Raw genomic sequence first — 144,179 nt, forward strand, 5'->3', positions numbered from 1 at the left:
TGATTTGAGGAAATCTAGCATGTGGTTTATACCATGTGGTTCCTTACAAAATGGTGTCCTTCCTTTTCAAAACCTAAGAGAAGGCTGTCATGTGACCTTTACAAAATGGCATCCCTCCTTGTTCAGAACCCAGGACCTCACAGTTCTACTAAACCCTGTTGATAAACTCACCACACTGTGTTACATATGTAACACACACACACACACATACACACACACATATATATATATATATATACACACACACACACATATGCCTTATGTGTCCATTTCCATTAATTTGTAATATATTTCATAAAGTTAATGATATACTTTCTCAATTATTATGCTCCTAATGCTAAATTCATCCAACCAATAAATATTTACTTATGCTTGATTATGTGCCAGGAACTTTCTATGTTCCAGAGATAAAATATTTGATATAACAGTCTTTATACTCTTAGAATTTACATGACAGTTAATGAAAGTATAGCATATTTATAAAGTAGAAGAGGGCCCAGTTAGGATATTGTGACAGTCTTCCAGGAAACAGAGATGACATTAATTTAGAAAGCACGAGGGAAGATAAAAGAAAGAGAATTGAATTGCATCCACTTGAGACATGTTTCTGTGATAAAGTTGCTTTTTTTTTGGTTTTAGTTTTGTTTTTTGTGGGTCACACCTGGCAACACTCAGGGGTTACTCCTGGTTCTGTGCTCAGAAGTCGATCCTGGCAGGCTTGGGGACCAAATGGGATGCAGGAAATCAAACTGCAGTCCGTTTGGGGTTGGCTGCATGCAAGGCAAACACCCTACCACTGTGCTATCTTTCCAGTCCCTGTGATAAAGTTAATAAGGTTTGTAAATAGATTTTAGGGTTTTGGTTTTGATTTTGGTTTGGGGCCATGCCCAGTGATGCCCATCTCTAGCTCTGTACTCAGAAATTATTCCTGTTGGTGCTCAGGGGATCATATGGGATGCAGGGGATTGAACCCAAGCTTCTCAGTGAGCAAGGGAAGAGCCCAAATCGATGTGCTATTGCTCCAGTTTGTAGACAGAATTCTTTTTTTTTTTTTTTTTGGTTTTTGGGCCACACCTGGTGGTGCTCAGGGGTTACTCCTGGCTGTCTGCTCAGAAATAGCTCCTGGCAGGCATGGGGGACCATATGGACGCTGGGATTTGAACCAACCACCTTAGGTTCTGGATCAGCTGCTTGCAAGGCAAATGCCATTGTGCTATCTCTCCGGTCCCATAGACAGAGTTCTTAAGGGAATAGAAAAGGATAAAAGAGACATTAAGAATGCCCTTATACTACAGGTATCTAACAAATTCAAGTGTCAATAAGTTATTTAACAATTGAGAGGTCAGAGTGATAGCACAGCAGTAGGGCATTTGCCCATAGCATCCCATATGGTCCCTGGAGCCTGCCAGTTGTGATTTCTGAGCACAGATCCAGAAATAACCCTTGAGTGCAGCCGAATAGGGCTTAAAAACAAAAACAAAAAAGTTATTTAATGATTGAAAGTTACTTTTGTTTTTAAAAAGTACCTTTGTGCTATAACTTTGTATCTCAAAGCCATAAACAGTAATTATCATATCCATATTACCTAAATCATAATTTAAAACATTTGAAAGAACTGCTGAATTTTATTCAGAATATAAGTAGCTGACTGACTTCAACAACATTTGTTTTGTGCTGATTTGTTGCTATAGAGAAGAGCATTGAATGAAATTAGGAATCAAGAGATAGAAACTGCCAGCTCAGAAGTATGTGAGTCCTGGGTATAACTTACAAATATAGGCTGGTGACTATAGTCAATAATACCATGTTTTTGCATTTAAAAGTTGCTAGCAGTTGGGGCCAGAGGGATATAGCACAGCTGGTGGGGCATTTACCTTGCATGCGCTGATCAGAGTTCTATCCCCAGCATCCCATATGGTTCCCAAGCCCGCCAGTAGTGATTTCTTTCTTTCTTTAAAAAAAAAAAAAAAGACTTTATTTATTTATTGGTTTTGGTGACACACCCAGTGGTGCTCAGGGGTTACTCCTGGCTCTGCACTTAGAAATTGCTCCCAAAGTCTTGGGGAACCATATGGGATGCCAGGAATCGAACTAGGTCTCTCCTGAGCCAGCTGCATGCAAGGCAAATGCCCTACCACTATGCTATATCTTCAGTCCCACCAGTAGTGATTTCTCTGCACTTCTTTCTCTAAGAAGTAATCTTTGAGTGCCTCTGGGTGTGGGCCAAAAAACAAAAACAAACCAAAATAAATGTTGCCAACAGAAAAATGGCATACTTAAAACATAAACTTTAACATCACTACTTTTTGGAATCATATAAGTTGGATAAAATTAATGAAATCACTTGCTAAAAGAGTAGCTATAAAAAGTTCTCATCACAAGAAAAATTGTAACGATGTGTGGTGATGGATATTAATTAGACTTCCTGTGGTGATCGTTTTTTGTGAATATGCATGTCAGAGCATTACATTTTACACATGAAAATAATATGTTGTCTGATAATTATATCTCGATAAAATCATCTCTTAAAAAGAATGTTATTGAGATTGGACGTTGGAGTTAGATTAATCTGGCTTTACTCCTACTTATGAAACTTCTCTCAATCTCGGTTTACCGTCTCATACATGGAGATGAAATTGTCGACAATCAGTTGTTTTATAATAATTAATTGAAGCGAATTCATTAAAACACTACTGAGACTAAAATGGAGCAAATTCCCAGTATATCACTAGTGAAATAATCAAATGGTTATTTTCCCATTCTGTGATTACAATTGTTCATCATGCTCAGTAATTCTATGCAGAAACAAAAGCGAAGTTATTTCTGGTGATAGACTTTGTGGTTTGAATAATGCAAATTAATGCAGCTTTCAAATAATATAGACATAGTTAAAGAGGGTAAAATAAAATGTAAACGGAAACTACCACAAGATCTTCCAACAGAATAAAAATCTGAGTGATTTAATACTTTCACACATTCTTCTACAGTTTCATTTTCAAATATGTTTTAAGAGCAGGGGGTGGAGCTGAGGCTTGGTTGGGGCAGGAGGGACAGGAGCAGAACCTGGATATGGGCTGTGGATAGAGACTGTAGCAGGTCAGCAGGCACAGAGGCCCCACAACAAATGTACTGTTGAGAAACAACAGCAGGGGGCCCAAGAGATAGCACAGTGGTAGGGCGTTTGCCTTGCACACAGTTTATCCAGGACTGAAGATGGTTCGAATCCCAGCATCCCATATGGTGCCCCGAGCCTGCCAGGAGTTACTTCTTAGTGCAGAGCCAGGAGTAATCCCTGAGCACCGCCGGGTGTGACCCCCAAAAAATAACCAAAAAAAAAAAAAAATAGAGAAACAATAGCAACAAAAAAAGATTTCATGGCCCTGAAGACGACACCATACTGTTAAATTCGGAACTCAGGATCTGCCACCCAAAAGATCACCAGAAAGATAGGTAGTAATGTAAATGTACGGGAGTATATTCCAGAATGCTAGAGTTCAACATCTCCTAAAAATGAGAATGGCTCATAGGACAAATTTAAAGGGGTTCCTAGGCCAGATCCAGGAAGCGGAGTCATTTGGGGAGTCATCTGGCTGGCTGTCCATTGCTCCTTATCCAGGGTGCAGTTGTCATCTGGCCTTCTGCCAGCTGCTGCTTAGCCTTATGTGGATGTATTCCTGGCATTCACCCCTAGGGCCTGGTTGCAGGCGCTGGCTGTTCTTCAGGGCCCATTCTTTCTACCTTAAAACTGAGGCCTGTCATAGCTGCTCTTACGCTCACAGCAGAGCCAGGTTCGCAGCAGTTAACTTCCTCAAGTAAGCAGAGTACAGAAGCCAAAGCAATGTTATCTGTAAACAAAGGCACACCATATCCCAACATCAACATTTAGGTTACAGTTAATTCTAAATCTTATATTCTAACATATCCATGTCCCGAACTTTTAACAAATATATATTTTCAGGTTTTGTTTTTGGGGTACCTGGGGGGGGGGGCAGGTGCATACCCACATGTGCTCAGGAGTTACTTCTGGCTCTGTACGCAGGGATCACTTATGTTGGATTTGGAGAACCATATAGGATGCTGGCAATCCAACCCAGTACAGACATGTGCAAGCAAAAGCACTAGCCACTTACTGTTTCTCCAGTCCCACAATTAGATTATTTTTAAAGTTATTTTCTATAAAGGAGTTTGCTTGCCAATGGCAAACTTGAAATACAAGTCCAGAGCAGCCTTTCAGTCTTATGGGAATTAAAATCACTCAGTATCTCTTTGGAGGGGATGATTCCTATTCTGCTTAACAATTAACTTTTACTGTATTAATGAACCTAATATAATTAGAAAATGCCTCTAAGTCCCTACAAAGAGTCATGGCTTCCTACAATTTTACCTTTTCTACGTTAACCGTTTAAGGCAATAATTTTCATCTTAAATACAGTTACTCTGTGAACATTCCCATTAGTTATTATTGTATAGGAAATGGACCTGTACTGCCATCTGCTGTGTCAAGATTTGGTGAAAAATCTAGGACATTGGCTTCAACAATGAGAGCTTGTATATAAAAAACCTGTACATAATTGTGTCAAATTAGTACAAAAGAAAGCATTTGCTTATAGTTATACAATTTAAAATAGATTGGCAGGAATGGAGGGAATACATGTGTATATTTGATTAGCATGAATTAAAGATAAAAAATATCAGGGGCTGTAGCAACATCACAACATGGAGGGCATTTGCCTGCATGTGGCTGACCCGGGTTTGATCCCTGGCATCCTATATGGTCCCCTAAGCCTGCTATGAGTAATTTCTGAGTGCAGAGCAAAGAATAATCATTGAGTGCTAGGGGGGTGTCCCCCCAAAACACACACTAAGGAAAAAAATTAAGAAAAACTGGTTTCCCAAGCCCCTCTATTTATAAAATGTTATTCCTATGACTAATACTGATGGTGCTCCCTAGTAACTTCCCTGATATAAATCTCTGCCACTCACACTCACCCCTAGGAAACCATTCTCCAAAATGAAAAATATCTGCCAGACACAGTACAGAAGTTTGGTGTTTGCTTGTATGTGGTTGACCTGGGCTCTATCTCTGGCACATCTCAGGCTCCCCCCATGCTCTGCCAGAAGGAGTGATCGCTGAGCACAGAGCCATGAGTTAACCCTGAGCATTTCTATGTGTAAACCAAAATAGCAATCAAAAATACATTAAAAGCTAATTCTTTTTTTTTTTTTTTTTTTGGTTTTTGGTTTTTGGGCCACACCCAGCGGTGCTCAGGGGTTACTCCTGGCTGTCTGCTCAGAAATAGCTCCTAGCAGGCACGGGGGACCATATGGGACACCGGGATTTGAACCAACCACCTTTGGTCCTGAATCAGCTGCTTGCAAGGCAAACGCCCGCTGCGCTATCTCTCCGGCCCTAAGAGCTAATTCTTAAGCAAAAAAAAAAAAAAATTCCCACAACTTTATCACTGGGAGCAGCTTTAATAGGCAGACTCCCCTTTTACTTGTATGTGCTTTACTAAGAGCTTCTCATTCAGAAGTTTTTTAATATGCAAACCTCTATTCTGATATTCCAGCTTTTTGTTCTCAAGGCAAATTTCCCCAAATGTACAGACTCAGAGTTACTCAGTCAACTTCATGTTAATTGTCAATGGTCAAGGTTTTTTGTTTGTTTGTTTGTTTTTGCAAGAGTAGGGTACAGTGGGATAGGGAGAGTTGAGCTACACCCAGTGGTTCTTTATTGTTTAGGCCACACCTAGCAGCCCTCAGGGGTTGCTTCTGGCTCTGTGTTCAGAAATCACTCCTGGAAGGCTTGGAGACCATAAGGGATGCCGGAATAGAACCTGGTCCCTCCTGGGTAGGCTGCATGCAAGGCAAGGCCCTACCACTGTACTATCTCTCCAGCCCCACACCAGTGGTTCTAGGGAGGTATCTCTCTTAATATGCCAAGAGATCAAACCAGGGTCATCCTCATGGAAGGCAAGAACCTTAAATCCTTGCACTTTCTCTCTGGCTTATTTGTTACTATATCTACAAACACTGTCACTGTCACTTCTCTTTGTGATATCTATGATAATATATAAATCATGAACTTCTGAGGTAGTCATGGAAATAACATTTTATAAATATAGGGGGTTAAGAAACTAGGTTTTTTAATGTTTCTTTTCATGTGTGTGTGTGTGTGTGTGTGTGTGTGTGTGTGTGTGTGTGTGTATGTTTGGTAACACCCAGTAGCACTCAAGTTATGTTAATGTGGGGAGATAGGCAAATGGGGTGCTGGAGGTCAAACCACAGTTGGCTGTAGGCAGGACAAGTGCCCTATCCACTGTACTATCTCTCTGGCCCAGAATTCTTTTTTAAAGAATGAAGTAAAGCCTGAAGGTTTCAGATTCATTCACAGAGAGACTGAGGGAGTGGACACAGGATACTGGGAAGTTAAAGGAAGGACCAGGAGAATAATGGTATCCAAAAAAAAACAGAAGATAACCTCTAAGTAGTCAGTAAGGGAAGGTTGTTTCATCTATGTTCATTGCAGCTATTTACAATAGCCAGAACCTGGAAACAACCCAGATGCCTGACAACAGATGAGTGGCTAAAAAAAAAACTGTGGTACATCTAAACAATGGAATACTATGCAGCCTTCAGGAAAGATGAGGTCATGAAATTTGCCTCTACCTGGATGGACATGGGAACTATTATGCTGAGTGAAATAAGTCAGAGAGAGAGAGATAGACACAGAACAGTCTCACTCATGTGTGGGATTTAAGAAAAATAAAAGACAGTATGTTGATAATGCCCAGAGACAATAGAGATGAGGGCTGGAAGGACCGGCACATTATATGAAGCTCTCCACAAAGAGTAGTGAGTGCACTTAGAGAAATAACTACACTAACAACTATCATGACAATGGTAGTAAATGAGAGAGGTAGAATGCCTGTCTCAAATACAGGGAGGGGGTGTGGGAGAAGGGAGATGGGGGCATTGGTGGTGGGAAGGTTGCACTGGTGAAGAGAGTGTTCTTTTTTATGACTGAAACTGAACTTCTGGTCTCCCAGCTTCTTGAAGGATCTCTCTTTCCTGGGAGCCGGGAGTCTAGCAGGAGGAGGTTTGGCAGGCCCCCGCCATGCCGGAGGCCTGCTTGGCCAGGCCTAGGGAGGGTGCGGGACTTGGGTAACCCCAGCACCCCTCTGCCGCCTTGCTCCAGATCTCCAGGGCTTCCCCGGGCCACATGCCTGGGCAAGCCGGTGAGTTGGGTCCCTTGGTGGAGCTTGAAGGTACCCTAGGCCTTCCCCCACTATCCATGCGGCTCCTTAGGGAGGGTCTGGGTGGGGCTCTGAACTTCTGGTCTCCCAGCTTCTTGAAGGATCTTGAAAGGAGATGGGGGCATTGGTGGTGGGAAGGTTGCACTGGTGAAGAGAGTGTTCTTTTTTATGACTGAAACTCAACTACAAACATGTTTGTAATCATGATGTTTAAATAAATATATAATTAAAAAGAGAAAAGAAGAGAGGGTGGGGTGGGGTGGGTGGGGAGGAGGGAGATTTGGGACATTGGAGATGGGAATGTTGCACTGGTGAAGGGGGGTATTCTTTACATGACTGTAATCATACAACTACAATCATATTGGTAATCACGGTGTTTAAATAAAGATATTAAAAGAAAATAAAAGAAAAGAAATTCTTCTAGCTATGGAAGGAACAGGGACTAGCTAGAAGGAATTGAAATACTCCTGGGAAGACAACAGTGACTCTAATGAAGGTGGAAGCTGTGGGCATAGAGAAAAGTGAAGATAATTTAGAACCATTCACCTATCAAATGAGAAGAACTTTAGACATCTTGTCTAATGTATTATATGAAGAGTTGTCTGAGGTCAGTGAGGGTTAATTGATTTATTCTCATAGTGGTTTTCTTTTGCTTCCTCTTTTGCTCTTCTGGCATGTCTTAATATCGTTCTCAGAATTACCCAATTAAGTCTTTCATCCCTTCACACCTGAATGGTTTGCTTAATTTAATCTTGTTTTTGTCTCATATATCTGTCCTTTGGTTTATATCATCCACTTCTGGAGACAGAGGAGACTGCTAATTTCTTGCTCACAAGTAAAGGACAAACCCATCTTGACAGGCTTGGGAGATAAGGAGAAGAGAGAATTATTGGACAAATGGAATCTGTAGGGAAGGCCCTTTCAGTTAGGAAGTTTTGAAAATGAATCTGGACAGTTTTAAGTCAAGCTACAGAAATTTAATAAAAATAACTCCAGTCAAAGATGCAACCTTACAAATCTGGAGACTACTTTTTTTGTATATTAAAGAAGTGAATCTTCCCAAGTCTTTCTGGAAAAGAAAAAAAAAAAACAGCTGTCGATTTGAACAAACAAGTCTGGTCCAGAGAGAGAGAGTACAGAGGAGTTTGGTGCTTGTCTTGCATATTGCTGACTCCTGTTTAATCCTTTGCACTGCTTTTGGTTCCATCAAACACAAACTCCTGAGAAAAGAGCTAGAAATAAACTCTAAGCAACACCGGTTGTGGCCCCAAACTGACCACAGCAATCAATCTGTGAGTTACACTGTTTTTCACAATTAAGAAAAAAATGGTTCTTGGGGCCAGATAGGTGGTGCAAGCGGTAGGGCATCTGCCTTGCTCGCGCTAACCTAGGAAAGACCTCGGTTTGATCCTCCAGCGTCCCATCTGGTCCCCCAAGCCAGGGGCAATTTCTGAGTGGATAGCCAGGAGTAATGCCTGAGCATCACCAGATGTGGCCTAAAAACCAAAAAGAAAAAAAAAAAGAAAAAAAAGAAAAAACAGTTCTGGGTTCAAAAGCAGATGCTTTTTATACATAATATGCTAATAGTCTAATAAAAATCCAGCAAGAATGACAAACTGTCACTCACTGCTAAAAGCATTTAAAGCTGTCTGAGACTCTGGAAGGGAAGACCCGTTGAAATATACACGATGGAATACTACATGGCTGTAAGGAATAATGCCATCAAGCAATGTGCTGCAACATAGATGGAACTGAAGATATTAATGTCAAATAAAGTAAGTCAGAAAAAGAAGGATAAATACAAGATGATGTCACTGATATGTGGCATTTAGAATAACTGCATAAAGAAATGCAATGACTTAAATGGGGATTATTGAGAACACCCTGGGCCCCAGAATATAGTGAGGAGAAGGAAGGAATGGAGTGGGGGAAGCGAAAGACATATGAAATAATGGGGGACAGGGATTAAGGGGGTCTAAGGTGCATTGGTGGTGTTAAGAAAGGACAGAACAGGGCCTGGAGCAATGGCGCAGCAGTAGGACGTTTGCCTTGCACGCGGCTGACCCAGGACCCGACGTCCCATATGGTCTCCCAAGCCAAGCCAGGAGCTATTTCTGAGCACATAGCCAGGAGTAATCCCTGAGCATCATTGGATGTGGCCCAAAAATCCAAAAAAATAAAAAATAAAATAAAGAGAGAGAGAGAGAGAGAGAGAGAGAGAGAGAGAGAGAAAGAGAGAGAGAGAGAGAAGACAGAACTAAATATCCAAGCCAGAATAACAACAATGAAATCATGTGACCCGAACTTTAAAAGGTGTCTGTTGTGATGGGGGTGGTGGCATGGGATGGACTCTGGAAATACTGGTGGAGGGAGGGTGCTACTGGAGGTGAGATTCCTTCTGAAAATTTGCATATCTAAAACCCAACTATGAATAACTTTGAAATCACAATGATTTAAATTAAAAAAACATTTTAGAAAGTGACTTTAATGTCCTTTCCTATGAAACCCAAGGGGAAGAAAGATTTCCATAATAGAAGTTTTCCTTGAAAAATCTATAATGTCTCAGCAAACATATTCAAAATCATTTGTCATCAGGGAGATACAGATTAGACCCATAATGAGATGCCATTTTAACTTAATTTAGAATGGCTAAAATTAAAAGCTGACAATAACTGTTAGTCAAGATGTGGGGTCAAAGAAATCCTCATCCTCATATACTAAGAGCACGAAAGTTATAATTTCTTTGGAAATAAGTCAGGTATCTTTTAGTTTATTTGTTTTCGAGTCATACCCAGCAGTTCTCGGGCATATTCCTGGCTCTGCACTCAAGAATTACTCCTGGCAGTGCTCAGGGGACCATATAGGATGCTGGAAATTGAACTCAGTAGGCCACTTCATGCAAGGCAAACTCCCTATCCACTGTACTATCTCTCATGCCCAAGTCTGGTAGATTTTAATATGCCAAATAAGTAGTCTATATAAACTTCCAGTTATAAATCTTGGGTGTATCATCAATATGATGACTATAGTTAACACTGCTGTGTGACCTATTTGGCAGTTACTGAGAAGGGGATTATACAAGTTCTCATCACAGGAAAGGACCATTTTTTGTCCTTTTTGTCAATGATTTTAAGTGATTTATTTTATCTAAGCATATTGTGGTAATCCTTTCAACTGACAAGTCCTTATGCTCTATACACCATAAAGCTTAGTGTTTAAAAGAAAAGAAGAGTAGAAGAGAGAAAGATGCTTCCCCTTGTTGGGGGAGAAAGGGGGAGAGGAAGGAAGTGAGAGAGAGGGAGGGAGAGAAAGACAGCCAAAGAGAGGGAGAGAGACAGAGAGAGGGACACAGAGAGATAGACAGAGGGAGAGAGACAGAGTGAGACAGAAAGAAACAGGGAGAAGAGAAGAGAAGAGAAGAGAAGAGAAGAGAAGAGAAGAGAAGAGAAGAGAAGAGAAGAGAAGAGAAGAGAAGAGAAGAGACGAGAAGAGAAGAGAAGAGAAGAGACGAGAAGAGACGAGACAAGAAGAGAGGAGAAGAGACGAGAAGAGACGAGACAAGAAGAGAGGAGAGGAGAGAAGAGAAGAGAAGAGGGGAGGGAAGGAGACTGAAACGGTACTCAGAAGCTAGTCCTAATTTTGGAGCTATTCAGGGCTCAGGATCCCTGTAGTGCAGAGGGAGCCATATATGGTACAAGGGACTAACACAGGCTATCAGAAGCTCCAGATTTAATCCTCACTGTCTATGGTAACCTAAGCACTTCCAAGAGAATACCCAAGCATTGTGCAGTGCAAGGAGTAATACCTGAACTCCTGTGGGTATGGCTCAAAACACACACACACACACACACACACACACACACAATCCAAATACACACACACACACACAACCCAAATACACACACACACACTCCAAACTGAAAAGGTCAGACAAGTGTTGTAAAACAATATGGAGCAGTCCTCAGCCATAAGAAAAGACCCCAAAGGTCAGATGAGTTTTCTAAGAAAATACAGAATACTATTCAGCCATAAGAAAAAAACATTTGCCTTTTGCAAAAACAACAGCGTACATGGTACTGGAGAGATTTTTATTAAGTAAGACAAATATCATTTCATTTTCATTTCTTTTTTTTTTCTTTTTGTGGGATATCAAAAAACAAAGCACAAGAACAGACAAAACCAGCTGAAGGACACAACTCTGGACAGATTGCAGAGCTCTGGTTACTGGAGGGAAAATAGGGAGCAGGGCCAATAGACTAAACATGCACAGTGACATTTTGGTGGTTATTGTGGTGTAAAGATATCTACTTCGAAGAAGCATAATTGTATCCCTACTGTACATAGTCATGTAAACTAATGTAATAACATTAAAATGTAATAAAATAAAATAACTTTAATGTAATAATATTAAAATGAATGAATGTAAAAATATTTTAGCCTTTGTTTTTCTGCATAGCCTTCCCTATTTATCTGAATTATATCCATAGATATAATTATTTAAAAGAGCAATAAAATAAAATATACACTGGCATCTCCATTTATTTCTTTTCTTTTTTTTTTTTTCTTTTTGGTTTTTGGGTCACACCAGGCAGTGCTTAGGTTACTCCTGGCTCTGCACTTAGGAATTGCTCCAACCTGGTTTGGGGGACCATATGGGATGCCGGGAATCAAATCACTGTCAGTCCTGGGTCAGCTGCATGCAAGGCAACGTCCTACCACTGTGCTATCTCTCCATCCTTGTTCATTTCTTTCTTTCTTTCTTTCTTTTTTTTTTTTTCTTTTTTGGTTTTTGGGCCACACCCGGTAACACTCAGGGGTTACTCCTGGCTATGTGCTCAGAAGTTGCTCCTGGCTTGGGGGACCATATGGGACACCGGGGGATCGAACCACGGTCCGTCCAAGGCTAGCGCAGGCAAGGCACCTTACCTTCAGCGCCACCGCCCGGCCCCGTTCATTTATTTCTTTTGCAATTCTAGGAATACAACTCAGGATATGTCCTCTACTGCCAATCTCTATCCCCAGTACCTATTTATTTATTTATTTATTTATTAAGGAAGGAAGGTAATAAATGCTGTATCTTCTACAGGCAAGGTAAATAAATACATATTAAAATATCTCTTAGTTTTTACTGAAGAAAACAACTTCAGTTTCCCTTACTATTCATTGTAAACACCATAAGAGCAGACAAATAAAAAACTGTTTTAGTCACTGCATCTTTGGGTGATAGGAGTCAGATTTAATGAAGTCCTGGCTGGATCCATAATACATAGTGTGAGGTGCTTGCCTTGCATGTGGGTGACCCAGCTTTTATCCTGGCATCACATCTGGGTCCCCTGAGGCCTACCAAGAGTAGGCCTGCAGTAAGCATTGAATACTGTTGGGTGTGGCCTCACCCATTTGCCTCAAAGAAAAAAATAAAAATTAATAAAGCCATTGGCATTTTAAAATGTTCACTGTTCTTTTGATAAATTTCTAGCCTATGCTGTTATAGCGTGAGGTACTATGATCTGGGAAATGTAGATGTACAACTGTGTACCCTTTCTGCAGCTCACTCTACTTGTATATTAAATCCTGAACAGAAAAAACAAAAACAAAAACAAAAACAGGACAGTGGAGCCCAGAGAATGAATTCCTAATGGACACTACTAATTGCAGGAATTTTGTATGGTGACAGTTAAATGGAATAAGAGCAATCAAATTACTGTGAATTGGAGACTGGGTCTAGCATTAAATTGTTTCCTAACCTCCCAGACCACAGGGGCAATGTTGTCAATTTGGGGGTGGTGGTGTTTGGGTCACACCCGGCAGCGCTCAGGAGTTACTCCTGGCTCTATGCTCAGAAATTGCTCCTGGCAGGCTTGGGGACCATGGGATGCCGGGATTCGAACCACCTTCCTTTTGTGTCTATGGCAAATGCCTTATGGCTGTGCTATCTCTCAGCCCCAATGTTGTCAACTTTTCAAAAAGCAGACTGAAGTCACTTACACCCAACTCTAGCTTATAGGGACCCTGTATTGAGTACTGCTGATTGCTACTATCCACAAGGAGCTCCAATGTGCCAAGGCTTCATAGCAGTTCCCAGAAGAAACAAAACTTTCCTTTAGGAATCCTTCCTCAGTACCTAGTACCGTTGTGTTAATAGTAAAATAAATCTATTATAAAAAAAACAATAAAAATATGGGGCCAGAGCGGTGGCGCAAGCAGTAGGGCATCTGGTTGGATGGACCGCAGTTTGATCCCCTGGCATGCATAGGGTCCCCCAAGCCAGGAACAATTTCTGAGCGCAGAGCCAGGAGGAACCTCTGAGTGTCACACTGGGTGTGGTCCCAAAACTAAAAAAAAAAAAAAAAAAAAAGGTAAAAGACATTAAAAGAAAAGAAAAACAAATGTCTGTATATATTCATGTGTGTTTATATATTGCATTTTATATATACCTATATATGCATACATGATACAATTTATATATATATATATTTTCATATATATTAAAGAGATTTTATATACATCTACTATGTACGGTTGCACCAATCTGCAGGGTCAGGCCCCTAAGCGCAGCAGCTCTCCCAGCTCCCTCCTCCTGCCTTGGGCTCAAGCCCTATCCCAGGCCCGGAGCGCCCCGCCCCAGCCCCGCCCCCGAGCTGCCACGCCAAGACGCGGCGCTCCCATTGGCCCGCCGAGCCCGGCCCCGGGCGACCCCGCCAGCACGCCGCGCTCCCATTGGCCGCCCGCCGCCCCGCCCTCCCCCGGCCCGGCCAATCCGCGCGGCGCTTGTTGCGGGCTCGGGCAACGCGTCCACGGAAGCGGCGCGCGGCCGGCCATGAACCTGGGGTGAGGCGCGGGAGGCGCGAGGGGCGCGGGGTCCTCGTCTGCGTCCTCGATCTCGTCCGGGCCGGGCCGGGCCTTCGCGGGGGGCGGCGGCGGGGAGCTAACGGGCGGCTCTGCTCTCGCTTTCGCCCGGCTTCTCGCCGCGGGGATGGGGATGGAGATGGATTGGGGCGAGGCGCGGCGCGGCGCGGGAGGCCGCAGGAGGGGGCTGGCGGGGCGAGGGGCGGCGCGGGGGCTTCTGGGTCAGGGCCCCGGATCTTGGCCGTTGGGGGGAGGGGCCGCGGCAGGTGCCAGGGGGTCGGTCCGGGGCCGCCCGGAGATGCGCGCGGCCGACTTCCGGTGGCGTGGCGTCACTTCCGGCGGGATCACTTCCGGCGGGCCAGCGTGGTCCTGATGCTGAGCCAGGGGGACCTGACAGGTCGCTCGCTGTCTCTCTCTGTCTCTGTCTCTGGCTCTCTCTCTGTCTCCCCTCCTCTCTCATGAACCACTGAAAGTGGGTTCTCTCTCTCCTCTCCCCCTCAGGTAACCCAGGAGAACACTTCAGACTTCCTCTCTGTCTCTATCTCTCTGTCTCTCTCTGTCTCAGTCTGTCTCTCTCTCATGAACCACTGAAAATGGGTTCTCTCCCTTCTCTCCCCCTCAGGTAACCCAGGAGAACACTTGAGACTTTCTCCCTCTCTCCCTCTCTTCCTCTTTCCCTCTCTCTTTTTCTCTCTGTATTCCTTCTCTTCTCTCCCCCCCCATGACCCAGGAGAACACTTAAACTTTCTCTCCCCTCTCTCTCCCTCCCTCCTCTATCTCTTTCTCTCTCTCTCCACTCTCTCCTCTCTCTCCCTCCCAGAGTTTGAGAATGTAAAATGAAGGCACCACCCCACATTTTCCTCTAAAACTAATATATATATATGTTTATTATACATAATTCTCTAAGATACACACTTATTAAATATAATACTGTAGGGCTTCAGAGTAGAAGGACAAGACCACACAAGTGGGTTAAATTTTAATACTTTACTTCATCTGCCAACAAGACTCCCCCAGCATGGCTAGCCAGGGCCATCCCCCCACCCCTAAGGAGATGAGCCCCGCCCAAGGTCATGGGAAAGGATAGAGGGAGGTTCCAGCTTCCTGATGAGCCTTAAAATGATTGGCTCTTGTCTAGGGGTACCTTCCGAATGCTCCCTTGTGTCCTGATAGGCTACCTGGTATGGCCAGGTAGATTGAGGTGGGGTCTATGGAAATAGGCTTGTGATGCCCCAGCATGTGGCTTACACCATGTGGTCCTTACAAAATGGTGTCTCTCCCTGCTCAGAATCTAAGAAGAAGCCTGCCATGTGGCTTTTAAAAAATGGCGTCCCTCCTTGTTCAGAATTCAGGTCCCAGTAATATGAATACATTGTATATTATAGACAGTAACATGATATATTATTAATATAGTTTCCTATAAAACTATAAATAAAGAAAAGCTGCGGGCCACGGTCTAAGTGGTCTCAGATGCATTGGCAGGGAAATAAGGAAGGACAGAAGTAAATATACAAGCCAAAGTCAACAACAATAGAATCAAAGGACCAAAACTTTAACAATTTAAACCCAAAGGAGCCTGTTACAGTCAGGTCAAGGGGCAGAGGGTGGTGGGATGGGATGTACTCTGGGTCCATGGGTGGAGGGCGGTCAACACTGGTGCAAGGAAGGACTCTGACTCATTGTATAGCTGAAATTCAACTACGAAGGACTCTGTACATCAATCACACTGTTTCAGTAAAATTTGAAGAAAAAAAATGAAGTCACCATCCTCAGACTGCTGTACATTGTGGAGCAAGTCACTGTTGTAGATTTAGGGATTGGAGTGCAGATGCCCTATTGTCCCAGCAGGAGTGGACAGGGTAGTATTGCTGAGAGGATGAGCGGAGCCTTGGGGCCCCATGAAATTATAGACCCTGAAACTTCCTCCCACGTTAGCATGAACGGCTGGTAGCCCTCCCGCTATGAATCCCTTAAAAGCCAGTTTTTGCAAGGTTGCTCCTCAGTAAGTTGTTAGTGGTTTGGTGTCTCTTAGGAAAGCCACAACGGAACTTTTTATTGCCAAAGAGACGAGATGTTTCCCAGACTTTCTCTTTCTTGAGGGCCTGCTGGATTTCTCTTTAATTTTTTTTTTAAGTTCTCAACAAATATGTGTGGTAGTTTGTATTTTTCAATAATATCTTTAAACACACTGGTTACAAACATGATTGTGGTTGGGTTTCAGCCATACAAAGAACACCCCCCCCCTTCACCAGTGCAACATTCCCATCCATGTGTGGAAGTTTAAATATTTTCAGAAATCTAGTTCTAGAGGCCAGAGTGATAGCACAGCAGTAGGGCATTAGCCTTGCATGTGGACGACCTGGGATGAACCCAGGTTTGATCCCCACCATCTCATATGGTCCCCCAAACCTGCCAGGAGCAGTTTCTGAACTGAGACAGGAGTAACCCTGGAGCACTTGCTGGGTGTGACTCCAAAACAAAAACAAACAAAAATATGGAAATCTACTTCTAGACATCAATAGGGACTTTTTTCTTTTTTCTTTTTCTTTTAATTAATATTTTTTATTTAAACACCTTGGTTACCAACATGATTGTGGTTGGGTTTCAGTCATATAAGATGACACCCCCCAGGTCAATTGAGTTTGAGACCCCTGCTAGATAATGCTTTAGCACTTAATATAATGTGTTTATTATGTCACAGATTTGAAATTAGTAAATGATACCTGTGTTCTGCTCCTTTAACTTTTTAGAACTTGGTAACTGCATTAATTTTTTTTTTCCAGTCTGGAGTTTTAAGAGTTAAATAATGGTAGAACTTAGTTCATTTATTACCAATAATAAAAAATTTTCAGGATAGCACTGATAAATTTTTATACTACTAAAAATGTCAGGGACTTTATCCTAAGAACTGTCAGGCTTATCTTTGGTTGAGAGACGTTTTTATTTAAAAAAAACTTTACTTATATTTTGTTTATAAAATTTTTTAATTGAAAATATTTAAAAAATTGGGGCCGGAGAGATAGCATGGAGGTAAGGCATTTGCCTTTCATGCAGAAGGTCATCGGTTCGAATTCCGGCATCCCATATGGTCCCCCGTGCCTGCCAGGAGCAATTTCTGAGCATGGAGCCAGGAGTAACCCCTGAGCACTGCCGGGTGTGACCCAAAAACCAAAAACCAAAAAAAAAAGAAAATATTTAAAAATTGTACAGTTCTGTATAAACTCAAAAGAACACTTTATTTTCAAACTACAGGTGAATATTTCTGGTTATTTAAAATGTCGCTGTTAAAAAAACAGCGGTAGTCCAGTCGATGGGGCACTTGCCTTGAAAAAAGCCAACCTGGGTTCATCTCTAGTCCCCCATCTGATAACCCATACCCCATCAGGATTGATTCCTGAGTGCAGATCCAGGAATCTCCAGGTGTGCACTTCCCCCAAATAAAACAAACCAGCAAGCAAGACGAACAAAAAAATTACTGTCCTTTCTTTTATTTTGCAGGGATGGCTTAAAGCTCGAAACTGAATTATTGGATGGAAAAACCAAGCTAATATTGTCTCCGTCTGGTATGCTGTGCTACTAGGAATCTAAAGTGTTAATTTGAAAAAATTTCCTCCTTAAATAGCTTAAGTTGAATGACATTTGACTTTCTCTAATTTATTTTAGGAGAGTTAGATCACATTGCTGTTTACCACTGTCAGTATTAAATTTTATTGATACATTAATGTTCATAATTTTTACTGTCCTTGCATGTCTCATATGTACTCTTCTATTTGCACATAGCAAATCTATTTCTTGCCTCATAAATAGCCTATATGCAGTTTTTATGTAGAGGAAATTAAATTTATAGTAAGATCACAATTGCTGAGTTCTAAGTATTCATTTTAAAGCTAGTATACTTTGTAGCTTTTTCCATTCTTTTTCTTTGGTCTGCTTGTAGTTACTTTGAAAAATAAAAAATAGGAGAATGTGAATAACGTTCGGAAAGTTAAAACCCTGAAGCAAAACCTAAAGTGAAGGGTTTGGGATTAATATCACATGAACATCTTAATACTAAGTAGATGTTTTCTTTTGTGACTGCTTCAATTTGTTTTTAGTTGCTAGTTTAGTAATTCTTTTTTCTTTTGTAGAACATAAATCTAAACTTTCTGTGAAGGTAAGTCAAATGTCTTTGTCATGATCTGTTTCATATTCAAAATGCAGTTTTCTGTGTAATAGTTTAAAAATTGTGCCTGTCAAAAATAATGAGTTTGCATTGATGGTGAGAAATGATTGTTCATTTTCTAGCTGGTCCATCCATTCGTGGAGATGAAAAAATTTTCCAGCTTAAAAGCCTTATTGAGTCCTATTTTCACTGCATTCCAATAACGTATATTGTGATGATGGATCAGAGAAATAGTACAGGGGTTCAGGTGCTTGCCTTTACGTGTGGCTGTACCAGATTCAATTCCCATGACCTTCTTTGGCCCTTAGGATTGCTGCTTGAGCATAGAGCCATTAGTGACCCCTGAGTGCCATGGATGTCCCAAAACCAGGAAAAATCAAAGGTTTTAAAGTTGGCACCTTCCTATATGATAAGCACACGTGGATACTTTACACTTAAAATATGATCCATGACTAAGAAAGTACATTTTAAAACTTTTGATAGTATAATGCCATATGTCTTTAAAAATATTCAGACACAACAGAGATAGTACAATGAGTAAAGTGCTTGTCAGTACATACCTGAGCTGAGTTCAGTCCCTGGCACCACCTTACATGTATTTAATTTCCTACATCAAAAATGTGCATATGTGATTTAGAATTTTATTTTTCTGGTCTTGGCAATGGAACAAAGCACGTAACATATGCAAGGCAAGTGCTCGACTACTCACTACAATTCTTGACTCCTGATTTAGAAATTTGAACTCGCAGTTAGCTTTTGTTTAAGAAATCATACTCAACAGGGCTGGAGAGATAGCACAGCGGTAGGGCGTTTGCCTTGCATGAAAGACTGTGGTTGAAATCCTGGCATCCCATATGGTCCCTCGAGTTTGCCGGGAACAATTTCTGAGCGTAGAACCAGGAGTAGCCCCTGAGCACTTCCAGGTGTGATCCAAAACCCAAAAAAAGAAAAGAAATTATACTCAAGTTTAATGATAGTATTTCCTTTAATTCCCTGATCAGGAATCAGTGCCTTATCTGTAGAACTCATTACCCATGTAAACATTTTTTGGTAACAGTACTTTGTTTCTTATTTCTTTTTCTTTTTTTTGGTTTTTGGGCCACACCCCGGGGTATTCAGGGCTTACTCCTGGCTATCTGCTCAGAAATAGCTCCTGGCAGGCACGGGGGACCATATGGGACACCGGGATTTGAACCAACAACCTTAGGTCCTGGATCGGCTGCTTGCAAGGCAAACACCACTGTGCTATCTCTCCAGGCCCTTATTTCTTTTTCTATACTAGGTTAATGTCAGCAGAATTTTCTCTCTTACATCTTTCATAACTAGCCCCTTTTTTTCTTAATCTTTGCAGTCTTTTATCACTGTAATAGAGCACAGTTTGAATGACACGGAAATTACCCCTTCACTGCTGATCCCTTGATCATTTTCCCGTTTATTCCGGGTTTGATCAAAATGAAGCTACTGATTACCAGTATATCAATGACTTGATATATCGATGATAATGATCAGAGTGATTCCAGAGACTACTTATAAAATTTTTAATTTAATAGCATATTGCTATTATTTATTCTCTTTATCACAGATTAAAGATGGCATATTTCTTCCTTGACCTGTTAAAATATGCAACAAATGTGTTGAGACACATTAATAATTTAGTGCCAACTTCAGACTTCTGGAAAACTACTTGTAGCTGTTCTTTATATGCCTCTAAAATACTCTTTTATGTGTTCATTTTTCCACTGCTGTCCTTAAATGGATTTGCTATATTCACTACTTTTGTAAATATGTCTCTTTATTTTCTAGGAGGCTGGGAAGAGGTCATATGAAGTTGTGTTCAGGGCAGTTCTTGGAGGTAGCTGGAGTACTATGCAGTGCCAGGGATGACCCTGGGGCCTCTTGGTTGTAGCCAGTTGAGCCAACTCTGGCCCATGTCAACTAAGAATATCTAGAGGGTCCCCTCTTAGGGGAACCATGTCATGGAACCATGACAAAATTCTAGGAATATTTCATTGTACAATATTCATACTGTACTATCACTCTGGCCCAGCAAGGATTAATTTTAAGTGCACAGCCAGGAGTAACTGCTGCTAGATATATATAGTCCAAAGATCTAAAACCATTTATAAAAAGAAGAGCGACCATTTTTGTTGGTTGTAGAATAAATATAAAACAGGTAAGGAGAGAAGTTTCGAAAGGAAGGGGGTCAACAGATTATAAATCCAACAGTATTAAAGAACTGTTAAAATTGGAGTAAGAGTGAAAATGATCTGAAAAACAAATAACCAGAGGTTATGGTTATTATTAAGACATTGTGGAACAGTTGTAGTTCTGAGTAGATTCCAGTTGTTAAGGTGCTTACCTTCTGCTTACTGATCCAGTTAGAATATGCCCTGAACATTGTTGGGTGTGGTGACTCCTCCTCCAGTGGTATTAGGAAATACCACTGTGGAAATGAATAACTGAAGTAGCAGGAAGGACAAATGTTCAGGGAAATAAGATGCATTAAAAAAATATTTGTGGGGGCCAGGTGGTGGCGCTGGAGGTAAGGTGCCTGCCTTACCTGCGCTAGCCTTGGAAGGACCGCGGTTCGATCCCCCGGCATCCCATATGGTCCCCCAAGCCAGGAGTGACTTCTGAGCGCATAGCCAGGAGTAACCCCTGAGCATCACAGGGTGTGGCCCAAAAACAAAAAAACAAACAAACAAAAAAAATATTTGTGGACGGGCTGAAACGATAGCACAGTGGGAAGGGCATTTGCCTTGCACACACCAACCTGGGTTCAATCCCTGTCATATCACTGGCTCGTGGCCAATCCCTTCATCCCCCCAATCTTTGTGGAAAAAAAATTTCTGATTATGGAAGCACCAATGATGAGTCAGGAGTTATGTTACAGAGAGAGATGGTGAACTATGAGCTATATTATTTAAGGAATAAGAGCCAGTAACTGAATTTTCTGATGACTAGAAAAGGGAAGGAGGATGGATAGTATAGTGATAATGAGATTCAAAATAAGAGTAGAATGGAGTTACCTATTCCTATAACAGCTGGAATAAACACTTTGCATCCTGAGAAGTGGTTTCTAATTGATGAAGCTTTCAAATAAAGATCTGCAAAGGTTAATGTTAATTTCTTATAAACATTATTTATATAACAAAATGGTATGAAATTTAAAAGGTCCCACTTTTCATTGTGTGTGTGTGTGTGTGTGTGTGTAGTGGTTGTTTTCATGGGCTGTTAGTAAAGACTATGTTTCTAATGTTTTAACAGATGGGAAATAAGGCCAAGATTGTAAAATGTTCCTTGAGACCTAAACAAAATGGACACATTCTAAAATCAACACAAAATACTTACATCGGTAGTAAAAAACTTTCGCAGAAGCAGAGAACTGGTTCAGAAGCATCACTGGCAAAAAGTGAAAAGAGCAGTATGACGTTCTCACCCACTAAAGATTTCTGTAAGCAGTACGCAGATAAAGACTGTCTTCATCTCCGGAAAGAGGTTTCACCTGCAGCACCTAATACACAGAAGACGAGAAACACCATAAATAAAACTATGCTGATTAAACAGAAGCCTTGCAAGGAACACATAGACGACAGCATGGAGAGCGATTTGGTGTTCCTCACGCAAGACCAACTACAGCAGATTCTGATGACGATAAATCAAGGAAGAAGATCCACTCCCCTGACTGAGCATGGGGAGGAGGAAACAAGTAAGATTTCCCTAAAATTTTAGTGGATGCTAATTATTATTCATTTGTTTTAGAATTTAAGATTCATTGGATTTTTTTTTAATGTAATTGCTTCTTTAAAAATTGTTGGGAGTAGGGGCTGGGAAGGTGGCGCTAGAGGTAAGGTGTCTCTCTTGCAAACGCTAGCTAGCGTAGGACTGAATTCGGTTCAATCCCCCAGTGTCCCATATGGTCCCCCCAAGCCAGGGGCGATTTCTGAGCGCTTAGCCAGGAGTAACCCCTGAGCGTCAAATGGGTGTGGCCCAAAAACCAAAAAAAAAAAAATTGTTGGGGGTTAGGGGCCGGAGAGATAGCATGGAGGTAAGGCGTTTGCCTTTCATGCAGAAGGTCACTGGTTCAAATCCTGGCATCCCATCTGGTCCCCCGAGCCTGCCAGGAGTGATTTCTGAGCATAGAGCCAGGAGTAACCCCTGAGCGCTGCCGGGTGTGACCCAAACACCAAAAAAAAAAAAAAAAAAGAATTGTTGGGAGTTTGTATTGGGTCATAACTGGTAGTGCTCACAGTTCACTCCTGGTTCTCCGGAGGCATAGGTGATGCCAGGCATCAGATCTAAGGGAGCTACATGCAGGGCAAGTGCCTCTTCAGCCCTGACTCTTAAATTCAGATATAACAAACATATTTTTTGAAATAATTATTTTTTAGAGAACAGTATTTCTCCTCCTCTCTCCTTTCTTCCTCCTCCTCTCTCCTTTTCTCCCATTTCTTCTCTTCCTCTGTTTCTTCCTCCTCCTCTTCTTTTTATTCTTTTTTTTTTTGGTTTTTTGGCCACACCCAGCGGTGCTCAGGGGTTACTCCTGGCTGTCTGCTCAGAAATAGCTCCTGGCAGGCACGGGGGACCATATGGGACACCGGGATGCGAACCAACCACCTTTGGTCCTGGATGGGCTGCTTGCAAGGCAAATGCCGCTGTGCTATCTCTCCGGGCCCTTCTTTTTATTCTTCTTCCTCCTTCCCCTCCTCCTCGTTTTTTTTTTTTTTTTTTTTTTTTTTTTTATTTTGGTTTTGGGATATTCCTGGCTCTGCACCCAGAAATCGCTCCTGGCTTGGAGACCATATGGGACACCGAGGGATTGAACCTCGGTCCATCATGGGTCAACCATGTGCTGCATCACCGCTCCAGCCCCATCTCTTCTTCCTTTTCTTCTTCATCCTCCTCTTCCTCTCCCTTTTCCTCCTCCACCATACTCAATGGTGTGGCACAAAAACACTCCTGCTGGGCTCAGAACAATATGGGATTCTAGGGATCAAACCTGGATCAGCTGTATCCAAGGCAAGTGTCCTGTGCACTGTACTATGTATTTTTCTGACCCTGCAATACAGTTTTTTTTTTTTTTTTTTTTTTTTTTAGTTTTTTTGGGTCATACCCTGTGGTGCTCAGGGGTCACTCCTGGCTGTCTGCTCAGAAATAGCTCCTGGCAGACACAGGGGACCATATGGGACACCGGGATTCGAACCAACAACCTTTGGTCCTGGATCGGTTGCTTGCAAGGCAAACACCGCTGTGCTATCTCTCCGGGCCCACAATACAGTATTTTTTAAACTGTAGAGTAGTAGGCCTAGATATGGTAATGCAATAGGTGTAACTTAGTTTTCATTATTAAATGATGTATTTTACTTCCTAGGTCAGTACAGTCAACACTTAAACAATATTCCTGATCAGCCAAAGGATGAAAATATTATGGGAATACTACAAAAAACTGAGGCTGTTTCATCTAACCAGGATGAAAATAAGTCTGCTTTTCTGAAAAATGAGATTATTAAGGAGAATGAACAGAAACTTGCCATGTATGTAATATATATCATTGTAGATTTATCTTAGAAATCTGGTTTTCCTCGACTTATAAAATATTTACGCTGAAGACGAAAACTTATTTAAAGATTTGCTACTTGCTATTTAGGAATTAACTGAATAAAAGTGTCTAAGACTTCTATTACTTTTGTCTTAGAGAAAATGTATGGAAACCAGCCGATATATTCAGTGCTTTGGGGGAAAGAGAACGAGATAGAAGTTTGTTGGAAGCAAAAAAAGCCCAGTGGAGGAAGGAGCTTGGTAGGTAATGATGACGCCTTTTATTATTTAGTTGGCTTATGGAGTATTTATTTCATTTATTTATTTATTTTTTTACTTTTGGGTCACACCCGGCAGTGTTCAGGGGTTATTCCTGGCTCTGTGCTCAGAAATCGCTCCTGGCAGGCTCAGGGGGGACTATCGGGTCCTTATTTATTATTACTTTTAAATTTTATTTACTTTCATTGAATAAAATAAATTTTATTTGTGATTTTCAGGCAAGTTCTAGCTTGTATATCTTTTAGTAATTGGATGAAAATTAGAAGAAAGTGGACTCTTGGAATATGACATAAATATATATATGTAAATAAATACATACCGATGTGAAAGTGCATAAGAAAAGATACATTACTCTGGCAAAATTGTCCTTATTGTAATTATATAGTGAAACATTTCGTGTCTAATTATATACCAGACTTTGATATTTTGAGCCGCAACTGCTAATACTTCTCTCAGATGGTGTTTGTGGAAATTATTTCCAGCTGTGCTGGGGGACTATGTAGCAGGGTTCAGCTCAGGGTTCCTATGGGCAAAGTCTTTTCTCAAGTCCCTTGAGCCCCATTGTTGCCATATTAAATTTGGTTCCGATTAAGTTTATTATTCCGATCCCTTTTTCTGTCTTGTGACTTACTGTCTTTCCCTTAAAAGCAATTTTGGTTAGATGTATTGGAATTGGAATCTGCACTCTTTAAGGTCATGATTTGTTTACATGGTTTTCTTTTGACAATTTTTGTACACTTTTTTTTAAAAAAAGGACATTATTTACAGATGAACAGGTTGCTTTAAAGAAGAAAGAAAAAGAAGCTTCTGAAAAATGGAATAATCCTTGGAAAAAAGTTGAAAGTGATAAAGTAGTATGGGAAAAATATCCAGTCATTGACAGTTACAAGGTAAGAGCACCAGCGTCAGACATTCATGAGTACCAGACCCCGGGGCTGTTTTTGTCTTTCCGGTTCCACAGGAGCCTGCTTTGCAGTTTGGGCTGCTGATGCCATGTTGCTTGCTTCAGCAGTGTTGGGGGCCCCTGGGCACAAGTGTGCTGGGGGAGTGGGGTGGTGGATATTTGGCACTTGGGATTAAATTTGGGGCCTTATGTATGTAAAGCCTGTATTCCACTTCTTTGGGCTCTTCCTAATCCATAAAGATCTTTTTGAAATTTTTTATATTTTGGGGCCACACCTGGTGGCATTCAGGCGTTACTCCTGACTCTGCCCTCAGAAATCACTCCTGACAGCCTCTGGGATCATATGGAAGGCTGGGGATTGAACTTGGGTCGGCTTGGTGAGTGTAAGGCAAATAAATGCCCTACTTGCTAAGCCATCGCTCTAGATATAAGCTTCTTTTTAAGGCTTTCAGGCATTTGCCTTATATTCCACTGAACCTGTTTGGAATCCCCAGTACCTCATACGTTTCCTTAACAATCTCCTGAATACAGGCAACACAGTGACTGAGCAACAATGGGTGTGGCCCAAAAACTAAAAGAAAAATCTTTTCTTCCAAATACCTTTTTTTTCTTTGGGGGAGGGGTTTGAGCAACACCCTGAGGTGCTCTAGGGTGACTCATGACGTGCTACTTGGGGAAGAGGGGGTCCTTTCGCATGCACTATAGGCCACTGAGCTATTGCTTTGACCCCAAGCCTGTTTACTCTTTCAAAACTTTTCCTATGGGTGTTTTTGTTTGTTTTTGGGGTTTGGATCACACCTGGCAGCGCTCAGGAGTTACTCCTGGCTCTGCTCAGAAGTCGCTCCTGTTAGGCTCGGGGAACCACATGGGATGCTGAGATTCAAACTGGGGTCCGTCCTATGTTAGCCGCATGCAAGGCAAAACGCCTTTCCGCTGTGCTGTCGCTCTGACCCCTTATATGTTTTGAATTTGACTTGAACTACTCTCTCTCTCCTAAAAATTGTCTACATTAGGCCAGAGAGCGACTAGTGCAGGGAGTAAGACACTTGCATATGTATATGCATATGGCTGTGGTGTGTCCCTTGTTTGAATCCCTGCTTTGACTTATATATATGTATGTGTGTGTGTATATGTATATGTATATATATATATATATATATATATATATATATATATATATATATATATATATATATATATATATATATATATATATATATATAGTTCCTTGAGTACAAGGGGCCACTTCTGTGCACATATCTAAGAAAAGCCCCTGAGCACTACTGGCTGTGCGTCCCCCCGCACCCCCGTCTCCTCTCCCAGTTGTCTATATTGCCCTACTCTGTGATGGCACCTTGGACTTCTGGACAAAATATCTATATTACTTGAACATAGGGGCTTCAGGCGCTTCCTTTCGGTTTCTATATTCAAACTCTACAGAGGCTAGGAAGATGGCACCAGAGGTCAGAGAGAGAGAGTTCAATGGGTTAAGCACTTGCCTTGCATGTGACTGACCTGATCTCGATCTCCACCATCCCAAATGGTTCCCTGAGCACCAGCAGGAGTGATTCCTGGGTGCAAAGCCGAAAGTAACCCCTAAGCACTGCTGGGTGTGGCCCCCAAACCAGCCAAAAAGTCTGGAGTGCGCGTGTCAGGAGTAGCACCCCGTAGACTCTTTGCAGCACTGCCAACAGAGACCCTTCCTCAGCAAGAAGTCCGGAGTAACCCCACAGCACTTCGGCCCATCGGATATGCCCACCCTCCTCCAAAGAAAAAACCCACAAAATCTCTACAGTTCTTTTTTTTTTTTTTTTTTTTTTGGGCCACACCCTGTGACGCTCAGGGGTTACTCCTGGCTATGCGCTCAGAAGTTGCTCCTGGCTTCTTGGGGGACCATATGGGACGCCGGGGGATCAAACCGCGGTCCATCCTAGGCTAGCGCAGGCAAGGCAGGCACCTTACCTCCAGCGCCACCACCCGGCCCCATCTCTACAGTTCTTCTAGTTATTATGGTGCCTTACCTGTCATTGCTCAGGGACCGTGAAGTGTGAGGGAGTCCATCACAGGTCTCACACGTGCAAAGTAAGTGAGGAGAGAATTTACTATTTGAGACGGACACATCTTGGGCTTTGCTCGCAGTTTTGAAATGAGCTCAAGACTGAAAATCCATGTCCAATCAATTGTTAATCAAGTTCAAGTATGTGCTTCTCAACCTAGAGCGTCTCAGGTTGTACTTTGGTGATGTCTAAATTTGTTTGTTTGTTTTCAGTCTTCTTGTAGCTCTTCCAGCATTCTGTCACAGACTCCCTATCAAGTAGCCATGGTCCAGATAGATGGGCGCTCACTCCCTAGAGCCAGTCAGATTCTAGAGCTAAGTCTTAAATAATTGAAAATAGTTCACTACTTGGAATATAGTCTATTTAAAGTATATCTATACATATACATGTGCTTTTCAGTACTTGACCAATATTTGCCTTTGGCCTAAATCATTTTAGATTTACTTCTGTTTACTATATTATGTTCTTTAATTTTTTTATTTTTTATTTTTTGGGGGGCCCACCCCCAGTGATGCTCAGTGATTACTCCTGGCTATGCGTTCAGAAATCGCTCCTGGCTTGGGGGGCCATATGGGATGCGGGGGGATTGAACTGCAGTCCGTCCTAGGCTAGTGCACGCAAGGCAGATTCTGCCTTATGCCCTGCGCCACCACTCAGGCCCCATGTTCTTTAAATTTAATGAAAGTTATTAATCTTTTTTTTCACATATATAATCCCTACATGTCGACTTACATTTTAATATATAATAATTATGCAACAACCTAAATAATACATAATTCTGGTGGTAGATTTTTCAGTGCTGGTAGATTTCTTAGGAGCTTCAAGTTAGATTATTTGCATGGCTCTTTATTCCATGTGAGGAATAGCTCAAGGCATGTGCTTGTTATCACCCAGTTTTGCAACATTCTGTTGCTAACATTTTAACAAAAGAAGTGATATCTGGGGCCGGAGCAATAGCATAGTGGTAGGGCATTTGCTTTGCACACAGCCAACCCTGGACAGACTCCAGTTAGACTCCCAGCATCCCATATGGACCCCCGAGCCTGCAAGAAGTAACCCCTGAGCCCCACTGTGTGTGACCCCAAAAAACCCCAAATAAATCTGAATTGACTTTTCTTTCTATGATCCCCAAAACACTTTGGCTGAGTGTTAAAAAAAAAAAACAAACAATAACTTTGAGGCCAGAGTGGTGGTGCAAGTAGTAGGGCGTTTGCCTTGTATGCACTAACCTAGTTCAGACCATGGTTCTATCCCCCGGCAACCCATATGGTCCCCAAAGTCAGGAGCGATTTCTGAGTGCATAGCCAGTAGTAACCCTTGAGCATCACAGGTATGTCTTAAAAACCAAAACAAAAATTATTAAAAAAAAAAAAAAACAAAAAACCACAATAGGACTTGATAGAAGACATTGGAAAAAAAAATCTCTGGGTGGTTAATTTTGTTAGTTTTTATGGTGATGGGGATCTAATCTAGAGCTCCTATACACAAAGAGACATCTTCCCTGTCGTCTTCTGTCAATTTTTAAATTGGGTTTCTTTTTTTGGTTTTTGGGCCACACCTGGTGACACTCAAGGGTTACTCCTAGCTATGGGCTCAGAAATTGCCCCTGGCTTGGGGGGACCATATGGGACGCCGGGGAATCGAACCGTGGTCCTTCCTTGGCTAGCGCTTGCAAGGCAGACACCTTATCTCTAGCGCCACCTCACCGGCCCCTTACCATTTCTTCTTAACAGTTTAGCAAATATTTTTCACAGTCTGAAAATCAAAGTTAACACATCAGTTGTTGACTTACTCATGGTGGCATTATTATACTTGGGAAAATTTACTCTCGCATTTCAAAACACAGAGTTATTCATCTGTGTCTCAGGGTTCTGCACTGATAGCTTTGATTTTTGTTCCCTGATATGCCATCGCCACGGCCATTCATTCATATGTGCTTAGTTCATTGTTCGGAAACCTGTGTGCCATTTTCAGCTCCATCTCGTGCATTTTAAATTCCTCTCTTTGAAGCTGTTGGCAATGGTTTCGTGTGGTGTACGGTTCCAAATCTTTTAACTGTTACAAGGACTGGCACCTAATATTTCCAGTGAGTGTCAGTTGGCAATCATTGCCAAACATCCACTCATAGAAATGGTGCATGATGGGGCTGGAGAGATAGCACTGCGGCCTTTGCCTTGCAAGCAGCCAACCCAGGACCTAAGGCGGTTGGTTCGAATCCCAGCATCCCTTATGGTCCCCCGTGCCTGCCAGGAGCTATTTCTGAGCAGATAGCCAGGAGTAACTCCTGAGCACCTCTGGGTATGGCCCAAAAACAAAAACAAAAAAAAGCAATGGTGCATGCTCAAGAGCTTGTTTGCATATCCAGACGCAAATATCCATATGCAAGATAGATGTTAGATTAGTGGGAATGTCTTCTTGCATCTAAGGGTGAAATGTTTCACTTCACCGTGTGACCTCAGAACTGTTTATTGGGCCACACCAGTAATGCTTAGGGGTTGTTATTGCTCCTGGCTGTGCATGCATGAATTACTTTTGGCGGTACATAAGGGCCCATACGGGATGCCAGAAAATAAAACCGGGTTGACCATATGCCAGGTAACCCTTTCCCTGCCTGCTGTACTCTCTCTCCAGTTTTGGAAAATTCTTTTTTGTTATTTTTGAGGCCACATCCGGCCATACTCAGGGTTTACTCTTGCTGTGCACTCAGGGAGCACTCCTGCTGGGCTTGGGATACCATGCTGTGTGCCGGGGATCCAACCTGGGTCAGCTGCGTGCGAAAGAAATGCCCTACTCCCATGTACTCTAGCCCAACCTCGGATCTATGTGAGAGGAGTCTGTCGCTGGCAGACGAAGTGTTTGGTTTAAGGAGCTAAAGATGTAAGTCTTCGTGTACCACGTGGCTTACCCTTGGAGGCTGCACTCGCCTTTGGCTCCCTTGCACACGTAGCTGAGATCTTCATTGCCGAACGGGTTGAGTAGCAATATGGCAGCAGCTCTAAACCTCGCCAGTTGGCTTTCGCTGTATGCTAACCGTACGTGTGTTTAGAATCCTAGGCTTTGGGCTCACACTGAAACGACAAGGCTAAGTCCATAATGATGGCCAGAATTACATGAAGTGACCCTGACACAGTGAAAGGTTATAAACCAAGTTTTGTTTTTGTTTTTGGACCATACCCAGCACTACTCAGAGCTTATGGATCAGTGCTCCCTGTTCTCGGGGACCGTAGTGTAGTGCAGGTGTTTGAACCCAGATAGGCTGAGTGCTAGGCAAGTATCCTAACTGCTATATTATTCCTCCAGACCCAGAAACTAAAATTTGGACTAAAAAAGCCAGAGTACAATGATGATGCAGTAAAAATCAGAGTGTGCTTTTGTTGTACAGTCTTTGATTCTGAAGTTCATTTCACTCATTTGTTGCCTGTGCTCTGGCATCCTAGTCCAGAAAATGTCTTAAAGGGATTTTCTTATTTTCTTTTGATATCTTTATAGATATCAGAAGTTTATAAATACTTAAAACCTTGGATCATCTTAAGGTCTTTTTGGATTGGTTTGGTTTTTGACACTCTGTAGCTCAAATTCAGAGCCTCACCTGCTAGACAAGGGCTCTGCTGATAAGTTACATGCCTTTTTTGCTGAGGGTTCCCCACTGGGCCACCAAGGTCACCTGGTAGCGTTCCAGGGCTGTATGATTGAAAGACTTGAACTTGGGACCTCAGTCTAATTCTTTGGCCACAGAAAGTTAAAGAGTAGAGTAAACAAAATTAATAAAAAATATTTGAGATATTACTGTATATATTCAACATTTATACCGTATATATATCAAAAATATATTGTCTATACACAAAATTTGTGCCAAAAAACCCAAACTCGGCTTATACTCGGTTATTTGATTCGGTGCGCATGCAAAAACTGAATCCAGTGCACGAAGTCTCCAGCCGTCTTCTGCCGTCTGCTGGAGGGGCCCCTGGTGCTTCAGCTCAGTCCACAAGTCGAGGCTGAACTGAACTGGATGCCACTGAACTATTTACCCCACAACATTCAATGGCACGTTTAATGAATGAAAACCCCATTTAAGGCAGTAGAGTCTTGTAAGTTAATAAATCTTGAATCCTTATAATCTGGCATTTGGGAGTATAAGGAATCAAGATTTTAACCTTTTATTTACAGTGCTTTACTGACTTAAATGGTTTATTTACTTTATTAAAGTTGCCATTGAATACTATAGGTTAATGTGGTATGTTAACGGTGCAGTGATGGCTAACCTTTTTGAGCCCACGTGCCCAAACTGCCGCACAAAACCAAAGAGTTTCCTCAAAGTGCCAGCACATCAATTAAACCTTCATAACAGGAGGTTAGTATCTAAAAACTATGTGGCATGCGCCACATATCTTAATTGCGGACCTTCCCGCGTGCCAGTTGCAAGGCCTTTGCGTGCCACAGCTGGCTCACGTGCCAGAGGTTCGCCATCGCGGGTACAGTAGTATATCAAACAACCATGTATTGTAAATGTAATTATTTACCGATTCCTCAATTATTGTTTTGGGTATATGTTTTTATTTGTTAAATTTACTAGTGGCTGCTGCATTTTCCACCTTGGCTCATACTCAAGTCACTAAGTTTCTTCAGTTTTTTTAGGGTAAAATTGGGAGGGTCGGGTTATGCTTGGGTCGGCTTATACGCAAGTATATTCAGTACTTATTGTTAAATAACACTGCATTGTGATGTATTAATATTAAAAGCTATGAATAACGATGTAAAAAAGTAATTCCTGATTGAAGCCAAATGGGAATGTTGTAACTTAATTTCATTAGGCTGTTATGATTAGTAGAATCATAAAATATCACTAGTCAGCATCTGTGTATATCATATTAATACATCACTAAAAGTACCAATTCTATTTCTTAGGGTTTACTCCTTTACTCCACTTAAACTTTTGGTAACCATTAATATGGTTTTATATCTAAAAGTTTATTTTGTGTTCATTCTTGGAGGCATTGCTGGAGCCGCCAGGTGATACGCAGAGGGAGCCAGAGGCTGAATATTGTGCTCTGCACATTCTGTCCTTTGAACTATTTTCGTCTTTTTTGGTTTGTTTTGGTTTATAATTTTTGTTTTTACTTTGTGCCACACCGGCACTGCCCAGGGTTTACTCCTGGCTCTGTGCTCAGAGTTTACTCCTAGCAGTGCTTGGGGACTGTAGAGGGTGCTGGGTATGGAATTCTGGTTGACTGCATGCAGGCCAAGCAACCTGCCTGCTATACTACTTCTCTGGCCCCCTCCTTGGTCCTTGTTTGTTTGTTGTTTTTTAATTTTGTTTTGTTTTGTTTTGGGTTCACAACCAATATATTCTAGACTTACTCTTGGCTTTTTTTTTTTTAACTTTATTGATTAATTGATTGGTTGTTGGGCCACACTCAGAGTGCTCCTGGCTCTTCAATCAGATATCACCCCTGGCAGGCTGGGGGACCACATGGGTCTCTCCTGGGTTGGGAATTAATGTTCTAACACCAGTCCTACCCACAGTGTGACCTTACCTTCACTAGAGTCTCCGACCTTCCACCTACCACCGTCACCTGCCTCCATGCAGGCACAAATAAATGGACTTCATATTGCTTGTTAAAATACAAAGGCAAATGGAATGATCAAAATGTACTCAACAGGGGTCAGTTGAAAATGATAGTTATTTCTCTTGATGGTGTCACTAAAGTCTCTAAGGATTTACTGAGCTCTACAACCGAAAACAGTAAGAAGGGCTGAATCCTTTCAGGTGCAATCAGGCAGCAGAGCTGAAAACTGGAGCTGCTTTGAACAGAATGAGATTAGGCCAAGTCCCCCTACCAACTGCACCACCAGAAAACCCGCCAGCACCCAGCCACGGCTCCATCGTCCCAGCGGAGAAATGGCAGGCTGCTCCACTGAGCTCCAAGTCACGGCCGCCGGTGCTTCCCAGGTTGTCTGCTGCAGGCCGAGACCTCTTCGCATTCTCAGAAAGGAACGAGGGGCCTGAGATAGCATAGCACAGGGATCGGGCGTTTGCCTGACATGACTCAGGACGACCCGGGTTCGATCCCTCGCGTCCCCTCTGGTCCCCGGAGCCTGTCAGGAGCCATTTCTGAAGGCAGAGCCAGGAGTAGCCCCTGAGCGCCCAGGGTGTGACCCGAAAACCAAAGAGAAAGGGGAGGGGAAGGGAAGGGAGCCAGACTTTGTCTTCATGGACCACAGCAGCCTCTGCCACGGCCTGCTCCCATGGACAGAAAGGGCCGCTCCGTGACTCGACTCTCCAGCTTCCAAACCACCAGGTCGGCTTCAGTTGCGCAGAGGCCGCACCTGGTAGTCTACGGCAGGGTCAGCCAGTGGTGCCAAAGGGGTTCTGGCGGGGAGTGGCGAGACCAGAGCCCGGCCCGGCCCCAGGGCCAAGTGGTCCCGACGCCCGTGAAGCCGCTTTCACTGCGGGTCAAGCGGCTCAGGCCTCCTTCCCTCGCCGGGCAGTGCCCGTCGGGGGAGACGCTCCGCCCAAAGCCGCGTCGAGTGGGCTGGGCCTCGGCGCCACAGAGGAAAGGCCGCCGTCTCTTGCCCGTGCCGTGCCTGGGAACCGCGTCGAGTGAGTAGGAACGGGCGCCGCTCCCTTCGCTCCTTCCGAGACCCCGTTGGTTGTGCGGGGCGGGACGAGCTCGCCCTCGGCCAGCCAAGCCGACCGACCGACCCCCGGTGCGCCTCGCGTCGCCGAGGGCGTCCTGGACGCAGACCGACGGAGAGTCCCACAGCAGCCACCGACCCTGGGCGACGGACGGAAGGCTCCCTCCCCACGGCAGCTGGGCCGTCTCTCAGGCCCCTCGCCCTCCCTGAGATGCCCAAGACGTTTCTCCGCCGGGAAGATGGAGGCCGCGGGCAGTGGTGCCGTTGGTAGGGGGACTTGGCCTAATCTCACGCTGTTCAAACAGCCCCAGAGTTTTCTGAAAGGATTCAGCCGTCCTTACGGTTTCCGGTGTGGGGACAGGCTCTCCGTGCTGAGGGTGCAGGGCTGGGCTGCTGTCGTTCCTACAGAAAGAATCTCTCTTCCTCCAGCACTCTTCCCTCTCCTTTCGTCTTGGGGCCATATCCAGCTGTGTCCAGGGGCTACCCCCGGCTCTGTGTTCCAGGATCCACTCTCCACTCCCGTTGGAGCTCTGCGGACTTTGGTCTGCCTTATACAGGGCAAACTCCCTCCCCTGCTCTATCTATCGCCTGGCCCGGTTTTGTTCATTCTTAAGGTCGCATAGGAACTTTCAGAAATGGCGTGTCATGTAGGTCTTTATAGATGAAAACAGTTGAGAAAACCCCTGTTTGTCCCGACTAGGGGGAGGAGCCTGAAAGATGGGCAATGCATTTCGATTCATTGAAGAACTATCCTGATCTTCGGTCTCAGCTGTCCTCTCGGTCCACACACAAACAACCAGAGTACTTGTGTGTGTCTCCAGACACTCAGGAGTTGACCGATATCAGCAGTGTTTACACACCTGCAACAGAGAGCCAGGTTGAGCCATCAGAGGAGGAGACTTTTACAAGACCCGCTCGGGATTCGGTTATGGTGAACAGTCAAAAAACAAAGTAAGTCCATTCTTCAGTATGTATTGATGTCTAAGACAGTAGGCTTGCATCAGTAGGAGGGAAGGAACTGCGGGGATGGGGAGAGAGAGAGAAGGAAGGGGGAGAGAGAGACAGAGAGAGAGAGAGAGAGAGAGAGAGAGAGAGAGAGAGAATTGGTTTTAGGTTTGGTGGTTTTCTTTACAATATAAATGTTAAATATTTCCACAGTTAATAAACAGCTAAATATTTCCACAAAATGAGTTAACACCTGGTTCCTATGTTTTGGGAGTTTTTAAAGCTAATATGTCTGTTTTGCTAGCTTTCTTCGTTCTATGACTGCTCTCTTGGACCCAGCTCAGATTGAAGAACGAGACAGGCGACGGCAGAAACAGTTAGAACATCAGGTAAGTGTTCTCTTACTAAGCAGTCGTGGCCAGTAGATAGCTCAGCAAATGGAAATTAATAATCCAGAATAAACCCATGCTGTGGCCAGTCCTGTGATACAGCTAATCCTGACCCCCAAAGGCATGTAGAGTTTGACAGTGAAGACAGGATAAATACATTGGAAACTCACTTATGAATACTACTTCCTGTCTCTAGAGGAACTTAGGCTAGAAACAACAGGTACTTCATGTTGTTTTTCTTTTTGTGATGATACTTCACGTGACTATGACTAGAAAGCCATCGCTGCTCAGGTCGAAGAGAAACGCAGGAAGAAGCAGCTGGAAGAAGAGCAGAGAAGGAAGGAAGAACAAGAAGAGGAGCGCCGCTTAGCCCGAGAACGAGAAGAAATGCAGAAACAGTATGAAGAAGACATGCTTAAGCAAAAACGAAAGGAAGTAGGTATTCACATTCTACTTTTGTTGTTTTGTCATTTGGGCCACACCTAGAAGTACTTCGGGGACTATGGTTCCATGTTGCTTCGGTTTTCAGGAGACAGTGTAGAACGAGGGTCAAACCCTGCTTTCCAACGTGTAAAGCAGCGGTCTCCTTGGACCATAGTGAACTAACATGCTAGAGTGAAATGGATGTTTGTGCTTCAAGGGCATCATCTGCCTTTGTGCTGGCTGGCCAGGGGCTACCTCGTGAGCCCTGACCCAGAAGTGCAGGCAGGTCTGAGTTTGGTCGTTGGGTCTGATGACGCATGCTGCTTGGGCTCAGTGGTCCTTGGGAGTTTGCTGGTGCTGAAGGACCCCTTTGATGAGCTCTCTCCCTGTCCCCTGGGTTTCCCCCTTTTGGGGGAGGGCAGGGGCAGAGGGAATGGTGTTTAAGTTGCAACCAGTTGTGCTTAGGGGTATTCCTAGCTCTGTGCTCAGTCAGTGGTGGTGCTTGGGGGACTAATTCAGAGGCTGGTTTTTTTTTTTTTTATTACTGTTTTGATTTTCTGTTGTTGTTGGTTTTTGGGCCACACCCGGTGATACTCAGGGGTTACTCCTGGCAAGCACGTGGGACCATATGTGATGCTGGGGATCAAACCAATGTAAGTGGGTCCAAGAACACACTTGCATTGTAAGAATCAAAGGTGAGAGTCTCTCAGTATCTCGTATCGTGCCTGGCAGGTCACAGGGGCTTAGCAAAGAGATGGATCGTGTGCAGGCTGGATGCTTTCTGTGACACCGTTGTGTACTTCGCTGTTGACAGGAAATAATGACTCTCAAGACACATGAACTATTCCGGACAATGCAGCAGGCACAGGAGCTGGCACAGAGACTCAGACAGGAACAGAGAATTCGAGAATTATCTCAAAAGGGACACGATACATCTCGACTGATTAAAAACCTTGGTGGTAAGCCTGGAACTTCATTTGCTTTGAGGTGATGGTGGTCAGAACTTCATCCTGGTGTTGAGCTCAGGGATCACTTCTGGCAGTGCTGATTCTGGTATAAGTTAAAATATAGAGACAAATATATTTATTTTAAGTATATGGAGAGATGCTATTAATTAGCAGCAAAAGCAGGATTACATCAAGTTCAAAAACTACTAGATAGCCAAGAAAGCTATCAACAAAATAAAAAAAGCCTATGAAGCAGGAAATATTACACAAAAACATCTATTTCATTATGGAGTTAGTAGTAAGATAAAAGAAACTCAACAGCAAAAAACTCAAAAACATGAAAAATGGTCGAATAGACATTTCTCCAAAGACATTCAAATGGTCCCAGTAAAAAAGGTGCTGAACATCATTCACTATAAATTAGAACCATCATGTGCTCTCTCCTCACACCTCTTAAATTATCATCTATGGCAATCAGTTTTTAAAATTAAAAATAACTGGAGTTAAGTGCTATAAGGCAAACATCCTAAACACAGGATTGTCCACTGGATTGTCTTTCTGGCTCCTTTTTATCATTGAAATCTTTCTTAATTTGAGGCCCAGGGTTTACAATACTGTGATGATAGAGGTCATGCATACAGCAGCATTCCCACTCCACGCCCTCCAGAGTGTCTGCTTGCCTCCGCCACTGTCCCAGTGTTGTCCCTCTCTTCAGCCCTCTCTTTGCCTCCTCTTTCCCTCTTAGCGGTAAGCTCTAGTGCAGACCGGTTCTCGTGTTGTAACTAGAATTTTACTTAATATTTCACGTACAAGAGCCTAGAAAAGAATAGAATAAAACAAGGTTTGGCCCTGCCAAATGATACGATGATAAAATGGCCTTTGAGCACTGCAGGTTCCTCCAGTCCATCCCTTCAGAAGATGAGAGGTTGTGCCCTATTTGTCTTTTGCTGACTTATTTTACTTACAATTCTCTCAAGCAAATGTCTGTGTGTTCCTTTTTATTGTTGAATACTGTTGTAGTGCATCTGTGTACATGTGTGTGCGTGTGTATGCATGTTGTTCAGTCCAGCCACTGGCCGTTTTAGTTGCTTCCTGGTTTTGCTTGTTAGTCAGTGTTGTGCTGGGCGTAGAGATGTGGCTCAGTGCTATGTGATGTGAGGCCCTTAATTCCAAGCTCTACATGCTTCCCCACAGGGAGTAACCACTGAGCACCGAGCCAGAAGAAACCACGGAGCGTAGCCGTATGTGGCTGCAACATAAAACAAAATAAAAACTAGGGGCCAGAGCAATAATACAGCAGTAGGGCATCTGCCTTGCACACGCCCACCCAGGACGGACACAGCTTCGATTCTGGCATCCCATATGTTCCCCCGAGCCTGCCAGGAGTGATTTCTGAACATAGAGCCAGAAGTAATCCGAGTGCTGCTAGGTCTAGCAAAAAAAAAAAAATCTTTTTAAATAAAAGTTCCATAATGAACATGGAATAAATACTCAATACATACATATAGTCGTTTTTTAATTTCATGCAGAACCTCCATATCGTTTCCCATGATGGCTAAACTCATTTGTTTACGTTCCGTCAACCTCGCACACACAAGGATTCCTTTTCCTTCCTATCCTTGGTAGCACTTAAGTCTTCAGTTTTTAAATTTAAAAAATTGTGATTGCCATAGATAATAACTTAAGAGGTATGAGATGAGAGCTCATGATGGTTCTGATGTATGATTAATGATGTTCCGCACCTTTTTGTACTGGGACCATTTGAATGTCTTTGGAAAAATGTCTATTCGACCCATTTTTCATGTTTTTGAGTTTTTTTCTTTTTATCTTCCTACCAACTCCTTGATGAAATAGATGTTTTTGTGAAGTATTTCCTGTTTCATAGGCTTTTTATTTTGTTGATAGCTTTCTTGGCTAGCTAACAGTTTTTGCACTTGAATAATCCTGCTTTTGCTGCCAATGAATGGCATCTCTTCATATACTCAAAATATATGCTCTGTATTTTAACTTGTATCAGAATCAGCAGTATTTCCTACATCGCCATTACTGCCTTGGTGTATAAACTTCTTAGTGAAATCCGTACTTGCAGGGGCCCTTCCCGTTGGCAAGTCCCCCCAGGGACTCTTGGCTAACCGGGTGACCGGTCATGCTCAGTCCCAGCAGCGCACTGCAGTGCTTGGAGAACTCTGGGGCCACGACTGGTGGCTCTGGGGTTCAAACTCAAGCCCTGGTACGTGCTGGATAGCCCCCTGACCCCTGAGCTATCTATCGCCTTAGCCCCCAAATTACATTATCTTCGGGGAATGGGGCTGAGGGGGCTGGGCTTATTCCTGGGTGCTCAGAGATCACTCCTGGCAGTTGTCAGAGGATCATCTCTGGTGCTGAGTATCAAAAATGGGTAGGCTCTGGACCTACCTTAACAACCCCCCCCCCCATCTCCCCCAGACCCCAGGACTTCTATCCTACATTGGTGTTGTGACTTAGCTCCAACTTGTTTCAAGGTGAATGTCTTACTGGGATGACTTTAAGGCAGATCTAGTGGTGATACTCATTTAGTTTGTTTTTGGGCCACACTAGGTGTTGCTCAGAGCTTACTTCTGGCTCTGCACTCAGGAATTACTCCTAATGGGGCTAGACCCTATGGGAAGCCTGGGGTTGAACCTGGGCCAGCCACGTGCCAGGTGAATACCGTTCCTGCTGTACTTACTATTGCTCTGGCCCAGAAAGTCTTATTAATATTTGAAGAATTCGTCGTTTTGTAGTTCCTTGTGTGCTGTGGTCAAGTTATTTATGTGAGCGGTCTTGCTTTCTGATTAGTGCTTGCCATAGCTGTGAACGTTCCTCTGAACATGCTTTGGCTGGGAGTCTTCCTCAGGGGAGCTTATGTTGGTGGCCACAGAAGGCATGGGAGGGAGGGACCCTGGTGAGGGACACCCCGAGTAGTAGGCTGGCTGCAAGTCCATTCTTTCTGGCAGATCAGTTAGCTCTGCCTCTAGTCTGTGTTCTTTCCCTCCAGCCTCCTGCTTAGGAATCTGCACCCCTCAACCATTTAGCTACATTCTGAACAATACTATTAATATTCCTGAACTCATTTTGATTGGATTATTTCTTTTGCCAGTTGATACAGTACAACCAGAATGGAATACATCCACTCTCCTTTTGGATTCAAGGCATGGCTTGGATGAAGTCAGTGGTCAAATAAATACATATATCAATCCCAGAACCTCTCCCAAGAAAGATACTGGTGTACAAACAGGTAAATGTCTAAAGGTTTAAGGTGTGAAAATGAGAGGACTTGAGGCTTTCAGAAATGGTTAGAAAAAGGATTATCCCCTGATTTTCATCTTCTCCAATAGCTTTATTGAGAAGATTCGCATTGCATACATTATTCAAAACAATTTTGCTGGAAGAGCTTGCACTAAGGGGCCATTTCAAGAAAGGCGCCTGGCTCTGGCACCAGTGCTCCAGACAATGGTGTCTGGGGTCTGCCAGAATTACACCTGCCCTGCTTTGGGAATGGAACTTGTGGCTCAGTGTATGTGAGGCATGCCTGTGCCCCGTGAGCTTTCCCTGCCCTGTATGTTGCTTTGTTGTGTCTGCAGTATGTGCTGCCTGGGATTGAACCCAAGGTGCCAGTATGCAAAACACATACACTGGCCTTTGAGCTATCACCCTCTTCCATCATTAAAAAACTACCATTCTTGGACCGGAGCCATAGCACGGTGGTAGGGCGGACCCGGGTTCAATCCCAGGCACCCCATGTGGTCGGTTCCCCAAGTTCGCCAGGAGCAATTTCTGAGTGCAGAGCCAGAAGCAACCCCAGCATCACCAGGTATGGCCCAAAAACAACCACCACCAATTCTAACTGGATGAAGAAAACGTGTAGTAAAAGGGAGATAGATGCCTAGTGAGGAAAAGGACAGAGAAAAAAGAAATCCAGGCAGGAAGTAAGAAGGTGAGAAAGGGAAGTAATTGGGGGGGGGGGGGAACAGGTGTTGAGGCTTTCGTTTTATTGATATGGGAGAGTAGTATCACTGTACCTGCAAAACTGAAGATAGGAGATCTTAAGCTGCTAAAAAAAAAAAAGTGGAAATATGCATAAAGCATTCAGTAATAAAAAGGAATGAATCCAGACATAGATGATGACATATGGAACAATTCCAATTAAATGAAATACCTGTGATAGGCAAATTTACAGAGTAGATTAGCTGTTGATTGCCTACATCTATCTAAGGAGGTGTGTGTGAATCTAACCACTGAACTTTGTAATGTACCTACCAAGATGGCAGGCAGAGGATGGGATAGGAGAGAGAGGTTGGGGGATGGCAGTTTGGGAGAATTGGTGGGAGTTGGCACTGGTGGTGAGATTGGCATTAAAATACCATATGCTTAAGATTCAACTATCAATAACTTTGTAATCCTCGGTTCTTTAAATAAAAAGTTCAATTCTGGTTTTATATTCAGAGGTACATAACCACGATCACAAGAAAGTTTAGAACATTTTTACCTTCCTAAAAGACAACCGTACTTGGGCACTTTGCATTGTACACTGTCTCTCCAGAGCTTAAGAAGGAAAAACCTTCAAAGAGCTAGAATAAATGTTTTTAGAAAAGATGATAAATGGTTTTATTAATATATATTTAGCCAACCTTTAAAAAAAAAATCAACTTTTTTTTTAAAAGAGGACTTAAACACGGGGATATGTGCCAACGCAGAATCACACCGTGGATCAGTAAGAGAGAGGGAGACCAGAAGCTCTTCGTCTCCTGAGATTCCTGCAGAATTTAATGAACAGTTTAACGGGAATAAAGAAGCCAACTTAGAAAAAGAAAACAGCTGGTCTAATGAGCGGCAAGGCACAAGAACAGAGAAGCAGATGAAACATCTGAGGAAATGTCCAAAAAGACCTGACTGGAATATAAACCAACCACTCAAAAGGTATATTCCAGCCTCTGAAAAGTATCCTAAAGAGCTTCAAAGGCAGAGAGAAGAAAAGAAAGTCAGAAGGCAGATGGAACTGCTTCACTTGTTAGAAAGGAATCATCCTGGACATCTCTGTCAAAACAGAGACGTTGCACCCGTAGATCACTCACCTAATCAAGAAACAGAGTTCAGGTGGCGACTCCTGAGAAAGGTAAAAGGATATGGGAGGCTCAATCCGATCGTCAGAGCACCAGCCCCCTGCACTGAGGCCAGGATTCAGAACCAAAACGCAAATACAGGGACCCAAGCAATAGCACAGCAGTAGGGCACTGGCCAACCCGGGACAGATCTGGTTCAATCCCCAGCATCCAACATGGTCCCCCGAGTCTGCCAGGAGCGATTTCCGAGTGCAGCCAGGAGGAACCCAGATGCTGTTGAATGTGGCCCAAAAAACAACATACTAAATTATTAAAAGGAACAAGATTGTTTTGTGCCCACACCCAACAGTTCTCAGGAATCCACTTTTAATGAGTTCTAGAATTTGCTTTAGTAACAGAATTCGCTTCGGTCAGAAAACACACATGCTGCCTGATTTTGTGAATACTCACCCTTTTTTTGTTGTTCTAGTGCCACACCCTGTGACTTTCAGGGGTTAGTCCTGGCTACGCGCTCAGAAATTGCTCCTCGCTTGGGGGATCATATGAGACACTGGGGGATTGAACCAGTCCATCCTAGGTTAGTGCATGCAAGGCAAACACCCTACTGCTAGTGCCACCTCTCTGGCCCAACACTTACCCTTTTTATGGTAATGTGGAAGAATAGGGCTTTATAATACTTGCAACAGAAACCTTAAATTCCAAATAAACTCAGTGTATTTAAATTTCACCTGGTCCCTTATAGAAAAAGATGTATTTTATATTTTGATAGTCAGAAGCTGATTATCATTTGTACAAAGGCTTATCTATAAAAAGTAGATTTTCTGGAGTTGTGTTTGGCATTAAATACTTTAGTGGTGGCGGTGGGACAGTTGGTGCCATACTGTCTTCATTATGCTAGGACCAGGTGGTGTCAGGGATCAAAACGTTGGCCACACGCAAGGCAAGCACCTTACATTCTGTACCCTCTTGGTCCCCTGAATATTTCAGATTAGCAAGTAAGCACAAAAAATACCTATGGGGACATGTTAACTAACTGCATTTTTCTATCTTCTAGGAAGAGTCTTTAAAAAGGAATTTGGTCAGCAAGGAAAGGTATGTTGTATTTCCTTACTGCTTTCTTAAGATGCAGATAAAATCAAGATATATGTATCATATACATACGTATCACCTATTTTTTCTTAACTACGTGATAAGGATGGCTGACATTTTATTGAAAGCTTAAAGGCTGGTCTTAAGCGTGCAGGGAATGTGGCATACTATTTCTCTAGTGATGTTAAAATTTAACTTACGGGTCAAGAGTTTTATGTAATTTGCATACATCTTATAATTCGGCCTTATTGATAGCTCAGATGACATTAAGTTTTATAGAATGATTTACGAGTGTTTGGAATGATAGTACAGAGGTTAGGAACTTGCCTTGCATGTGGCCAACTTGGGTTCCATCATTTGCGTCCCATATGGTTCCCCCAAGCACTGCCCTGAGCTTGGTTGGGTGTGGCCTAACGCCATGCTCTTTGTTTGATAAGAATTAGTAAACTCACTCGAATATTTCCTTCAGAGCATCAGTAACAAACCCTGGAGCCTGAGAGATGATGGTATATAACGCGTTGGCGTTGCCTGGCATGTGGCTGACCCAGGTTCATTCCCTGTACATGGGTCACTCACTCCGTGTGGCCTCAGGGCTCAAGCCTCTCTTTATGTTCTTAAATAAGTGAGCAAGAATTAGGTAATTGGGGAAACATTCAGTCATTTCGTCCTAAAGTATAGTCCCCAATTGTACTTTCTTGGAAAATGTAGGTCTCAGTCACCACCGATTTCAGCGGTGAAAAATGAGATACAACAAACACTAAAAAATAATTATGAGAGAGAACATCTGACCAAGGGACACAGTCTGCCAGAATCATCACATGGGACTTTTGAACCACTTCACTTTATTCCTTATGTCAGAACCAATGAGATTTACTATCTTGATCCAGACGAGCCACTGTCTAGGCCTGCGTCCCAGGAGCCCCAGCGTCAAGATCCGCACAGTAAGAGATCCGTTCTCTCTCATCCCAAGTTCACTCGCACCCTCAACCTGTGAAGTGGGGAAAGTTTCTTGGGAATCCTGAACTGTAGACACTTTTCTGACTCAGTTTCATTTGTCTTCAGACTGTGACCAAGAACAACAGCTCTTTGACCATGTCCGGGATCCACTTCTTAATCCCAATCTGGTGAAAAACCGGGATCGACAACAAGCAATTCTTAAGGGGCTCTCAGAACTGAGACAGGTATGATTTTTTTTTTTCTAAGCACAAGTTTTCTGATTTACTGAGGGATTTTTTTTTTTTTTTTTTTTTTTTTTTTGGTTTTTGGGCCACACCCTGCGGTGCTCAGGGGTTACTCCTGGCTGTCTGCTCAGAAATAGCTCCTGGCAGGCACGGGGGACCACATGGGATGCCGGGATTCGAACCAACCACCTTAGGTCCTGCCTTGGCTGCTTGCAGGGCAAACACCACTGTGCTACCTCTCCAGCCCCACGGAGGGCTGTTTTCATTAAAGTACATTATATGATTTACGACGCTGTCAGTATCACAATCATGAGACAGTTACATAAAAGATTTTTTATTGAAATAAAAGTGCTTACATTCGAATGGCAAAAACATGATTCAGTGAGGCCCTAAAACCATAGGAAGAGACAATTATGCAGTTTTATATGCCTTTTTAAAAGCAACCGTGGCAGTGTCTCAAACAATATGCATGACCTTACAGGCACAGATCCGTTACTGTATTGGCTTGCAAAGTTGGTTTTGCTTCACTACGTACTCATTATCATATCTGGGATAAACTAGCCCACTTTAGGAGGGCCTTTTCCCGGGCTTCATTTGCCAGCTAACCTCAGTGGTTCTCCCTGCACCGCCCCAAACTCTTGAAAACCTAGAGGAATATCCCACTAGCACAGGATTATATAACCAATAAAGTGTTAAATTACTCTAACATTCAGCCACATTTGTCAAGGCCTTTCAGACAGTACGAAGCAAGGTTTTGGTTGATGCACTGAAGGAAAACAATGGTCTGTTTTGGAGCACCTAGTGAGCAAGAATACCTTGGCTCCACAGTTACGAAGATTTGCTTTTAAGAAATGATTACACAAATATGTACTACCCACACGAAAAGATAAAGCTTGGCCAAATAATTAGGTTATTAATGAATGCTTAAAGTAAGTGTATGTACAACATCTTAACATTTTTTAATATATATCATTTCAGGGCCTTCTTCAGAAGCAAAGGGAGCTGGAAACTAATCTCATGCCCTTGGTTTTAAGTCAAGAAGAGAATTTTAGTTTTTTATCCTAAATTTGGAATGCCATACCTTATTTCTGTTTTATCCAGATTTATAAGATGTGCTTGTGCTTAATTTTATTTTTCAAATGCTTAATTTAAAATTTATTTTTATCATGTAGTAAAATGCCATATTATCTTCATTTATGTACAACACTTGTCAAAACTTAGTAAAAATTTTTTCTGTTCAGGTAGAAAGTCCAATAAAAACTTGCTACTTACCTTACGATGTATTTACAGACAGTATTTTTCTTAATTCAAATAGGATTGTTTTCTAAGAAAGGTTTTTTTCTATTATAAAACCATTCAGAAGTCTAATTTATACATCTGGTCTTTAGTAAAATTGTATAAATCCTGTTTACTCACTTTTCAGCAACAGCATCAGTAATATAGAGGCAGTCTCCTCATCATTCGGTTAGTACAATTCCTGTGGCACTTAGTGTTCTCCAAGAGTAACTTCCATTTTCTGAGACCTTTTTCCAATGTAAAAGTCTACAGCAAAGTTTGTTCCAATCCTTTTTATAACATGAAACTGAATTTTGTTAAGAACCACACAAGTACTGAAAACCATGATCAAAAATTGTAAAGGACTGACCAAATTTTAGCAACAGGCAGTTTTTACATGGCTAACACTAATAAGGATAAAAAAATAATGCTGCTTGGCATTAAGTCCTGTGTACCTGCACTGTTAGCTAAATTTTAGGTACGGAACATCACTGGTACAAAAAATATACAAAAGCTGAAAACCAAAATAAACACAACAGCTTGATACATCATTTTAGCAAAAGTCATTTATCACCTGACAGGAAGAAAAAGTAAAGCCATTGCTATTTACACTATGTAGTTTTACAAGTATTTTTATCAGGCTTCAATTTGAAGCTTAAAAGTACAGGTGACATATACATAAATGTAAAATTTAAAAGTGCCAACGAGATCATTCAAGTACAGTATGTTAGAAATATATATTTATTTTAATTTTCAGAAATTGTCAATTGTCAACTGTTACAGACCATCATGATTTAAATAAAGGGGGCGATAAAAACAAAACAAGAAAGGACAAGAAACCTTTGTCCAAACTGTACGCTTTTGGGAAACAAAGTCCGTAACGTTTTTTAAAAATTACTGTGATTCTTTCACTTTTGAAATAGGCCTGGAAGAATCACTTTTTCTTGCAACTTAATGGAGATGGAGAGTTCTCTTTATCCAAGCTCTGAGTGTAAGCCGACAAAAAGTAATTCTCCCCTTCTTGAGAACGACTTGATGAAGGGGCATAAGATGTCCCCAAAAATGTCTGATGAGTGAGAACATTAAGATGACTAAACTGGTGGGACATGTTTAACTGACTGTAATAAGCCTGGAAGTTGCCATATGACTCTCGTTCAGTTGAACTGCTGTTTTCTGCTGCAGAGTTTACTGTATCGATAGTTCTTTTTTCAGAACCGATTTGACCAGTCTTATCTTCTAATAAACTGTCTTTCAAGTCACGAGACGATTGGAACTCAGTTTGAATATTCTTTTTTTGATCTATCCCACATGATCCTTTGGTCTCTTTCGCCAATCTTTCTGAGTGAAAATGGCTGCACACTTCTATCTGTGAGATCTCATCCCCTGAATCCAGAGACATATCCTCTTCATCCTTTCCATCATCGTTTTCTAAAAGAGCTACATTTAAAACACAAAAAGTCCTCCTCTATTGAAATACACCATTTGTTTAAGTTTTAAAATCATACACTACTCACACAATATAATGCGTCAGGGTCTGCAAGTCCACAATCCCTTAAAGCTTGGTCTTCTGCCACAAGTTCACTTAGTCACAACACTCACACTAGGTGTGAATGTCCAGATAATCCGATGCTAAAAGCTTCTGCGAAATGTGTTCACGCTTAATGTTGGGAAATCCCAATTCCCAGCTCCAAAGGGGTTAATGTCAAAACAGCATCTAAAGTTATACGGTAGTTCAGTATTTGACCAGACAAGTAGAAAATAAAAATTCTGACATCTAGCTAAACTATCAAACGTTTGATCACCTCTGCTTTTCACCAAAAAACAAAAGTATATCTTTCATTTTACATTAAAAACTAGAACCAGAGCAGCAGAAGCCACCTCCTAGAAGATTACAGCTCTGAATATCCTTGCTATCTTCTAATTAAATCGTTAGAGAGAGTTGGAGGATTCAGTATGGCGAGAGCTAAATCTTTTGTTCTTTTTAAGACTATTAACCCCATTTGCTGAAAGGAACAGCCAAAAAGACTTACGTAGACTCAGAGAGAAGATAATCTTCTCTATGGTCTGTAGTCTACCATCTCTTGGTTTATTAGGTGAGCAGGTGATGCGCACGTCAGGAATGAATGAATGCACTGGTGCTACTTCCCCTGGGCTGTTTTACACTGACTGCTTTCAAAACGGGCACTGCAATTCTCAGAAACTGGCAAACCCATTCCTTTTTCTCCCTGCCTTAAAGAGAATGAAAACTACGGACGTTACCTGACTGTGACTCTAGATTCTCATTAACACCAAGCACTGGAAGGCTTTCTTCTGTGAGTAGATTGTGATATCCCACAAGATTTTTAAAGTTTTGCATAAAGTCTTCTGCAGTTGCAACCACTATTCCATTATCTGTATAACTGGAAAGCATCTTAATATTCTTTTCTAAATTAAAAAAGAATTGAGTATAAAACACTTGCATATATCGACAGTTAATGTCCCTAGCTCTCACAAACTCCTTTCCTCCACAACTTCAAAATAACAGTTTCATGCCACGCACGGTCCCATAATAGCTGCGTAAGTACAAAACCTTTAAAGGACATTCTTTACCTGTTAAAAAGACCATGTGTCGTTGCTGGATGTTCTGAGCCTGAAGTCTGATAAGACAGTCCAATTCTGGAGCATTCCGGGTTTGTGAATCACAATTGTGGTACGATAAAATTTCAACCAAATGTTTCTTCTGATAACTATTCAGAAGACTCAACAGATTTAGAGCTTTAGCATTCAATCTGTGAAATTAAGGTGAGCATGTAAATCTGGATTTCTGAGGCAACTAATGACAAATGAACTACTTAGCTCACTCCCTTATGATGTGGAATGAAAGGAAGAGTGGAAGCAGACCATTCACATTTAGAGTGAAATCTATTTTACTGTAACAAATTATAATTCCCTTTTGCTACACTAAAATAGTAAAACAGTGGGAAAAGTAAAAAGAAATAGAAATCTTTTCCTTTAAGAATAGAACTGTAGGGGGGCTAGAGAGAGAGCATGGAGGTGTGGCATTTGTCTTGCATGCAGAAGGGGGCATTTGTCTTGCATGCAGAAGGTCATTGGTTCAACTCCCGGAATCCCACATGGTCCCCTGAGCATGGCAGGAGCGATTTCTGAGCCTGGAGCCAAGAGTAATGCCTGTGTGACCCAAAAACCAAAAAACCAAAAAAAAAAAAAAAAAAAAAAAAAAGAATAGAACTCTTGGGGCTGGAGAGATAGCATGGAGGTAGGGCATTTGCCTTGAAATCAGAAGGACGGTGGTTCAAATCCCGGCATCCCATATGGTCCCCTGAGCCTGTCAGGAGTGATTTCTGAGCATAGAGCCAGAAGTAACCTGAGTATTTTGAGTATTGCCAGGTGTGGGGGAACCCCCCCCCTAAAAAAAAAAATAGAACTCTTGGGGTTGGAGCAATGGTAAAGCCAAACCAAAGGTATCTGCCATCCACATGGCTGTCCAAGTTCAATCCCTGGCATCCCATAAGGTACTCTGCACTTCCGGGAGTGATTAACCCTGAGTACAGCTGGGTGTGGCCCCCAAACAAAACCAAACAAAAGCTCAAGCCAGAGAGCTAGGGTAGGGTGCTAGCCTTGCTAGCCTTACACATGGCTGACTTGGGTTTGATCTCTGAGCACAGCCAAGAATAAGCACTGTTGGCTATGTCCCCTGCCCAAATAAATTAAAGGTCATTAAGTTATGTATTTACTTCCACACTCAGAGGTGCAAAACAAGTAGTAGTAGAAACTACTGAATATTGTCTGAAAGATGGAGAGTATAACATACATCTTACACACCTTTGGAACTCAATATTACCTACTTAGTGAGGTAAGACTTTAAATTACTAAAAGTATTTTATAATTATGTAAACCTGGATTTCCAAAGTGGGTACCATAGAATGCAAATCTTACAATGAAAAGGAGAGCCTAGGATACTTTGTGGAGTTCTCAAGTGAATAACTAATGCTCTAAGGATGACACCTTGAGATGAGACTTTTAAGTGCGACAATCACCTCTTCAATGTTCAGTGTCCCTAATCACAAGTCCTCTTACCCTGCAGAGATAAACTTTCTGTTTTGGGGCCACACCCGATGACACTCAGGGATTTCTCCTGGCTTGGGGATGGAACCATGGTCTGTCCTAGGTCAGCACGGGCAAGGCAAATGCCCTACCACTTGCGCCACCACTCTGGCCCCATAAACTCTTGTCTCAATATATGTCATGTGTTTAGAGAAAAAAATTTTTTACATATATATGTATATATGTATATATATACATGATAATCCACTATCTACATTCCCTATGGCTGGCTAATCTGTAAAACTAAACTGTATCCATAATCTAAAAGCATCTAAAACTGGGAAAGACGATGTGATTTTATTTTAACAATCAGGGACTGGATAGTACAGTGGAGAGGGTCCTTCCTTTGCATTCTACCAACTTGGGTTTAATGCCCTATGTGGTCCCCCCTGAGCCCCGCCAGGAGTGATTCCTAAACTCAGTGTCAGGTGGGTTTGGCACACACCCTGCTGCAAAAAAAAAAAATCCATCATTTATTTTTTTCAAATCTTACCTGCCTAGCTCCTTTAGCTTTTTCTGAAATTTACAATGGATTTTCCACTGCCACTTTCCTTCTGGAGTACTAAGTTCTTCCAGGAATGTCAAAAAAATTTTAAGGCTCTCTGTTAAAAACAATATTTTAATTCAGTAAGTCACTACACTGAATTATGTGCTCAGAGAACTAGTGTTATATAAAAACACCCATTTTTTCCTATGTATTACTTTGTGGCTTTCTAAAGCATACCCAGCAGTGCTCAGACGCGCTTTCTGGAAGAGTAATTAATGTACACTTGATAGCCAGGACTGAATCTGGGACTCCCACATATAAAATGCGTGCTCCTGCCTTTTGAGCTACCTTCCCGCATCCTCTACACATTATCTTTTAGAATTAACAAGATCTACACATAAAATTAAGGCAATAACAAACAAAATGCAATCCAAGTATGAAAAGAACAAATAGCCTTGTTTTGTACCATATTTAGAAGATACAAAAGACTAAAATACTGAGAAAGAAATTTTAGTTAAAAAGAAAGCTCAAGAAAATGAGAGAAATTACTAGTTATCTATGATTATTTGAGAAGAAATAGAAAAATATTAAAATCTTACCAATTGTGATAACTTCTGGGTTTAAGATGGATTCGTCAGACACAATAAGACCTCCAGATACAAACAATTCATTGTATGTATGATTTTTAACATCATCTAGACTATCAACACCAGCAAAACTAACACAGGGAAGTTTCTTTAAAGTCACCAAACCAGGTACCTATTTAAAAACCACACACACACACATATTAAAAAAGGGGGGGAGGGGAAAAAGAATTAAGGAGAGAAAACGGAGATTTTAAGTGTGAACTAACTAAAAATGTCTAGCAAAACACACTCTGGGGGTTGAAGAGATAGGTCAAAGGCTGAGAACATTCTTTATATACCAGGATACCTTGAATTGTATGATTCCCCTGAGCACACTAGAGCAATTCCTGAGTAGGCACTATACTGCCAGATCCAACTTGTGCCCCCCCCCACAAAAAAAAAAAAAGAGAAAGAAGAAAAAAAAAAGCACTGTGGCTCTCTTTGTGTATAACCTCTGAAAAACCAGCACAAAAATATAAATTCAAATCAGATTACAAAACTAAGTCATGACACCAGAAAGATTTTTAATAGCTTTATGACTTGAGACTCATTTGTAGGAATAGGTAGAAAGGGGACTGTTTTTCTTAAAAAAAAGGGGGGGGGGGGGAGGGGGGCACAAATATGTGCTAGCAAGACAAATAAATGAGAATACAATCAACAGACTAACTGGCATTTAAGGAATTAGTAGTCTTAGTAATTCTACTAGGTTAATAAGGTCTGCGATATAATGCAGTTTAAAATGTTAGAAGTACATACAAGCTCACAGCTGATTCACTAATGATCATTTAAGTTTCAAATTCTTATACTGGGGGGGTGCTACACCCACTGAGAGCTTACTCTGGCTCTGAGCTCAGGTATCTCTCCTGGCAGTGGTCAGGGAACCAAATCTTATGCTTGGGATCAAACTTGGTAGGCTGCATATGAAAGTAAGTGACTTACCTGTTATATTATTGTTGTGACTCCTCAAATCCTAAAACCTACCAACTTTTTTTTTTTGTTTTGGGGTCACACCCAGCTGCGCTCAGGGGTTACTCATGGCTCGATGCTCAGAAATCGCCCCTGGCAGGCACAGGGGACCATATGGGATGCTAGGATTCAAACCAGCATCCTTCTGCATGAAAGGCAAACGCCTTACACCTCCATGCTATCTCTCCGGCCCAAACCTACCAACATTTTAGAATCTCTTTAATATATTACTATATTGGGGCCCTAGCAAGAGTACAGCCTTGCACATGATCAACCTGGGTTCAATTCCCAACATCCCATATGGTCCTCTGAGCCTTCCAGGAGTGATTTCTGAGCAGAGTCGGGAGTAACCCCTGAGTACCGCTGGGTGTGGCTCAAATAACAAAAAAAAAAATTTATTTTTGTATTTGGGGGGGGGCACACCCAGTGGTGCTCAGGGGGTTACTCCTGGCAGGCACGGGGGACCATATGGGACGCCGGGATTCAAACCAACTACCTTAGGTCCTGGATTGGCTGCTTGCAAGGCAAACACCACTGTGCTATCTCTCCAGCCCCACCAAAAAATATTGAAATAAATAAAATTACTATGTTTCTAAAAATATATATAAACATATATATTTTTTAAAAATATATTTAAAAATATTTTTTAAAAAAATAGTTCTAACCTCAAAGACAGTACTTTTGTTTGTTTGGTTGGTTTTTGGGTCACACCCAGCACTCAGGGGTTACTCCTGGCTCTGTGCTCAGAAATCACCACTGGCTGGCTCAAGGGACCATATAGGATGCCAGGATTCGAACCACCATCCATCCTGGATTGGCTGCTTCCAAGGCAAACGCCATACCACTGTGTTATCTCTCCAGCCCCAATAGTACAATTTTTTTTTTCATTTTTAATAGGGGAGACCGTGAACGCAGTCCCCCACTACCACAAATTATGCAGTCGAGTTTCCCACGTTTGGAAAAATCGTAGAGGTCAGCACATCTGGAGGGCAATGAATAAGCCTCGCCCTGGGGAAACCACCTTCTTGATCATGGTATCTCCCCTGCCAGGTAAATATTCCAATAGTACAATTCTTAAAAGTTTTTATAACCAAATATGTAGTTGTTTTGACTTAATAATCTACCTTGTGAATGAAGCCTGCAATGTCTTCATTTTGAATAATAATCAATAGTTTATCTAATTTTGATCTTCTTTCCAAAAACTGTTCTGGATGACATTCTGTATTACCTAATTTTATAAGATATTCCTGTTAAAGAAAAAAAAAATAATCCAAATCAATATTAAAAAGTCTTTTTGCTAACATATACTCAACACCAAAAATACAAAAGATAAGCTAATACAATTTACTAGAAAATTAATTACAGTAGCCTATACTCTAAGAAGCACAAAACACATAAAAATCTAGTCTTTCAGAATAATCTTAAACTAAGATTAGTCAATGTTACAATGTTATGAAATCAAGGGTCAAGCAAACATCAGAAACGGCTAACAGAAAACTGCTTAAGGGCACTGCACTGACTGTTTATGTATATGGAATGCTACTGACTATAAGGCAAGACAAATCATGGCACCTGCTTTAACATGGATGGATCTGGAGAGCATCATACTGAGTGAGATTAGCCCAGAGAGGGACAGACAGAATGATCCCTCAATATATAGGATATAAATAAACAAAATTAAGAGATACAAACAGCTGATGGTAACAGAGCCAGAGAACTGGTTTATAGAACTGGGGCCAGGGATTAGGTTGAGGAAGGGGGAAATTCAGGTGTAAACTGTGACATTGTATGAGTAATACCCTATCGCTAGCATTATTATAAATCAAACAATTTAAAAAAACATGGATTAACCCTTTAATCCAATTCTATTACTTATTATGGAGAGCTAAAAGCCCAATGTTTAATATTCCATCACTCCCAATTTTCCGTTCAAAGTACGCCCCTGGCTATTGAAGTAATAATGGTATACTCCTTCTTCAAAGCTACAAAGCACTTTCAGAGCACTATTGCTCATCTAACTCATGACAGTCCCCAAATCATTCATGGGGAGTGTCAGCATATAAACTTATGTTCACATACCAGTAAGCAGCCATGATAGGTCAAGTTTACACTAAGAAAAAAAGACCTCCATCCAGTAAGTCCTTCTATATTGGTGACATGGGACCCTGTAATTGCTGTGTACAAGCTAGCAATCCAAGCAGAGTCCCTTGCACTTTTGTCTGTTGGTGAAATCTAAAGAAAACTGCAGTAACCTGAGATCATAATCCTTATGCCACAGATAAGAGGATATTTTCTTAAAATGGACTACTTGGTGAGCCATAAATAAAACCCAGCTTGATGCACAATGAGTCTGTTGCTCTCTCAAGGGCAGCCTACAAGTGTCACATCTAAAGAGGATATTGTGTAGCCCTAAAGTAGGATACTCAAGATGTTTTAATTTTGCCCCAACATATTTTAATCTTTATTGTATTGGACTATATTTACTGGAAACTGTCCAGTTGATATCAAACTTTCGATGTACACTAAGATTCCTAGTGTCAGCTGGCTTCATCTTTCAAAAACAAAACTATAGGGGTCGGCGCGGTGGCGCTACAGTCTGCCTTGCAAGAGCTAGCCTAGCATGGACCTCGATCCCCAGATGTCCGATATGGTCCCCCAAAGCCAGAAGCGATTTCTGAGAGCATAGCCAGAAGAAATCCCTGAGTGGCAATGAGTGTGGCCCAAAAACAAAACAAAACAAACAAACAAAAACAAAACTATAGGCAACTTAATGAAGAAATCAAAACTGAGAATTTGCCTCCTCCCTTATTTCCCTAAGCTCTTATAGGAACACACAAAACATACCGACATGAGATCCCCAAACTGATAAAAGCTTAGGACATGTCATTTTTGGGCCTCTCGGTGATGCTCAGGGGTGAATCCTGGCTGTTTTTCCATGGGGACCAAATGTGCTTATGGAACCTGGGTCAGCTGCATGCAATGCAAGTGCCCTACCCAAAAAAACACTTTAACACTTGAACTAACAGTCTAAAGTTATCTGTTTGTGTATACATATGTTTAAAACGACACTATAGAGGGCCGGAGAGATAGCACAGCGGTGTTTGCCTTGCAAGCAGCTGATCCAAGACCTAAGGTGGTTGGTTCAAATCCCAGTCTCCCATATGGTCCTCCGTGCCTGCCAAGAGCTATTTCTGAGCAGATAGCCAGGAGTAACCCCTGAGCACTGCTGGGTATGGCCCAAAAACCAAAAAAAAAAAAAAAAAAAAAAAAAGACACTATAAAGCAGTTCTAAATTTTAGGATTTTAGATCGCAGGTTCTGAACTTAATCTTACTAGCCATCATTATATGAATATAATTTGAAGCTATATGAAAACACTTAAAATTTGAAACTATATATACAAAAAATTCTAATTAACAGAGATTAGAACAATACAAGTTTATATATAGCATTATTTTCTTCTCACTTCATTACCTTTATCTCTTTACAGAGCACACTCTCCTCTTCTTCATGAATATAAAACTTCACAGTATTTTTCTGCACATCTTTCATGATTTTAACCAGACTATTAAATACTTCAGGTTCTAGCTGACTTATAAAATTTGAAAGAGCTGGTTGGGAAGAAATGTTTACATCATTGGATGATTTTGTTGTTTCTTTTTCTGTAGGTTCCTTGACAGTATCATCAGGTATAGTATGATCAGAAGTCACCATTATCTCTGTGGCCTGGTGGGGTTGGTTCATTTCCGTTAAACCCAAAGTTGAAGAGAAATGCGGCTCACTTGAGTTGGTATCCTTCAAAGTTTTATAATGTGAATCAATGAGTTGTTTGTTGTTGAAGTCATTTGAAGAAACTGTTAGGACATGACTGCCAAGAGTATTCAGTGCTCTCTTATTATCAGAATCTTTAGGACTGACTGGTGGCAAATCCTTACCCTTGGCTGATGCTTTGATAATAATGGAATTTAGTTTTTCATGCAAGCCGTCCACAAACTCCTGTACACCAGCTTTGGAAGTGTTAGAATATATGAATTCTGAAAGTCGTTTCATCTTCTGTGTTGAAAAGATAGGTGTGGAAATTCTGCTGACATAAGAAACATTCTTTTGTTTCAAAATTTCCTCTATTTTCCTAGAAAAGAGGTTATATTCTCCTAACACTGTCTTCTCTGTAGTTTCATTCTCTGTAGGAGGCTCTGCTGCTGTCACACAAGGTTCCTCCACTGTAACCACCTGACCTCTTGACATGTCCTCCTCAGTGGTGCCCTTTAGTGTGTCTGTAACTGGAGAAGATGATAACCGGCAATCAGAACTTCTGGGTCTGATGATCCGAGGGTCTTTGGGAAGGGCCTCCTGCGAGTCTTCTGATGATGTTATGCCTATATAGGAAGAGTTCATTACTACAAGAGCAAAACAAAAAGACATTATCTGAAAACAAAAACTCAGGATGAAGAAAATTCTAACTGATTTATAGTTATAATTGTGCACTGGACGGGACAGAAATTCAAATAATATTATGAACTCTTTCTTATCTGCCCTGATTAAGTTAGCTGGTTTCTGGATTTCAGCCACTTAGAATAAGAAAGTTGAATGTATTCGGTTTGATTTTTTTTTTGAAGTACCCATTTGGCATTACAAATTAAGTTTTCTATTTCTGCTTTCTTCTTGTTGGTATAGATCTGACTGAGTTACAGCAGCTTCTTCATTCATATTTTTTTTCAAGTGATGTATCCAATGGGAATATCCTTAATTTTCATAATTCTGAATGTAAGGCAGTTTTAAAGAATACACAACTGAAATACTCTGGGAATCATTATCAAACTAAGAATTACATTCAGGATCTAGATAATTATATCTGCTTTTAAAATTTTTATGTAATAATATGTTTAATAGATTCTCTACATTAGAGATTTCAATTTGTCAGGGAAAAAAGATTCAATTCTATGGAGGAAAACATAGCTGCATCAACAGCGGCTTTGGTAGTGTTTTCATAATTACAATTCTCTCTTGGTACAAATTAAGTATTGATTTACCCCCCCCCCCCCCCATCTACTTTCCACTCACATTTTCCACTATTTAGCTACTCCAACAGAAATTAGAGCTTGTGACATTTCTCAATCACCCTTCTGGTTACCATGAACCACAGCACTCATTAACTACTTACTGCAAAGGCACTTAACAGCTGAATGCAAAATATTTAATGTAGGGGTTAGAGATAGTAGAGTAAGGATGCTTGCCTTGCACAGATTTCCAAACATGGCCCAATGTACTAAGAATTAAAACCATGCCTGAAATGATTAAGACCAGAAAAACCAATCACATGAACTAAAACAAGAAATTTTGAATTCCATGTGATGACTAAGGATTATAGAACGCCCTTGACACTGTACCGTGGGGCTTACAACCCATTAAAAAAAAGTCTGGAAATGTTCCTAAGAAGTTCATAATAAAGGATAACTCTGAGAAGGCAAAAATTAAGTGTCCAGACTTAAATGTAAGATTTGCTTTTTGAAGTATTTCACTTTCGATTTCTCCAGTGGTGTTCAGGAGGCCTGAGTCAAGAGTCAGCACTCAGGCTTATGTGTGCTTGGATGCCCAAGGGTTGCATCTAGAGTATGGGGTACCAAGTGGTGCCATGGATAGAACCAGAGACAGTTGAGGTAAGGGATGTGCCTATATCCCAGCTCTAGACTATCTCTAATCAAATCTCTTCTAAAATGTATGTGAGCATTACCGATTACTCCTAAAAGCTTATAATTTAATTTTATTAAGACAAACAACTTTTTGAGGGGGAGGAGGAAGAGGCTCCTCCCAGCAATGCTCCTGGATCTGCACTCTGGAATTACTCCTGCTGGTGCTCAGTGGACCATATGGGATACTGTGGTTCCAAATCACATCAACTGGATGCAAAGCAAGCACCCTATCCACTGCATTCTCTCAGGACTCTCATTTCATAACTTTAAATTAAAAAACAAATACTTATGAAGACTGCTTTTCAAGATATTTTACACAGTAGATTAAGAAAATATTCTTTGCAAGCCTTTCCAAGTCATCATGCCAGATAAAATCTGCCACAGAAACTTAAGATCTAGAAATATTCGAAGCTTGCTTATTTATTTATTTATTTATTTATTTATTTGTTTGTTTGTTTGTTTGTTTTTGGGCCATACCTGGTGGTGCTCAGGGGTTATTCCCGTCAATGCACTCAGAAATCGCTCCTGATTTTGGGGACCAAATGGGACGCTGGGGGATTAAACCATGGTCCATCCTATGTTAGTGTGTGCAAGGCAGACGTCCTGCACCACCGCTCTTGGCTCCTCAAATCTTTTTTTTTTTTTTTTTTTTTTTTTTTTTGGTTTTTGGTTTTGGGGTCATGCCCCGCAGTACTCAGGGTTTACTCCTGGCTCTGTGAACAGAAAATGCTCCTGACAGGCACGGGGGACCATATGGGATGCCAGGATTCGAACCATCATCCTTCTGCATGCAAGGCAAATGCCTTACCTCCATGTTATATCACTGGCCCCTCAAATTTTTTTCAAACACATTCTTTGCCAAAAATATTTGATATGAACCAATGATTTCAGCAAAATGTCCATGTGTTCTGTAATTACTAACCACCAAAATGCTAGTAGCAATCCTGAGGGCATAATGGTTTTTTTTGCAAAAGCAAAAGTAAGCCTTCTCACCCAGTGTCTGTTTCTCACCATGTTTCCCCAGTTGGTCTTCTGGACTTCTTGCATTCCCTCCTGAAGGAAAGCATTCATTAGATTTGTAGAATCTCTTCAGATAGCAGTGATGCCTATTAAGTATTTTACAAATGCTAACAAGTTCAAGAAATCCTTTTTTTTTGTTGTTGGTTTTTCTTTGGGGGGCCACACCCGGCGGTGCTCAGGGGTTACTCCTGGCTGTCTGCTCAGAAATAGCTCCTGGCAGGCACGGGGGACCATGTGGGACACCGAAATTCGAACCAACTACCTTTGGTCCTGGATCGGCTGCTTGCAAGGCAAACGCTGCTGTGCTATCTCTCTGGGCCCGCAATCCTGTTTTTGACCTGAAGTTATTTGGAAGTAAGCAGCTTCCTTTTTCAAAAGTGGCAATGGCTCTGAACAACTACCAGAAAGGTATAATACATAGGAGGCACGTTTAGAACAATCACGTTTAACCAACTATGTCCATACTTTAAATATTTATCTTTCAAGCCAAACTCTCCAGTTTTGTAAATCTGAAAGCAGCTGCCTATCATACATCTAAAGTGCTTACCTTCTCCATTAATATACTGAGAATGGCACAAAAACCCATTTGTTTTAAAAAGACTGTCACTGGAAGAATCAGTAATTCTTTTTTAACGAAAGGTTTAGTTGGAAAAGAGCTGCAGCACATATCTCCCATGTATAAGCCCCAAACTTGGTCCCCGAGCACTGGCAGAGAGGTGCCATAATCACTGGGCCCTCACTGAATCATCTGGCTTACACAGCCTGTCAAGAGTCACAGGGAGTGGTCCCGAGTTCCCTGGGTGTTATTGGGAATCCCTCTCAAAAGCTATTTGTTCAGGGTCTAGCCTAGAGCGTAACACGGCGGGTAGCATGCTTGCCATCCACAGCTGACCCAAGTTCAGTTCTTAGCATTCCATAGGTTCCCCTAAGCCACTGGTCGGCAAGCTGCAGCTCTTTACACTTTTTAATGCGGCTCTTCTGTGTGCCCGGCGGCTGCTCCAGGACTCAGGACTCTGCTCCTAGCACTGACTGACAGAGGCTAGGAACACAGTCCTGAGTCCTGGAGCAGCCGCCCGGCACACAGAAGAGCCGCATTAAAAAGTGTAAAGAGCCGATTGCAGCTCTCGGCTTGGTGACCACTGCGACAGAGTGATTTCTGAGTGCAAAGCCAGGAATAATCCCTGAGCACTGCAAGGCATGGACCCAAACCAAAACCAACTTTTTTGTTCTTCCTTCTTATCCCATATCTTAATAATTATGTTCCAGGACATTTCTGTTTGATTATTTAAAACCCTTTAAAATATCAAATTTCTCTAAATTAATACAATATTAAGAAATATTTTATCTTTTAATTATATAAATCACCACACAGCAATTTCTTAGCCTGTGAGTCTACTTTAATAATCTGGGAGGATAGTAAGTCTTTAATTGAATGCCTAAGAAGCATTACTTCCTCTCAATTTTGCCAGCAATTTTCATCTGGAAAATGAAAGGTGTCAAACCCAGACTTTACTATTTGGCTCCTAAACTTTTATTTTTTACTGTTTTTTTTTCTTTTCGGGGGGGGGGGGGGGTGGGGGTCCATATATACCACCAAGCTGCATCTGCAGTCCATTAAAGCAAAACTTTGGATGTGTTCGTGTATTAGGGTTTGGGCACAGGTGTGCATGTAATACACCTTAACTTCTGGCTTAAGCTTTGTGCTAGGGAGTCATTCCCCGCAGTGTGGGGGAAATCATGCAGTCCCAGAAATTGACCCACGACTCCACATGTTAAGCATGTGCTGGAACCTTTTGAGCTATCTCCCAGACAAGTTTCTATTAATTAGATCTTTTTCAGATACTGGCTAATGCTAACCAAAAACAGCAAGACTCAATAACAAGCATTACATTATCCAAAATAAGGAACAGTATGTCAAGAGCAAACAAAAAAGAAGCACCCAGTGACTCACAAGAACAGAATCAGAAATGAAATGAAACCTTTTAGGAAACCAATCCTGAGTAAAGCAAACTCTTACCTGTGATTGGAATAAGTTTCCAATGTATTTCAGTCTCTTCCACATTATTTGACTTAGATTGTTTACGGGATCCACGTTTAATGGAAACAGCTGGACACAAACTGCAATCTTCAAAATTATTCACACTAATTAAATCCTAAAATTTAAGAGTACATATTCAATAGTTTTCTTCCCAATTAATTTTTTAACTTTAAAGAATATACATCACATAGTTGACAGATGACATAACACATTTGTTTTCAGGTAAGTGAAAGCTGTTACTGAAAAGAAGGAAAAGTTTTAAAATTAAAAAGAATAAAAACATAATAGCAAGCACATTGTGAAAACTCTTCCCAATTGATTTTAATATCAAGATTTTCCAAAGCGAATTTATAAGCTCCAATCTAAGCATTATAAATGAGTAAAACAAGGCAAATGTTAGAATATTCAAACTTCTGTTAAAAATGACACTTCTGAACTATAGATGTAGCTTACCAGTAAGAGTACCTGCCTTGCCTGTATAAAGCTTCAATCTTCCAGGATTGAAAAACCAAAAAGATTTTGAGGCAGGACAAGAATTCAACATGCTAACGCTGGAGTGCATGCTTGGCATGCAAGAGTCCTGGGTTTAATCCATGGCACCATATAGCCATCCCTCTCTGTGCCCTGTACCTCTCCACCAAAACATTGAGCTGGTTTAACCAGAAAGACAAGAAAAATTGTTTTTCCTCAAACTGTAATTTTTTTTTGATCTGTGGGCCACACCTGGTGTTGCTCAAAGGTTACTCCTGGCTATGCGCTCAGAAATCGCTCCTGGCTTGGAGGACAATACGGGATGCCGGGGGATGGAACCAAGATCCATCCTAGGTCAGCTGCGTCCAAGGCAAACGCCCTACCACAAAGCCACCACTCCAGCCCTTCAAAATATAATTTGAATGATTTAAGGCAAGGGTTAGTAAGTTATTTTAGTAAAGATCAAATATCTTAGGCTTTACACCAAATGGACCCTCCATGTACCACCAGGTGTAGGTCCCCAGGCCCAAAAAATTAGAACTAGCAAAACAAGATCAGTATTTTTTCAGTAGAGAAAGTCAAGGCTAGGACCAGAGAAATAGCTCAACAATCTGAGGGCAAGCTTTGCATGCAGGACACCTGGACTCAGTCTCCTGGGTACCATCAGGAGGAACCCACACTTACCCAGGAGTAGACCCTTGAACACCACCAGGTAGGCTCAAAATCAAAAATAAGAGGTCAATGTTTTGGGGTTTTTTGTTTTTGTTTTTGGATCACACCTGGCGCTGCTCAGGGGTTACTCCTGGCAGGCAGGGGGACATATGGGATGCCATCTGTCCTAGATTGGCTGCAAGCACAACAAAAGCCTTACCGCTGTGCTTTCCGGCCCAGAGGTCAATGTTTTGAGGATTCAAATTTATTATGAAATTGATATGAAATTAAAAAGTCATCTGTTGGGCCCGGAGAGATAGCACAGTGGTGTTTGCCTTGCAAGCAGCCGATCCAGGACCAAAGGTGGTTGGTTCGAATCCCGGTGTCCCATATGGTCCCCCGTGCCTGCCAGGAGCTATTTCTGAGCAGACAGCCAGGAGTAACCCCTGAGCTGTAACCCACACCGCTGGGTGTGGCCCAAAAACCAAAAAAAAAAAAAAAAAAAAAAAAGTCATCTGTTAATAGTTAATATTGGACTATACACAGATAATATATTAATATGCATATATACCCATATAGTTAATATTGGCCTATAAAGCAGAATGAAAAACTAATTATAGATTTCTTTTAACAAGGACTAATAAAAGAATACTGTCCTAGGCAGTCACTTTCTGAATTGTTTCTTTTTTTCCTAGAGGAGGATAAAGAAAATACTGATGTACATTCACAGTAACTTTTCACATACATATTCACACACACACACACAAAAAAACATCAGGATATATGCTTACTTCATTCAAACGTTTAGGGTCACTCCCTGCTTCACTGGTACAGACAGCAACAGGATGTTTTAAAGATGATGTATTGATTTCTAGCAAAGGACTCTGAGTACCCGTAGAACGTACATTTTCAATTTTTGCAAAAGCATGTTGGTCATACTCTTTCTTATCTGTGGTAGAGTTCAATTCATACTCATGCTTTTGTCTCAGTTCTTCATGGGAGTCATCAGTACTCAATCCTAAGGCTTTGTTGACTGTCTCTGTCAGGGTTGCATCAGAATGGCGTGCATGTGCTAGTTTTTCTGACAGCCAATTAAATATCCTGTGAATATCAGCAATGCCAGAGTTAGAGGCATCTTGCTGTTGCCATCTCAAGTCACCCTCATGCCCAAGTAAGCCAAAAGACTGAGGGGATTCTGAAAAGGAGAGGAAAGGAAAGTCATTCTTCAAGGTCTGAAAGTCTAGTATGAAAAAAAAGTTCAAATATGCTTAAAATCATTCACAAGACATTTATAGGCATAAACTCAAGCTGCTGGCTTAGATTTTATGTTAGCCCATCTGATACATAACTGCACCAAAATCAAAACTCCCCTTACACAAACATTAATTTTTGTGATTTGAATATTCTATTATTGGAATAATGAACTCAAAAAATTGGCAATCTGGACAATATATGTAGATTTCAACAGTCATGATAATTACTTTAAACTGTACCACCAAAATTCCAAAATCAACCAGGAGATTAACAATGAACAGAAGAACGGGAAAGAGATATTTGGTTTCTATCTTATCGCTTACATTTTGTTAAGACCTTGATGAGACTCTTAAAACTTAAGCTTTATTTTCAATGATTAGATTACTTAAATTCATAGCAAAGCGAGGAAAAGAGATAAAATCACCTATAAAACTGTACACTAAACTTGTACAAAATAAAGTATGAGAGAAAACATGAAAAAACATGGTTACAAGCAAGGTCAATCTGGGCAACTGCACTGCACACAAAAAGGGCAAATGATCAGAAATTTATGCACATTACGGAGAAGATGGTGGTATAACTGGGAAATGTCAAGATCTTTCATTTAAGTAAACTGAACCATAAGAAAAAAAATCAAAGCAATCGAGACCACAACAAATGATTGTAATCATATGAAATATAAAAGACAAAACTAATCTGTAGACCGAAAAAAAAAAAAAAAAAAAAAAGGAAAATCAGTAGTGAGGTAGGTAAGATTTTTTTTTTTTTTTTTTTTTTTTGGTTTTTGGGCCACACCCTGTGATGCTCAGGGGTTACTCCTGGCTATGCGCTCAGAAGTTGCTCCTGGCTTCTTGGGGGACCATATGGGACGCCGGGGGATCGAACCGCGGTCCGTCCTAGGCTAGCGCAGGCAAGGCAGGCACCTTACCTCCAGCGCCACCGCCCGGCCCCGAGGTAGGTAAGATTAACTACAGGAGTACAAGGCAGCTTTTAAGAATAATGCAGCAGTAGGGCATTTGCCTTGCATAAGGCTGACCCAGGATGGACCAGTTTAATCCCCCAGCATTCTATATGCTCCCCCACCCAAGCCAGGAGCAACCCCTGGTTTTTGGATCACACCCGGCAGCGTGAAATTCGAACCACTGTCCGTCCTGGATCAGTGTGTAAGGCAAACACCCTACCGCTGTGCTATCTCTCTGCCCCCCTCCCTTTTTGAGCTTAATCAACTATGCTCAGAACTTATTAATCAACTATGCTCAGAACTTATTCCTACTTCTGTGTTTAGCAATCACTCTTGGTGGGGCTCCAAGGACTAAATGGGGTGCTGGGACTCAAAACCCAGGCCAGCAGCAAGGCAAGCTCTATTCCTGAATATAGTCCAAAATGAGTAAAAACAGTGGGGGAATGGGAGGAGGACACATAGCTGATAAGTAATGTAAGAAAAGAATATTACTGGAGCTAGTATGGTGAAATAGAAATTCTTGCAATAAATGTAAAAGTTCTCTGGAATATTCTTCGTGTTTTTTCTTCAGCCTATCATAACCTTCATTTTTTTATGTATTTACCAAGTTGGAGTATTTTAAAGTAAAATTAATTAAATTTTTTGTTTGTTTGTTTTTGGGCCACACCCGTTTGACGCTCAGGGGTTACTCCTGGCTATGAGCTCAGAAATCGCCCCTGGCTTGGGGAGACCATATGGGACGCCGGGGGAACGAACCGCGGTCCGTCCTACGCTAGCGCGTGTAAGGCAGACACCTTACCTCTAGCGCCACCTTCCCAGCCCCAAATTAATTAATTTTTAAAAATTTCTCTATGATGGCCAATATTGAGGTTGTTGAAATACGTTTTTTGATGTTGTTCTTGTTGTTTTGGGGTCACACCCGGCGGTGCTCAGGGGTTACTCCTGGCTGTCTGCTCAGAAATAGCTCCTGGCAGGCACGGGGGACCATATGGGACACCGGGATTCGAACCAACCACCTTTGGTCCTGGATCGGCTGCTTGCAAGGCAAACGCCACTGTGCTATCTCTCTGGGCCCGGTTTCTGAAATATGTAATACACAAAATTAATTCTTAAATTTCATCTTAATGAACAATAAACTCAATAATACAGGAAGTAAAGAACAAATAATGAAAAGTGACTGAAGAAGGTAAGATGTCACTCGGTGGTAGAGGGCATGCTTTTTTTGAGTGAGGCTCTGGTGCAGCAAGAAAAAAGAAAAAGAAAAAAGAAAAAAAAGAAAAAATATGACTCAGGACACAAATATAGGTTGCTAATGGAATTGTGTAAAAAGGATCTGGCGAATGTGGTATATTCCAAGACACAATGAATTTAGAAACAGTAAAGTAAAAATTATGGGATCAGAGTGATCTTACGGTGGGTAATGTTTGCCTTGCATCTGGACAACTTGAGTTCGATCCCTGGCATCCCATCAAGTCCCCCGAGCCTTCCAGGAGTGATTTCTGAGTGCAGAGCCAGGAGTAACCCCTGAGCACTGCTAGAGTGGCCCAAAAACAAATTAACTAAATAAAGTAAAACTGTTTAGTAAGAAGCAAAAATGGAAAAGGTAGCTCTACAATAAAAAAAAAAAAAACCTACATTGTTCTAGCAAAGTTTCATGAATGCCAAAGAATACATTTTATGCTATGAAATAGCATTGTAACTGCTAGATTAAAATGTCTTCTTAAGGGGGCCGAAGAGATAGCATGGAGGTAAGGCAGAGGGATGGTGGTTCGAATCCCGGCATCCCATATGGTCCCCCCCAAGCCTGCCAGGAGCGATTTCTGAGCGTAGAGCCAGGAGGAACCCCTGAGCAGTGCTGAGTGTGACCCAAAAAACAAAACAAAAAAAAAAATGTCTTAAATTTACTTGCAGTACTGAAAAACTTAAGACACGGATTTCTCACATCTATCTTCAATCCAACTAAAATTCAAACACAGGGAACAAAAAAAAAAAAAAAGATGAAAAGAAAAACAAAAGGTAAAAAGGGGTCAGAGATATAGTACTGTGGGTAAAGTGCATGCCCTGCTTGCAGCCCACTCAGATCTGATCTCTCTCTCACGCTGCATGTGGTCCCAAGCCTGCCAGGAGTGATCCCTGAGAGCAGAGACGCGTGTAGCTCCAAAATAAAAAGGACAAGCATTACTGAACTCCTAGATTGGGAGTAGGGGGTGGGGACACGCCATGTTGATTTAAGTAACTTTAAAAGTTCATGGATTAGAAAGATGAGACAAAGGGCTAGGGCGGCACATACTTTGTGTGAAGAAGGCCCAGACGTGGTTCCTAGGAACATATGGGCCTAACACAACCAAGAGTAATCTCCCAAATGATGGGCTAGGAGTCGCTTGCTGAGCACATTTAGTTATGTTATGGCCCACCAAAATAGAAGACAAAAATGTTAATGTTCAGAGGGTGCCTTTCAATAACTTTCCTGTACACAGTCAATATTCCACGTTGTATGTTTCCAATTATAATTCAAGAAAATATGAAAGGAATTGATTACTAAACTGAGCATACTTACTCATAATTATAAATTACACAATTATAAAATGTGATGTTTTATACAATGAATACACACTGGGAAATATTTCCTGTAAGAAATCAAACACTATTACAGCTTTTGGGTCACACAAGCTTTTCCAACTATGTACTTGTGGCAAAAAAAAAAATAAAGACTTCATCCCAAAAGAACTTTCTTCAACATTGTAGACCCTACTGCAGGATGCAACAAATTTACCCTATTATTGGTTATTAATTAATAGCATACATGAGCAGACTGCTACTTTACCTTCATAGAGATGGCAGTTCTCAGAGAAATTACTGGTTTTGGCAAGCTTTCTCATATTCTCGGGTAGATCCTCAAGCTTCCTCTTTAAGATAGTTTTGCTTCGCGTGTCATCAGTATCTGAGTCTCCACCCACATATTTTTTCCTACACTGAATCAAATTAATCAATTCTTTGACTCTATCCTTATCATAATCCAAAGAATGCGATGACTTCTGTTTTCCAGAATTAATCATTTTGCCTCTTGAGTTATTTCTTTTTCCAAATTTCATTTTTGTACCATTCATTTCTTCTTCTTGGCCTTCATAATCTGAAAGTGGACTGAATTCTTGCAATTTTCTATTTTCTTCAAATAGTTCTTTCACTTTGCATATTGATAACTGATACTTTTCTGGCTCAAAAATATAGTTGTGCAAACAATTATCAATATGGGATTTATTTTTTGGAGCTGAATGTAAGAATTTTTTATCATCTAGACGTGAATCATACGAAAACATATTAAATTCCCGTTTACCTGAACCAAAACCTCGCTTAAAAAATTCACTTACATACTTTTCAACAACAGAATGAAAATTTATGGTACTTATACTTTTAAATTCCTTTCGACACTGAATCAAAGCATACTGTAGAAACTGTGTTATTTTTAATATATCTTGCATGCTCTCTTCTCTCTCCTGTGGTGGTGTACTGGCTGAACCTTTTTGTGCTAAAAACAAAAAAGCAAACCATGTTAATAATAAGACACTAATTCAATACAGTTTCCATCTACATTTATGCATCATATAGTAATGGTGAGCTACACTAGTGTGTATCCTGATATGTGTGAAAAATAAAAAATACAGTATATGGAGAGGTGTACATTTGACCTATACATATACAGTATGGAACCTACATACTGCACTGGGCTGGGAGTGATCCCAGTGACCCCAGTACAGCCGGCTCTGCTCCAACACCAAAAAGATACGCATAAAAAAGACAAAAACTACCAAAGCAACCAAAACTGGAAAACATATTTTTAGAGGTCAAAGTATCTACAGATCTTTCTTCCACTGAATCTGGCAATTCAAAAAGTAGCAAGTAAAATGTAAGGAAGAACAAAGAAGGTGCAAGATCATCAGCCTCATAAAGACAACCATATAATATTAACATATTATCCCTTTTCCTGTAAAAACTTTTTAACTTTATGGGCTACAGAGGTGGTATGGCACTGTTCTTGCAAAGGGCTGGCCTGGCTTTGATCCCTGGTACTACAATGGCCAGGGATCAGCAAGGTGCCGATTGTAGTTCAATTGCTCCCAAGCCCAACCAACCTCATACAAAGGGTATTTGGTTTTCTTTTTCAGCCACACCCACCAGTGCTCAGGGCTTACTCCTGGCAATAATATCACAGGTCCAGAATGCTTTGTATGAAGCTGACCTGGGTTTGATTTTGCTGTATCATCACTCGGCACCCAAAAAATCCTAACTTCACATGAATTCTTTCCCTTCATTAGCAGGTAAACATGCAATGAGTGGCAACAATTGAGATTTTTCTCATTTTTGTGGTGGTGCAAGGTATTGAAACTAGGATCTTACAGAGTCAAAGCATGTACACAAACACTGAGCTATGTCCCCAATCCTGAGACTTTTGTTTTTAATTTAAGAATGGAAATCTCATTAATGGGACTTTATCTTCATGTACGACTTAAGTCTTAGAATGGTGAATAGGGGGGCCGGGCGGTGGCGCTAAAGGTAAGGTGCCTGCCTTGCCTGCACTAGCCTTGGACGGACCGCGGTTCGATCCCCCGGTGTCCCATATGGTCCCCCAAGTCAGGAGCAACTTCTGAGCACATAGCCAGGAGTAATCCCTGAGCGTTACCGGGTGTGGCCCAAAAACCAAAAAAAAAAAGAATGGTGAATAGGAAATTTCCTATTACAGTTTGGAAATTTATTATTATTGAATAGTCTGTTATTTACAGCTTAAGCTATGATACAGAACATGCATCTGTCATTGCTAAAACTGGTATGCAAAATTTAGACTATAAAAATAAGTGAAGTAAATTTATAATCATATAAAACTCTAAAACTGGATCTGAGAGATATAATACAGGGGGTTAAGGCTCTTGCTTGCCTTGTATGCAGCTAACCTCCAATTGATCCCCAGCACACATCTCTGCTCTGAACACCACCAGGGGTTACTTCTGAGAATAGAGCCAGTGGTTCCTGAGCACCACCAGGTCTGGTCCAAAAACCAGAGTAAAAACAACCATACCTCCTGCCCCCGAAAAACCAAAACACTTTACCAATAATAATTAATGGTTTATTAGTAAAAGTACTAGTAAAACCAAAAGAAATTTTTCAGTTATAAAGAGATCATGGCTGGGCGCAAGCAGAGATGCATCGAATAAGGCACTTGCCATGCATACAGACCACCCAGGTTAGATCTCTGGCTTCATAAACGGTCCCATCTCTGAGCACCACTAGGGACAATTCCTAATCAGTTAGAAGTACATTCTAATTAGAGCTAGGTATAACCCCTAAAAGCAATAGACAAAATCAAGGGGGCCAAAGAAATAGTATGGGTCAAGGTATTTTGCTTGGCATATGGCCAGCATTAGACTAATTCTAGCTAGTACCAGAAAGACATCAAGCACAACATACCATGACCCAAATCCTCCCTCCACCACCTCCCCAAAATGTTTAAAATCATGCAGGATGAAGAGATTGTACAGGGATTGAAGTGCATACCTGGCATGCACATGACTCCAATTTGATACACAGTACTACAAGGTCTCATAAGTATTGCCAGGTGATACCTGAATAGGAACTACCAAGGTGTCAGTGGTGGCATGGATAAGCCCTGACACCACAAGGTCTGCCTGAGTAGTACCACACTTCAGGCACTCACTCTGAACTGACAACAGTGTAGGTCATGGGGCTCATGGGGGGCTCAGAGGCAAATTGAAGCATTACTTGGAGATAGCCCTCTCTCAAAATCTTGTAAATTATATCTAATGCCTCAAGATTTCCAATATTTCTCAAGATAGGATGTAAAAAAAAAAAAAATGTTTGGGGCTGGCGAGGTGGCGCTAGAGGTAAGGTGTCTGCCTTGCAAGTGCTAGCCAAGGATCAGGACTGCGGTTTCATTCCCCCGGCGTCCCATATGGTCCCCCCAACCCAGGGGCAATTTCTGAGCGCTTAGCCAGGAGTAAACCCTGAGCATCAAATGGGTGTGGCCCGAACCCCATCCCCCCCAAAAAAAAGAAATTAAAAAAATGTTTGCTGAGTTTGAAAATTTCAATGAGACACAGGTACCTAAAAGTAGCTAGACTTATATATCCAAAGAACTTACAAGGAGTTACGCTTCTAGATTCTTGAAATAGAAACAAAGCATTCAGGGTTCGAGACTTGACAGTTTGATGATCTAAAAACAAACAAAACAGAAAACAAAATCCATTAGTAAACTGAAGAATTGGGGGGAATTTTATTTTTTATTTTGGGGCCACACCCAGTTAAACTCAGGAGTTACTCCTAGCTCTGTACTCAGAAATTGCTCCTGGCTTGGGGAACCATATGGGACACAGGGGGATCAAACCCTGGTCCATCCTAGGTCAGCTGCGTGCAAGGCAAATGCCCTACTGCTGGGCCCGGAGAGATAGCACAGCGGCGTTTGCCTTGCAAGCAGCCGATCCAGGACCAAAGGTGGTTGGTTCGAATCCCGGTGTCCCATATGGTCCCCCGTGCCTGCCAGGAGCTATTTCTGAGCAGACAGCCAGGAATAACCCCTGAGCACCGCCAGGTGTGACCCAAAAACCAAAAACCAAAAAAAAAAAAAAAGCCCTACTGCTGTGCCACCACTCAGGACCCAGGAAAAGGATTTTTTTTGTCTTGTGTTTTTGGGCCACACCAGGCAGTGCTCAGGGGTCACTCCTGGCTCTGTGCTCAGAAATTACTTCTGGCAATGCTCGGAGGACATATGGGATTGCCAGGGATCAAACCCAGGTTGGCTGTGAGCAAGGAAAACACACTAACTGCTGCACTACTGCTCTGGCTCCCTTGAAAAAACATTTTTTTTTAAAATAAGGAAGTAAGGAAGTAGTACCATTCTTTTTTTTTTTTTTTTTTTTTTTTTTTTTTTTTGGTTTTTGGGCCACACCCTGTGACGCTCAGGGGTTACTCCTGGCTATGCGCTCAGAAGTTGCTCCTGGCTTCTTGGGGGACCATATGGGACACCGGGGGATCAAACCGTGGTCCGTCCTAGGCTAGCGCAGGCAAGGCAGGCACCTTACCTCCAGCGCCACCGCCCGGCCCCGGAAGTAGTACCATTCTAAACTCATACACATTCAATGCTTAGTATAGTACATCAAAGGTATATCTTGTTCTTTACAGTAAGTTCTCTGAAAACATTATAACATAATTACAGGATACACACAAAATTGAATATATCAGCATGATGCAACTACTCAGTACTGCATACAGTGCATTATTTATAAGACACCACAAGGACACAATTCTTATAAATTAACATGGATTATTGTTCTCAGGTTTGTACTATTTATATCTGTTAGTGATAGTGACCATCAACTTTTTTTAAGGTTTGGAGTCAAAGGAGCAACTGTAAAAACAATGTTAGTGTGGCAATTATCGTTTGCATGGGCCCACCAAAGTATGGGGGTCATGGAAAGAAAAAACTTTGGCCTAAGTACAAGGAGACCCTAGCCCTGAAGTTTCCTAACAGAAGACCATTTCTAGGCTCCAGGCAAATCAGTTTGTCCAAATCCCGGACATTGTCTGCAGTGCCCATACAGTTTTATCTTTCACAGTCTCTGTTGTTGATCTCACGCTTCTGCATTCAAGGTCCTGGAATCCTACATCCATCCCTTGAGAAAACTTTTAATTAAAAAGTATTACCTAGCATTTGCCTTGCATGCAGAAGGACAGTGGTTCAAATCCTGGCATCCCATATGGTCCCCTGAGCCTGCCAGGAGCGATTTCTAATCACAGAGCCAGGAGTAACCCTTGAGAGGCGCTGGGTGTGACCCAAAAACCAAAAAAAAAAAAAAAAAAAAAGTATTGCCTACCATATGGAGATACCATCTGGCAAGAAGAGAGAAGAAAAAGATATCCTCGATCTCCCAAAGGTTTAACAAGAACCTGCAATTTTAGAAGAAAGAAGTTAAATATGCTTTATTAATTCTCACTATAAGGTAAACATAGCAGTTCCTACTTTTTAAAAATATTTTATATTTTATAAATATAAAATATAAACTAGCTCTCCCCCAATAAAACTTTTTTTTACTAATGAAAGTCTGAATTTTAAAAAGATTCTTGCACTGGGCCCGGAGAGATAGCACAGCTGTGATTGCCTTGCAAGCAGCCGATCCAGGACCAAAGGTAGTTGGTTCGAATCCCGGTGTCCCATATGGTCCCCCGTGCCTGCCAGGAGCTATTTCTGGTCCCATATGGTCCCCCGTGTCTGCCAGGAGCAGACAGCCAGGAGTAACCCCTGAGCACCGCCGGGTGTGGCCCCAAAACCAAAACCAAAACCAAAAACAAAAACAAAAATTTAAAGACAAGAATATATAAAAAGCATCAAGACCAAAAAAGAAACATACGAAGGACAGCCAATAAGATGTGCAGCAGATCTATTAAATGAGACATTACAGGCCAGAAGGATATAGTATAAAAACTCAATGAAATGAACATCTCACCAAGAATTCCCCATCCAACTAGATTAACTTAAAAATAAAATTCTAAAAATTTATTCAAATGGCCCTTAAAAATGTAGGGAATAGGGGCCGGAGAGATAGCATGGAGGTAAGGCGTTTGCCTTTCATGCAGAAGGTCATCGGTTCGAATCCCGGCGTCCCATATGGTCCCCCCGTGCCTGCCAGGAGCAATTTCTGAGCATGGAGCCAGGAATAACCCCTGAGCACTGCCGGGTGTGACCCAATAAAAAAGAAAAAAAAATGTAGGGAATAGAAACAAGAGAAGCTTTTACCTTATTATTATTTTGGTACCAGGGATCAACCTAAGGTTTCAGACATTTGAGCTATGTGCTGATTCTACCACTGACTAGTAGAATTCTACCACTCACCTGGACAAAAGTAACTGGAGCCAGAAAGTACCAAAGTAAGAAGTTTAAGCAGTAGGGCACATGACTGGAATACATAAGAACCCGAATTCAACCTCAAGTATATATGCCTCCCCTCTGCAACACTGAACATGTATTCCTTGAAGAAAAGAAAACTATCTACAGGCTAGGAAAGATGAAATTAGGGGCTGGAGAGATAGCATAGAGGTAAGGCGTTTGCCTTGCATGTAGAAGGATGGTGGTTCAAATTCCGGCATCCCATATGGCCCCCGAGCCTGCCGGGAGCTATTATTGTGCCAGGAGTAATCCCTGAGCACTGTCAAGAGTGACCCAAAACAAACAAACAAACAAACAAAACTAGAAAGATGGAATTGAAGTTAAGTTCTATACAGCATTCAAATGACAGCTTTTTCTAATCTTATATACATGCAACTCTTGTAAAAACAGGTAAACACTAAATTACAGGAAGATAGTCTGATATTGCCACAAAAATTAGAAAAAGAATAATACAAGAAAAAAAGTACAGTACAAGGGCAGGGAAGATGGTTCAAAGAACAAGACTGTAGGATCTGCATATAGAAGCCACAAGTTTGATCATCAGCATGACATGGTCATTCAAAGCAACTCCAGATCACCCAGCCCAGAGCAGCCCTAATATGCCAGGTGGTTCAAAACTGAAGGAGCAGAGGGGAGAAAAAGAACCACATACTAAAGAGTAATCACATTTACGCAATATAAAATCCCTAAACCAAACAACCTTTTACTTTTTAATAAAAGAAAAATGCTTCAAGCTAGTACAATGGGATTGTTAATACCAGAAAGTGTAAATATCGTAAGATAAACATAATGCATAAAAGTAACTTTATAGATCTCCTTGATGAGATAACAGAATGTCCAAGTATCTGGTCAAACTATATTTTGAATGTGTCTGAGGGTATATTTTAAAGTACATTTATATTTAACCATCTAAATAGTAAAAACTGCCCTCCCATATATGGGTGGGTCACTTTATTAGTCTGAACAGAACAAAAGGCTGATATTCTTGACCTCTACTTAACAGCATGCATGAAGGCCAAATCAAAATGGATTAAAGACCTTAATGTAAGAGTTGAAACCATAAAGTACACAGAGGTAAATGAAGGAAGAGTACTCCACGACGCTGAGGCTAATGGTATCTTCAAAGATACTTCCAAGCAAGCAAACAGAAAGATAAGCAAATGGAACTACATTAAATTGAGAAGCCTCTGATCTTCAAAGGAAACAGTAACTAGGATACAATACCCACGGAATGGAAAAACTATTCACCTCATACCCATTAGATAGGGGTTAATATCTAAAATAAAAAAAAGACACTGAAATTAACAAGGCAAAAACCTAACCCCATCCAAAAATGGGGAAAAGAAATGGACATTTCACAGCTGGTGGGAAGTAGACTGGTCCAGCCTTTTTGGAAAACAGTGTGGGTATTCCTCAAAAAAAAAAAAAAAAAAAAAGAAATTAAGCTTCATATGATCCAGCAATACAGAAAAGCCCTCTGCACTCTTGTGTCTATTGCAAAGCTATTTATTTAACAAAGCTAGAATTTGGAACAACCCAAGTACCTGAGAACAAATGAGTGGCTAAAGAAACTGTGGCACATCTAAACAATGGAATACTATGCAGCTGTTAAAAATAAAAGCTAGTATAGTAGTAATATCCAAAGAAAACAGATGAGGATGAGGCAGATTATGGCAGGAAGCTTGCCATAAGAATGGTGAATGTGGGCAGGAGAGATAGCATGGAGGCAAGGCGTTTGCCTTGCATGCAGGACAGTGGTTCAAATCCCAGCATCCCACATGGTCCCCCGAGCCTGCCAGGAGCGATTTCTGAGCATGGAGCCAGGAGTAACCTCTGAGCACTGCCGGTGTGACCCAGAAACCAAAAAAAAAAAAAAAAAAAAAAAAAGAAATGGTGAATAAAAAAAGAAAGAAAGAATGGTGAATGCAGTTAGGGTAGTGAGCAGTCCACTATAACAATAACTGGAACTGATCACTGTAGATAAGAACTGGGTGCTGAAAGGGGATAAAGTGATATATATATGCATGTACCCTTTCATTAGCAATAAAGCAAACCAGTGTCATAAAAGGAGAAAAAGAGGGACCGGAGAGATAGCATGGAGGTAAGGTGTTTGCCTTTCATGCAGGAGGTCATCGGTTCGAATCCCGGCATCCCATATGGTCCCCTGTGCCTGCCAGGAGCAATTTCTGAGCCTGGAGCCAGGAATAACCCCTGAGCACTACCGGGTATGATCCAAAAAACCACACAAAAAAAAAAGAGAAAAAGAGGGAAAGGGAGAGAGAGGGGGCTGGGGCAAGTGAGGGAAGGGGAAGGGGAGAGGAGGGGAGGGGAGGGAGAGAGGAGGGGAGGAGAGGGGAAAGGAGAGGAGAAGGAAGGGGAGGGGAAGGAGGGAAGGGGAATAAAATGCTTACGGGAAACTGATGGGCAATGTGCACTGGTAAAGAGTAGTATACATTCTATGACTGAAACACAACCATTTTGAAACCATGCTGTTGCCATGTCTGCATTAGGCATCCTCCCTAGACCCACTCTCTCCTCAAGAGATGTGAATCAAGCCATGAAATATCATGGGCACACTGGCTATGCAGCTGAGAACTGGCAATCTCAAAGCTGCACCTGCTGCACCCATCATCCCCAACTGCCACTTCACCAATGGCCCTGCTTTACCACTCATCTAGGGCTCTCTAAAACGACAATAATCTGATGTTCATTCATCAGGGAGATGCAAATCAGAACAATGAGGTCCCATCACACGCCACAGAGACTGGCACACATCACCAAGAACAATCAGGGCTGGAGGTAATGAGGGGAGAAAGGAACTCTCATTCACTGCTGGTGAGAATGCCATCTAGTCTAGCCTTTATGGAGATTCCTCCAAAAACTGGAAATTGATCCAGCTATACCACTCCTAGGGATATGCCCTAAGAACACAAAAACTCTACAAAAATACCGTCTGCACACCTTTATTCATTGCTGTGCTATTTACAATAGCCAGTATCTGGAAACAAGCCAGATACCATTCAACAGATGAATGGCTAAAGACACTGTGGCACATCTACACAATGGAATATTATGCAGCCACAGAAAAAATGAAGTCAGGAAATTTCCCTATACATGGGTGGACATAGAAACTATGAATTGAATAGAAGTAAGCATAGAAACATTCACGTGGTGCAGGGGATTGAACGTCAGCCACAAGCAAGGCAAGCACATTATCATTAATCTTTGTATTATTTCTCTGGTTCCAGAAGATATTTTTAAGTAATGAAGACAGAATGTGATATTTTCAGTGGCAGAAGTATAAAAACCCAAATACTCATATGATCATTTACTAATCTGCATACTTTTAAAGAAGAGACATTTAAAAACCCTCTTCCACTCACAAGTTTATCCTTTTCAAGATTTTGTAGCAAACTCTCCATGTTACTTCCAATCCTCGTCTTTTCTACTACTTCATAAAGACTGCAATACATCCCATTCTTCAAAACTAATATAAGAAAAAAATTCAAAGTAAATATTCAAATAAACTTCACATATCCAATATTGCCCCCCCCCCCTCTTTTTGCAGTAGCAGGAACTGGACTCAAGGCCTCACACATGCAAGGAATAAGCTATCAGTGATCTACATCACCTGCACTTCTTATTTCAACAAAATTGCTTACCTTCATTTGGACCTAAATATGTATCCTTATAAAATAGTGCTGGAGGGATTTTTTGTTTCAGTTGGTCAATACTCATAACTGCTTCAACATCTAGCTTCTCAGGACTGAAAGAAAATTGAAAACAAAGTTAACTGCTCAGTATTTTTAACTATTGCAATATTTTTGTCTCAGATATCAGTACTCATAACAGTTTCAAAATCTAGCTTCTCAGAACTGAAACGAAAACTGAAAACCCATGTCTGCCACTCTACTAAAATATTCACACATATTTACAGATGAAAAAACAGAAGAGTATATTTATTCATTTTATTCTTTTAAAAGGATTTGATATGGGATATTCACGTATATTCAAAAGTAGATAATAGGGACTGGAGTGATAGCACAGCAGGTAGGGCATCTATTTGCCCTACATACGGTGGAAGAGGGTTCAATTCCCAGCATTTCAAATGATCCCCAGAAGACTGCCAGGAATGATCAAAAACCAAAAAAAATCAAACAAAAAATTGAAACAGTAGATACTGCCTGATGATATTAACTTTTCATTGTTGCTCCAGAAGTTAATCCTGTATGCCAACTTTACTAATCACAAATGATAGGAGATTATTTTGATTGGAATCCTTGGGGTAAAGTAGTAATGACTATGATATTGGAATTATGTGCATAGAAAGTCAATAAACTTCACACACAACAAAATTAAAAAAAATAAAATAAATAAAATAAACATATTTTATTAAAACAATGTAATTCTGAACTATTAAAAATTGTCTTTATTTTTTTTTTATTAAATCACCACGAGAAACAGTTAAATTGTTGCTGGATGAGTTCTGATCATACATGTTCCAACACCCATCCCCTTTACCAGTGTGTTCATTTCCCACTACCAATAAAAATTATCTTTAAATATTTATCAAGATCCAAAAAAGATACTGCGGTCATGTAGCAAAAGATATAATTTTAGAACTTTGTATTCCAATATATGCTACGTAAAACTAAAGTAAGTGAATATAAAATTTAGCTTACTCCATCATGTAAAAGTTCTTCCCAGCAAAAATCTTTTAAAAATTTCTGATTCAAATTGATAAATAAAAAAATATGGGGCCAGCGAGGTGGCGCTAGAGGCAAGGTGTCTGCCTTGCAAGCGCTAGCCAAGGAAGGACCGCGGTTCAATCCCCCGGCATCCCATATGGTCCCCCCAAGCCAGGGGCAATTTCTGAGCACTTAGCCAGGAGTAACCCCTGAGCATCAAACGAGTGTGGCCCGAAAAAAAAAAAAAGTTTAAAAAATACGTAATTAGGGTCTTGAAACAATAGCACAGTAGGTAGGGCATTTGCATAGCATACAGCTGACCCAGGCTCAATCCCAGAATCTCATATAGTACTCGGAGCACGCCAGGAGTGATTCCTGAGCAGAGCCAGGAAATAACCCCGAGCACTGCCAGGTGTGGCCCAAAAGACAAAGTAATAATAAAATTTATTTTTTAAACTTAAAATCAGTAAAGGAGCTGAAGAGACAGTATGAGACAAGTGTATCATGCATACATTCTACTCAAATTCTATCATTAGCATCACATGTGGTTGTATGGTTGTGTGTCCTGTCCTCTCCAGGTCCCCACCCTGCACCAATCATGCCACTTTCCCCCACTCCAGCACTGTCAGGAAAATATACCTGACAGAGAAGTAAGAATTCACTCTGAGCACCATAAGGTGTGACTAATCTTACATCCCCAAATAACAAAACGTAAAGTCACTAAAACTATTTTATCCCCTATCTGTGTATGAATATTTGGCCTATCCTCAAAGCGTAAGAGAAAAGCAGAGAGCTCATTTGACAAGTGTCTAAAGTTACCCCCCCCAAAAATTTTAGGGTCAGAGCTGTGGTGCAGCAGTAGGGTGTTTGTCTTGCAAATGGTTGACCTAAGATGGACCGTGGTTCAATCCCCTGGCGTCCCATTTGGTCCCCCAAACCAGGAGCGATTTCTGAGCCCATAGCCAGGAGTAACCCCTGAGTGCCAACAGGTGTGGCCCAAATACCAAAAAAATAAATAAAATAAAATAAAATATATATATATATATATATATATTAAAAAAGGCTCAAGAAGAAATACAATAAGGTGCTTGCAGTTCACTCGTTCAAACCAGATTTGTTCCCTGGCACTCCATATAGTCTCTTGAGCCTGCCAGGAGTGAGCCCTGAGTGCAAAGCCAGGAGCAAGTCTTGAGAATAATTAGGTATAGGGCCCAAAACAAAACAAAACAAAACCCAAAATAGATAAAACCAAGAGTTAAATTTAACATTTTATGCACCCAAACAAAATTTAATCAAAAATTAAAGAAAAAGAAACTGAAGTAACTATTAATTGCTAATTTATGACATACTTACAGTTTGATAGGCAAAAATGCACGAGTAGCTGATCTTAGAGAAACATAACACAAAAGCTTTCCTTTATTTAGAAGCTGTCCTTTCCACAAGGTATAGTTCAATTTATCTAAATATAAAGAATGATATCATTCAGCATCTTAGAAGCCAGTGGTGTAATGTTTACTAAACATAACTGGGAAAATACCTACAATTTAGATAAAAACTATTTACGAAACTTGATATTCTGTTTTACAGGTATTACAGTAATAAAAATTTTGTTCCTTAGGTATTTTTCTCCCTACAAAATTAATCAAGCTGCAAAGAATGATTTATTCATCTAAATGTTCTCATCTCAGGAAGCTGAGGAAAATGACCAATACAGTTATTGGCCTTTTATTTTCTCCACATCAAGTCAGTGAATCTTACTAATTATATATATTCCCCCACGACTTTTTTCCTTGTTCACTTTCAGTGAACAAAACTTGAAAATAAAAAATACCAATACTAGGGCGGGAGCAATATAGTAAAGCAGGCAGGGAGCCAACCCAGATTCAATTCCTGGTGTTTCATACCTTCCCTGGATCACTGCCAGGAGTAATTCCTGAATACAGAGGCAGGAGTAACCCTTGAGCATATGAGGTTTGACCCAAAAACAAAGAAAAAAGAAAATAATACTGTTCTATGGCTTATTCTTCAAACCCATGTTTTCCCTTGAACACATCTTGCTTGTTTGTCTGTTTCCCTGCTTGCTTATTTCCAGAGTGAATATTATCTCTCAAACACATACTTCTCTCTTCTCCCCTCTTATTTTTCTAAGTAAATTTTAAACAAAAACTATCTTGCTTTACTAAAATTTAAAAAGAAAAAAACCTTATTCATCTCAACAGCTAAAGTGTGAAAAAGTTTCACCGGGACCACAGAGAATGACTCGGGTTGGACAGACTGGTATGCCTGGAGCCCAGAGTCGGTCTTATGCCAATAAACCTCGGGGGCTGAGGCCTTCTTGGAATCAGGCCAAGGATTTTTTTTTTTTCCGTTTCCCCCATATTTTTCTGGGCCTATGCGAACAACAGCGATGGCCACTATCACACCTTAACGATTTTTTTTAACCCTTATCCTTTAAGGAAAAAAAAATTAATTTACTGAACTTAAAATTCGGGGCCCCTGATAAACTTACTATTTTTTAAAAGCTGAGTTGTGAACTTGGTGGATATTTTCTGTACTCTAATAAATGCATTATTCTACTTAATAGTAGTAGCAGAGGCTTTTCAAAGGACAATAAATATTTGAATGATTAAATATTGATTCTATGTCATAATAAAGTATCATCCACTTTTCTAAACTTTGTATATTCTCATTCACTATTTAAAAACCTAAAGCACTTACTATTTATTTACATTATTTCAGTTTATAAAGCTCAGGCAAAAAAAATCTTACCTGTATGTCTATCTGCATTCAAGCTATTAGATCTACAAACAAGATTTTTAAAAGAAAAGAAAAACATTACTGAATGGCAATAACATGACAGTAAACATTCAGGACATTGACAGAGTGTGATTTTGGTTTTGGCCACTCAGAAGTACTCCGGACTTAATCCAAATGGGCTCGGCACTATATGGACTACTGGGAATCAAACCAAGGTCAGCAACAGGGCATAAACCCTGCCACTGTACTATCTCCCCAGCACTCCCCTGGAGTGTGTTACTTTTATAATGGCATACTGTACAAGATAAATCCTTCAAGTAGTAGAGTAAAAATTTATTTATTGGAGTTGGACTGATAAAAACAGTTCTAGAGCACTTGCCTTGCATACAATCAATCCAGGTTCAATTCCTGGCACATATGGTTCCCCCCAAGCCTTGCCAGGAGAGACCCATCATCACAGAGCCAGGAATAAGTCCTGAGAACCATTGGGTTTGCCATTTCCCCCTTTGTCCCCCCAAAAAGAAAGAAAATTAAAATCACAGTTGAAGGCCAGATAGCTCAATAAGCTGAATATATTTTTCACAAACAGGAGGTCCAGGTTTGTTTGTTTGTTTGTTTGTTTTGGCCACAAAGAGCAGTGCATAGGCTTTACACCAGGCTCTGTGGTAAGATGTCACTCCAAGTGGTTCTTCAAAGGTCCTAAGTATCAAGTCAGGTCAGCTATGTGCAAAGGAACTCACCCTCTATCAAAGGAACTCTACTGTAGCAGAAGGCCCTATTTTAATACTCACACCAGCACCCTGGGGCAGAACCTCTGAGCACGACTGGGTATGGTCCCCAAAGAAACAAAAATATCAATAAATAATAATAATAAAAAAATCACTGTTAAGACTCTCTAGTCTAATACATATATCATAGGGATCAAAAATACGGGGCAGGGGCCGGAAAGATAGCACAACGTGTTTGTCTTGCAATCAGCCGATCCAGGACCTAAGATGGTTGGTTCAAATCCCGGCGTCCCATATGGTCCCCCGTGCCTGCCAGGAGCTATTTCTGAGCAGACAGCCAGGAGTAACCCCTGAGCACCGCCGGGTGTGGCCCAAAAACCAAAAAAAAAAAAAAAAAAAAAAAAAAAATACAGAGCAGGGGCCACAGAGGTGGTGCTAGAGGTAAGGTGTCTGCCTTGCAAGCACTAGCCTAGGACAGACCATGGTTCGATCCCAGGCATTCCCCCTCAAGCCAGGGGCGATTTCTGAGCAAATAGCCAGGAGTAACCCCTGAGCATCAAACAGGTGTGCCCCCCCCCAAAAAATACAGGGCAACAATATATAAAAAATAGAATGTCTATAGGACTTACGACTTACAGATTATTTCCAGGGATATTCAGAAATAAAAAAAGAACTGGATCTCTAACTACTTGAGTGAAAAGAATAAGACATCAACTTCAAAAATGCTTATTTTATGAAATGTGGCTTTTAAAAACAGTATTTCTAAAAATGTATCACATTTGACTTTAATTATGTATTAAAAGTACAAAAATAGCAAAATTAAATATTCTGTTTAATCTACATCTCTATCAACCCCTGCAGATGGTCCTCCAAGCATGACCATGTGCAGTCCTCGTGAATCCCTGGTGTCATCCGAAGCTGACAGATTTGGCCCATCAAGATCCAAAAACACTGCCAGAGTAAAAGAGAATTCTTGGCATTTTAGGGGCCAAGTATCACTGCATTCTCAATGGGGGGCTTTGGGCCCCTGTAGAAGGCAAAAACAAAAACTCACACATACACACACAAAATATATGTATATATAAAGTTTTTTACATATGTATAGATGAGACTGGGGTGAGGTGTATCAGCTGCTTTTTATATTAGTAACCTTGTAAAAAATGATCACTTAGAAATCTTTTTAAAATACTACCAATGCTCAGGCTCCTTAATAGTTACCTAATTTAACATTAGGATGAGCTAACATTTGTCAAAGGTCCTCATTTATAAGAGAACTACTAAATGAAATTTGTGTTTTAAAAACTGCATTGAATCAGCAATGCAAATTTTCTATTTCTACCTAGTTTCTGTATATGTCACAATAATCTTCATGAACACCATGTGTCTAATTAATTTCAAGAAAAAGAGACAGAAATAAATGTCCCTCCCAACTTTGAAGTGCAAGATGCTTTGTTACCCCTCCCCAGGCCAAATGCTAATCTTACCTGATGGCGAGGCCCACCCACTCCAGCCAGGGGTCTGTGGTTAATTAGAGGGGCTCGGGGAGGGGTGGAAAGAGAAGCTTCAGGAGAAGGACTCAGGATGGAGAGAGAGGAGACAGGATGGATGGTGCAGAGCACTTGAAGGAGGCTGCTTAAAGGTTAGTTGAGAAACCATGTATGATATGTTCCTGGAGGTTAGGGCCTTATATTAAAGCCTCATGTCTCCTGACTTCTACTGACTCCCTGTGGATCATTTCCTCACCGTCAACCTGATACCTACAGGCCCACTGGCTAAAAGGGGGTGTAGGCGCCTGGCCCAGAATGGCCTCACCATCCTTCCACCATCATCCACCACCATCAAGGACTCTTATTAATTTAATTAATACATCAACTATGCTTAATCTAGTTCGATTATGTAATTCTTGATATAAGAATGCAATTCTCATTGGTGTCTGATTTATAACTCTTACCTTGCTGAAGATGCAAATTTCATAGGTTGTGCATCATCTTTGTAAGTAAAAGACACAACTGCATATGGACATACATGTCTTGGTCGTCTTCTTAGCTCATCAAAGCCATACTCATAAAAATAATACTAAAATAAGAAAATGCAAAATAAAAGTCTGTATGAGGTCATGCAGTACAGAGAAAGGACTGGGAAGTTAACACAATGGATAAGAAACATGTTTTGCACGTGAAAGACTTCCAGTAAGACACCCCAGCACTCTATTGCCTTCTTCTTTCTTCCTGTCCCAATATCCCCCCAACCACGCACATCCACCCTCACATCCCTAGTGGCTTCCTTGTACGAGGAAGACCCTGGTAGACCTCCCCATCACTACTAGGCCCAAAGCAGCATTTGGATTCAGGTCCAAGCACTATCAGACCCTCACCCAAGGTTGCCAGGAAATGAGCAATGCTAGAGAAGCTCCTCCCAGCCTAATTTTTGAAAAAAGTAGAATCTGCCTAATATTTTAGAAATAATACTATTTAAGTCATTTTATGTGAAAGATCCCTAAGTACTACTTGTTAATTTAACTATAGAATTTGTACTTTATATTTGTATTATAACAAAATATTTTGGTTTTACATTTTTGGGTTTTAAAATAGTGAACTGTTTGTTTTTACTCAATCTTTTTTACTAGTCAACAATAACTTTGTAATATATTTTTTATTTATCAGATGCAAGGAACTTATAGGTATTATAATCCAAAAAGTATATATTTCTCAATGGTTAGCCACTAAAAAAAATCTCAGCAAATTTCCTCATTAAAAATGTTTTAAAGAAAGACTACACTATGAGGGTCAGTTCCGAAAACTAAATTTGATACCAAAAGTAAAATACTAGGTCTAAGGGTCTGAGAAAGGGACCAAGTAGGTAGTATAGTGTGTAAGGCTCTTGCCTTGCACACTGCTGGCCCAGTTTGATCCTCTAAGATCTCTCGAGCATCTCCAGGTAGTCCAAAAAACCCCAAAAAACAAACAAAAATAAATAAGGATCAGGCAGAAAAATAGTACAAAAGGTATGGCTGATCTCCAATTCAATAGCTATACTACACATGGTCCCGAGCACTACCAGAAATTTCTAATATAGAACTAGAAGTAAGTCCTGATCACTGCTGGGTATGGCTTCAAAACCATAATTAAGGGCTGAAGAGAGAGCATAGCGGTAGGGCATTTGCCTTGCAAGCAGCCGTGCAAGGACCAACAATGGTTCAAATCCCGGCATCCGGGCCCGGAGAAATAGCACAGCGGTGTTTGCCTTGCAAGCAGCCGATCCAGGACCAAAGGTGGTTGGTTCGAATCCCGCATCCTATATGGTCCCCCATGCCTGCCAGGAGCTATTTCTAAGCAGCCAGCCAGGAGTAACCCCTGAGCACCGTCGGGTGTGGCCCAAAAAAATAAAACAAACAAACAAAAGAAAAAAAATAATCAAATCCCGGCATCCCATAAGGTCCTCCAGCCTGCCAGGAGTGATTTCTGAGCAGAGAGCCAGGAGTAACTGGAGTGTTGCCAGGTGTGGCCCAAAAACCAAAAGAAATCAAAACCAAAATAAAATGAGGGTCAGAAAGAGAGCACAGCGATAGGGTGTTTGCTTTGCATGCAGCCGACCCAGGATGGACCCAGGTTAGATTCCCGGCAGTCCAGATGGTCCCAAGCCTGTCAGGAACGATTTCTAAGCAGAACCAGGAGTAACCCCTGAGTGTAGGCAGACGTGGCACCAGAACAGGGGGGGGGGGGCATCAAACATGAAATTAAATACAACCTACTCACAATATAAGGGTAGCATAGGGAGCTGGAGAGATAGCATGGAAGGTAAGGCGTTTGCCTTTCATGAGAAGGTCGGTGGTTCGAATCCCGGCATCTCATATGGTCCCCTGAGCCTGCCAGGAGTGATTTCTGAGCATAAAGCCAGGAGTAACCCCTGAGCACTACCAGGTATGACCAAAAAAAAACAAACAAAAAAAAGTAATAATAATAATAAGGGTAGGGTAGTCTGGGCTACATCTGGTTGGCTGTGCTCAGGGCTTACTCCTAAGAGTGCTCAGGAATCTCTCCTGTCGCTGCTCAGGGGACCAAATGGCAGTGATCAAACCAGGTTGGCTATATGCAAGGCCAATAACACCCTACCCTCTGTTCTATTGCTCCAGCCCCTTACTCATAATTTAATACCTATTAAGTCAAATGAAAAATTCTTAACTCTGTTAAGGGATTAGAAACACTGGTGATAAGGGGGTAGGGTAGAGCGATATATAGCACAGCAGACAGGGACTTTGCCTCGCACGTGGCCGAGCTGGGTTTGCTCCCCACCATCCCATATGGTTCCCCAAGCCTGCCGGGTGTGGGCCAAAAACAAAAACAAAGAAAAACAAAAAAAAGAAGAAACATTGGTGACAAGGGTAGCCAGTTCTTTTCATTTGTAACATCCACAGTGCCTCTATCCTTTAACTAAAAATAACATTCATTTAGTTGGGGTTTTACAACTTCTGATAAGTGAAATTAAAGTTAAAAATCATTTGTGCGTGGCGTTAAAGAGGAGGACTGCCCATCATAATCTATTTTCTCTTGGTAAATTATTGAGTCAATAATTTTGCTCTAAAAATGCCTGGAAATTTGGAGAAGCATGAAGTCAGTTTTCAAATTCTGTGAGAAAAATCCGTAAAGGTTACTAGCTACTAGTAACTACTGTCTCTAGAAAGTAATCATTCAGATGACTCTGATAAATCTAATTTTGCTAATAGTCCCAAGCAATAAAACTTACCCCCAAAGATTAAGAAATGAACAGGCCTAACAAATTACTCAAGGGGCTAGAGCATTATTTGAGGTGGGGCCTGGGTTAGATTCCGGAGGCCATAAGGTCTCCCTGATACCACCAGATAGGAATCTCTGCCAGAAATGTACAATGTGCACGAGAAGTCTCTCAGGAATCCTTCCCCCTCAGAAAAGGAAAGTAGAAAGAAAAATTAGCAAGAGGCCTGGAGGAACACTGCAATGGCATAATGACCGCCTCACAAATGTACGCCATGAGTTCAAATCCCTGGTGTCCACATGCACTAAGTTGTGATCCTAGAAGTTCTATTTATGCACTTACTAATCAATACCGCAAAAGATATGATTCCTAGGGAATATACCATCTAAAAATATATGCAAGTTCCGAAGCCAGAAAGCGTGACTCCTGATAAATATCTAAGTGAGCACTACAATCACAATGTGTGAGCTTCAGAGAATATATGTGCAAGTTCCACAACAGAAGAAACACAACACGAGTGAGCATGAGATGTCTTTCAAGCAGCCAGCTATGTATAAGCACCACTGCAGCATCAACAACAACGAGGGGAAGGTGATATTTAGGGGAAAAGGGAGCAAAATTAAATGCAAGAAAGAGCAAAAATGAATTTATATTAAATAAAAGTAAAAATGAAAGAAATGGTGCATTCTCAGGTTTGTACCACTACTCACAATTCATTGTACATTCATACGCACAAACTCTTTATCCTAGACCTAGAACTAGGATGGCGAACCTATGGCACACGTGCCAGCGGTGGCACGTGAAGGCCTTGCAGCTGGCACGCGGGAAAGTCCGCAATTAAGATACGCAGCGCATGCCGCATAGTTTTTAGATACTACAATCTTGTTATTAAGGTTTAATTGTCGTGCAGGCACTTTTGAAGAAATTCTATGGTTTTGTGCGGCAGTTTGGGCACGCGGGCTCAAAAAGGTTAGCCATCACGGTCCTAGAACATCCAGGGTCCTTGAGCACAGGCTTAAACTCTATGTGCTAACCCACATGTTGGCACATTGGCAGAATAAGTCCACCTATGCATCAGTTGGCTAAATCCATGTACGTAGAGAACCTGCATATACTCACGATCAATTTTCTACCAGGAGCAAGAGAGATCATGACCCCTTCTGTTTTTCTAGGACCACCATAGGTTTTTCATATTTAAGAGAATACTATTTTAAAAGTCAAACATCATAAAAATTCATGAATTAATATACTCTTAAGTATGTTTAGATCAACCCATATCTAAATAAAACTCAAAAGAATGGCAGTCATGGAACAGTGAAGCTTCAAATTCCATCCCCAATATTGCTCCACATGCCACATGAGATTCCAGTCACAATGCTCTTTGGAACCCCAGAGCATGCAACCAAGCCTGGTCATAACAACAAAAAGGTAAGGAAGGAGGAGTTTATAGTAAAATGTACTCTAAACGAAAATATCAACCTGGTGATACGGCTGAGTGGTAGTGTACATGCCTCAACAATGCCTCAAAACAAAACACAAAAACTTTGTCTGAGGAGCCAACGATGAAACATCTGGGCACAATTAACAAAAAGCAGTAAGAAACTATTGCAGAGTAGCAATGACATGAAAAATTCAGAGTCTAGACTGATCTGGTGGTAGCAAGAACTAAAAGGGACCTATAGTAAAGGATTTCGTGAGCAACAAATTGGGACCAACACTATAGACTCAGAAAACCTACCTGAGTAAGCTCATAAGCTCTGTAAGCCAAAAGTGATGTTATTCTATTAGCATTTTTGGACACGTGGCATTCATGTTTTGGTGTTGGGTCCAAAGCACTTTTATTTGTTGTAGAATCCAAACATTTTACACCCATGGAATCATAAATACTCTTTATTTTACCCTGAAACATAAAAAAAAAAATCTAAATCCAGCTACAACTTAACTATATATTGTATCACAGTATTACAGACTATTTCTTCAATATAAATCACCAATAAGTTTTTTCTTTAATATCAGGTAATAACACCCTAAACCTCTTAATTTAACTATAAAGATATTACTTATAATTAAATTAAAAAAATTTTTTTTGTTTTGTGGGCCATACCCGGTGACACTAAGGGATCACTCTCCCGGCTACGTGCTCATAAATCGCTCCTAGCTTGGGAGACCATATGGGACGCCAGGGGATGGAACCGTGGTCCGACGTAGGTTAGCACTTGCAAGGCAGACAGATGCCTTACTACAAACAACACTGCTCTGGCCGGGTAAATAAAATGTTTATTCACAATACTTTTCACTAAACTAAATGGCATCACTAATAAAAATTATCCTCATTTTCATCATTCTCTTTGAAAAGAAAATAATCTTAGATCAAAAATTGTAAACCGATTTCAAAATTATCTTTATCTTAGAACACTAGCAAAAATATAAATCTTTAACTTAATGAAACTTTAGAATCAACTAAATTGCAAACCAATTTTCACCTTTGATAGTAACAATAAATGGAGAAATTACCTTCATTATTTTAAAAATAACAACATCACCCACTGCCCCAGCTTCCAAGGGATTCACTTGTAATAAATCAGCATATCTAGAAAGATAAACACCTAGTGAAAAGAAAAAAATTTAAGAATTTGAATAAATAAGGCACAAGGACAAAAATTTCAAACATTTAAATAATAGAAAAAGGTGTTACTTAAGAAGTTTAAGGATAATAAAATTTAAGGACATTAAACAAAAATAAAAATTGAAGGGGTCAGAGCAGTGGTGCAAACAGTTAAGGTGTCCGCCTTGCATGCACTAGCCTAGGACGGACCACAGTTGATCTTTCCGTGTCCCATGTGGTCCCCCCAAGCCAGGAGCGATTTCTGAGCACACAGCCAGGAGTAACCCGAGAGTCACCGCGTGTGGCCCAAAAACAAAAAAAATAAAAATTTAAAAAAATAGGGGCCAGAGTGGTGGCGCAGAGCATAAGGCATCTGCCTTGTGTGCGCTAGCCTAAGAGGGACCAAGGTTCAATCCCCTGGCATCCCATATGGTCCCCCAAGCCAGGAACAATTTCTGAGCACACAGCCAGGAATAACCCCTGAGCTTTACCACGTGTGGCCCAAAAACGAATAAACAAACAAACAAATGGAAAAAACATGCAACTAAAGCAAACTTTTCAAATTATCTAGAAATACTGTAGATATTTCCAAAAAAATTATTTTTGTCAATTTGAGGAATGTGACTAAAACTAGTCTTATTTTTGGCAACCTGGAATAAATATATGAACTTAATGATGAAGACCACAGCAAAATTAGACTATAGTTGGTTTTAAATGACAATTTAAAGTAGAAAGAAAAAATAATTACCCATGGAAGGATTGCCAAGAATTGTTATTTTAGACTGGCCCACTTGTAATCCTTTTTCACATACACTTTGAACCTAAATAAAAAAAATATTATATTTTACAATTATAATACAAGAAACTTTGTAATGATTTTAAATAAAATATAAGCCTCTAAACTATGCACTATCTATATCACAGAAATTTATGTATTTTTCCAAATCACTAAATATCACTATGAAAAATGACTTGTGCTTCTAGGATAATCAGACATACAATCGAAATTCTTGCCATCCACAACTATAAACATTTCTTTTAGAAAAAATTAGAACCAGTATATTATTACTTATTTTGCTGTCTTGGTCACATTTAGTAGTACTCAGAGATCACACTCCTATTCTTTTTGTTTGTTTTGTTTTGGCTTTTTGGTTTTTGGGTCCCACCTGGCAGCGCTCAGGTTACTCCTGGCTCTACGCTCAGAAATCGCTCCTGGCAGGCTCGGGAGACCATATGGGATGCCGGGATTCGAACCACCGTCCTTCTGCATGCAAGGCAAACACACTACCTCCATGCTACCTCTCTGGCCCCCACACTCTCCTATTCTGTGCTTAGATGACTGACTATGCTGTGTCAGATATGGAATTCAGACTTTTTAATGCAAAGCATGGTGCTACGGCCCTTTAAGCTATCTCCTCATTCACATAAAAACATTTGAAGAGAAAGTAACTTGATCTAAACATCTTTTTTTTCTTCCAGTTTTTGGGTCATAGCTGTCAGCGCTTAGGGGTTATTCCTGGCTCTATACTCAGAAATCGCTCCTGGCAGGCTCGGGGGACCATATGGGATGCCAGAATTTGAACCACCGTCCTGTGCGTCTAAGGCAAACGCCTTACTGCTGTGCTCTCTCTCTCTGGCCCCTGATCTAAACATCTTTAAAGGAGAAAAAAAAAATAGCCCCTAGCCCATATTTATAAAAAATATGTTGAGTCTGAGATAATATAGAGTAGGCACTTGCCCTGCATGCAGCTGACCTCTGAAACCACATGGTATCCGGAGCAATGCCATGATTAATCCCCAAGCATAGAAGCAAAACAATCCGAGCATTGATGGATGTACCACAAAAAAAAAAAAAAAAAAAAAAAAAAGAAAAGAAAAGAAAAAGGAAAAAAAGAAAAACCAACTCAAATATGCAAGATAATCTTGGTTTTTTTTTTGTTGTTGTTGTTGCTTTGTTAGGTTTTTGGGCCATACAGCAATGTATAGCTCTGAACTCGGGACTTACTCCTGAATAGATTAGAGGACCATGTAAGATGCTAGAGACTGAACCCAGATTAGGTATATGCTAAGCAAGCACTCTACCCACTGTACTTATCTCCAGTCCCTCAGATAGTCTATTAAAGAAAAAATTATGCACAATACCGATACCAAGCACATTCTACATAAAGCGATTTCTGAGCGTCAAACAAGTGTGCCCCCACAAAAGAAAAAAACAAAAACAAAAAACCCAAGCACATTCTAAGAAAGAAAATGTGCAATTAGCAAATTTTTGTTTGTTTGTTTGTTTTTGGGCCACACCCGGCGGTGCTCAGAGGTTACTCCTGGTCTACTCAGAAATAGCTCCTGGCAGGCACAGGGGACCATATGGGACACCGGGATTGGAACCAACCACCTTAAGTCCTGGATCGGCTGCTTGCAAGGCAAACACCGCTGTGCTATCTCTCCGGGCCCAGCAGATTTTATTAAAAATAAATCATACAGGGCCAGGAGAAATAGCACAGCGACAGGGCATTTGCCTTGCACGCAGCCAATTCAGGATGGATGGTGGTTCAAATCCCGGCATCCCATACAGTCCTCCATGCCTGCCAGGAACCATTTCTGAGTTCAAAGCCAGGAGTAACCCAAGCGCTGTCGGTTGTGACCCAAAACCCAACAAAATAAAATAAAATAAATCATACAAGGGTAGAGGGATGTGGACATTCTGGCGGAAACGTGAGGAGTTGGAATATTATATACATGAAACCCTATTATTAATAAATAAATCTAGTGCTGCAAATAAAAGTTTTTAAAAATTCTTTAAAAATTAATTAGAAGATACCTCGTCCTAAAATTTTCTTCCATTTACACAAGAAAATATTATTTTATAATTATCTTACATTGTTAAATAACTATAAAATGAACAACAGTACAGCAAGTAAGGTGTTTGCCTTGCTTGAGGCTGAGTCTAATATCCAGCATCTCATATAGTCAGTCTCCCAAGTAACCCCTGAGCATCACATCACTGGGTGTCCTCTCACTAAATAAATATTTGTGAAATTTGTAACTCACAACAAAAAATACTCAAATTATAGGGGTGTTTTTTTATTTGTTTGGTTTGGTTTTTGGGTCACACCCGGTGACGCTCAGGGGTTACTCCTGGCTATGTGCTCAGAAACCGATGCTGGCTTGGGAGACCGTATGGGACACCCCACGGTCCGTCCTAGGCTAGCGCAGGCAAGGCAGATGCTGTACCGCTTACACCATGCTCCGGCCCCAATATGTCTTATTTTTAAAGTCAGAAATCATATACTAGGCCTCACACATACGATACAAATTTCTTTATAAGATGGGTTTAAACAAAAATAAATTAAATTTAAAAAATGGGTTTTGATACTCACCTCATAACGATCAACCATTAGAAAGGCATAGGATTCTGAAAGTTCTTTATCTAAACGACCATCAAACTTCAGCTCTCTTCGCTTTTCAGTAAACTGAAATTAAATACAAACAACTCCTTAGCATGCAATTACATTTCTTTTCAAGTTTATACTTTTTTTTTTTTTTTTTTAGTTTTTGGTTTTCGGGGCCACACCCGGCAGTGCTCAAGGGGTTACTTCTGGCTCTGTGCTCAGAAATCACTCCTGGCAGCCTTAGGGGACCATATGGAGTCAAACCCTGGTTCATCCGGTTTTGGCCACATGCAAGGCAAATGCCTTATCACTGTTGTCTCCCCGAATCCCCTCCAGCTTATATTTCCCAAAATTTTCACAAACTTATTATAAATCTACCAAATTATTTTTCTCTTCCTATAGTTTCAAGCTTTCACTTCCCACTGTTAAAATTGGGCCAGGCCCTTATAATAAAACCAACATCCACACCCAATTTTTACCTACTTTAACTAATTTTATTTCATTTTATTTTTTTTGGTTTTTTTTTTTTTTTTTTTTTGGTCACACCTGGCAGCGCTCAGGGGTTACTCTTGGCTCTATGCTCAGAAATTGCTCCTGACAGGCTCAGGGGACCATATGGGACGCCAGGATTCGAACCACCGACCCTGTACATGCAAGGCAAACGCCTTACCTCCATGCTATCTCTCCAGCCCCTATTTTAACCAAATTGTTATTAAAAATTTTACCACTGTTCAATTATCCTATATAAGTACGTATCTTAGAAGAGGAGGATAGGGAAAGCTGGGCCACACACGACAGTGCTCACAAATCACTCTTGGTTGCCCTCAAATGAATGAATACAGTGCTACAGCAAAAGCCTTACTCCTGCATTTATCGAATTTTACGAACTTTATTCGTACTGCCAAGTATACAAATACATGCTCTGCACATATTGTCAAGATAGAAGAGTATATTGGTCTTACGTAGTTAAACTGCATACCACCATATACTAACCATATACTAATGGTTTTCCCTTGTGGATACAAAACAATTATGTCCAAAAAATGGATATTTTTACATGCAGTGTTTAGAAATGTACTGCTAATAATTTTTTAATTTTCATATAAAATTAACAAACTCATATTTTCTAAGTTCTACTGGTAATATTAAGGCAATTTATTCACAAGGCAATAAAAATATAAAGGCAAGAAAAGCAGCACACATTTTATCATCATCTAATTTAGACATACTGCTTCCATTCAATTAAGACATACTTCAAGAGACAGGACGGAGGCACTGGCCCTTCATGTGGCCAAGCCCTAGTTTGAACTGCATATGGTCCCGAGCATAGAGCCAGGACTAGGCCTGAGCACTGCCACATGTGGCACAACTCTCTTCCTTTCACTCCAAAACTAACAAATTGCTATTATATATGAAATAACATGTAAGTAAATAACATTCACTCACTCTAGACATCCTTTCAAAAGTTAAATACAATTTATTCAAATGTCCACTAGAAAGCAACAAAAATTGCTGATATTTCTAAAATACCGTTTACAAAAATTGGGGCATTCCCATTGGGGGCCCAGCCAAAGGTAGAGTAGTGGAGAGTGGCATACAATGCCAGGTACAGAATTCGGATAGATGTCTATGCAAGGCTTCCACTTGAGTTCTATCACTTCAGCTAATCTCCAAAATGCTTAAAAATACTTAAATATCATAAAACCAAATACTTAAATATCGCAGTTGTTTTTTTTTTCTTTTTGGGTCACACCCTGTGGCACTCAAGGGTTACTCTTGGCTCTGTGCTCATAAATCGATCCTGGCAGGCACAGGGGATCACGTGGGATGCCAGGATTCGAACCACCATCCATCCTCGATTGGGTGTGTGCACACCCTACCGCTGTGCTATCTCACCGACCTCAAGTATCTTAGTTCTATTAACTCAGATTACATATGCTCGCTTTTCCTAAATCAGCACTGAAATAGAATAAAATTTAAATTCACAGGGCTGGAGCGATAGCACGGAAAATAGGGCAGGGGTCTCAAACTCAATTTACCTAGGGGCCGCAGGAGGCAAAGTTGGGGTGAGGCAGGGCCGCATAAGGGATTTCACAAAAAAAAAAAAAAGTCCTCAAACATCATTAACAGTTTTAATTATTTCTTCTGAACATGAATAGAACATTGAGTGAAGATCATGAACAGTTCTTCTGAACATGGCATCTTTGGCCTATTCCTTGCTGCCAGATACTTGACAGCGCTTCTTCTCACAAATCTGAACCACATTTGGCTTTAGAGAGGAAGCAATTGAGACCCTCAGTATGGCTTGAAGATGATCATCATTAAGTCTACACCTGTACTTTGAATTATTGAAGTTCAATGTGGAGAATAACTTTTCACACAAATATGTTCTCCCAAAAAGGGACATGGTGCGCTTGAACATTCGAGAATGATCAGGGAAGCTGGGGGGCAATTCTCTCAAAAATTGCCCATGCATGTCTGCTTTTCCACTAATCTCCCTGAACTTGGCTTTGAGATCAGAGTTGCATTGCAGGTCAATGAGCTCCATCTGAAGCACAGGAGGGGCATTTTGCACATCAAAGGAAAAGGGGTCCACAAAAATTTGGAAACTGGCTCTGTGCTTTTTGAAGTCTGCAAATCTGTGATCAAATTCCTTCGCTAGCTTAAAAATAGCATCAACATATTTCTCACCACTGAATGGTATGCCTGCATCCACAAGTTCCTTGCATGCTGGGAAATGGCAAAGGTTTGTCTGAGAGAGCTGGGATTTCCATAACACAAGTTTTGTGGAGAATGCTCTCACGCTGTCATAGGCAGCCCTGATAAGCTGCCCCGGGCCTTGTAACATCTTGTTTAATACATTCAGCTTATGTGTGATGTCAACAAGAAAAGCTAAGTCCATGAGCCATTTGTGATCACTCAACCCAGAAACAGCGTTCCCAACCTTCTCTATGAAGGCTTTCACTACTTCTCTCAACTCAAAAAATCTTTTCAGGACATTTCCCCTGATGAGCCAACGTACCTCTGTGAAATAGAACACATCTCCATATTCTGACTCCATTTCCTCTAAAAAAGCACGGAACCTACTGTGCTTTAAGCCCCTGGATCTGATTTGGTTGATGCATTTCACAACAACAGACATCACATTGTCACAGGGCAGGCATTTACTGCAAAGGGCCTGCAGATGGCTAATGCAGTGAAGAGCAATGGCCTTCTCTACACCCTCCTCTTCAAGTTTTTTTTGTTTTGTTTTTTTTTGGGGGGGGGGGCCATACCCGCAGTGCTCAGGGGTTACTCCTGGCTGTCTGCTCAGAAGTAGCTCCTGGCAGGCACAGGGGACCATATGGAACACCGGGATTCAAGCCAACCACCTTTGGTCCTGGATCGACTGCTTGCAAGGCAAACACCGCTGTGCTATCTTCTCCCGGCCCTCAAGTTTTTTTTTGAACAAGTGCCACCAGTCCATTTTTCCTCCCTGTCATCGATGGCGCTCCATAGGTTATTATTCCAACAAACCTCTTCCATGGCAAACCTGAATTCTCAATGGCATCACACAGATGCCAAAATATCTCATTAGCGGTGGTCTGGCCATTCATTAGAATTATTGTGAGCAGCTCCTCTGTCAATTCAAAATTGCAATCAACACAACGGACATACATTGTGAGCTGCACAGTGTCTGTTATATCTGTGGCCTCGTCAAGAGCAACTGAGTATGCATCAAAACATTTGGCTTTCTCACACAGTTGATGTCACTTGACATGTCAGAAATGCGCTCTGCCACAGTGTTGGCAAAAAGGCTGATTTTGCTAAAGATGACCTTTCTTTTCCGGACAGATAATACTGGCAGCCTGTAACATGCCTTTTTTAACAAACTCTCCTTCTGTGAATGGTTTCCCTGCCTTAGCAATCATCTCACTAACCATGTAACTAGCTTCGACTGATGCAACATTCTCTTTGTTTGCTTTCTTGAAGAAATCTTGTTGCCTCATTAGACATGCTTTAAGACTTGCAACCCCCTTGGCTCTCTCATTTCCTTGATATTTTGCACATTCCTCAGCATGTTTAGTTGAATAATAGCATTTCAAGTTGTATTCCTTGTGCACTGCAACTTTCTCTGAGCAAATAAGACATGTGGGGATGCCCCTGTGCTCAACAAATAAATACTGCGTCTCCCACTTTTCCTGAAATTGTCTGTGCTCGCCATCAATCTTTCTCTTCACTGCAGGCTTTGATGAAGTCATGATGAAGGTATGACAAAATCTAATTCTGTAATAAACTTCTTTCCCTTAGGCCTCCGATAATGCAAGGGACAGCGGGCAGGAGCAGCAGAAATGACGTCTGTGCTAGGTGCAAAGTATTCGCGATTATTCGCTTACCAATTTTCGCAATAAAAAATCTCATTAGTAAGAAAAAAATTCATATTAAACGGAACTGCTTGGGGTATGCGAATGTTTAATGCGATTTTTTCTTACTAATGCGATTTTTATTGCGATTATTCGGTAAGCGAATAATCGCGAATACTGCAATATTTGAAGGCCGGCTGCGGGCCACAAAATGTTGTACGGAGGGCCACAAATGGCCACAAACGGCCCACGGGCCACGAGTTTGAGACCCCTGCAATAGGGCATTTGCTTTGATTGTGGTCAACCCATGATCCCTGGCATTCCAATATGGTCCCCCAACCTGAACGGAGTTTGGTTCCCCCAAAACATTTTTTAATTCACTATCTAACCATTCTTCTATTTATTTTGTAAATTCTACTGACAGTTCATTCACAAGACAATAAAAAGAACATATAGACTCAATTAAAAAAAGTACTCAGGGGCCGGAGCAACAGCACAGAGGTAGGCATCTGCCTTGCATGCAGCTAACCCGGGATGGGCCTAGGTTCGATCCCCAGCATCCCATATGGTCCCCTCCAAGCCAGTAGCGACTTTTGAGCACAGAGCCATAAGTAATAACCTGGGTGCCACTGGGTGTAGCCCATAAAAAAAAAAAAAAAGGTTCAATGTATTATCATTGTAGTTATCACTGTATTATCATCCAATTTAGACATGCTTCCATTCATTTAAGACATACTTAAATGTTATGATTTTATAATTAAGCCAATACACAATAAGTCATTATTTCACTAAAATTATTTATTTTTGCACTCAAGGCTTAATTCTGATTGTGTTTGGGTTACACTGGAAACCGTATGTGGTACCAGGGATCAATCAAGTCAGCTACAGCAAAAGCAAGGCAATTTAAAGACAATAACCCTAAAACTCATATAATCATCAGTTTTAGTCACATTTTACATAATTACACATAAATTTAACAGAGTAACGAAAAGTGGGTTATGGGGGAATGTCATATGAAAACTTGTTTTCCCTCCCATAATTTGACTTTACTAAAACCTCCTGGCATTTTTAGGAAAAAGGAAAAGTAAATTCCATGCTAGTAATCTGTTCTGATTGATAGGAATAATAGGTACAACTTAAAACATACCTCCTTCTCCAAAAGTTCATTGTGTATCAAGCAAGCACGTTTGTAGTTAAAATTTGTTACAGAGGCTGGTTCAAGGTAAGATGAGTGTAGAATATTTAAGATATCTTCAAATTCTCGAGAGCCCGGAGTTAATGTCTGGAAAAGTGCTAAAATAAAAAATAATAATTTTAACATTTCATTTAAATTTAAAAGTTTTAAGTCTATTTATTTAAGTTAAAAAAAATTAAGAGGTATTCAAGCTATCTAATACGCCATGCACTAATATGATGCTTATTGAAGAAAAATTAAAATCAGTTGCCAGTTTCTTTACCAATGAGCATCTGTCAGTATACATGCAGACAAGGTGGTTACTATTTTGCAAATCTACTTTTAAACAACCCATATTGTTAAGTAATTCTAAGTCAGTATATATACTCAACTTGTTTGAACTGTGGTAGTAATAAATCTTTAAAAAGCCTTTAGATTAAATGATAAATTGTAAATGCTAATGGGACCTTATACCATGAACATTATCATAATGACCTGGCTCAGGCCTCAGAAGAATGGGCATTCTCCATTCACCTCTGAACCAGGGATGCCATCTACGAAACAACCAAGGTTGTCTATAACATCACCTGGAAGCAATCCTCTACCGCTGCTCTGACATCGACCTACTCAAAAGAGACTTCCCTTAATACCAAGAAGACTTAACAACAACGACCTGCTTTCAGGACAGGGCTCTCTGCACTGCCCTCTAATTGTGAGGTGAAACTAGAGGACATTTCACATCATCCTGACTACAGAAACCTGACACCAACAACAGCGACTGTGTGAAAAATAAAAGTGTATTGGCACATGACTTGGGTTGGACAACCTAGTATGCCTGGAGCCTAGAGTTGGTCTTATGCCAGAAAACTTCAGGGGTAAGGTCTCCTTGTATTTAGGTCAAGGCTTTTCCTTTCCATATTTTGCTGGGCCTATACAAACAACAATTGCCACTCTAAACATCGTTTTTTGCTGTGCTCCTTTGACTCTAATCCTTAAAAAAAAACCACTTAAACCAGGGGTCCTCAAACTTTTTAAACAGGGGGCCAGCTCACTGTCCTTCAGACTGTTGAAGGGCCAGATTATAGTAAAAACAAAAATTATGAACAAATTTCTATGCACACTGCATGTATCTTATTTAGAAGTGAAGAAACAAAATGGGAATAAATACAATATGTGGCCCGCGGGCCGTAGTTTGAAGACCCTTGAACTTTTGAGGTTAACTTAAACTAATATGCATGTACATGGAACTATGCCTTCAATGTTAAAGGAGTTACATAAATTTTGTGGCTTTCGATTTCTTTGTGTACTGCTAAGAAATGTTAAAATGTACTACAATCTGGAGACTTGAGGGGTAAAGTAATTGTGCATGGGTTTTAGTTTTCTTAATGTTCTTTGGATTTCTTCTTAGAATTCTGTTTATGGGTGATGGTCTTCCCACTGTAACTTTACCTTGTCCTCTTTCTTTATATCTTTGTTCTCATAATAAATAATAAATTTTAAATGCTATAATACTCATTGGTGTAAACAGTGAGTGACTAAGAACATTTAAGGGTTTATGCCATGATTGTTTGGCTCTCAATATTTAAATTAGTATTAAATAAACAGTAATCTACTAGCTTCTTATGTTACCAATATAACATGCAAGACATTTAAAAATTAAGACAGTGATTGAGATTTAAGACATGAAATTTTGAAGTCAGATCTGGACTAAAATACCAGATGTTGCATTTACTGGTTTTGTAGAGGACCTTAGGTAAAAAAAATCACTTAACTAAACGTAAGTTCCCTTCTCTAATCTGTGAAATGCTACATGTCTCACTAGAAAACACCTTTTCTGATACAGAAACAAAAAAATGTGGCCCAATCCATCAACTATTCCAAGCCACATTTAATTTTTAAAATACTGAAATAAAATATTAATTCCATTCTTGAATATAAAACCTCAAAATTGCCTTTTCTACATGAATTGTACTATTTCACACATCAAATCTATCACATTAAGACCATTAAATCTATCACTCTCACAATCACTTAAATCTATTACTTTCCAATACCATTCCAAAATCAGATTTCTACTTGTACAAAGACTTAAAGGTAACAGACAACGATTAAGTAGTACTCTGTTCCTACATATAATCATCAGGTCTTAAAGGGCGGAACATACCAATAATTACCAACAAAGCCATAAATGCACTCAGGAATTTGATTGCAAGCTCTATGAAAGAACGAACTGTATCGGAACTTTTCATTACTTTATCTCAAACTAGTAATAAGGGACCAGAGTGATAGCACAGGGGGTAGGATGTTTGCCTTGCACACAGCCGACCCAGGTTTGATCCCTGGTATCCCATGTGGTCCCTCAAGCATGCCAGGAGTGATTTCTGAGTGCAGAGCCAGGAGTAAACCCTGAGCAATGCCAGATATGGCCCAGAAACAAACAAGAAAAAAGTAATTCAAACTGAGAACATAGGGGCCGGAGCGGTGGTACAAGCAGTAAGGCGTTAGCCTAGGACGAACCACTGTTCAATCCCCTGGAGTCCCATATGGTCCCCATCCCCCAAGCCAGGAATGATTTCTGAGCACATAGCCAGGAGTAACCCCTGAGCATCACTTGGTGTGGCCCAAAAACAAACAAACAAATAAACAAAAACAACTGAGAACACATACCCCAGTTTAAGGACTGAAAATGAGAACAAAAATTGTGAAGAATTTTCTTTATGTTGAATTCAAATATATTTTACAACAACGATCATTTTAGTCTCACGAATTCAATAACTCAGTAATAAGAAAAACAAAAACGCAAAAAAAGACATTATATCTTAAGTCAGAATAAAAACATTTTCTTTGTCACATCTTTAACCAAATTAACTTAGCAAGATTTCAAATAATCTCTGCAGATTTTACATTTTGAAAGGGCAAAGAATAACTTAAGTTGGATTTCATATACTGATTTTTGTAACAAGTGACTTCAAATGAAATGTACCAAAAGCATCACATGCCATTAATTTTATGAAATTCCTTGTCAGTCATTTTCTTCCATTACATTGCCAACACTGTTTCAAATAAGTGAAGTTAGTTAAGTCACATAAACTTTATGGACTATTTAACATTTCTGTTCCATTTCAAAGCCAGATCCTATAGTTGCATCTAAGTAACTCAATTAGCATTATCATGGTGAGAAAATGTACAAATACAGTAAAAAGGCACAAGATTACTGATTTTGTTAGGTTGAGCCAGAATTTTCTTCTTCCCAATCTTTTTTTGGTTTTGGTCCACACTCTCAGAAATCGTTCCTGGCAGTTATCAGGAGACCATACAGGATCCAGGGATCAAACCTGGGTCCGTTGGTGCTATCATTCCGGGCCCTCCCAATCATTATTTCTACAAAAATTACTTGATGCCACAGCTGTTTTTAAGGAGTTTGAATGATGGTGCTTGTGTTATTGGTAATTAAAATTTTGACAAGTTTATGCTCTAATTATATACTGAAAAGGAATTTCACTCTGTCCTTGATTGGGGGGGAGGGAACACACCTGGCAGCGCTCAGAGGTTACTCCTGGCTCAGGGCTCAGAAATCACTCCTGCCAGGCTCCGGGGTCCATATGGGATGCAGGGGATCATACCCGAGTCCAGCCCGGGTCAGCCACATGCAAGGTAACAGCCCTAGGACTGTGTTATCCAGTCCTCAATTCTTTAACAATAGGTATGTATACCCTAATCAACAAGTCCTATCACTTCCTACATAAACATTATGTAAGATAAATGCAACCTTATTCAAGGGCAATTAAGTGAAGAAATAATAATTTGACTACCCAAATGGGGGAGCTGGATAAAATACTTTAATGCTAATCATTTCACTTGGGTACCCATTATTCTCCAGATTCTGACAGCTAGAGTCCAGTCATTAGATCATTAATCCTTTCCAATGCTATACCAACAGGTTGGCAAAATCAAGGCCAGAGTGAGAATAGTACAGCAGGTAAAGCACCTGGTTTGCAAGAGGCCAATCTGGGTTTGATCTCTGGCATCCCAGATGGTCCCCGGAGTCAATCAGAATAAATTTTTGAGTGCAGTCAGGAGTAACCTCTGAGCTCCACCAGGTATGGCCCAAAAGCCAGAGTTGGAAAAAATAAATGGTCAAGACCACTCTGACTTTCATTATGTGCATTTCACAAATGAAACAGAAAGGTAACAGCTGACTTGGGCCCAGACTTTACAAGTAGTTAATGAATGTAAGGGACAGCAAGAATTCAGAGGCTTTCCAGCTCGAAATCGTATATACAGAACTGTTAGTAAAAGAGAAAGGTGTGCAATTTTAAGTTAAAAAAAAAAAAAAAAGTTGGGTGCTGAAAAGTAATATAACAGCTGGTTACCTTGCACATGACCAACTGGAGTTTGATCCCCAAAAATCTGATATGCTCTCATGGACCTATCAGGAGGGATTTCTGAACAGAGCCAGGAGTAACCTGAGTGCTGCCAGGTGTGGCTCAAAAAACGATTAAAAGGAAAAGTATGCATATCTAAGAGATGAAAAATACCAGTCTAAAAACTGGAAAAATCAATGTCTCACTTACCCAGGAAATCATGGTGAACAGTTATCTCCTCTAAGTCTCTTTCCTTTCTTAGTACAGTTATCAAGCTCATAAATTCCAGCCTTTTGGTTTATAAGGTTAACAGCAATAACAATCTTTGCATATTAATATATAACTGTGCTTATTTATAGAATTTTGAAAAGTATTTTAGAAAGGCCAGTGATTTGTCCCTAACAGAAAAAACTGACTATAGTCATTTTGTAAAACTTGAAAATGTAGGAAAACTTCAAATTTATAACTCAAGAGGCCATATTATTTCACAGAATTAGAACTAGAATCCATGCCTGATCACTAGTCTGTTCTACCAACAGATTCAGAATTTAAGTAGTTGAAATATAAAATTTCTCTCAAAATAGTCTTGTGCCTTAGTCAAAGAAACATTTTCCTTATTTTTAACAATTTAGCGTGTAGTATCATCTCTTTGTATCAAGATATGTATATGCGGGACCTGAGTGATAGCAATGGTAGGGTGTTGGCCCTGCATGTGGCCAACCAGGAATGGCCCTGGTTAGATCCCCGGCATCCCTTAGGTCTCCTGAGCCTGCCAGGGGCTATATATATATATATATATATATATATATATATATATATATGCAAATAACCCATATGTATGTATAGGTAAAAATAAGTTAAAACTTTTCAAAGATGGATCATGGGGGGGGGGTCAATATAAAATACATTCGAATTTAAAGTAACTCGGAAAAAATACCAAATTAATTAGCAATGAGACTGAAAATCACATGATCTGCAATTCCAATTCCACTTCAGTACTAACATGGCAACATGACAATGTCCACTGGTTCCTCACAGTAATTAATCTGTTTTAAAAATAACTTTAATTCTGGGGCCGGGCGGTGGCGCTAAAGGTAAGGTGCCTGCCTTGCCTGCGCTAACCTTGGACGGACCGCGGTTCGATCCCCCGGTGTCCCATATGGTCCCCCAAGCCAGGAGCAACTTCTGAGCACATAGCCAGGAGTAACCCCGGAGTAACCCCTGAGCGTTACTGGGTGTGGCCCAATAAAATTTAAAAAAAAAAAAAAGAAAAAAAAAAATAACTTTAATTCTAATAAAACTGATAGACACATTTTAAGAATGGATATTCCATCTCTAAGCCAAGATTGAACACAGTGTACAATTAAGGAATGTATATGCTGGCAGAGATCTAAAGATGGGAACAAATATTAAAATGTTGGGGTTTTGGTACTGGAAAGGAAGTAAAAAAAATGTATCTCTATTACTTAAAACTTATGTGCTCTAATTAAATGTTTGATGTGGATTAGTGGGGTCTGCTTGCATTTTCAAGATTTTTTTAATTTGATTTTATTGTCTTCTGTCTCTATTTTATGGGTCTCTATGTTACTTAGGACCTATTCATTCACATACAACTACTGCCAACAACATGCACACTTAAGAACGCTCCCCTGCCCAGTCTGCCCAAAGGTTTAAAGACCATTAATTGCAAAGATTACAGGGGAAATCTCTGCCTGAGGAGCCAGAGATAGAACCGTGGGTGGGGCAGTTGCCTTGCATGCAGCTAACCTGGGTTCAATCCCTGGCATCAGGTAAGAAAACATTAGCCAATAAGAAGTTAAGAAAATGAATCTCAATACTTCATTTTCCTAGAACTTTGACAAAGAAGTTTTATGAAATGTTATTATCAATTTTAATCTAAGTCATAATTTAGGTTTCGGAGCCAAGAAAGCTTAGTGAAACATCTGGTAAATTGTAAATTGTTTTACAATTTGGCTAAGAATAGCATCACTAATAAAGATGTACACATACTTCTAGAGCAAAATCTTACAGTATAGGTTAATCCGTCAGTACTGTTGAATGTCCTAACTTTATAATACTCGATTATCATTTTCCTTTTTTGGGGGGAAGACCACAACATACAATGTTCAGGGCTTATTCCTGGCTCCCATTTTGCTCAGGGCACACTGCTGGTATTCTCAGGGGACCAGACTGGGTGCCAGAGCAGCCAAAAGCAAGCACTTTACCCATAGTATTACTGCTCTGATCCATCAAATATCATTATTGAATCTCAAAATTCTGCAGGGATAGGTATACTAATACTTCTAAATCCAACTTTTCATAAACAAAAATTTTAGCAGGGCTGAAGAGATAGTACAGAAGTCATGCCTCTTTCCTTCCAAGTGGTGACCCCAGTTTGATCCCTGGCCCTACATATGGTCCCCAAGAGCAGAGTCAAAAGCAAGCCCTGAGCATCCTGGGTGTGGACCAAGTCCCTGAAAATCCTTAAGTACCTAACAACTATCTTCAGATTTGAACTCCCTTTACTCGGTAACCTTGGGCAAAATATTTAACCTCTAGGTACTGGTTTTCCACATGTCTAAAATGGAAATATTATCTACCACGTAAGGTTTTCAAGATTTAGTTAAGATGTGCAAACTGTCAACAACTTATCAAGCACAACAAAGTGCCATTTTAATCGAATCCGAATAGCAGTCATTTGGAATGCCATGCTAGTCTAAGACCATGAAAAACAAGTTCTAAACAGCATCTACTTTCAAGATACCAATCATTTCAAACCTCAATGTTAAATTTCCCTCGAAAATTGTCAAAGGTCTGCAATATTTTAAAGCGAATACAACAGAATCTTTGATACCTGGCTCAAAGGGATCTACTGAAAATGACCTAAAATCCATGTGACTCAAGACTAATTCCTTATCAGAATCTGTAAAGTGATATCCTTTATAGAGGAGATAATATTGCCATGCCCAAAGTATCGCTTCAACAAAAGCAGTTTAAAAAATAGTGTCTTCAATTTCTTCACTAAGTTCTATCACCAGGCACTACCCATCATCCAAGTTGGATATGAAGTCCATGATGGCAAAATAGCTGCCTATTTTTAAAAAGCTCAGTTAAAATCGTCACATGTTAAACTAGACATCCACTTCACCAAGCATAAAAAAAGTCCAGGCCATTCCAGTTTCCTTGGTATAACCTCCCTGAGAAAACGAACCACCTTTTGTCTCAAGTAATGATGGTTAAGAAAAAATTTCCCCAAGGAATGTCAGGCTCTGGAGGAAAAACAACAAGGTTTTATATTTCCTAATCCTCTATAATTATACTCACTTTTAGTCTGTTCAATTTCAGTCTATTTTGCAGTAACATCTGGATACATCTAATTAAAAGCACACAATGCCTTTTGACATTTCCCAGTCCACTGTTTTCATACTGAACTGAGACTTTTGAGGTCATATTTGGGTGCTCTTGCAAGTAAAATGATTTATTATACTTTTGGCCACTTAAAACCTTCAAAGAACATAGACGTAGGGCTAAGGAGATAGCTCTATGGCTGGAGAATATGCCTCGCATGGAGGAGGCCAGGATTTGATTCGTGGAATCACATTCATGATCTGTCTGGCAAAGAGCTGGGATCTACCCCTGGTGGTCCAAAAGCCAATCACAAACCAAAAGTAAGAGATTTTCCAAGTTTTATTAGGTGTTAGTAAAAGGTCAACCTCCTACCTCATAACCAGTGCCCAGTGGAAGGTATTTCCAAATATCCCAAAGGATACCAATGGAAAACCTGGGCATCTCAAAGGTAGGATCCCACTTGAAGTCGGTAAACCAATACTGCCCATCTGGCCTTTACAAGTCTCCTCTTGATGCCAAAATCGTTAACTCAAGACCTACATCTGGAAACAATACTCGTGCTTGGGAACAAAATGGCCACCTCCTCATCTTTATGCTGTTTCTGGAATCAAGGCTCAACTAGAAACCAAATTCGCCTTTATTCGTTGATCGCTAAATCAAGACAGATTCCAACCACCTGCGCTTGGCTCAGCAGAAACAGCAGGTTAAGATAAGAGGAAGCACGTGCTCCTGATGAGGTTCTGCCCTTGACATGGTTCCAGATATGAACAAACAAACAAAAAAATCTCCCTTCTTTCCTTCAGTAAGCCATTAAAGAAAAAGCTATGTGGCTAACATCTGGAACGTCCAAATCACTGGCTAGTCGAGAATAGTCTACAACAGTCTATAGTGATTTCGATCTTGGGAGAGTCGTCCCTGGGGAACTCAAGATCCCAAAGGTCCATCTCCAACTGGCGCCATATTGGTTTGGGGGAATCAAACTAGATCGTTTTCCTTTTCTTTTTTAAGTCTTTTTGGGTTCCAAAAGCCTGAAAGCTGTCTGTCCTGTACAAGACCAAGTTGGCCGATGGTGGTGAGGCCGAAAGTCCCTCGTCCTTTCCCGGGGGGCGTCCAGAACCTACCTGCCCGTCCTCCCCAATGGGTGCACAAGGGAAGACCGAAAGGAAGGAAGGTGGGATTCCCGGGGCCAAGAGCAAGAGCTACAGAATGGGACGCTGGCAGGAGCAAGATGGCGCGAGAGAGGGGCGAGAGGGAGACGGGGTGCGTGTGCGTGTGCGTGTGTGTCTGTGTGAGTGTGTGTGTGTGTGCGAGGGAGGGAGGGAGGGGAGGCGGCGCCACCTTTCTTCTCCCGGCTCCTCCTGGGGATCTGAAACACGCGCCTGGCGGGCTTGTCCGCCTCCTTCTTCGCTTGGTCCTTGTCGCGCTCCGTAGGCGGCTCTTCGGGGTCTCCGGGGCCTCCGGGCAGGGCCGCGTCCGGCTGCGTGTCGCTCCCGCTCGCGCTCGCGCCCGGGCCGGCGTCCTCGGCGCGGAGCAGGCGGCCGGCCCGCAGCGCGCAGGCGCAGTCGCCGTCGTCGCCCAGCTCCTGCTCCTGCTCCTGGTCCTCGTCCTCGTCGTCCGGGACGCCGCCGCCGCCATCTTGCGAGGACGAGCGGGACGAGGAGGAGGAAGCGCAGCGCGGCGGCTCCCTCGGCCTCAGCGCGGCCCCGCAGCCCGCCTCGCTCTCCTCAGGCGTCGCCATCGCCCAGGAGCCGCTCGCCCCGCCCCCGCAGCGGCTGCTTCCTCTCCGTCAGCGCCGGGCGAGCTGCTCCCCCACGGCTACGCCCAGCCCGCGCCCCAAAAGCCGGAGCCGCCGCCGCCGCCGTCTCCTCACTCCAGCCGCTTCTCCAATGTGCGCGCGCGTCGGGCGCGGGCGAGCGGGAGGGTCGCAGAGGCTGGTAGGGGCGTGGCCTCCGACGGCCGCCCAGCCAATGGGAGCGCGGCGCCCCGGCTGCGCGTGGGCGTGGCCTCTTACGCGCCCGCCCCTGTGTGGGCGTGGCCCAGCGGTTCCGCCAATAGCAGCGCGGCGTCCACTCACCCTCCCTCCTCCCCCCTCCCCCCCGCGCTAGGCCTCGGAGCGCGCCAAAAGGGGAGCCGCAGAGCCGGGCTTCACCTCGCCTCGCCTCGCCTCGCCTCGCCTCGACGCCACGAGCCGCCCCAGGGCGCCCGGATGCAAGCCCGGCGGAGGTGCCCGGATGTGCGCGCTCGCTCGCTCGACGACAAGCTGACGGATTCCACGGACGCCCGAGCTGCGGGTGGCGACGCCCGTGGGCGCCCGGGCTGCCAGGAAGGAAGGAAGGAAGGAAGGAAGGAAGGAAGGAAGGAAGGAAGGGAGGGAGGGAGGGAGGGAGGGAGGGAGGGAGGGAGGGAGGAGGAAGGGGGGAAAAGGAAGGGAGGGAAGGAAGGAAGGAAGGAAGGAAGGAAGGAAGGAAGGGAGGAAGGAAGGGAGGAAGGAAGGGAGGGAGGGAGGGCGGGCCCGGCCCGGGGTCGCAGGAAACGGGGCTCGCTCGCCGGGAGAAGTCTGGGCGAGGAGAGGATGAAGGAGACGACGCTGGAGCCATCCGGAGCTCACAAGAAAACCCCAGGGCTCCCACACACCTCAGGCATTCCCGCCAGCATCTGGCTCTGGCCCTAAGGGGACCCAGTGGGGGACTTGCACGATGCCGTTGCTCGCCCCACACATGCCCACCACAGGGCTGGCATCACTCACACACACACACACACACACACATCACATTCCCACCAGGATCTGTCTTTGGCCCTAAAGGGACCCAGTGGGGGACTTGCACAATGCCATTACCCCACACATTCCCACCACAGGGCTGACATCTCACACACACCAGACATTCCCACCACAGGACTGGCATCACACACACACGCACACGCACACACACACACCAGACATCCCACCAGGATCTCTCTTTGGCCCAGACATTCAAGCCAGGATGTCTCTCTGGCCATAACACACACACACACACACACCCCAGACATTCCCACCAGGACACACACACACACACACACACACACCAGACATCCCACCAGGATCTCTCTTTGGCCCAGACATTCAAGCCAGGATGTCTCTCTGGCCATAACACACACACACACACACACACAGACACACCCCAGACATTCCCACCAGGACACACACACACACACACCCCAGACATTCCCACCAGGACACACACACACACACACACACACACCAGACATCCCACCAGGATCTCTCTTTGGCCCAGACATTCAAGCCAGGATGTCTCTCTGGCCATAACACACACACACACACACACACACAGACACACCCCAGACATTCCCACCAGGACACACACACACACACACACACACACACCAGACATCCCACCAGGATCTCTCTTTGGCCCAGACATTCAAACCAGGATGTCTCTCTGGCCATAACACACACACACACACACACCCCAGACATTCCCAACCTAACACGCACACAAACACATACACACCCCAGACATTCCCAACCTAACACACACACACACACACAACACACACACACACACACACACACACCCCAGACATTCCCACCAGGATCTGTCTTTGGCCATAAAGGGACCCAGTGGGGGACTTCCAGAATGCCATCAGTCAACGGGATTCTTTTAATCCGTGTGACAATTTGCATTACAAACCATCTGTTGTCCTTTGATTTTAAGGGCTGGAGCTCGGGACAAAGGGGTTTCAGAGGGGTTCTGGCCTTAACCTTTGACCCCCGGTTAGAGCTCTGGCTTCTCAAAGCCCATCCCTACCCCACCCATTAGCACCAGGAGTGACTGCCCTCAGCGCCTTGGAAGGAATAGTTTGTGACTCCAATAAATAAAGAAAATGAAAGATCCTGCCAGGTAAAGAGGATGCCGGCGGCTTTCAGCCTTCTTATAATGTGTGTGTCTACTAATCTTGGAACATCTGCACTCCTGTTTAAAATGCAAAGTGTTGTGCACTGGCACAATAGGTAAGGCCTTTGCTTTGAATACAATCCACCTGGATTTGTCTCCCTCCGGCATCCCATTTGCCCCCCCCCCCCAGCATGCCTGGAGGAATTTCTGAGCACAAAGCCAGGAGTAAACCCTGAGCATCGCCAGGTGTGGCCCAAAACCAAAAATAATGATAATAAAATAAGTGTAGAGCCAGAGAGATCATAGAAGGATTAAAGTGCTCTCTGATTACCACAGGTTCCCTGGTCTTTACTGAGTATGCTCCCCAAAAAAGCCTCCAAAAAGTTAAAATACTGGGCCGGAGAGGAAGAGTGTTTGCCTTGCACGCCACCAACCAGGAGAGACCCGGCTCGATTCCTGGCATCCCATAAGGTCCTCCAGCCTGCCAGGGGTGATTTCTGAGTACAGAGCTAGGAGTGACCCCAGAGCAACCCTGGGTGTGACCCAAAAACCAACCAATTAATCAGGCAATCAAGTTAAAAAAAAAAAGTTAAAATACACAGCAGAGGCTCGGATATGGCTCAGCAATAAAGAGAATATCTTGCATACCAGAGTTTGATATCTAATATATCAAGATATGTGTAGGAAGGAGCACCTGTCAGCATTAAAGCAACTCAACTATCAATTGGGATGCCTCGGATCAAATTCCTGTTCACTGTGCTGTCACTCCGGCCCCTGGACAATCTTTTAAATACTTTCAGCCTAGGTGACAAACTATTATAGGTTATGGTGAATATAAAAATATCTACAGGGTTCTTTCTGTATCCCGGACAGCATACTATTTCCATTTAATTCTCAACAACGAATAGGTGGGGCCGGAGGGATAGCATGGAGGTAGGGCGTTTGCTTTGCATGCAGAACGATAGTGGTTCAAATCCCGTCATCCCATATGGTTCCCCAAGCCTGCCAGGAGCAATTTCTGAGTGGAGAGCCAGGAGTAACCCCTGAGTGACTCCCTAGCACCAAGCCCAAGCACTGCCAACCAAATATGGGCCCCAAACAACCAAAACAAAAATAAATACATTTCTGTGTCTTCCTACAAACTGAGAAAAAAGTGGAGGGGACCCAGGAGCCAAGCGCCAAAAGGGACTGTGACACTAGCAATCTAGGGGGATTAAGGTGAAGGTCTGGGAGGCATGCTGGGAACTATGGCGGAGGGGGGTCAACATTTGGGGTGGCAATGGCCCTAATTCATTGTCACTATGTCCCTGAAATACAACCGTGAAAGACATGTAATTCACATTGGTCTCAATAAAACTCATTAAAAATTTAAATTGTGGACTACATGATGAATAAATAGCACGTTATTGTTTATACCAAAATAAGACTAGGTGTCTTTCCTATCTTTTGTGGAACATAAGTACCCACATTAGCTGGCTATGGAAAGAAACTGTATGTAGCTAAAAGACAAAGGTGAGAGAGACTTTATGTTCTATGTACTTTAGAGCATGTGAATATACGCTTACTAAAAAAAGCGATGTTTTAAAAACCGGAAAGGGCCGGAAAGATAATGTAGAGGTTAAGGTAATGCTTTGCATGCAGCTGACCATGGTTCCATCCATAGCACCATATCACAAATCGCCAAGAACAGCCCTGGAGACTCAGATCCACCAGGGCTGCCTAGGACAAGCATCACAAGACTTGAGCATTACTTCACCGTAGGCCACCCCATTAGGCCACTGATCTGGTTGACCAAAACTTGCCAGGAGGGGTCCCTGGGCCTCTTGAGCATCATTTGGGAGCATCCCTCCACAAAAAGTAAATAAATAAAAAGAGATAAAGAAGCTATAGCATGCTGAGAAGCTATTGTCATTATTAGTGATTTATGTAAAAGTGATTTTATTTTATTTATTTATTTATTTATTTTATTTTATTTTATTTTTTGGTTTTTGGGCCACACCCGGCAGTGCTCAGGGGTTACTCCTGGCTGTCTGCTCAGAAATAGCTCCTGGCAGGCACGGGGGACCATATGGGACACCGGGATTCGAACCAACCACCTCTGGTCCTGGATCGGCTGCTTGCAAGGCAAACGCCGCTGTGCTATCTCCCCGGGCCCATTTTATTTATGTTTTATTTTGGGCCACATCTGCTGGTTCAGGGGTTACTCCCAGCTCTGCACTCAGAAATCGCTCCTGGCAGGCTCAGGGAACCATATGGGATGCCTGGAATCAAATCGGGGTCTTTTCTGTGTTGGCCGCATACAAGGCAAACACCCTACCACTGTGCTATCATTCCAGCCAAAAAATGATATTTTAACTATCTAGAAATTCAATGCAGAAATTTTGGGCAAAGGTCCCTATTTTTGACTATACAGAAATCATAGACTTTCTCGTGCTGGTCAAAGGTAACTAGATAAGTCTAGTTAAAACAAAAGTGTTAATAATACCCTGGAAGTAAATGAAATCTCTAATAAGATTTGATAGTAACAATACACAATATTTACAAAGCAACTTCATTTGACATAAAAGTAATATAGTTTCAGGGGCCGGAGAGATAGGACAGTGGTAAGGCATTTGCTTTAGATGCAGAAGGACAATGGTTTGAATCCTGGCATCCCATATGGTCTCCCGAGCCTGCCAGGAGAGATTTCTGAGCATAGAGCCAGGAGTAACCCCTGAGTGCTGCGAGTGAGACCCAAACAAAAAAAAAAAAAAACAAAACAACAAAAAGAAATAAATGTTTTGGGGCTGGCGCAGTGGCATTAGAGGTAAGGTGTCTGCCTTGCCAGCGCTAGCCTAGGACGGACCGCAGTTAGATCCCCCGGTGTCCCATATGGTCCCCCAAGCCAGGAGCAACTTCTGAGCACATAGCCAGGAGTAACCCCTGGGCGTCACCGGGTGTGGCCTATAAACCAATAAATAAATAGTTTCTATTTCCTTGGTTATTGAAAGGATAGGAAGGATGAGGGGAGTAGTACACAATAGCGATGTTTCTAAACTTGTGCTTGTAGGAGTTGGTTCTTTCTGTTGCACTGGAAACTACATTGTATTGGGGTATCTGGAATCCCAATAAGTACTTTTTCCAAGATCTCACTCAAGTCTTGCCTGGGATGCAATTCAGATCCTAGGACCCACAGTGCCAAAACCCTTTATTGCAATAACTCTGGATCCCTGTATGTGAACTTTGGGTGAATGAGAGATGTCTTCCATGCTTCTGCGTACCTTGAATATTAAAGGTCACATAACTAGAAACCTTTATTTGATACTTCCATTCAAATTAGCGAAAGGGAAACCAAAAACTATTGCAGGTAAGGCCTTGCTTGTGGCTAATGGAAGTCCCATCTGGTCCTCTGAACACCACCAGCAGTCATCCCTGAGCACAATGAGGTGTGACCCAACTCTCACCCCACCCCATAAAAAAGAAATGAAGTAGGAAATAAAGTAGGGTCAGGTAATATAGGTAATCAATAAAACTACCACAAATGAACCTAATTCATGGACTTTTGTTGCAAGTCAGCCCCTGAAGAGGTTGACTGATGGAGGGATGGAGGATGAGGTCTTTCCCCTCCAGCTCCGAGCACGCTTCTGCTACCCTGTCTAGCTGACGGTTCTGAGGTGAAACGGTGGGTAAACAGCTCGCAGACAGTCAGGCTTGTGGAAATATTAGCTTTATTCAGTGGACAAGACTGAAGTCCAAAGACTCAGCATCAGTTCCAGCCAAAAGCCCCTCGCCTTCCACAGACCCTTGTTTTTATCCCCCAGAATCAGGTACCACCCAATGGTGGGATTAGATACCACCCAATGGTGGAAGCAGAATCAGGTACCACCCTAGGATGGGGGCAGAATGCCAGGTCACACCCTAGGGTAGGGCACAATCACCGATCAGGGTAGGGTCAGTAACATAATAATCTATTATGCCAAGAACCAAGAAAGTGATGAAGGAATTTCATAATAGTTGACATTGCTTCTATTGTTTTTTGTTTTGTTTTGTTTTGACCATCCAGTAAACTTAAGAACAGTTTCAAAGAAATACACCATTGGTTAAAAAATTAGAACATAGGGCCGGAGAGATAGGGGCATTTGCCTTGCATGCAGAAGAACGGTGGTTAGAACCCTGGCATTTCTTATGGTCCCCCTAGTCTGCTGGGTGTGACCCAAAACCAAAAAAAAAAAATAGAACATAAATATTTAGAAAATAACGTTTCTATTTATTGGGAAATAATTTAAACTTTGAGTTCAAATTGCATGACAAATGAACATTAAAATGACAATCCTCTTAATTCTTCATTTTCTACATATTTGTATCATAATTGTAGATAAATCAGTATTCTGTATAATTATGATTGTTTAACAATATAGCGCTATATATACTTTAAAAAAAGCATAATTATCTGGGCCCGGAGAGATAGCACAACAGTGTTTGCCTTGCAAGCAGCCGATCCAGGACCAAAGGTGGTTGGTTCGAATCCTGGTGTCCCATATGGTCCCCCGTGCCTGCCAGGAGCTATTCCTGAGCAGACAGCCAGGAGTGACCCCTGAGCACCGCCAGGTATGGCCCAAAAACCAAAAACAAACAAACAAACAAAAAAACACACATAATAATCCCCTAAAATATTTACATACACAACAATTCCCCCATTTGTTTAGGGTAGGGTCAGTAACATAATAATCCCAAAAATATTTATATACACACAGACCTTAAGAATTTTAGGGATTAAAATCCAGATAAATAAACGGTGGAGAACATGCTTGGCTTTGATAGATGGGTATAGCCCTTGTTCCTGTAGAAAATCACCGGGGAAAGTCCCCACAAAAATTAATTCAAATGAGAACCTTAGAGTATAATTTGCCTAGCCTATTTACTTTTTAAGTAAAGAATAGTTTTGCAGGGCTGCAACTCTTATTTTACAGATGCACTGAAGAATGTAAAATGTCCTTTCCTTTATGCTTGAGCTAAAATAATAATTCTATTTTCATAGGACTTATCTTCTTTCCCCAAGCAGCTGAAGCAATATTGTGCAGTGATGTAATACAGGTAGGGCTCTTGCCTTGATGCTGGTGATCCAAATTCAATCCCTGGCATCCCATAGGGTTACCCAACCACTGTCCAAAGTAATACTTGAGCGTTGCCAGGTATGACTCAAGAACAAACTAAAAACAAACAGCTTATCTTCAAACTCATAAAACATAACATTTTGGGGTGCATACTAAGGAAAGTTGAAAAACACCCTTTAGTTTGGCAGTAAACAGGGTTGAAGTTCACTCCTGGTCCAGGTCAAGAGAAGACTTTCATACAATGAAGATGTGGAAGAATCCTCACTTGAAAATAAGAACCTATCTGGGATAAGCAAGTATGCTGCTACATCTTCAAATGTACAACTAACTCTGGTTACCACAAATCTTAACTAAATGGAAGGGCGAAGAGCTGTTACTAAGGTTTTTTTATTTCTGAGTTATACTCTTGTAAGTCTTGTTGCCTGTAACTCCAAGAATTAATATTGTGGACACAATGTTAAGATAAACATTTTGCTGGATGATTCTATTTACATGGAGTTCAAAGACTAACGAAAACAAACAATGGTAATAAGTGGTTCCCATGTGGCAAGTGAAGGGTTCGATTGCAATGAGTACATGAAAAAACTCCAAATTGATAGAAATGTATTGTATCTTGATCTGGCTCAGAGTTGTAGTGTATACCTATGAAATATTAGTTGACTTACATGAAAGAGTTGCACATTTTACTTTATCATATTATATTTCACTTAGATATTTTGTGGGCGGGGGCTTCTTGGGTCACACCCAGAAATACTCAGGAATCATTCTGGGTAGCTCCAGGAACCATATGGGATGCCGGGAATTGAACCCTGGTCAACTGTGCAAGACAAGTGCTTTCCCTGCTGTGCTGTCACTTGGCCCCTAAGATAAAAATTCTTTACTTAACTCAGACATTCCTGCTCATTCTCACCCCGTCTACCTTTCCATCTCCACATGTCTTCCCTAAATTCTTTCAAGGTGCTTCTTCAGCCTGGCATATGCCAAGTTCCCCACACCACGTGATCAATCGGAGTACATGCTGTTTCTGCAGATGACGTGCCCTTTCCCTTGCCACCCTCTTCCTTCCCTCTTGGCCTTTACACTTCCTTTGGCTTCAAAGTTTCAAAACCTTGTGTCAACTTCCTTGTTCACTGCCATCTCTTGATTCCCATTCGGTTCTAGATGTGTCTTCCAGTTTGATGTTCTCATAGCACACTATTACTTTCAGACCATTTACCTCCCACTTCTCCTAGTCTGTAGTTACATTATACACATTACATCCCTCATTACATTGCATTACATTCACTCACTCCTACTAGTGTCTATGCACCATTCTATGAAAGGAGGAGCTAGTAACTGGGTTTGTTTGCCAGAGTATTTCCAGTGCCTAGGTAAATAACTAATTATGTTTTGACTATTAAGGACAGAGTGTTAATCTGTTAAGTGTTTTCTGTTAAGAAAACTATTTTGTAATCTGATTTGGACTTTCCCCATTAAGTTTATACTGATATATCTTGCTTTCACTAAACTGGTTCCATTATATGTGAGCATCTGGATTTACCCAACATATAAGTTACTGTGTGTCTACCTTAATTCTTTTAATTCCAAAGATACTCAGTTTACAAACACATATTTTGCAGGTGCCAGGCCTGAGTTTGATCCGAGGGCACAGTGTGTTTCTCCATGCATAGCCGGTAGTGAATCCTGGCCATTGAGGTGGGAGTAGCCCTTGAGCATTGCTGGCTGTGGCAAAAAACAAACGAAAATAAATACCTTTTAAATGATTTAAGTTCAAAATGCCTTTTACTGTATTTGAGAAGACAGATGAGCTTCATTAACCAAACCCAAGATCTGTTGAAAATAAAAGGAAATAATATAATGACTGATAGCAGTTGGCTGATTGGTACAACCCTGGTTATATGGTCATTTACACCAAGTATACTTTCACCCCGAGAAAGATTCAGGTTTATACTAATTTCGCATTAGAATACAATTGGTAAGTAAGAGGGAGAATGGCCCAGAAAGAAAAAAATATATTCAAGAGGAAGTAGTACACTGCAAAAGTTCAAAATGATGAAATGGTAAGAGTATCTGAGTCATACATGGGTTCGTTTGGGAGAGTATATGCCTTGAATGTGCAAAGCATGTTCAACTCCCCAATACCACATGGCCTCCACCCAGCACTTTTTAGTATAGCCCTCAACAATAGAAATAACAACAAGAAGAACAAAATTGTCTTTGATTTTACTTTTATAATAAGGGGGAAGAACATTGTATAGAAATTTGTTTTTAGGATATTAACACATCTCACCAAATTGGAAGACTTTGTACATTAAAGAAATGGGGAAAAAGAGAAATGGGAAGGGAATATTTAAATAGTTCCTTACAATTTATTAAATACTTCATTTATTTTTCTTTCTTTCTTTTTTTTTTTTTTTTTGGTTTTTGGGTCACACCCGGCGGTGCTCAGGGGTTACTCCTGGCTGTCTGCTCAGAAATAGCTCCTGGCAGGCACGGGGGACCATATGGGACACCGGGATTCGAACCAACCACCTTTGGTCCTGGATCGGCCGTTTGCAAGGCAAACGCCGCTGTGCTATCTCTCCGGGCCCTCATTTATTTTTCTAATCATCAATTTTTTGTTGATCTCCCTCATTTGATAACAGGCTGCAATATGGGTTTCTTGGGATACAGCTGAAAACAAAGCAGATGCATCCTAACGCTGGGCTTAAGCGGGGTACTTCCATATCTTACTGCATTTAAGGGTTCACTTCTTCACAACATTGCCTTACAAACATGGACACTTTTGGCAGAAGAAAGTGACTCTGTGGCATTAGGAAGGAAGCACTGCCAATACAAATGAACATAGTTCAAGTTTGTGTATGTTAACTTCAACTTCAGGCTCCAACAACTAGACAAAGTTCTGTATGCTTGAGAGTCCCTGGAATGTTAATTTATTAATTCAGGATCTTAAGAAAAAAATTAAAAATAATATGATGTTATAGCATTATGCATTTCAGCCACTCTCCTTTTTATTTTATTTTCTTGTTAGATTTCTGAGAAAATAAAGACTCACCTACGCCCTTACAAACATTAGTTTCTTTATTTTTAGTTTTTTTTTTTTTCTCCAATGACACATACAAATTTGAGGGTGATTTCCTGGACAGACAGAAGCAACTGAGTCATCCAACTTGACTGAACAACAATGAAATGGAATGCCTGATTTAATACCACATGATTCTGATAATTTACTATTTATAACTTCATAATACCAGAATAGTAGAGAGGCATTTTTAAATTTGTACATTTTCTTTCACAATTTACAAAACTCTAATAATAAAAGTCAATAACTTTTTGTTACATGTTAAATATTGATCTTAAGGAAATAGTTGATTTGGGGCCAGAGAGATAGCACAGCGGTAAGGTGTTTGCCTTGCACGCAGAAAGATGGTAGTTGGAATCTCGGCATCCCATATGGTCCCCCCGAGCCTGCCAGGAGCGATTTCTGAGCATAGAGTAGTAACCCCTGAGCGCTGCTGGGTGTGACACCCCCCCCAAAAAAAAGTTAATTTTCAACTACTATTGAGTGGATGGACAAAATGAAGCCTTAGGCACAATCTATGCAATGGAACATTATTCTTCCATACAAATGAGTAAAATATAAGCTTCCAACATACACATTGAAACCTATGCAAAGTGAAGTAATCCAGTCACAAAAGAACACGCTTTATATGACTCTATTTCAATGTATGCCAATTAGAAACTTAAAGACTTAGAAGAGCAGTTGCTTAGAACTGGCTGCAGGAATGATGTATTTGGAGGTGAAAGGAAAAGGATATGTTTTCCTTTTTAAAAGAAAAGCATAAGGTAGATACAATATCCTAAAATGAAATGTGTCAGTTGTACAACCCTGTGATTATACTTAGGATCATTAAATTACCCAGTCGTAGCTGCGTATATATATGAATCATGTCAAAAGTGCTTTTTTCATAAAGTATTTTTAGAAAGTGTTTTTAAAAAGCATTTCTTTTTAAAGACACTATCCTAGGTGCCATCCTAGGTTCAGTGCAAAGACCAAGATCACCAACCACAGAAGATGGATTAAAATGACACTGATGGAACAGAACTTCTAGAACCACAAAGACTGACTTCATCATAACTCCCACCCCTGGATCTGTGCAGATACTGAGATCCCTAGACACAGAGGCCTGATTGTATCACCCAGGACAGAGCAGAGGTCTTCCAAACACCACAAATGCATTATCGGGAGAGTAAATGATCCTAAACAGAGTCTATACTTGATCCCATGACAATACACTCCAAGGGCGGAGAAACCCCATATCTCTTAGGCCAAGTGAATTCCTTTTTGAATGACCCCAATATTTACTGTGCCAGGGCAGGAGGGAAAAAACAAAAAGCACAAAACATTGTTTATTTTTTTATATATTATTTTATTTTCATTTATTATTATTATTATTATTTTTATTTACCTATCTATTTTTGGTCAATTTCTTTGTTTGGGTGTGATTATTGAAGTTGTCCCCAGTTATACTTTTTTTTTTTTTTTTGGGCCACACCCTGTGACGCTCAGGGGTTACTCCTGGCTATGCGCTCAGAAGTTGCTCCTGGCTTCTTGGGGGACCATATGGGACGCCGGGGGATCGAACCTCGGTCCGTCCTAGGCTAGCGCAGGCAAGGCAGGCACCTTACCTCCAGCGCCACCGCCCGGCCCCCCCCCCCCAGTTATACTTATTCTTTCTCTTCCTTTCTGTTCTTTCTTTATATGCTATGCCATGTTTCTTATATCAAGACCATGGCGTGTGTTTTTTTTGTTGTTGTTGTTGTTGTTTTTGTTTTGTTTTGTTTTGTGTTTTTTTTATTTTTTTGTATCTGTTTTTGTGTTTTTTTGTTTTGTTTTTGGTGCTTATCATTATTGTTGGAGTCCTCACTGGATATTTGACACTTCTATTTGTACTGGTGGAATGTTTCACCTTTTTTCTCTCCTTTGTTTCTCAAACCGATGATGAGAGCCTCTAGAAGAATTCCACTTATTTTCGGCGTACTAGACTTTTACCCCAGTTTATTACTTTTCTCTCCTTCAAACAAAACCACGTAACTTGAACTAGCTAGTCCTGCCCCCCCCCCCCCAGTTAGAGGGGGAAATAAAGGAGGCACCAGGACCAAACAGGTGCAAGACTACTAAGTAGTAGGCTAGATACAGAGGAGACCACATATTCTAGCAACCCTAGGGGTGAGGGAAGAGGATATGGGAGGTAGGACAAAAAAGGAGGTGTAGGGAAGACAATTTGGTGATGGGAATCCCCCCTGATTTTATGTAAATATGTACCTAAAATATTATTGTCAACAATATGTAAGCCACTATGATCAAAATAAAAATTATATTAAAAAATATTATTAACAAAAAAAGTGTTTCTTTTTATATTGAGATAGTGTTTCACTAATACGTTAGGGGAAAATTGTTTTTCAGGTATGTGACACCAGAAATTATTTTGACTTGCACCCACTGCTTAAATTTGTGTTGAATGCCTAGAGATCATGAACTAATTTTATGAAAATGTCTCTAGTGAGAAAAAAAAACTTTTAGAAGCTGCACAATTAAAATATTACAGGGGCCAATGTACCTTAAATGTTACTCGAAGACTTGTAATTCACTTTGATCACAATAAAAAAAATTTTTTCTTTTTGGTTTTTGGGCAACACCCAGTGACGCTCAGGGGTTACTCCCAGCTGTGTGCTCAGAAATTGCTCCTGGCTTTGAGAACCATATGGGATGCCAGGGATTAGAACTGCAGTCCATCCTAGGCTAGCATGCGAGGCAGATGCCACCACTCTGGCCCCCACAATAAAAATTATTTAAATATATATTACAGTGGCTAGAGTGGTAGCACAGCAGTAGGTTGTTCGCTTTGCAAGCTGCTGACCTGAGATGAACTCGAGTTCTATCCCCCGCACCCCATATGACCCCTAGAGCCTGCCAGGAGCGGTTTCTGAGCACAGAGCCAGGAGGAACCTGAGTGCTGCCAAGAGTGGCCCAATATATATATAAATAAATGCATTGCAGCTGAAATTACCCTGAGTCAATTAAGGCAGCAACAGAGACACAGTATCTGCATGCCTATATTCAACTATTACAATATGTGAGTATATAAGTAGTAAAAGTGCTATGTCTTTTTCTTATTATTTTTTTATTATCATCATCATCATCATTTTGTTTTGGGATGACATCAGCAGTAGTTAGGCCTTATTTCTGGCTCTGAGTTCAGAGGTGGGGTTTGGGAAACATGTGGGCTGCCAAGGATCAAGCCTAGTTTGGCTATGTACAAGGCAAGTGCCCTAACACTGTACTATTTCCAGCTGTTTTGTTTTTTGTTTGGGGCCACACCTGGCTATGCTCAGAGCTTACTCCTAACTTTGTTCTCAGGGATCACTCCTGGCAGTTTTCAGAGGACAGTATGTGGTACTGGGATGGAATGTAGGCTTGTTATGTGCAAGGCACACATCTTATTTGCTGTACTATCACTCTAATCTATCTTTTTTATGGGAAAGATTTATATTAAAGTTAATTCAGGTTATGGAGGAAAGGAAATAGATCAAAAGACATAGCTAGTACTAGGGGCCGGAGTGGTGGCGCAGTGGTAGGGCTTTTTGGAGAAGGGCCCATACCCAGTGGTGCTCAGAGGCCACTCCTGGCTCTGCACTCAGAAATTACTTCTGGCTGGCTTTGGAGACCATATGGAATGACCGGGATCAAACCTGGGTCAGCGGGTACAAGGTAAACACCCTACCCATTGTGCTATCACTCTGGCCCCATAAAGAAAAGAAATTTTGTTTTTTGTTTGTTTGTTGTTGTTTGTTTGTTTGTTTGTTTTGCTTTTTGGGCCACACCCAGTGACGCTCAGGGTTTACTCCTGGCTATGACTAGGTTGGATGCCCTACTGGTTGTACCACCACTCCAGCCCCAAGCAAAGAACTTTTAAAAAGAATCAAGAAAGAAAGTATTGACTGGGAAGATGGCCCAAAGGGCAAGGAACATGCTTTGCAAGCAAATTAACAGTATCTAAATCTTTACCTTAAGAATTTGAAGCATTTACTATAAAATTCTCAATGGCAGGGCTAAAGAGAGTAAAGAGGTAAGGTGCTTGCCTTGCATGAGGCCAAGACTGGTTGGATCATTAGCACTGCAAATGGCCTCCTGAGCACCACAAGGAATGATTCCTGAGCGATGAGACAGGAGTAAGCACTGAGCACGGCCAGGAATAGCCCAAAGCGCCACTCCACAAACAAAATTTGAATGGTAGCTCTGGCCGGCATCGCGTCCTGGAACATGCGCTTGCTTAGGCTGTTGGTCGAGAGCTGGTGGGCCGCTCGTCCAGTGGAGCATCGCCTCCTTTTGACAGTTTGGCCTGGGCCACCCACACCCGCTAGCAGACCCAGGATGGAGGCTTTGATCTTGTTGAATACAGAAAATGAAGACCAAGTCAGTGGACGGGCCAAGGACTCGCTGACCCAGGAATCTGTACTTGGTACAAGAAAGGCCTTCAGGTCTGTGAACAGAGACACAGAAAATATCAAGGATCTATTAAAATTTCAGCGAACCACTTCCTCGCCTCCAAAGGTATCTGAGGAGACTGTAACTGCAAAAGTCTCTCTTCCTGTCTGTGATGATAACTATCCAGAAACAGAGAAGTTTTTTCCAAGGAATCCTCTAGATGGTGAATGTTTTGACCTCCCTGAAGAGCACCAGACTGCACACTTGCCCTTGAGTGGGATGCCTCTTGGGTTCTTTGAGGAAGATTTTGAAAAGCTATCTATGCCTCCCTTTATGTTCGGGGAACAGAGGAATTTTGGAAAGCTGCTGTATGAAGATTCCCCTACACCTCCAAAGATGTTCCTTCCTCTCTGGGCATCCAGTGTGTTGGAGTCTCCAAGCCTGTCATTGGACTTGGTTGTCGAATTACCATCATCTGTTTGCTAAGATTCAGATATTTCAGTGTCTAAAGGCTTCATGCATAGTTGTGTTTTTGTGTTAATAATGCTATTCACTTAACGAAAGAAATGTTAATGGTAAACTTCATAGAAATAGAAATAATATTTTTAATTTCACTGTGAAAGCCATCCTGAGTGGGAAAAAGATTTAAAAAATGATGGATTCCTAATTTCAAACAATATTACAAAACTACAGTAGTCAGAATAGCAGGTATTGGAATACAGACACACTGACTAATGAAACAGAACTGAGAGTCCAGAAATAAATTCACACATAGGGACAACAAGGATTCAAGAGTGCATAATGGAGAAAGGAATATCTTCCCAGTAAACAGTGATGGAGTTTGGGCCAGAATGATAGGACAGTAATCTGGGTGTTTGCCTTGAAGGTGGGTATTTGCCTTGAATGCAGACCGCCTGGGTTTGATTCTCGGCATTCCATATGTTTTTTGGCCCATCTGGTAGTGCTGGGGCGGGGGGGGGGGGGTATTCTGGCTATGACTCAGAAATCATTCCTGGCTCGGCGGACCATATGGGACACCAGGGGATCGAACCACGGTCAGTTCTAGGTTAGTGCATGCCAGGCAAATGCTCTACTGTTGTGCCACTGCTCCAGCCCCCAGGAGTATTTTCTAAGTTCAGAGCCTGACTAACTCCTGAGCGCTGCCAGATGTGGCCCCCAAAGCAAAACAAAACAAAAATGTCAAACCAAAATGCTCTGCACAAAGGAAGAAATTCCATAAATGAAAAGGCAGTCTCCTGATCAAATGTATTTGAAACTCACACATTGACCGAGGGATTGATAACCAAAATACGAAAAGAGCTGGGCTGGATTGCTAGCACAGCAGGTAGGGTGCTTGCCTTGCAGGCGGCTGACATGGGTTCGATCTCCGACATCCTTGCAGGGGTCTCAAACTCAATTTACCTGGGGGCCACAGATAAATTGGACCCCAAAGTCGGGGTGATCCTTGAGTGCAAAGTCAGTAGTAAGCCTTGAACATTGGGAGGTGTGACCCAAACAACTAAAACAAAACAAAACAAAGATTCCTCTAGGGCAGGGCCACAAAATGTTGTATGGAGGGCCGCAAGTTTGAGACTCCTGAATGTCCTGAGCCTGCCAGGAATGATTTCTGATCTTAGATCTAGGAGTAACCTTGAGCACCACCAGGTGTGGCCCCAACATAAACAAATTAAATAAATAAACAAACAAACAAACAAGAACTTTTATAACTCATCAATAACAAAACGAACAGCCTGATTTAAAAGTGGAAACAGGGCTGGAGAGCATCTTCTGCATGGTGTAACATTAGGCTCTATCCTCAGAATGACAAGTTTATCTGTATTATAACATGCCCCCAAGCACCACCAGATATGACATTATTTGCAAAAAAAAAATAAAAAATGGACTGAGTATCTGAATAAATACTTCTCCAAGATCCATATTACAGATAGCACATGAAAAATAATTTCGCCTTTTATTTTTAGGGAAATGCAAGTTAAACCCACAATGAGACAGCCATATCTATAATAACAGCTTATATTTAAAAAGATCAAGAAAGATGCCAGAGCGATAGCACAGCGGAGAGGGCATTTGCCTTGCACGCAGTCAACCCAGTTTCCATCTTCAAACATCCCAGGTCTTGCCAGTATTTCTGAGCACACAGCCAGGAGTGACCCCTCAGCGCCACCTGGTGTGGCCCAAAAACAAAAACAAAACCACCAAAAAATGACAAATATTGGCAAGAAGGTGGAGGGAAAAAACCCTTGTATATTGGTAGCTGTAATGTAAACTGGTGCAGCTAATATGGAAGTTTAAAGATTCCTAAAAAAATTTTAATGGAGGGACACAAGGAGTAAGGTTCAATCCTCTGGCATCCCATATGGCCCCCCCCCAATCCAGGAGCACATATTTCTGAGCACATAGCCAGGAATAACCACTGAGCATCACTAGGTGTGGTCCAAGCTCCCCCACACACAATTTTTTAAATAGAAATACCATATAACCCAGCTATTCCACTTCTGCGTGTTAACTCCCCAAATTTGAAAACACTGATCTCAATCTTATTTTCATTGCAGCATTATTTTCAATAGTTAAGATATGGAAACCAGGGCTGGAGGGATGTCTCCAAGGGTTGAGAACAAGCTTTGTAGGCATGTGTATATTTTTATTTTACACATGAGGACCTAATTTAATGCCCAATCTATATGGTCCTTCTTGTACTGTTCGGTGCCCCTAGAACAGAGCTGGTTGTTGTCTCTGAGCACTACTGGATGTCACCTTGACCCACCAAAAATAGATTTGAAACTACCTAACTGCTCATAATTGAATAATGAATAAAGATGTGGTATATAGTCATACATAAGTGGTATATAGTAGTATGCTATATAGGTATAAAGATGTGGTATATAGAGTCATACAAAGTCACACATAAGGAAGATAGTTCTTAGGAATAAAGTAGGGGTAATTCTTTTTTTTTTTTAATGCATAATTTTTTTTATTTAAACACCTTGATTACATACATGATTGTGTTTGGGTTTCAGTCATAAAAGGAACACCACCCATCACCAGTGCAACATTCCCATCACCCAAGTCCCAAATCTCCCTCCTCCCCACCCAACCCCCGCCTGTACCCTAAACAGGCTCTACATTTCCCTCATACATTCTCAATATTAGGACAGTTCAAAATGTAGTTATTTCTCTAACTAAACTCATCACTCTTTGTGGTGAGCTTCCTGAGGTGAGCTGGAACTTCCAGCTCTTTTCTCTTTTGTGTCTGAAAATTATTATTACAAGGGTGTCTTTCATTTTTCTTAAAACCCATAGATGAGTGAGACCATTCTGCGTTTTTCTCTCTCTCTCTGACTTATTTCACTCAGCATAATAGATTCCATGTACATCCATGTATAGGAAAATTTCATGACTTCATCTCTCCTGACAGCTGCATAATATTCCATTGTGTATATGTACCACAGTTTCTTTAGCCATTCGTCTGTTGAAGGGCATCTTGGTTGTTTCCAGAGTCTTGCTATGGTAAATAGAGCTGCAATGAATATAGGTGTAAGGAAGGGGTTTTTGTATTGTATTTTTGTGTTCCTAGGGTATATTCCTAGGAGTGGTATAGCTGGATCGTATGGGAGCTCGATTTCCAGTTTTTGGAGGAATCTCCATATCGCTTTCCATAAAGGTTGAACTAGACAGCATTCCCACCAGCAGTGGATAAGAGTTCCTTTCTCTCCACATCCCCGCCAACACTGTTTATTCTCATTCTTTGTGATGTGTGCCATTCTCTGGGGTGTGAGGTGGTATCTCATCGTTGTTTTGATTTGCATCTCCCTGATGATTAGTGATGTGGAACATTTTTTCATGTGTCTTTTGGCCATGCGTATTTCTTCTTTGTCAAAGTGTCTGTTCATTTCTTCTCCCCATTTTTTGATGGGGTTAGATGTTTTTTTCTTGTAAAGTTCTGTCAGTGCCTTGTATATTTTGGAGATTAGCCCCTTATCTGATGGGTATTGGGTGAATAGTTTCTCCCACTCAGTGGGTGGCTCTTGTATCCTGGGCACTATTTCCTTTGAGGTGCAGAAGCTTCTCAGCTTAATATATTCCCATCTGTTAATCTCTGCTTTCACTTGCTTGGAGAGTGCAGTTTCCTCCTTGAAGATGCCTGTAATGTCCTGTAGTGTTTTGCCTATGTGCTGTTCTATATATCTTATGGTTTTGGGGCTGATATCGAGGTCTCTAATCCATTTGGATTTTACCTTTGTACATGATGTTAGCTGGGGGTCTAAGTTTAATTTTTTGCAAGTGGCTATCCAATTGTGCCAACACCACTTGTTGAAGAGGCTTTCCCTGCTCCATTTAGGATTTCCTGCTCCTTTATCAAAAATTAGATGGTTGTATCTCTGGGGAACATTTTCTGAGTATTCAAGCCTATTCCACTGATCTGAGGACCTATCCTTATTCCAATACCATGCTGTTTTGATAACTGTTGCTTTGTAGTACAGTTTAAAGTTGGGAAAAGTAATTCCTCCCATATTCTTTTTCCCAATGATTGCTTTAGCTATTCGAGGGTGTTTATTGTTCCAAATGAATTTCAAAAGTGTCTGATCCACTTCTTTGAAGAATGTCATGGGTATCTTTAGAGGGATGGCATTAAATCTGTATAATGCCTTGGGGAGTATTGACATTTTGATGATGTTAATCCTGCCAATCCATGAGCAGGGTATGTGTTTCCATTTCCGTGTGTCCTCTCTTATTTCTTGGAGCAGAGTTTTATAGTTTTCTTTGTATAGGTCCTTCACATATTTAGTCAAGTTGATTCCAAGATATTTGAGTTTGTGTGGTACTATTGTGAATGGGGTTGTTTTCTTAATGTCCATTTCATCCTTATTACTATTGGTATATAGAAAGGCCATTGATTTTTGTGTGTTAATTTTGTAGCCTGCCACCTTGCTATATGAGTCTATTGTTTCTAGAAGCTTTTTGATAGAGTCTTTAGGGGTTTCTAAGTAGAGTATCAGTAGGGGTAATTCATTGTGGGAACATCATGGTATATTTGTACAAACCTAGATGGTAACATCTCACACCTCAATTAAAATAGGAACCACCACATATATGTGATTAATCGCCAATCAAAATATCATTATCTAATCCATGGTTGTATATATAATATGGAATACCACTCAGCTATTTAAAAAAGATAAAATCTGTGATTTGCTGAAACATGAATAAACTTGGAGGTTATAGTGTAAAAGTTAGATAAGTCCTTGGGGCCACCGTGATAGCACAGTGATAGGGCTTTTGCCTTGTATGCGGCTGACCCAGGACGGACCTGGGTTCAGTCCCTGGAGTCCTGTATGGTCCCCCAAGCCAGGAGTAATTTCTAAGCATATAGCCAGGAGTAACAACCCCTGAGTGCCACCAGTGTGACAAAAAAAAAGTTAGATAAATGTTAGATATGTGATGGGAAAAATAAAAATTCATATTTCACTCATATGAACATATAAAATAAAACAAAAACATTCATAATTATAGAATAAAGAGTAAAATGGTAACTACTGTAGGGGGGAAAAGACAGATGAAAACTGAACTTTGTGATCTCATTTAATAAGGAATATACAAACATTTAAATCATTGCTGGATACAGGAAACCAGTAATGTATTGAATCTTTGTCTACAATATTTTAAAATAATTAATTATATAAACTATTAAAGACCAAGATACTTATTAACATAAAGTATTACTATTCTTACCCAGAAAGAAAAGCAAACTATTTCATGTCTTTGAGATAAAATCTGTAGATTGGCTTTAAATATCTTATTTCAAATGTCATTTCCCATAATATTCCCAAACACATACAATTTTTTTCTCAATTATTTTTCCTTTCGATGTAAAACATTTTCAATCTCTTCTACTCAGATGTTTAGCAAATAAATTCCACAAAGTTTTAGTACCCTCAGGTGACTCTGAAAAGATAGGCAATTAATTATTATTATAAATTTTTTCTAAGAAGTCTTTGGGGAACCAGCCAAGCTAAAATGGGCTAATTGGTAGGTTTATGGTTGCAGTTTACATAAATTATAGGCACGTAACACCAGGCATTTATCTAATTTAAGAAAAAGTGGTATTCAGTTACTTATTTAGAATTCTACGTGTGGTTTGCACTTTTTGGTGCTCAGATCATCCTCTTGAGAATCTAAATGTGTTTCTCTAGGGACAGAAATAAGAAAAAAGAGAATAATGGTCAAAATTTTACTTTTTGCTTTACTTTGCCAAAAAAAATTTACTAATTAAAAGTTCTATCCATGTACAACAAATCTCCAATCAAAATAGTATTAAGATATGATTCCATAATTCCTTTAGATTTGTATTTACCCTTTTATTAGAGATACGGATTATACTCTTAATTGCTGCTTTTCTAGAAGGCAATGAACTCTTTTTTTTGTTTCGTTTGTTTGTTTGTTTTTGGGCCACACCCGGCAGTGCTCAGGGGTCACTCCTGGCTGTCTGCTCAGAAATAGCTCCTGGCAGGCACGGGGACCATATGGGACGCCGGGATTCGATCCAACCACCTTTGGTTCTGGATAGGCTGCTTGCAAGGCAAACGCCGCTGTGTTATCTCTCCGGGCCCGGCAATGAACTCTTAATTCACCTGATCAATGATCATAAGTCCTATGATCCTTAGCTGAGTTTCTTTTGTAAAGATAGGTGGGCACATGCCAACCTCACATTCACAGACACAGAACTATATGTCTGACTGGCTAGGCCCTAGGCTATGCTTGAACTATGCCTTAACGCCAGAGGTCAGGCTGAGGTGGGGAAATAGAGCAACCCAATCGTCCCAGAAGAAAAGAGGCATCAGGGAGGCAGAGAAACTGACACTGAAGGATGCCTATGGTGCCCCCACAGATACTTCTCTATGTCTGCTCTCCCACATCCTGGTGGGTGTGTCTTGTCTAGGGGGGCCTTGATCTATTTGAATTATGTTACTTGTGATATGCAAAATGTGTATCCTGCGGCTAACTGAACAATGTGCCTGGTGTCAGTGAAGATAAAAACTCTACGGACCCCCAAGCTCAGGGCCTAACCTACATCTTGCTGATCAGGAGTGGTTGGATCCCAGCATGCTGGCTTAATGAACCCCACTTTGTGACTTGCATTGCCAAGTGGTCTCTTGGTCCTACTGCTGGGGTTCCCTATAAATATCATAGCATTGTAAAGTATCTAATACAGAGTTTTGCAAACAATTGTTAAGTTTAAAAATGCTATTTTAAACAAATATGCTAGACAGATAGAACTCAGATTATTAGAGAATTGTACATCAGAGAATTTTTATCCTAGATATTTAAGTTTCATAAATAATTTGTAATTCTATGCCTCTCTATACAATAGAAAGAGATCCGGAGTTAAATTATAAGTTATAAGTGTATTTTATTTTTATTTATCTCTTTGTGGGGGTTGGGCCATACCCGGTGATGCTCAGGGGTTACTCCTGACTATACACTCAGAAATTGCTCCTGGCTTGGGGAACCATATGGGGTGCCAGGGATTGAACCGCAATCCGTCCTAGGTAAGCCTGTGCAAGGCAAACGCCCTACTGCTTGTGCCACCATTCTGGCCCCAAGAGCAATTTCTGAGTGCAGAGCAAAGGGTAACTCCAAAGGACACACAATTGCATGTAAGTGTATCCCAAAACTTCAGTGATCTCTAACCATAGCCTATCTACCAGAACTAGAAAATAGACTAAGATGATCAGGAAAATAACCTGAAATTTTCAGGGTTTTTTTTGCTTTTGTTTTTGTTTTTTAGCCAGAGCACCTGAAATTTTCAGTTTACCACAAACATAATGTCGCTTATTTACTAAAACCATTCAATGATTTAACCATGTTATTTTAAAACTTGTGTGTGTCAGAGGTTTTATCAAATGGGTGGAATTAAACTATTTCCTACTCACAAAGATAACCAAGCAAAGGAGACCAATTTGACACCATCTCATAGGGTTAAGTGTGCAAGATCAGAGATCTGGAGGAAGTGAAGCAGCAAAGGAGAAATGGTAGAAATCTAGAAGGGGAGGACATTGGGAGGAAAAAATAATATATATGTCAATGTGAGAATCAAAAATGTTTATGTATGAGGAAATCCAATTGGGTTTTGTTCACAGGGCAAGACAGAATCCAAAAGACTCCAGGTCCTGTGAAAATAATCTGGACTTAATTCTGAAGGTGAAAGAGAAGTTTTAAATTTTTGGAAGAGTTTGACCCAATCGAAAGTACATTTATACATAGAACATTCTACTTCTTGATAAAGTAGGTAGGTTTTAGATGTATAACACGGATAATCAAAATGAGTGTTAAGATATTAACACTGGTTAAGAAATCTGTAAATATCAAGGTACAAGATAACTTCGACTCATAGTAATTATCAGCCTACATAGAAGCCAAGATTTTGTTTGCATATGAGAGACTTTCTTTCAAGGGCAAGTAAAGGCAAAAGAAATCAGTAATGGTGAAGAAAACTATACCTACAGTTCTTTTTTGTTTCTTTGTTTGTTTTTGTTTTTGTTTTTGGGCCACACCAGGCGGTGCTCAGGGGTTACTCCTGGCTGTCTGCTCAGAAATAGCTCCTGACAGGCACGGGGGACCATATGGGACACCAGGATTCGAACCAACCACCTTTGGTCCTGGATCGGCTGCTTGCAAGGCAAACGCCACTGTGCTATCTCTCTGGGCCCTCCAGTTCTATCTTAAATGGAAAGGATTTTCCCCACCCTTTCTCCCACAACATTCCTTTCAAAAAATGTGTGAGATGTGGACTGAAATTAAGATCTGTTTTAAAAATAGACAAAAGTTTACTTGAGGGCCCGTAGAAATAGCACAGTGGCGTTTGCCTTGCAAGCAGCCGATCCAGGACCAAAAGTGGTTGGTTCGAATCCTGGTGTCCCATATGGTCCCCCGTGCCTGCCAGGAGCTATTTCTGAGCAGACAGCCAGGAATAACCCCTGAGCACTGCCGGGTGTGACCCAAAAACAAACAAACAAACAAACAAACAAAAGTTTACTTGATAATCAAAGTGAACGTTTGAATCTTGGAACAGATTTTACTCCAATTACAAGCTCAAGTAAGTTATATATATTAGAGAAAGGAAACTATCAATCTTTATGACAAACTGCAGTGTATTACTTTTGAACAGGATTTCTGTTTTAGAAAGTGTCATATTTTTCTCGTTATTCTGATTCAGAGACTGTTGTTATCTACCCAAGGAAGAAGGCAAGACATCATGGAAGTTAAGTTTCTTGATTTAAACTTGCTTGCGTACCTTGTTGGTCTTAGTACTGCTTTATGGTTAGCAAAGGAGGTTGAGAAATTGTTGATTTCATTTCTGCAAGACATGTGGATTTTTCTGCAGGAATTCTTCCAGAATAGCTCAGCCTAATTCTGACTAAAATCTATGTAAGAGTCTTAGACTTTCTTTTGGCCTGCCAGATCAGAAAGAAGGACTCCAAAATGAAATGTCAGTTTTCACAGTAGTTTAGAATTCTCTGAAAGGACCTAGTTAGTAGTATACCATTAAGTGCTCTTTCTAGCTGTTTTATCTTATTTAGTTTTAGTTTTTGGGTTATGCCCAGCAGAACTTCAGGACTTACCTGTTTCTGTACTCAAGGATCATTCCTGGTGGGTCAGGGCACCTTATGGGATGCAGGGAATCAAATTCAGGTCAGCCATGTGGAAGGCAAGTGTCCTACCCACTGTATCTCTCTAGCCCTATTTCTAGGCATTTTACAATAAGTCCTAGAGGCTTATAGGATGAAAACACTTTCAATTCACAATTTAGGTGCAGAAGACCTTTTCATTTTAAATTAATATATTCTATATAACACTATTAATTCTTTGCTTGTTAGAATGGTTTAACAGAAGATCATATCATGGGGTTTGAAATGGAGTGATAGGCTATAAGATCAGAGAAAAGGAAAATGTGATTGTTTAATCAGGTTTCCACTTACCAGTGCAAGGCTAGATCCAGGCAGTATATCTGGTATGCAAAAATTAGGCACAATATTTTTCAGGTGATGGGTCACACCCAGCAGAACCCATAGGTTACTCCTTGCTCTACACTCAGAAATCACTCCTGACAGGCTCAGGGAGCCATATGGGATGCCGGGAATTGAACCCGGGTTGGCAGCGTGCAAGGCAAGCATCCTTTCCACTGTGCTATCACTCTGGCCCCACCATATTGTTTTTAATGGTAAAAAGAGTTCCAAAGTAAGGCTCTTGTCTTGCATGTGGCCGGCCTGAAGTTGATCCCCTATCCCTCTATACTCTGTGGTCTGCCAGAAGTGATACCCCTAAAATTGTTTTTCATAAACAATTTAATATTAATTTTTATTATTCATTTTTTTTATCATTTTTAATGTGACTAATGTGAATTAAAAGTCTTTCACAGTAATATTAAATTTCACTTAAACACTCTAGGATCTGAGAACTAATTTAATATTGAGCTTGTGAATCCTAAACACTTAAATCTTTTTTCCCCCAAAAGCTAACCCTCAGGAACATATGTCCCCTTCCCAGAAGAGGGCAGCAAAACTTTATTTAGCAGTTTTTAAATCATAGTAGTTTTATTTTTTAATATTATTTAAAAATATTTTTCAAATGTTCAATAAGATTTATGTTTATAAATGTATATATTAATCTTATGTATACACATATGTGAAAGTTTATCTTATGTGACCACTACCATGTAATTTTTGTTCTTTTTGTTCGATTTGCTTTTGGGGTCATACCTGGTGGTACTCATGGCTTACTCCTGGTGCTGTGCCGAGAGACATGACAGTGTTCAGTGAACCATATGTAGTACCAACCATCAAACAAGAATCAGTCACAAGCACCTTGTCTCCTGTACTAAAAAATCACATCTGGCAGGGTATAGTAAATAGACTAACGATCAAACTATTGGTGCCTTAACCCCTTAACAAAATATCTGACTCCAATGGTCCAATGTGATGCTTTTTTGTTTTTTGGGGGAGCATCACTTACTTCTGGCTCTGCACTCAAAAATTACTCCTGGTGGTACTGGGGGATATGGGATACTGGGGATAAAATTGAGGTTGACCTCATGCAAGGTAAATGTCCTACCCACTGTACTATGGCTCCAGCCCCCAATCTACTGTTTTGATGAGATCTCTGGCGGGTAATTTGTCAACTCTTTGGCTAGCAATCATTGTTTAAAGTACAATGGAATTCTTTAAAATTGTTCAAATATGTACCTAAATTCACTCATTCATAAAACAGATTAATAATTAGATCTGCATATCAAGAGGCTGCTGTGCAGATTAACAAGCTATCCTTCTACTAATACCCTGGTTTAATTGTTATAGTGTTTTAGAAAGATTTGAACCAGTTTCTCAACTTTGTTCATCTTCAGTTGTTTTGGGTAATCTGAGTCTTTCTAATTTCTTTTTTTTTGTTTCTTTGTTTTTTTTTTTTTTTTTGGGCCATACCCGGCACTGCTCAGGAGTTACTCCTGGCTGTCTGCTCAGAAATAGCTCCTGGCAGGCTCAGGGGGCCATATGGGACACAGGGATTCCAACCAACCACCTTTGGTCCTGGATCGGCTGCTTGCAAGGCAAACACCGCTGTGCTATCTCTCCGGGCCCTCTTTCTAATTTCTATATGAATTTTATTTTGTTTGTGATAGTGAATTTATTTATTTTTTTCTTATTGGGGAAAGAGGGACAGTGATTCTGGGATAATCCTAGTTAAATGCTTAGAAGCCTTCTGTTAGTCTTCTGTTAGATGGGAGACCATCAGATGCCAGGAGGGGCCTTGTGGTGCTGGGAATGAAACCTGGGCCATCTGCATGCAAAGTATGTGCTCACACCCACTGAACTATCTCCCTTACCTGGACATGTATGTATTTATGTTAAATTTATTTAAGTGAATTTATGTAAATTTCATTTTAAAATGTTGGGCAGGGCTAGTGAGATAGTACAGTGGCGGGGGCTGAAGAGATAGCATGGAGGTAAGGCATTTGCCTTGCATGCATAAGGACAGTGGTTCGAATCCTGGCATCTCATATGGTCTCCTGAACCTGCCAGGAGCAATTTCTGAGCTCATAGCCAGGAGTAACCCCTGAGCGCTGCCAGGAGTGACCCAAAAACCAAACACCAAAAGAGAGAGAGAGAGAGAGAGAGAGAGAGAGAGAGAGAGAGAGAGAGAGAGAGAGAGAGAGAGAGAGAGAGAGAGAGAGAGAGAGAGAGAGAGAGAGAGAGAGAGAGAGAGATGGTACAACGGGCAAGATGTTTACCTTGCATGCGATGACACACCTGGGTTCAATCTCCAGCACCCCATATCATGTCCTGAGCTCACCAGTAGTGATACCTGAGCTCAAAGCAAGAGTCAGAGGGAGATGGGGGCCATTGGTGGTGGGAAGGTTACACTGGTGACGGTTGCACTGGGATGTTCTTTGAAATAAAAAAAAGAGAAAAGAAAAAACAAACAAAAAAGAGTAAGAGTAAGCCATGAACATGGGTGGGGAAGTGGCCCCCTCAAAAATTGGACTGTACCCAGAAATGCTCAGAACTATCTACCTGGTCAAGGGTTCTATATGGATTTTATAATCAACTTGAATCAACTTATGTAAAATAGTCCACTTTGGCTTAAGTTTGGATGGTTAAATCTATAGATTAGGCATATATACATCTATTTTAAAACATCTTATTGAAGTGGCCAGAGAGATAGTAGGGAGGTAGGATGTTCACCTTGCATGCAGAAGGATGTTGGTTCGAATCCAGGCTCTTGAAATCCTCTAATTTTTTACATTTAAAACTTTTTTTTGTTTTTGTTTTTGGGTCACACCCGGCAGTATTCAGGGGTTACTCCTGGATATGAGCTCAGAAATCGCTCTTGGCAGATTCGGAGGACCATATGGGATGCCGGGGAACCACTGTCCTTCTGCATGAAAGGCAAACGCTTTACCTCCATGCTATCTCTCCGGCCCCCGTTTTTTCATATTTTTTGAGTTTTGGGCCACACCCGGCTGCACTCAGGGTTACTCCTGGCTGTCTGCTCAGAAATAGCTCCTGGATGGCACAGGGGACCATATGGGACACCGGGATTTGAACCAATCACCTTAGGTCCTGGGTCGGCTGCTTGCAAGGCAAACTCCGCTGTGCTATCTCTCCAACCCCATGTTTTTCATATTTTTATTACAGTCATTTTACATGTCTTTTTCTGTTAGTCTTTCGGAGACATACCTACCTGGAGATGTTCAGGGGTTACTTCTGGCTCTGCACTCAGGAATTACACCTGACAGTGTTGGGGAGCATATGGGATGCAAGGGATTGAAACTGGACAGACAGTGTGCAAGACAGACCCCCTACATTCTGTGCTATCACTCTAGCCCCTCATTTTACACTTTAATAACCTCGAACTAACTGCTATCTTATAAAACAAACAAACAAACAAACAAACAGTTGAGGGCCAGGAAATGGCCCAAAAGACTGGAGCACATACTCGACTTGGTGCTCCATATTCAGTCTTTGACACTGAATGGTCCCTTATGTTGAAAGTAGCCTTTTGAGCACAATAAAGACACACAATTGTATTTTGTATATTTAGCTTATATTAGATAGCCTTGTTAAACATTTTATCATTTAGTAGTTTTGTATATTCAAAAAAGTCACTGCCAGGGGTCCTCAAACTTTTTAAACAGGGAGCCAGTTCACTGTCCCTCAGACCATTGGAGGGTCTGACTATAGTAAAAACAGAACTTATGATCGAATTCTTATGCACACTGCATAGATCTTATTTGGCAATGAAGAAACAAAACAGATACAAATACAATATGTGTCCCGCGGGCCATAGTTTGAGGATCACTCTAATTTGTGATAAGACGGTTTCTCTTCCTCTTTTCCACTTGAGATATCTCCTATTTATGCTTATTCTCCAGCATATGTAGTGTTGAATACTAATTGTGAGGCTGAGTATCTTTTTGTTTTGTTTTGGGGCTACACCAGTTATGCTCGGCATTATCTCCGGTAGTGCTTTGGTGTTGGAGTTCTAACTGGTGACTTCTGCAAGAAAAGCTGTGCTCCAGCCTTCTGAGCTCTCTCCCTGGAATGAATATCCTTATCTTGTATCTAATCAAAGTGGGAAAGCATTTTAGGTAGTCAGTATGATGTCCACCATAGTTGGTGGTACTTTTTATGATTTTAATCTAAAAAATATATTGCTTTATAATACGAGGGAGCATTGGTTTTGCTTCACACTCCTAAATGTAAATAAGAGTCAGCATTCCCAGCACCAACGTTCCTGTACCAACAAAGTCCCTTCAACTCTTTCCTCCAATCTTCTTTCCCTTTCCTTCTGATATACCACGTTTCCATAAAATCAGTCTGTTTTGACAATGCATTTGGTTTGTAATTCATATTTCACATATGAGGGAAGCCATCTGATAAGTAGGAGCATCTTTTATTTTTTAATTTTTATTTAATTATAAATACATTTATATTTAAATACCATGGTCCATGGCTTCAAGGTTGTTCATACTACAGTTTTTTTTTTGTGTGTGTGGTTTTTGGGTCACACCCGGCAGTGCTCAGGGGTTACTCCTGGCTTCATGCTCAGAAATTGCTCCTGGCAGGCACGGGGGACCATATGGGACGCCGGGATTTGAACCGATGACCTTCTGCATGAAAGGCAAACGCCTTACCTCCATGCTATCTCTCCGGCCCCACATACTACAGTTTTTTTTCCACAGATAAAGTTGTTCATGATTGAGTTACAGTCATACAATGTACAACAACCTTCACCCGTGTGCATTTCCTGTCACTGGGGTCAAGTTTTCCTCTCACCCTTTAGGATACCCTCTTCCCTCCCACCCGCCCTCCCCATCCTGCTGCTGTGGCAGGCATTTTACTTCTCTCTCTCTCTCTCTCTCTCTCTCTCTCTCTCTCTCTCTCTCTCTCTCTCTCTCTCTCTCTCTCTCTCTCTCTCCTCTCTCTCCTCTCTCTCTCTCTCTCTCTCTCTCTCTCTCTCTCTCCTTTTATGACACTGTGATTGTGATTTGCACTACTGTTAATGAAGGGGTGCCAGGCATGTCCCTTTCAGAGTAGACCCTTCTCTACTCTACCTGCACTCCCTGCTCTTTAGGGCAAGATTTCTGCCATGGACTGGTCCTGGTAATCCTAATCTCTATTATCTCTGGATATAATCCACACGCTGCCTTTTATATACCTTATATCCCACAGATGAGTTAGATTATTCTATGTTAATCCCTCTCCCTCTGACTCACTTCACTCAGCATAATACCCTCCATGACCACTCATGTATAGGCAAATTTCATGACTCCATTTTTCCTAAGGGCTGCATAGTATTCCATTGTGTAGACATACCACAGTTTCTTTAGCATGAGCCTTTTTTTGTATTGTTGCTTTGCTGAAAGTTTCTATCAAGTATGTACAATGGATTTTTGCCAAATGTTTTTCTACATTTATTGAGTTAATCATATGCACTCAGCTTCCCCTCCTTGTCCCACACATTTTTAATTGTGTTTATATGTGTGAACCATGTAATATCACTTCCCTTCTGCCTCAAATACTTCTTTTAACATTTTTGTTACTTTTAGTAATGAATTCATATTTTCTATAATTGCGATAATTTTTTTACTTTGCTTTTGAAATGCATTTTTATAGGTTGTAGGGTTCTAAATACAATTACTTACTTTTGTTTCTTCGGGCGGGGGGCACACCCAGTGACGCTCAGGAGTTACTCCTGCCTATGCACTCAGAAATCACTCCTGGCTTGGGGGAACACATGAGTCTTCAGGGGATCGAACTACGGTTCATCCTAGGCCAGCGCACACAAGGCAGATGCTTTGTGCCCTGAGCCACTGCTCTGGCCCTTCAATTATTATCCATTCAGTATTTTATAATTTTTACTTTGTTGCCAGTGAGACATCTCTAGTTATGCCTATCTTTGTTACTTCTAATGTACTATTGTAAAATCATCCCATGCACCATATCTCCAACCCCAGACTAGAGTCTGAATCAGGATGTGCATGAAATAATTCAAACCAGGCTGAAGGTGAAGCACGTATAGTCGGGCAATCTTCTACCTCATATGGAGAGCCAGATGCCTGCCAGAACTGCCTTTTTTTTTTTTTTATCAAGTACAAAGACCACCCTTGGGTAGGGCAGTAAGGACAGATAGCTCAGGCTATCCTGAACCAGTCCCACCCAGGTTTACAAGTAAGACTGTCTGTTTGGGGGTAAATCCAAGTTGTAAACAAACATACAGAGGAACCAGGGATGATCTTTGTTTTAGGTAAAAATAAGATGTAACCTAACATATTATGTCTTTTTCTTTATCTTAATTATAGATTTGAATAATTTGATAATGATATGCCCTGATATCTTTTTATCTGGATTCTGGGGTTAATATAATTTCCTTTTGTTTGTTTGTTTTTGTTTTTTTTTTTTTATCACACTCAGCAGCACTCAGGGGTTACCCCTGTCTCTGTGCTCAGAAATCTCTCCTGGCAGGCTCAGGGGACCACATGGGATGTCGGAAACCAAACCTGAGTTCGTCCTGGAACAGCTGCATGCAAGTCAAATGCCCTACCTCTATTCTATCACTCTGGCCCTCATATAATTTCTTAAATCACTTTTCAACTTTATAAAAATATTTTCAATTCAAGGTTTGGGGGACAAACACTCAACAGAGGCCAGGACATACTGCTCCAGGCAAGTATTCCAGGGCTATTCCCAGTGATCCATGGGGGATCATATGGCTCTAGGAATTAAATCAGAAGCTTCTGCATGCAAATTATGGGCTCCAACCCTTTGTTCTATCTCCTTCATCCCAAATATATATACCTTACATAAAAGGTATATATATACCTTATATACATACATACACATATATATTTTGGACCAAGGACCATATATATATATATGTTTGTGTGTGTATATATGTATACATTTATATTTATCCCTACACAGAATTTCTATAACTTTATCCACGAATTATGGATGCCTTTCAGAATTGTATATGAGTATGTGTTTTGAGGGTGTGTGTGGTCATTGTTGCAAGTCAGCTCCTGAAGAGGTTGACTGATGGAGGGATGGAGGATGAGGTCTTTCCCCTCCAGCTCAGAGCATGCATCTGTCACCCCGTCCAGCTGATGGTTCTGAGGTAAAATGGCGGGTAAACAGCTCACAGACAGTCAGGCTTATGGAATATTAGCTTTATTCGGTGGACAAGACTGAAGTCCAAGGCCTCAGCCTCAGTTCCTGCCAACCACCCCTCGCCTTCCACAGACCCTTGTTTTTATCCCCCAGAATCAGGTACCACCCAATGGTGGGATCAGATACCACCCAATGGTGGAAGCAGAATCAGGTACCACCCTAGGGTGGGGGCAGAATGCCAGATCACACCCTAGGGTAGGGCACAATCATCGATCAGGGTAGGGTCAGTAGCATAATAATCCCCAAAATATTTACATACACAACAGTCATGATATACAGAGGATCCAACCCAGGGCCTCAGAAATGACAAATGCTCTACTTGGGAGCTCAATCCCCTTTTTATCTTTTAAAATACTCTACGTGCTCACCTATGAACAGTTATATCACTTTGTTTTATTCTCCAGTCTTCTACAATATTTGATCTGCTAGTAATCCCACCTGTTTTCCTTATCATGATTGTTTTCACCACTAAAAGTTAGATTTGGGTGATTTCTCCCTCCCCCTCAGTATCATTTATGTCTTCCTCTAAAATATGGAACAATACTCTAATGAATACTAAATGAATGTTCTTATCTGCTATTGTATCTGTGTCACATTTAGGTTGGTTTCAAACTTCAAGAAATATTTTTTTCCTCACTATATGTTCTTTTTTCACATTTTATTTCTTTAGTTGATTTTTTTTTATCTTTATCTAAGCCCCTTTGTTACAGTCATGATTGTAGTTGGGTTTCACCCTCCTTCACCAGTGCAACCTTCCCACCACGAACACCCCCGTCTACCTCCAGCCCCACCTTCTAATTCTCTCACTCACTACCATTGCCATGATACTTGTAAGTGTAGTTATTTCTCTAACTTTGCGGTAAGCTTCCTATCAGGGGCCGGTCCTTCCAGCCCTCATCTCTATTGTCTCTGGGCATTATTACAATACTGTCTTTTATTTTTCTTAAAACCCGTAGATCCTCACTATATTCTCTTTCATCTTTGCATGTCAGGAAGTCTTTGATTAAATGATGGGTATTATGAATTTTTCAACTTTTAGGCTTCGCATACTTCTGTATTTTCACATGTAGTTTCTTGTAAAAATTTCTCTCCCATGCCTGTTACTATTGTAGCAATGACCGGGGTCATACATGCCTGACTAGGGTGCTTATGTGTTTACTTGTGATGATCACTGAGGATTTCACATAAAGAGTGATGCTGGCATGAACAGTACTTGCCAAGGGTCACACTCCTTTAGTTGTGGTTCTTTATTATCTGTGTTCCTTGGAATGTCACACTCCGTAGTGTTGTGCTTCACACACATTTTACAGTAGCAGTGCTAGCTGGGGATCACATATAGCATCCTTATTTTAATTCCAGAGCTACATCTACATGTATTCAGAGTGGCAGAAATCACAGAGTTTACAGACAGCAGAACTGCTAATGATGTGGCACAGGGATTGAACTTGTTACCTGATGTGTGCAAGTATTTGTACCCATGAGATATCAGAACAGTTTCCTCGAAGAATTCTAGAGCTCTTTTCTGGAATATAATTACTTGGAAAGAGTTTAGTCCTTTTTCTCTTTTTAAAAGAACTTTTAAAGAACATGAGTGGCTAAAGAAACTGTTCTAGATATACACAATGGAATCCTATGCAGCTGGCAGGAAAAATGAAGCCATGAACTTTTCCTACTCATGGATGGACATGGAAATTACTATACTGAATGAAATGAGTCAGAGGGAGAGAGATAGACACGGAATAGTCTCACTTATCTAAATCATGGGATTTATGAGAAATAAAAGACATTATTATAACAACACTCAAAGACAATAGATATGAGGGCTGAAAGGATCAGCTCACGATATGAAGCTTAGAGAATGCAGATATGCAGTTAGAGAAATAACTACACTAACAACTATCATGACAATGGTAATGAGTAGGAAAAGTAGAATGCCTGTCTCAAAGACAGGCAGGGGTGGGGGAGAAGGGAGATGGGTGCTATTGGTGGTGGGAATGCTGCACCGATGAAGGGGGAGTGTTCTTTTTATGACTGAAACCCAACTACAAACATGTTTGTAGTTATAGTGCTTAAATAAACATATTATTTAAAAAATAAAAAAACTTAAAAAAATAAGATTCTATGATTTGCAATACTATTTTTTGAAGTTTCTAGAGATTCGCAATACTATTAATGATAGTTTCCATTGTACATAATTTCAACACCACACCCATCACCAGTGTCCCCACCTCTCCTCCATTGTACAATGCTCCTCCTTTTCTATGGCCCTTTTGCTATCTTGTTGTGTATCATTAAGTCCCACACATGAGAAATCATCCTGTATCTATCTCTTTCCTTCTAAACAACCTCACTGAGCATGAAATCATTTCATTCCATTCATGTCACAGTAAATTGCATGATTTCGTTCTTTCTTAAAATTGCATCGTATTCAATTGCATATATGTCACACCTTTTTTATCCATCCATCTGTAGTTGGGCATTTGGATTGTTTTCATATCTTGGCTCTTATTGCCTTTTGGTCTTTAAGACCTGCTGGGTGAAATTAGAGTAGTATTTACTTTGTGGTTAATTATTTCCCTTTGTTGAAACTAGGCTCTTCAGAGGAATTTAACCAGTGACGATATTCCAATCTGTTTGTGAAACAAGTACTATTCTAAACACCATGAGCTCCCATCTACCTTTTGGGATTTTTTTTCTACACTTGGGTAATTTGTTCATCTATGTATATTGATCAGTACCCAGCTAAGTACTGGAGATAGCTCCTTTATAGATCTCCAAGTTTTTCTTCTTCATGCAGTCTTCTCTTTTGGGGGCTGAAACTCTATCTCTGCATTTGTCAAATTTATTTGGCTCGGTCTGAGTTTACCTTGCCATACCACCAACCACCATTAGCCACTGCTGCATAAAAGCTCTTGCACCACAAAGTATATACAGTTCACATGAGAACATAGGAAAAGAAGCAGGCAAAGTGGACTTGAGGAAACAAAGATAGATCTCTGACACAGCATTTTAAAGTATATTAGCTCCCTATATATTAAGTATGTTAATTAATTAAGTATATTAATCCCTATAACAATCCCCAGAGTGGGCCCAAGGGATAATGTAGGAGATAAACAACTTGCCTAGTTGGCCCTAATTCAAATCCCCAGTACCATATATGGGTCCCTGAACACAGCCAGGTATCATTCTTGAACATAGAACCAGGAATCACCCTGAATACTGTTATGTGGCTCAAACTCCATATCCCCAATCTGAAAGGGAGGAAGGGAGGGAGGAAGGGAGGAAAATAAGGAAGGAAGGAGGAAAGTGAGGGAGGGAAGGAGGGAAGGGAGGGAGGAAGGGAGGGAAGAAAGGACGGGAGGCAGGCAGGAGTATGCTCCAAAATCCATGAAAATGAAAACCAAAAATCTCTTTTGGGCCTATTAAATTTCAGGAAGGGAAGGAGAAAGAGAGAAAGGGAAGGAAGGAAAGAAGGAGAGAGGGAAGGTGGGAGAGAGGGAAGGGAGAGCCAAAGTAAAGAAAAAGAAGGTACAAAAATCCAGATTCTGGATTGATATTGCCACCATCACTTCTCCCTGTAAATAGACAGCACAGTCAGTGAAGAGGTCTGGATAAATCCACGCGGCTGATTTGATGTGTCAGCCAAGCCTGCAACAAACAGTGACGTTGGTGAAGTTGTTTGCTTAAGCGAACGTCAATCTGCAGTGATAACTATCACTGTTGGTCACATGGGGAAGGTCTTCCAACTCCCTTCCAATGTTGTCACTAGACTTCTGTCAAGAGGCAAGAAAACCTTAATTAAATAAATCGAGTCTTAACAAGAGAAGAGCCAGTGGCATTTGCCTCAATGCTGAGGGGTGCCAAGCAAGGGAAACAAATGGAATAAAATTGTGAGGCCAGATATTCTCCTTACCAAATCTTCCAAGTCCCTGGGCTTTTAGACAATTGGTAAGAAGTGGATGTGGGGGCCGGAGAGACAGCATGGAGGTAAGGTGTTTGCCTTTCATGCAGAAGGCCATCGGTTCAAATCCCGGCATCCCATATGGTCCCCCGAGCCTGCCAGGGGTGATTTCTGAGCGTGAAGTCAGGAGTAACCCCTGAGCGCTGCCGGGTGTGACCCCCCCCCCCAAAAAAAAAAGAAGTGGATGTGACAGAAAGGAAATTGAAAATAGAACCGTTGGTACATGAAGATGGTGGCTTGTTGTTTTCTGTAATCACAGGAACTTCAGTAGAACTGAACTCTTGTGAAGAGTTTTGCATGCTTAACTCTTGAAGGCAGCGAAGAATAGAAACTAAAGCAGTCAGTGGTGGTGACCACAACCCAGAAGCTGAAACCATGCTCTAATTTTGCACAAAATTGCTAGTTCTGGCTCTTTTATCTATGTAGAACTTTTCATCTAAACATTGAGGATTACAGTTAGTTGTGTGTAAAATAACATCTTGAAACTAGACTGAGAGACCATTTAGCCCTCAGTCATTTGTTCTAAGCCACAAAGTGTCAGTGTAAACATTTTCTTTTTTCAGTTTTTGGGCCAGTGTTACTCCTGGCTCTGCACTCAAAAAAATCACTCCTGATTCATCTAGCAAAGTGGCAGGCTACAAAATTAACATGCAAAATGACCTTCTTGTACAAATAATGTTAGAGAAGAAAATGAACATTAAAAAACATCCCAGTCACATTAGTGCCCCAGAAACTCAAATATTTTAGGAGGCAACTTAACTAAAGATGTGAAGGATCTATACAAAGAAAACTACAAAACACTGCTTCAAGAAATAAAAGAAGACAAAAGGAAATGGAGACAAATACCCTATTCATGGGTTGGGAGGATTAACTTCATTAAAATGGCAATACTTCCAAAGCATTGTACATATTTAATGCAATCCCTCTAAGGATACCCATGACATTCTTCAAAGAAGTGGATCAAACACTCCTGAAATTCATTTGGAACAATAGACACCCACAAAGAGCTAAAGCTAAACACCCTTGGGAAAAAAAGATGGGAGGCAACACTTTTCCCTACTTTAAGTTGTGTTACAAAGCAATAGTCATCAAAACAGCATGGTACTGGAATAAAGACAGACCCTTAGTTCAGTGGAATAGACTTGAGTATTCAGAGAAAGTTTCAAGGACATACTATTCATCTTTGATAAAAGGGCAAGAAATGCAAAATGGAGCAAGGAAAGCCTCTTCAATAAGTGGTGTTGGGACAATCGTCAGCCACATGCAAAAAAATTGAACTTGGGTCTCCACCTAACACTATGCACAAAGGTCCAAATCCAAATGGATTAAAGACCTTGATATCAGACCCAAAACCATAAGGTATATAGAACAACATGTAGATAAAACACTCCATGACATTGAAACTAAATACATCTTCAAGGAGGAAACATCACTGTCCAAACAAGTGGAAGTAGAGATAAACAGACTGGACTATATTAAGCTGAGGAGCTTCTGCACCTCAAAGGAAATAGTGACGAGGATATAAAGGCCACCCACAGAAAGGGAGAAACTATTCACCCAATACCCATCAATAAGGGGCTATATCTAAGATTTACATGGTACTACTGACAGAGCTTAACAAGAAAAATTATCTAACCCCATCAAAAAATGGAGAGAAGAAATAAACAGACACTTCCTCAGAGAAGAAATACAAATGGCCAAAAGGCACATGAAAAAATGCTCCACATCACTAATTATCAGGGAGATGCAAACCAAAATATGAGGTACCATTTCACAGTACAGAGAAAAAAAAATCACAGAGACATCGCCAAAAGAAAAAATAATCAGTGCTGATGCGGATGTGAGGTGAAAGGAACTCTCATTTCACTGCTGATGGGAATGTTGTCTAGACTAGAATTTGTAGAAAACAATATGACAATTCCTCAAAAAATTGGAAATTGAGCTCCCATAAAATCCAGCTATACCATTCCTAGGGGTATACCCTAGGAACACATAAACACAATACAAAAATGCCTTCTGCACACCTATATGCATTACAGCAGTATTTACAATAGCCAGGATTTGGAACAACCCAGATACCCGAACAACAGATGAGTGGCTAAAGAGACTGTGGTACATCTATACAATGGAATACTATGCAGCAGTCAG

At 41.2% G+C, this 144,179-nt stretch overlaps 2 protein-coding genes and 1 non-coding gene across 4 annotated transcripts; 1 reads left to right on the top strand and 2 right to left on the bottom strand.

Moving 5' to 3' along the window:
* Positions 1–14,071: 14,071 nt before the first annotated feature.
* CCDC66 (coiled-coil domain containing 66) lies at positions 14,072–44,830 on the top strand. The gene is made up of 22 exons (XM_049777720.1): positions 14,072–14,084; positions 17,601–17,665; positions 18,230–18,255; positions 21,532–21,973; positions 23,636–23,798; positions 23,960–24,063; positions 24,850–24,971; positions 27,255–27,360; positions 29,909–30,017; positions 32,810–32,992; positions 33,297–33,618; positions 33,684–34,220; positions 34,379–34,629; positions 34,928–35,012; positions 35,286–35,447; positions 36,250–36,394; positions 39,501–39,638; positions 41,065–41,516; positions 42,518–42,555; positions 43,261–43,493; positions 43,615–43,733; positions 44,712–44,830. The coding sequence occupies exons 1-22, from the start codon at positions 14,074–14,076 to the stop codon at positions 44,796–44,798; spliced, it is 3,900 nt and encodes a 1,299-aa protein (XP_049633677.1). The 5' UTR covers positions 14,072–14,073; the 3' UTR covers positions 44,799–44,830.
* Positions 44,831–45,911: 1,081 nt separating this feature from the next.
* On the bottom strand, positions 45,912–96,797 carry TASOR (transcription activation suppressor). 2 transcript variants are annotated; one of them, XM_049776154.1, is made up of 23 exons: positions 96,614–96,797; positions 91,112–91,204; positions 88,483–88,555; positions 87,644–87,735; positions 86,868–87,029; positions 82,350–82,474; positions 79,683–79,714; positions 78,267–78,372; positions 75,888–75,991; positions 75,609–75,712; positions 71,156–71,228; positions 69,427–69,498; positions 66,100–66,801; positions 61,852–62,255; positions 59,918–60,053; positions 57,874–57,933; positions 54,665–55,566; positions 52,316–52,438; positions 50,199–50,358; positions 49,606–49,714; positions 47,598–47,776; positions 47,268–47,432; positions 45,912–46,445 (listed from the first exon to the last, which is right to left on the bottom strand). In XM_049776154.1, the coding sequence occupies exons 1-23, from the start codon at positions 96,785–96,787 to the stop codon at positions 45,943–45,945; spliced, it is 4,653 nt and encodes a 1,550-aa protein (XP_049632111.1). In that variant the 5' UTR covers positions 96,788–96,797; the 3' UTR covers positions 45,912–45,942. The 2 variants fall into 2 exon arrangements, with proteins under 2 accessions (XP_049632111.1, XP_049632112.1); XM_049776155.1 differs by having other exon boundaries at positions 46,273–46,722.
* LOC126014659 (U1 spliceosomal RNA) lies at positions 52,086–52,249 on the bottom strand. Its single transcript, XR_007497666.1, has one exon. It is a non-coding gene; the product is annotated as a U1 spliceosomal RNA (small nuclear RNA).
* Positions 96,798–144,179: the final 47,382 nt, after the last annotated feature.

This window comes from Suncus etruscus, chromosome 7, assembly GCF_024139225.1.
Source record: "Suncus etruscus isolate mSunEtr1 chromosome 7, mSunEtr1.pri.cur, whole genome shotgun sequence".
NCBI classification, from domain to species: domain Eukaryota; kingdom Metazoa; phylum Chordata; class Mammalia; order Eulipotyphla; family Soricidae; genus Suncus; species Suncus etruscus.

Excerpts from the sequence above, each read along its gene's own strand:
- CCDC66 (XM_049777720.1), top strand. Across the intron at positions 36,395-39,500 it reads ACTGATTAAAAACCTTGGTG|TTGATACAGTACAACCAGAA; the intron begins GTAAGCCTGGAA and ends TTCTTTTGCCAG. Across the intron at positions 43,734-44,711 it reads GGCTCTCAGAACTGAGACAG|GGCCTTCTTCAGAAGCAAAG; the intron begins GTATGATTTTTT and ends ATATCATTTCAG.
- TASOR (XM_049776154.1), bottom strand. The coding sequence starts at position 96,787 with ATGTTAAAATTATTATTTTTTATTTTAGCACTTTTCCAGACATTAACT. Across the intron at positions 49,715-50,198 it reads CCCAGAAGTTATCACAATTG|AGAGCCTTAAAATTTTTTTG; the intron begins GTAAGATTTTAA and ends TGTTTTTAACAG. Across the intron at positions 47,433-47,597 it reads ACACATGGTCTTTTTAACAG|AAAAGAATATTAAGATGCTT; the intron begins GTAAAGAATGTC and ends TTTTTAATTTAG.